At 46.4% G+C, this 144,179-nt stretch overlaps 1 protein-coding gene across 1 annotated transcript; it reads right to left on the bottom strand.

The window, feature by feature from the left end:
• Window positions 1-35,646: 35,646 nt before the first annotated feature.
• On the bottom strand, window positions 35,647-133,158 carry LOC115466289 (BPI fold-containing family B member 2-like). The gene is made up of 16 exons (XM_030197488.1): window positions 133,070-133,158; window positions 109,316-109,461; window positions 102,835-102,940; window positions 102,257-102,361; window positions 94,557-94,703; window positions 87,791-87,845; window positions 85,861-85,921; window positions 75,444-75,535; window positions 72,710-72,895; window positions 66,000-66,053; window positions 63,228-63,398; window positions 58,557-58,624; window positions 55,513-55,558; window positions 45,731-45,794; window positions 45,021-45,097; window positions 35,647-35,722 (listed from the first exon to the last, which is right to left on the bottom strand). Exons 1-16 carry the CDS (start codon window positions 133,156-133,158, stop codon window positions 35,681-35,683), a joined length of 1,509 nt encoding a protein of 502 aa, XP_030053348.1. The 3' UTR covers window positions 35,647-35,680.
• Between the last annotated feature and the right edge of the window lie 11,021 nt (window positions 133,159-144,179).

Genomic DNA, 144,179 nt, shown 5'->3' with positions numbered 1-144,179 from the left:
CTGGGGAGGCTTAGCCTCCCCAAGCCTCCAATACCGGGCGCCTATGGGCAAGTCACTTAACCCTCCATTGCGACAAACTTAGATTGTGAGCCCTCCTGGGACAGAGAAATATCCAGTGTACCTGACTGTAACTCACCTTGAGCTGCTACTGAAAAAGGTGTGAGCAAAATCTAAATAAAAAAAATGTATCCTTAATTTTTATTTTTATTATTTTTGTAGATGATCTCTGCATCTTTCTTTAACTAGAACCTGCTTTTGACACTGTCGATCACAGCATACTTCTCGATACCCTGTCCTCACTTGGATTCCAGGGCTCTGTCCTTTCCTGGTTCTCTTCCTACCTCTCCCTCTGCACCTTTAGTGTTCACTCTGGTGGATCCTCTTCTACTTCTATCCCGCTGCCTGTCGGCGTACCTCAGGGTTCTGTTCTTGGTCCCCTCCTCTTTTCTATCTACACTTCTTCCCTTGGTTCATTAATCTCATCCCACGGCTTTTCCTACCATCTCTATGCTGATGACTCCCAAATCTACCTTTCCATATCATCAAGCTGATCAATCCATAGATGTGGTGCGCTTTCTCAAGGGAGTTAATCACCTGCGCCCTCCTCTGCACTCAGTGGTGCCTGCGTGGAATCTCAACCTGGTGCTAAGAGCATTGCAGAAGCCGCCTTTTGAACCCTTGTCGAGGGCATCTCTGAAAGACCTGACGTTGAAAGCAGTCTTTTTGGTGGCTATCACTTCAGCCAGAAGAGTTTCCGAGCTCCAGGCGCTCTCATGTCGAGAGCCTTTTCTGCAGTTCACTGAGGCAGGAGTGACTATTCGCACAGTGCCTTCCTTCCTGCCCAAGATTGTTTCTCGCTTCCATGTGAATCAGCAGCTCTGTCTCCCTTCCTTTCGTAGGGAGGACTACCCAGAGGAGTACTCTGCTCTTAAATATCTGGATGTGAGACGAATCATCATCAGATACTTGGAAGTGACCAATGATTTCCGGAAATCGGATCATCTGTTTGTCCTGTTTGCAGGTCCTCGTAAGGGTCTGCAGGCTGCTAAGCCTACAGTGGCAAGATGGGTCAAGGAAGCCATTGCAGCGGCTTATGTGGCCGCGGGGAAGGTGCCGCCTATCCAGCTGAAGGCTCACTCCACGAGAGCTCAGGCGGCCTCGATGGCAGAGGCCGGATCCGTCTCCTTGGAAGAGATATGCAAGGCGGCAACTTGGGCTTCGGCTCATACATTCTCCAAGCATTACCGTTTGACTGTGGCTGCACGGGCGGAGGCCCGGTTTGGAGCTTCAGTGTTGAGGTCAGGGATTTCTATGTCCCGCCCTGGGTGAGTACTGCTTCGGTACATCCCACCAGTCTATGGATTGATCAGCTTGATGATATGGAAGGTAAAATTATGTATAATCATACCTGATAATTTTCTTTCCATTAATCATAGCTGATCAATCCATAGCCCCTCCCAGATATCTGTACTGTTTTTATTCTGGTTGCATTTCAGGTTCAAGTTTAGTCTTCAGTTACTTCAGAAAGACTTCGCGTTCAAGTTCTTCCTTCACTTGGATTCTTCAAGAGTTGAGACGAGTTTGTGTTACAGTGAGCTGCTGCATTCCTCTCCCCTCCGTTTTACGGGGCTGGATTGAGATTTAAATTCTGCCGGCACTCCCTCCCGCTTCGTGCGGCTGTAGGGCAGCTTTGTACCCCTCCCGCTTCGGCGGTGTTCGGGTCAGTCAGCTCCTCCCGCGGTTGCGGTTGCAGGATAAGCCAGATCCCCCCGCATCGGCGGGTGTGGTGTCCCTCCCCCGCTCCGCGGGGATGAGCTGGACGGATTCCCCTCCCCCACTTGTGTGGGGATGAGCTGGGTTACTTCCCCTCCCCCGTTTCGGCGGTGGTGAGCTGGGCAGAGTGTCCCTTTGTGGGTGTAATTCTCTAAGTGCTGAGTCCTGCGGATGGAGCTTTGATATCGACATACTGAGGAGTTTCCGGCAGCACATGACCACATATAGGGAGGCAAAAGTTTGCTCTCTATCTCCACCTGCTGGTAGATGGACACAACCCACCAGTCTATGGATTGATCAGCTATGATTAATGGAAAGAAAATTATCAGGTATGATTATACATAATTTTTCCTTCTACCCCTGATATCTCACCTTGCATCCAAACCAAAGTTTCAGCGTGCTTGTCTGACATTGCTGTCTGGATGTCTCAACGCCACCTGAAATTAAATATGACCAAAACCGAGCTTCTCATTTTCCCCCCCAAACCCACCTCCCCGCTCCCCCCGTTTTCTATTTCTGTTGATGGCTCTCTCATTCTCCTCAGCTCGAAACCTTGGGGTCATCTTTGACTCTTCTCTCTCCTTCTCTGCTCATATCCAGCAGATTGCCAAGACCTGTCGTTTCTTTCTTTACAACATCCGTAAAATCCGCCCCTTTCTTTCCGAGCACTCTACCAAAACCCTCATCCACACCCTTGTCACCTCTCGTTTAGACTACTGCAATCTGCTTTTTGCTGGCCTCCCACTTAGTCACCTCTCCCCTCTCCAGTCGGTTCAAAACTCTGCTGCCCGTCTCATCTTCCGCCAGGGTCGCTTTACTCATACTACCCCTCTCCTCAAGTCGCTTCACTGGCTCCCTATCCGTTTTCGCATCCTGTTCAAACTTCTTCTACTAACCTATAAATGTACTCACTCTGCTGCTCCCCCGTATCTCTCCACACTCGTCCTTCCCTACACCCCTTCCCGTGCACTCCGCTCCATGGATAAATCCTTCTTATCTGTTCCCTTCTCCACTACTGCCAACTCCAGACTTCGCGCCTTCTGTCTCGCTGCACCCTACGCCTGGAATAAACTTCCTGAGCCCCTACGTCTTGCCCCATCCTTGGCCACCTTTAAATCTAGACTGAAAGCCCACCTCTTTAACATTGCTTTTGACTCGTAACCACTTGTAACCACTCGCCTCCACCTACCCTCCTCTCTTCCTTCCCGTCCACATTAATTGATTTGATTTGCTTACTTTATTTATTTTTTGTCTATTAGATTGTAAGCTCTTTGAGCAGGGACTGTCTTTCTTATGTGTTTGTGCAGCGCTGCATATGCCTTGTAGCGCTATAGAAATGCTAAATAGTAGTAGTAGTAGTAGCCTATTGACTAGTTGTGCGTTGTTAATCTGCAAGTTGTTTTATAAAAAACGTTTAAACATAACTAGAACCTATAAACGTTTTAGTTTAGCAACGTATATGCAGTTGTACCAGTGCAGTTTTTTTTTTAATCCGAACCAGGCCCTGTTGGGTTTGTGCTGCCTGCCAGTTTCCATCTGGAAGCAGAAGAGGGGTCGTTGCGCTGGTTTTCGTCGAGGCAGACGTAGGACTGCTTGGGATGCCAAACGGCTCTGGTTATCCTGGACAAACTGAAGAGCTCCTAGTTTTGCTCCTTTGCTTGTGCCAGTTTTGTAGTGCTGGTTTAGGGAAATCAGAGCTCCATGACGTCCATGTTGTGAAGAAGGTGTATATTATCATCATAGCTAAGAGCTTTCATTCAAGGCCTGACTTTGGTTCAGAATCTAAAATGAGAGAAAACCTTACAGGCCCATGGCTAACCTGAACTTCAGTGTGACTGTAGAAAACTCATGATCTGTTGTGACATTTTCATGCAGCAGAATGAGGAACAGGCGTAGGTGGAAAAACAGTAACATCCTTTAGCAACATGGTGGTCACAGATGTTTTAGTGAAAAGCAGAACAAGATGCATCAACCAAACGTAAAAAAATCAAAATCGTAAAAGTACCTAGTGAATTAAAAAAAACGAAGAATGCATTAAAAAAACAGCTCAGAAATGTTCGGTGCGGTATTGAAAAGTACAAGGTATCATACGTCCGTAATCCCCGTCGGTAAAAGGCCCCTAAAGCATGCGCACAGCAGCCAAGCGTTATGCTGGCTCCTCTGCGCATGCCACTGTCAAAACAAAAAAACAAACAAACACGTGGCTCCCAAAATAAAAACAAAACTCAAAAAAGGACCGGGAGGGGGCAAAGGCGCTCGTCAGGAGCGTCCTGTTTGAACGGCCTTGCCCCCCCCACCCCGTCCGAGGTCGCCGCTGCTCCCCGCATTATAAATCTAAAAAGCAAAACGAAGAAATCCTTACTTTAGAAGGGGGGGAATGGCGGCGAGGACCCGCGGAGGAAGCGGGGCACAGGGCGGAGGGTGTCAGTCAGGAGGCGGAGTTGTGGGGTTGACAGAGTACAGAGGAATGGAGGGGGGCCGGCCAGGGCTTCTAAAGTAAGGATTTCTTCATTTTGCTTTTTAAATTTATAATGTGGGGAGCAGCGGCGACCTCGGACGGGGGGGATGGGGGGCAAGGCCGTTCAAACAGGACGCTCCTGACGAGCGCCTTTGCCCCCTCCCGGTCCTTTATTTTTTAACTTCTGGATTGCTTGCAGAGGGAGCGGGGAGCAGCGGCGACCTGGGGCGTCAATAAAGGACGCCCCTGGCGCGTGTTTTCACCCCCCCTTGTTCTTTTTTTTTTTTAGTTCTACATTAGAGTTTTTAGCCGCAGAGCCCTAACGAGAGGTACAGACTTCTCGTTAGATTTCTCGGCGTTTTCCATCGTTAAACCAATCAGAAAACGTTAGTGCATGTCATTTCAAAAGGGTTTCTACACTAATTGCTCATCTGCATTCCATTTTCGTTAGCTGCTACGGTCCTCAAAAAATGGGCTTTAGTACATGAAACGGTTGGCAATTTCTTCGATAAAGTTTGGTTAAAGGGTTGTTAAAGTTTTGTGCATCTGGGCCTTAGTCTTCCAGGAAGAGCTAGTCTATTATTAGTTTTCCAGTACTAGCCAACTCATTACCATAACCAATCAGTGTTAACCATTATATTAGCATACTAGTAAAAAAGGCCCGTTTCTTAACGCAATGAAACGGGCGCTAGCAATGTAATGAGTTCCTGCCATTAATGTTTCCACGGTTGTATTCTGAATATAATTGTTGTTTACATGTGTAAGATTTCTTTATTTACAATACTTTTTGTGTAAACTGTGTTACAATGTGGTAAAAATTTTCCTTGGTCAGGCCCTTCAATCAGTTTAACAGTTGCCCATGTGAGAGACTGAGAGTGACAGTGTGTTTACAGCGTAAGAGAGAGATACAGAGTGATTGTGTGTGTGTGTGTGTGAGTGACAAAGAGATTAAATGTTTGTCTTCCCTTCCGTTCTGTGCGCTTGCCTCCACTGATGTTTGTACCTCCCTGTATATGATTATTTGTTAGAGATTCAATCCACTCCACTTCCCTCCTCCAAGTTCCATTCTGTCTGATTGGTTCTTCGTTCCTGTGATGTCATGTTTGTTTGCTTGGCAACTATGCAGCATTCCGTTTCCTCGACGTGAGGGCGGGGACAGTGAGCCAATGAAACGCTGAATGACAGACCTACGAACCTTTCAGTGCCACGGAGTCAGCTTCAGAATGTTGGAGGTGCTTTTTATTATATAGGATATCCAATAAATGGGATTATTCTCAGATTACCTATGTATGACCTGTTATGTTAATGAACGTATATAAATGAGTGTACTTCCTACTTCAATGGAGAGTCACTCACAGCCAGTACCTTTGTGCAAGCAGGGCTGCTCTCTCATGAAACCAATCAATTGTATCTGCATTAGCAAGTAATCCTATTGTTTTCTCATAAGTAGCCTTGAGTCTTTTATATCTGCAAATTGGCTTTAGCTGGTAATTCATGGTGAGAGCGAAAAAGACCCCAAATAAAACATTAGAGACTCAGACTCAGAGAACACCTATGTGTAGCTGTGGTACTGTACTCCCATAAGCAATTAAGTACATAAGTATTGCCATATTGGGAAAAAACAAAAGTCCATCGAGCCCAACATCCTGTTTCCAACAGTGGCCAATCCAGGTCACAAATACCCGGCAATATCCCAAAAATGTACAAAACATTTTTACACTGCTTCTCCCAGAAAGTGGATTTTCCCCAAGTCCATTTAATAACGGTCTATGGACTTTTCCTTTAAGAAGCCATCCAAACCTTTTTTAAACTCCGCTAAACTAACCGCCTTTACCACATTCTCTGGCAACGAATTCCAGAGTTTAATTACACGTTGAGTGAAGAAATTTTTTCTCCAATTCGTTTAAAATTTACTACATTGTAGCTTCATCGCATGCCCCCTAGTCCTAGTATTTTTGGAAAACATGAACAGACACTTCACATCTACCCGTTCAACTCCACTCATTATTTTATAGACCTCTATCTTATCTCCCCTCAGCCGCCTTTTCTCCAAGCTGAAGAGCCCTAGCCTCTGTAGCCTTTCCTCATAGGGAAGTCGTCCCATCCCCTTTATCATTTTCGTCGCCCTTCTCTGCACCTTTTCTAATTCCACTATATCTTTTTTGAGATGCGGCGACCAGAATTGAACACAATATTCGAGGTGCGGTCGCACCATGGAGCGATACAAAGGCATTATAACATCCTCATTTTTGTTTTCCATTCCTTTCCTAATAATACCTAACATTCTATTTGCTTTCTTAGCCGCAGCAGTACACTGAGCAGAAGGTTTCAACGTATCATCAAAGACGACACCTAGATCCCTTTCTTGGTCCGTGACTCCTAACATGGAACTTTGCATGACGTAGCTATAATTCGGGTTCCTCTTTCCCACATGCATCACAACGTCATCTGCCATTTAGACTCCCAGTCTCGTAAGCTCCTCTTGTAATTTTTCACAATCCTCCCGCGATTTAACGACTTTGAATAACTTTGTGTCATCAGCAAATTTAATTACCTCACTAGTTACTCCCATCTCTAGGTCATTTATAAATATGTTAAAAAGCAGCGGTCCCAGCACAGAGCCCTGGGGAACCCCACTAACTACCCTTTAACCAGTTTTTAATCCACAATAGAACACTACCTCCTATCCCATGACTCTCCAATTTCCTCTGGAGTCTTTCATGAGGTACTTTGTCAAACGCCTTCTGAAAATCTAGATACACAATATCAACCGGCTCCCCTTTATCCACATGTTTGTTCACCCCTTCAAAGAAATGTAGTAGATTAGTGAGGCAAGATTTCCCTTCACTAAATCCATGTTGACTTTGTCTCATTAATCCATGCTTTGAATATGCTCTGTAATTTTGTTCTAAATAATAGTCTGTACCATTTTGCCCAGCACTGACGTCAGACTCACCGGTCTATAATTTCCCGTATCTCCTCTGGAACCTTTTTTAAAAATCGGTGTTACATTGGCCACCCTCCAATCTTTGGTACCACGCTCGATTTTAAGGATAAATTACATATTTCTAACAATAGCTCCGCAATCTCATTTTTCAGTTCTATCAGTACTCTGGGATGAATACCATTCAGTCCAGGAGATTTGCTACTCTTCAGTTTGTAGAACTGCCCCATTATATCCTCCAGGTTTACAGAGAATTCATTAAGTTTGTCCGACTCGTCAGCTTCGAATACCATTTCTGGCACCGGTATCCCACCCAAATCTTCCTCAGTGAAGACCGAAGCAAAGAATTAATTTAATCTCTCCGCTACGGCTTTGTCTTCCCTGATCACCCCTTTTACTCGGTCATCTAGCGGTCCAACTGATTCTTTTGCCGGCTTCCTGCTTTTAATATACCTAAAAAAAATTTACTATGTGTTTTTGCCTCCAACGCAATCACCTTTCCTTATCAGCGCTTTGCATTTGACTTGACATTCCTTATGCCGTTTCTTATTATTTTCAGTCGGTTCCTTCCATTTTCTGAAGGATTTTTTTTTCAGGATTTGGGCGTTGCAACAAATGAAGATGCTGTTGCAGTAGTCAGCGTGGGTGAGTAATGTGGATTGTACCAGATTACGGAAAGTTGTTTGGGGAAGGAAAGGTTTTACTCTTTTCAGTACCCACATCATGTTGAACGTCTTCTTCTTCATGGCCCTTGTGTGAGTTTCTAGAGTTAGGTGATTGTCTAACGTTACTCCCAGGATTTTTAGATTGTCGGATATTGGGATTGTAACGTCGGGGGTGGTTGGGAGTAGAGTGGAGTGTCTTGATGAGAGATTTAAGCATTGAGTTTTTACTTTATTCAATTTCATTTTGAAGGCATTTGCCCAGGAGGCTAAGATGTTCATGCCAGTGATTATTTTGTCAGAGATTTCTGCAAGGTTGGATTGGAAAGGGATGAATATGGTGACGTCATCTGCATAGATAAAGGAGTTTAGACCAGCTTTGGATAGGGATTTAGCCAGAGGAATCATCATAAGATTGAAGAGGATCGGGGATAGAGGTGATCCTTGGGGGACTCAGCATTGTGAGGACCACGCAGATGATACAGATGAGGTTGATTTGACTTGATAAGATCTGGTGGTGATGAAACTTTTTATCCATTTAATGATGTTTCCGCCGATCCCTAGTTTGTCCAGTAGTTTTGTAAGAATATCGTGGTTTACCATGTCAAATGCGCTGGATAGGTCGAATTGTAGAAGAAGTATGTTGTTGCCAAATGAAATTTCTTGTTTGAACTTGGATATTAGGGTGAGTAGTACTGTTTCAGTGCTGTGTGCAGGTCGAAAACCTGATTGTGACTCATGTAGTATGGAGAATTTTTGTATGAATTTGTTGAGTTGGGAGGTCACTCTATTTTCCATTAGTTTGGTTAGAAGAGGGATGGAGGCCACAGGTCGATAGTTAGTGATGTTTTGGGGGGTTTTTTGGTATTGGTGTGAGTAGAATATTGCCGTGTTCGGAGGGGAAGGAGCCCTGTTGAAGTAGGAAATTTAGGTGGGTGGTGAGGTCCGTAATGAATCGAGCTGGGACATTTTTCATTAGATAATTGGGACATGGGTCCAGGAGGCATTGAGACTTGGAGAGTTTGGATAGTGCTGAGGAAATTTCGTTAGTGCTGAGGGGGGTGAAGTTTGTCCAGGAGCGGTCTGCCGGGATCTCTTCTGAGTCGGGATCCAGTTCATCGAGGAAAGTATCAATGTTTGTGTCATAATGGGGAATTGTGTTGCATAGATTAATGGTTTTGTCGTTGAAATATTTGGCCAGCTGGTCGGCGGATGGACAATTTGAGGGTGAAGTTGTTACTGGATTCGTGTTACATAGTAACATAATAGATGACAGCAGAAAAAGACCTGCACGCTCCATTCAGTCTGCCCAACAAGATAACTCATATTTGCTACTTTTTGTGTATACCCTACTTTGATTTGTACCTGTGCTCTTCAGGGCACAGACCGTATAAGTCTGCCCAGCACTATCCCCGCCTCCCAACCACCAGCCCCGCCTCCCAACCACCGGCTCTGGCACAGACCGTATAAGTCTGCCCAGCACTATCCTCGCCTCCCAACAACCAGCCCTGCCTCCCAACCACCGGCTCTGGCACAGACAGTACAAGTCTGCCCAGCACTATCCCCGCCTCCCAACCACCAGCCCCGCCTCCCAACCACCAGCTCTGGCACAGACCGTATAAGTCTGCCCAGCACTATCCTCGCCTCCCAACAACCAGCCCTGCCTCCCAACCACCAGCTCTGGCACAGACAGTACAAGTCTGCCCAGCACTATCCCCGCCTCCCAACCACCAGTCCCGCTTCCCACCACCGGCTCTGGCACAGATCGTATAAATCTGCCTAGCACTATCCCCGCCTCCCAACCACCAGCCCCGCCTCCCGATCTTGACTAAGTTCCTGAGGATCCATTCCTTCGGCACAGGATTCCTTTATGCTTATCCCACACATGTTTGAATTCCGTTACCGTTTTCATTTCCACCACCTCCCGCGGGAGGGCATTCCAAGCATCCACTACTCTCTCCGTGAAAAAATACTTCCTGACATTTTTCTTGAGTCTGCCCCCCTTCAATCTAATTTCATGTTCTCTCATTCTACCACCTTCCCATCTCCGGAAAAGGTTCGTTTGCGGATTAATATCTTTCAAATATTTGAACGTCTGTATCATATCACCCCTGTTTCTCCTTTCCTCCAGAGTATCCTCCAGAGTGTTGAGAAGGTTCTTTATGATTTGGTATTGTTTTTTTATGTCTGTTCCGGTGGCTGTGATTTGTTTTGTGTAGTATGATCTTTTGGCTCATTTGATGTCATTCTTGTATTTTTTTTTTTTGCGTTTGTTTCCACGCATTCAGGGTGAGATCGTCTTTTGATTTGCTCCAAGTTTTTTCTAGTTTTCTGGTTTGTTTCTTTAGTTTTTTTAGTTCCTCATTGAACCATGGTGAGGGTTTTTTCTTTGTGTGTAGAGTTTTGGAGTGCAGCGGAGCGATTTCATCCAAAATAAGTTTGCATCTGTGGTCCCATTTTGTGAGAAAGTGGTTTGAGTTTGGATCTATTGACCAGTCATTGTCATAGATTTGTTGCCAGAAGGTTTCCTTATCAATTCATCCTCTGGTGTTGATTGTTATGGGATCAGGTGGTTTGGATTGGTCTTTTTTCCACCATTGTATGGATAGGGTTGCTTTGTGATGGTCTGACCAGGGGGAAGCTGCCCAGCGGATATCTGATAAGAGAAAAGTTTTGGTCTGTGGAGTATTTATGTGAGATGATGTCGAGTGAATGTCATTTAATGTGGGTTGGTACTGTTGGAGGAAGGTTGAAATCACATAGTTGGAGGAAGTCTTTACATTCTTGGGTGTGAGCGGAATTGGAGTCTTCTAAATGGAGGTTTAGATCCCCTATTAGTAGTGTGTTAGAGTTGTTAAAACATGCATTTGATATAAAGTCCATGAATGTGGTTTGGTTATGGTTCCAGTTGTTGAGAGGTCTGTAGAACAATATGCAGGTTAGGTGTTCGTATAGTGTGGGGCTATATAATTTTATAGAGGCAATTTCAAGTTGAGTTGAAATGGACTCTGAGATGGGTTCTGCGGAGAAGTTGGATCTGTAGATGAGTGCAATTCCTCCTCCTCTTTTATCTTTTTTAGGCCAGTGTGATATTTTGTAGCCCGGAGGACAAAGTTCGTTTATGATGGGGTCTTCTGAGTTGCGGATCCAAGTTTTTGTGGTGAAGAGTAGGTCAAGGTTGTCCGAAGTGATCCAGTCTGTGATAATTTCGCTTTTATTTACCACTGATCTTGCAATGATATATCCTATTCGGACAGATAGATATGGATCAGCGGTTTGAATAATATAGCAGTACTTTTGTATAGCAATGTTCCGTACTCCCAGTGAGATATCACTGATCTGCTAATTGTAGAAATACTTGGTAAGAAATAAGGTATCTAATTAAACTCCTAACTGATGCAGCCTTGGGTGATTTATTTCTTCCTAGGTATTGGTGGGTGAACCACCATATTGGGAGGGATAAATGCACCTAAAAATACAAAGGACCTCGGAATGATAGGGTCAGATGATCTAAAAGTAGTGAAAAAAACAATGTTGAAAAGGGAATGAACGAGCCTTGAAGGATGCTAGGTTGTCTAGAGCAGGGGTGGGCAACCTTTGCCCTCCAGGACTGCAACCTAGTTGGCTTTTCAGGATTTCACCAATTACTATGCATGAGAACTATTTGCATGCACTGCATCCATTGTATGCAAATAGATCTCATGCATATTCATTGGGGAAATCCTGAAACAGCAACAGGGTTGCGGCCCTCAAGGACAGAAGTTGCCCACTGGTGGTCTAGAGAGAGGCATAACCACCAGAAAGAAGGAGGTGCTTATGCTGTACAGGTAGGGTAAAGGTAAAGGCTCATAGATTTGATAAATCACCTTTCTGTGGCAGAGGTGAAGCAATTTACATATATTCAGGTTCTTTCTCTGTCTCTTGGGGCCTCTCAATCTTTCTACCTGGGGTAATGGAGGTTTAAGTGACTTGCCCAGGGTCACAGGAAGCTTCAGTTGGAATCAAATCTAGTTCCCAAGGTTCTCAGGCCAGTGCACAAACCATTTGGCTACTTCTCCACTTAAGGTTCATGCTGCCTCACTCGGAGCACTGTGCTCAGTTTTGGAGGCCATGTCTCACTAAGGGGGTTGTTTACGAAAGCTTAGCTCGAGTTATTTGCAGCAGGGCCCATAAGAATAGGGGGGAAGGATATTAAAAAGATTTAAAATGGTTAGAGACGCAGTTAGCCCAAGAGGGTTTGGACAAGTTAAGTACATAAGTAATGCCACACTGGGAAAAGACCAAAGGTCCATCGAGCCCAGCATCCTGTCCACAACAGTGGCCAATCCAGGCCAAGGGCACCTGGCGAGCTTCCCAAACGTACAAACATTCTATACATGTTATTCCTGGAATTGTGGATTTTTCCCAAGTCCATTTAGTAGTGGTTTATGGACTTGTCCTTTAGGAAACCGTCTAGCCCCTTTTTAAACTCTGCTAAGCTAACCGCTTTCACCACGTTCGGCAACGAATTCCAGAGTTTAATTATGCGTTGGGTGAAGAAATATTTTCTCCAATTTGTTTTAAATGTACTACACTGTAGTTTCATCGCATGCCCCCCTAGTCCTAGTATTTTTGGAAAGTGTGAACAGACGCTTCACATCCACCTGTTCCACTCCACTGAATATTTTATATACCTCTATCATGTCTCCCCTCAGCCGTCTCTTCTCCAAGCTGAAAAGCCCTAGCCTCCTTAGTCTTTCTTCATAGGGAAGTCGTCCCATCCCCGCTATCATTTTCGTCGCCCTTCGCTGCAAGAAAAGTCCATAAGCCATTATTAAGATGGGCTTAGGAAAATCCACTGGGATAAGCAGCAAAAAATCTGTTTTTACTGTTTTGGGATCTTGCCATTTACTTATGAGTTGGACTGAAACAGGATTCTGGGCTTGATGGATCTGGTCTGACTCAGTAGGGGCTTACGTTCTGGCAAGGGTGTCCAACCTTGATCCTTGAGGGCCACAATCGAGTTGGGTTTATAGGATTTCCCCAATGAATATGCATTAGGACTATTTGCATGCACTGCCTCCATTGTATGCAAATAGTTCTGATGCATTTTCACTGTGGAAATCCTGAAAACCTGACCCTGCAAGGGCCGGGGTTGGATACCCATGGTATATAGCGCAGGGGTAGGCAACTCCGATCCGCGAGAGCCGCAGGCAGGTCAGGTTTTCAGGATATCCACAATGAATATGCATGAACTTGATTTGCAAGCACTGCCTCTATGGTATGCAAATCTATCTCCTGCATATTCATTGTGGATATCCTGGAAACCTGACCTGCCTGCGGCTCTCGAGGACCGCTGGGGACGGTGTAAAAACCGGATACAGCGGGATCCTCGGGATCTTCCCGGATTCGATCACGCAGATCTGGCTTTTACACCGTAGTACTTAGATCCGGAGGATCCCGAGGATCCCGCAGATCTGGCTTTTACACCGTCCCGCAGAAGATGTATGAAAAGAGACTTGAAGGCTTGAAATATGTATACTGTAGAGGAAAGGCGGGTCAGGGAGATATGATATAGGCATTTAAGTACTTGAAAGTTATTTATTAATGTATTTGTACTGCTATTCATACTGTAGCACAGTTTACAGTAAGAAAAACAAGTAAATGGAGAAAAACAGAGTAGGATGAACAAATAAATCTTTTTCAAAGAGGGGAAGCTGTAGAGCCAGAGGACGTGAGCATGAAAGTAAACTTCAAGGCAGCATCAGGAACTGCCTTTTGCATGGAAGGGGTGATGGATGGCTGGAATTAGTGGGGGAGCAGAGGGGGCATTTGCCTTGCCCTGCCCTGGAATTCTTAGACACCTCTTCCTGCTACTTCTACTGTTCCCTCTCCGCTTGAACGTTCTGTTCAGTAATGGAAAATTTTACTTTGCTCCCCCTTAAAGCCATTCTTCCCTACACTACTGGGTGGGGACAAAAAGAGTGATGGAATTCAAAAAGGCATGGGACAAATACAGAGGATCTGTGTAGAGCAAGAGGATGGAATCAAAGAAAAATCTAAATAACTTTCACACTTAAAAAAAAAAAAAAAGTCTGGAAGGTTATAACCACCTGTATGGAGCATCAGGTTCAACCACAAACAAAGACATAGAGGGTAGAACTTGCATGGAGCAGTAGGTACAACTCTAGTCAGATTACATAGACAATACTAATCTTTATTGGCGTCATTTTCTAGTTAGTATGCATGCAATAGGGACAGGGCAAGTCCAGGGCCGGCTTTGCCTGGCCAGGGTGACCTGGTGCCAACTAGAAACCCAGTGGTTCCAAAACTTGTCCCGGGGGAATCCCCAGCCAGTCAGGTTTTCAAGATATCCACAATGAATGTTCATGAGAGAGATTTGCGTGCAGTGAGCACCAGACAAATTGCCATAACCCCCAAAACTACCCCTCCCTTCAAATGCTCCACCACGCTACAAATTTCCTGAACTCCAAAAGTACTCCCTGCAAATTTCCCTACTCAAAAAATAAATAAATAAATAAATATATATATATACTAGTAATGAAGGTCCATTTCTGGCACAAATGAAACGGGCGCTAGCAAGGTCCTTCGCTCCCCCCCCCCCCCGACATAGGCCCCGCCCATCTCCGGTACGTGCACATTGGCCCCCCCTCCAAAATCGGCAACCCCCCTCTACTACCCTCCCCTCCTCTTACTGGAGTCCCAGCCGCAGAAGTGAAGGGCAAGGTAGTTCAGAGATTCTGGTGCCTTAATCCATTCTGTTCGCTATGAGCTGTGTGCCTTGATTGGCTGGTCCCGCCCTTGCAGAAACAGGAAATGAGGGCGGGACCAGCCAATCAGGGCACAGAGCTCATAGCGAACAGAACGGAAGGCAGCAGAATCTCCGAAGTACGTTGCCCTTCAGTTCTGTGGCTGGGACTCCAGTAAGAGGAGGGGAGGGTAGTAGAGGGGGGTTGCCGATTTTGGAGGGGGGGCGACGTGCACGTACTGGGGATGGGCGGAGCGTATGTCGGGGAGCGGAGGGGCGTTGGGCGGGTGAAGGCATGGCAGTGGTTTGGCGTTTTTGGAGGGGGTGATGTGCACGGGCATCTGTGAGAGAGGGGGGGGGTTGAATTTTGGGGGGGGTGACGCGTGCTTGGTTTACAGTGTATGGGAATGACGGCTGCGTTGGGGAGTGAAAAGACAGATCAAGCAATGGGCTTCCTAGCTTAGTGTAGTTGTGGTCATTATGACCCGCCCCCGACATCATAACGTTTTGACGTGAGGGCGGGGCAGAGTTAGATGGTTTGTAAAAGTGGTTACAGAGCTTCGAACTTACGAACCCTGAAGCCACAAAGTTTAGAACGTTGAGGTTGCTTTTTATGTGCAGATGGGGCGTGGCTGAGGGTGGGTCTATGAGTGAGGGTGAGTGGTCCACATAGCCTAGCCTACACAGAGTACAGGAGTTCAGTACTTCACTGCCACGGAGTGAGCTTCAGAACGTTTAAGGGGGGATTTTATATATATATATATATATATACTCAAAAACTACCCCCGCAATTGCCCAAGTTCACCCACATATGCACATGCAGAAGGATGTGAAAGAGGGAATGGCCTAGTGGTTAGACCACTGGTCTTAACATCCAGAGGTGACCAATTCAAATGCCACTGCTGCTCCTTGTGATCTTGGACAAATCACCTAACCCTCCATTGCCTCAGGCAGGGGCATATCTACGTGGGGCCACAGGGGCCTGGGTCCCCGCAGATTTCGCCCTGGACCCCCCTACTGCCGTCAACCCTCCCCCACTGCCGTTGCTTACCTTTGCTGGCGGAGGACCCCAATCCTCGCCAGCCGAGGTCCGCTTCCACCTGCCACTGCCTTTAAAAATATTTCTTCAGCTGGCGGAGGACCCCACCCCCCACCAGCTGACCCAAGGTCTTTAAAGTTCTTCTTCGTCCTCCGTGGCTGTGCTGACATCACCGTAGCCATTATGATGTCAACTTCAGAACCCGGGGGAAAAAAACATGCCTCAGCTGATCCATGTCCAGAGGAGGGTCGCTGGGCATGGGTGGCTGGAGGGGGGGCAGGGGAGAGAGGAGGGTCACTGGACATGGGTGGCTGGAGGGGGGCAGGGGAGAGAGGAGGGTCGCTGGACATGAGTGGCTGCAGGGGGGCAGGGGGTTGCTGGACATGGATGGCTGGAGGGGGGGCAGGGGAGAGAGGAGGGTCGCTGGACATGGGTGGCAGGAGGGGGGGGCAGGGGAGAGAGGAGGGTCACTGGACATGGGTGGCTGGAGGGGGGCAGGGGAGAGAGGAGGGTCGCTGGACATGAGTGGCTGCAGGGGGGCAGGGGGTTGCTGGACATGGATGGCTGGAGGGGGGGCAGGGGAGAGAGGAGGGTCGCTGGACATGGGTGGCTGCAGGGGAGCCGAGGAAAACCTTGCTAGCGCCCGTTTCATTTGTGTCAGAAACGGGCCTTTTTTACTAGTGAATAATAATATTATTATTATTATTATTTATTACATTTGTACCCCGCGCTTTCCCACAAAATGCAGGCTCAATGCGGCCTACATAGTAATTTGAAATACAAAGTTAAGAATAGAATTTTCAATAAAACAGTAGCAAAACAACGTAAAGTCGGGCTAGTAGTGTATGATAAGTTGAGCTAGATAATATATGACTAGGATAAAAGAGGGTAGACAGGATAGGATAGTGTAATTTGGGAGAAAAGGGGTAAGGAGGGATAAAATTAAGGAGAGATGGAAAGAGAAGGATGGGGGGTTGGTATTTAAGTCAGAACAGAATTGGGAGTGGATGTACAATTTCATTTTTTAGTTCTGTCAGTTCTCGAGTTTATATCATCCTGTCGAGGTGATTTGCTAATCTTTAGTTTGCCAATTTGCCCTATTACATCTTCCAGGTGGACAGAAATATGTTTCAGTTCCTCTGACCCATCATTATTAACTACCATTTCTGGCATGGATATAGCCCCCACATCTTCCTCAGTGATACCAAATGAAAGAATTAATGTAATCTCTCCACTGTGACCTTGTCCTCCATGAGTACAAATCTAGGGGTCCTTTTACTAAGGTGCGTTGAAAAATGGCTTGCGGTAGTGTAGACGTGGGTTTTGGACACGCGCCGATCCATTTTTTTAGTGCGCCTGTAAAAAAAGGCCTTTTTTGCCGAAAATGGACGTGTGGCAAAATCAAAATTGTTGCGCATCCATTTTGGGTCTGAGACCTTACCGCCAGCCATTGACCTAGCAGTAAAGAATCCAGGCAGTAATGACCTATGTGTGTCAAATGTCACTTGGCGCGCGTCCGTTATGCGCGCCCGAAAATAAAAAACATTTTCGGACGCACATATCGGATGTGTGCCAAAAATGAAATTACCGCAAGAGCCATGTAGTAGTCAGGCGGTAACTCCATTTTGGCGTGCGTTGGGCACTTGTAGACATGCAGCTTAGTAAAAAGGCCCACTAGTGAGGAGACACAAACCCAAGAGAAAGAATGAACTGGTTGTTGCGTATGATTTTTGCCAGTTTCTAGTTTTGCCCTTTGGGGTAGGCACCTGTGCTCTTTCCCTTACCTCTTGTATCCTAGTTATATGGATTTTGTCCTGGTTTTAATTTGCTGTTCAGTTCATTCCCTCCCAGCTGTCTTGTCCAGTTGTGTCTGTGTTTTTGTGTGCGTAGCTACTTTTGTTCAGTTGTGACTGTGTTTTTGCACTTGTAACAATGCCAGGGTTTTAAACCATGTTGTCATTTTTAGTGTTCGAATGGCTGTATATCAGATTTCAATCAAATGATAAAATCGAACTAAATATGAGGCAGGCATAGGAACATGTTCACAGGATGAATGAATGGATCTACGGAATCTTAGCAGAGATTGGGTGGCAACGCCGGTAATTGGGAAACAAAACCAGTGCTGGGCAGACTTCTACGGTCTAAGCCCTGATCATAACTGAACAGATATGGATGGGCTGGAGTGTAAATTTTAAGAGGCTTTGATGTTAGCTTCAGAACTTTTAGTACAAAAACAGTGCTGAGCAGACTTCTACGGTCTGTGCCCTGAGAATGGCAAGGACATATAAAGTATCACATACCATGTAAAATGAGTTTATCTTGTTGGGCAGACTGGATGGACCATTCAGATCTTTATCTGCCGTCATTTACTATGTTACTATATGGGTGATCCTACAAGACCATCCATTGCTGCTCTCCCAACTGCATGTACCTTTGAAGGCCCTCCAGCAGCTATTACATAAGTACATAAGTATTGCCATACTGGGATAGACCAATGGTCAATCAAGTCCAGCGTCCTGCTTCCAACAGTTGTCAATCTAGGTTACAAGTACCTGACAAGATCCCAAAACAGTACAATACATTTTATGCAGCTTATCCTAGAAATAAGCACTGGATTTTCCCCAAGTCCATCTTGATAATGGCTTATGGACTTTTCTTTTAGTAAGCTTGCCAAACATAGTAACATAGTAGATGACGGCAGAAAAAGACCTGCACGGTCCATCCAGTCTGCCCAACAAGACAACTCATGTGTGCTACTTTTTGTGTATACCGTACTTTGATTTGTACCTATGCTCTTCAGGGCACAAACCGCATAAGTCTGCCCAGCACTATCCCTGCCTCCCAACCACCAGACCCGCCTCCCAACCACCGGCTCTGGCACAGACCGTATAAGTCTGCCCAGCACTATCCCCGCCTCCCACCACCGGCTCTGGCACAGACCGTATAAGTCTGCCCAGCACTATCCCTGCCTCCCACCACCAGCTCTGGCACAGACCATATAAGTCTGCCCAGCACTATCCTTGCCTCCCAACCTCCAGTCCCGACTCCCACCACTGGCTCTGGCACAGACCGTATAAGTCTGCCCCACACTATCCCCGCCTCCCAACCTCCAGCCCCGCCTCCCACTGCCGGCTCTGCTATCCAATCTCGGTTAAGCTCCTGCTAGGCTAACTGCTTTTACCACATTCGTTGTCAACAAATTCCAGAGTTTACTTACACGCTGAGTGAACGAAATATTTTCTCCGATTTATTTTAAATTTACTACTTTGTAGCTTCATTGCTTGCCCTCTATTCCTAGTATTTTTGGAAAGAATAAACAAATGATTCACATCTACCCATTCCACTCCACTCATTATTTTATAGACCTCTATTATATCTCCCCTCAGCTGTCTTTTCTGTAAGCTTAAGAGCCCTAGCTCATAGGGAAATCCCATCTCATTTGTCATTTCCGTCGCCCTTCTCTGTACCTTTTCTAATTCCACTATATCTTTTTTGAGATGCGGTGACCAGAATTGCACATAGTATTCGAGGTGCAGTCGCACTATGGAGCGATACAAAGGCATTATAAAGAGGAGAAGGGATGATATATTTCCTTACTATGTACCCTGGAGGTTCTTTCAGATGACTTTATTCTAGTTCATGCTGAAAAACACACAAAATATTTGTACGTAATGTCAACTTCCTTGTTTTTTTTTTTTTTTTTTTGTTACATTTGTACCCCGCGCTTTCCCACTCATGGCAGGCTCAATGCAGCTTACATGGGGCAATGGAGGGTTAAGTGACTTGCCCTGAGTCACAAGGAGCTGCCTGTGCTGGGAATTGAACTCAGTTCCTCAGTTCCCCAGGACCAAAGTGGACCACCCTAACCACTAGGCCACTCCGTTTTCTCTTCTCCTCCTTCCAGCAAACAGTGGGCATGAGTCATGCTCCATATATTTTCTTCCATTGTTTTATAGTTACAAAATACATCTATATAGGTAGTGCTTTTAAGCCGTGTCAAGTGGATTCATATAATTAGAATTAGAATATTTATTTATAAACTGCCTTTATCCAAGGCGGGAATACAAAAGACACCTAATAAAAATACAAACAAGGGCACGTTCAAACAGTGAGAAATCTTTGTAACACAGATCCAAAAAAATAACAGCGTGTAATAAGTCTGAGAGTTAAAAAGAGCAGCAAAAATCAAGCAGGCAAGCAAAACAGTCTCTCAAATTATTTTTGAAGGAAGGAAGCCGCGATTCAGTCTTTAGTTGTAAAGGCAGTTTTCCATTCTACCGGTGCTGTCTCAGAAAACGCACTGGCTCTAGTCATGGAAGACACAGATATAGCCCAGCTTATGGACGCTCTCTCATCTTTTTCACTCTTGCATAAATCCCATTTAAGATTTAGACCCTCTTACAGCATTGAAACTGTCACCACCACTTTAATTTCCATCTTCAAAAAAGAAATTAGCTTTGGTAATAAATTAATCCTGATTCAATTTGACATGTCAAGTGCATTCGACATGGAGGACTGTGACATACTACTAAATATATTAGATCACTTTGGATTAAGTGGGAATGTCCTTCAGTGGTTTCATGGTTTCCTTCAGTTCAGATATTGTCAAGTAAAGGTGGCTGATTCTGTCTCTCCTCCTTGATCATCTGATTGCGGAATGCCCCAGGGCTCCCCCCTCCCCCATTCTATTCAATGTAATGATGGCACCTTTGGGTAGCAGGCTTGAATCGGCAGGATTTAATACTTTTATATATGCAGATGATGTCACTATATACTTACCATTTAATTAATGCATCTCTGAAATGTTGATCCGAATCAAATCTGGACTTGAGATTATGGAATCTTGGACTTCCGAGTTCAAATTGGAGTGGCCTAGTGGTTAGGGTGGTGGGTCTTTGGTCCTGAGGAACTGAGTTCAATTCCCACTTCAGGCACAGGCAGCTCCTTGTGACTCTGGGCAAGTCACTTAACCCTCCATTGCCCCATGTAAGCCGCATTGAGCCTGCCATGAGTGGGAAAGCGCGGGGTACAAATGTAATAAAATAGATACTATTGGAGATTCTACATGGAATGTTACTACTATTTGAGATTCTAGATGGAATGTTGGTACTATTGGAGATTCTACATGGAATGTTGCTATTCCACTAGCAACATTCCATGTAGAAGGCTGCGCAGGCTTCTGCTTCTGTGAGTCTGACGTCCTGCACGTACGTGCAGGACGTCAGACTCACAGAAGCAGAAGCCTGCGCGGCCACATTTGTGATCTGCAAGGGCCGACTTCTAGTGGAATAGCAACATTCCATGTAGAATCTCCAATAGTAGCAACAGTGGAGGAGTGGCCTAGTGGTTAGGGTGGTGGACTTTGGTCCTGAGGAACTGAGTTCAATTCCCACTTCAGGCACAGGCAGCTCCTTGTGACTCTGGGCAAGTCACTTAACCCTCCATTGCCCCATGTAAGCCGCATTGAGCCTGCCATGAGTGGGAAAGCGCTGGGTACAAATGTAACAAAAATAAATTTAAACTTAACATAAATATAACCAAGTTCCTGGTCATTACCAATCTATTTGATTCTACTCCTTTCAATTCATTTACTAGTAATCAAATATCCTATCCAGTCGAAGCCACACTAAAGATTCTAGGTGTAACAATTGATCAACAGCTTACATTTGAGCAACATGCAAACAAGGTCATCGTCAACATTCTGGACCCTCTGGAAGCTTAAACACATCAGATCTTACTTTCCATCTGGTATCCCCAGTCTCCTTATTCAATCCTTAGTTCTCTCCCAGTTGGCTGTTTATTCAAGTTGCAAGGAACGAGTCCGCAAAAGACTCCAGACTGCTCAAAATACAGCCACCCAATTTATTTATAAAGTTCTACATTTTGAAAGAGTCTTCCCTCTATTAATTAGATTGCATTAGCTCCCTGGTAAAGCTAGGGGTACATATCTTAAACGAAATAATATACGGATTAGCTCCAGATTATATGTACCATCCAATAGAACTACTTTCACATAATGATTTCCTTGGAGCCAAAGATTTCCTCAGACTCCGCCCGCCGAGTGTTAAAATGTCTGCTACAAATCAGTACTTTCCTTAGATTTCTCCTACATCAGAGCGCTCTCCCTAAACCTGTTAGATTCCATTCTAATTATATGCAATTTCTAAAGAAGTTAAAAACTCATCTGTTTACAAATTCATTTCAAATTTCTTCACATTTTAGTCTTAAGTTTTTTGATCTAATTAACTGGTTGATAACCTTATGTTCTGCCTGTATTATTTATGTCTTTCTCAAATTGTACATTGTTGTAACCCTTCTATTAATCTGTTATTCCTTGTTACTCAATCCACCGTAGTTTTTCATTCTCTATGTTAATTCAATCTATATTGTAAGCCACATTGAACTGATGGCTTTTGGGGATAATGTGGGATATAAATGTCACAAATAAATACATTCCAAATGAAAATGTTGGAGAGAAGGAACTACCAGATTACACTGCTTCTGCAACCGTAGCATACTGGCTCATAGCGCACCACAGTCTTCTTCAAGTAAGAGGGTGAACCCTGGTACAATGCACAGTGGGTAAGCAACATGGGCAGACTGACTATTCAGGCAACCAAGCAGTGCCCAAGGGCCCAGAGGCTCTGCCTGAATGCCCGCTGCACACTACCGCCCTCCCTGGTCCTACTTTTAAAGGCGCACTGCTGATCTAGTGGCCTCTGCGGGGGTAATATGTTCTTTCCTGCCCGTTGTGCTGCTGCTATTCCCCCTGCCTGGCACCGTCGTACTTTAAAAATGGCAGCTGAGACACCCTGCGAAAGTCTCACGAAACTGTCAAGACCCACAAAACTACCACGGGAAGTCTCAGCCGCCATTTTGAAAACATGGCGGTGCTGACAGGCAAGAGGATAGCAGCAGCGCAGTGGGCAAGAAAGAACATGCTCTCCTCCCCCCCCCCCCCACCCTCGCAGAGACCACTAGACCACCAGGGCTCTTCAGGTAGGACCGGGGCAGCAGGGATGTCGGCTGCGGCAGTAGGGGGGGCATCAGAGTGGCAGTAGGGGGTGTCTCGGGCAGCAGCCGGGCAGGGGGCACAGACCACCCTTAGTGCCCGGGGATCCAGACCACTCTCAGTCTGTCCCTGGTAAGCAACAACAGTTTATACAAAAGGTGGAACTTCACAGTCAGCCATTTCAAATGTTTAAGATAGAGATTCACATGATCTGATCTAGATAATCCAAATATGAACCGCACTGCTGAACTTTGTGCTACCTGAAATGCCTGTATACAAAAATTGGGCAACCCCAAATAGATCACATTGCAGTAATCCAAACTTCCCAAAAATCATAGCTTGAACCACCTTCTAATCACCCCACAATAGTAATGGTTTCAATTTACATAGCATACGCATTTCAAAGTACACGGTACAGACTCAAGCTTACACTTGAGTTCTAGAAGAAAACCGTAGTATCCAATAAAACTCCCAAGATTTTTACTTGCAAAGACTTATTGAATTTTACCCCCAACAATAACAAGTTGGTGAGCAATGACAATAGATGAATCATGAACAACATACATAACCTCTGGGTTTTTGAGGTTTTTTTTTAAATATTTAATTGCAATGGATTTTGAGTCATCCATGTAAGAATGGTATCCAGAGTATCTGGAGTTCAGTTAAGGCTACAAGGTAGGAGCAAACCCAACTCTTATTTCCTGCTGTGAGCATTCTTTAGAAATGGGATAGCAAGAAATAATGAGAGCTTCAGGCTTATGTCTCTAGATGTGTTCATTCCTTTGTGGTTTCCTTGTTTACAATCATTGCTAATGTTGGCAGCCTCCAACTATGTATATGTAGGAAAGAAATTTGAGTGTGGGCACATTTCCCAGTGTATCTAATAAAAATGTTGTGGAAGGTGGTAGAATGTTAGTCGGAGTGAGATGTTTGAAGTCAGAACTTCTATTATGGAATAACCTTTTTGGATTGTAGGGTAAGAGAATCAGCAATAGGGCTTTTATCTGTGGCGGGTGAAACTCCAATGTCTAGTGCCTTGTGTTGACCTTTGAAAGGGGTTTTTGTGAGGCCATTACAATAGAACGAAGATTAACAAGATATGCTAGACCAGGGTCCAATGAATGTTGTCCCTTTATACAGCAGCCAGGCTTATATTTGGAAAAACGTTTTGAAAGCGCTAAACCCCTCCGTGAAAAACTGCATTGGCTCCCAATCAAAGAACATATTACTTTCAAAATCTGCACCCTGGTTCATAAAATTATCTACGGCAATGTCCCGGCCTACATGGCACACCTCATAGACCTACCAACCAGAAACTCAACAAGATCAGCACGAACATACCTAAATCTTCACTACCCAAACAGCAAAGGCCTCAAATACAAATCGACGTATGCACCCAGCTTTTCCTATTTAAGCGCACAACTATAGAACGCTCTGCCAAAAATAGTAAAAACAACGTACGACCACCTCAAGTTCCGGAAAGAACTAAAAACAAACCTGTTTGGGAAGGCATATCCCACCGATCCAACATAAAAGACTGACTACCTGCAACACAACAAAAGTAAAGATCGTATTGGACACACCCAATTTCCCCCTTCCTCCCTAAGTTCCCCATTATATCAACCATATATGAGCCCTATTCTAATGTAATAACACCTTGTATTTGTTCATACCGGAACTGGTGAATGCCATTACGGTACTCTGTAAGCCACATTGAGCCTGCAAATAAATAAAAAATAAATTTATGGTCAGTACGGCTGTCATGCAGTTAGATCTGCATTTCAAGATTCAATTTATTATTGATATACTGCTTATCGTGGTCACAGCTAAGTAGTTTTTCAGATACAAAAGCAACAATCAATGAGAGTAAAATGAACAAAGCAAGAGAGAAAGAGAAAAGGAAAAAAGAAGAAAATTAGACTCTGTCAATCAGGAAAAGAGAAGAAAATTTGTCTTACAAAACAAATCACAATCTGTTATTGACAGAGTTAAATAGTCTTGACATTGCAGGCTGTTTTAAACTGGCTCACTGATTTTCTAACCGGACTAGTAGGGTGAACTGGGGAACTGAAATTTTGATGTCTAGGATGATCAATTGTGGGATCCCCAATCCCCTCCCCATATTATTTTTAAATACTTTTGGATTAACCTGTAGGAACTGGGGGTGTCTTTTTTTTTTGTTTATTGTTTTCCTATGTGGATATCATTGTAGTACTGATTTTCTTTTGAGTACTCTGGAGCAGACGTATGAGCTGTTAGAGGATGCTTTTAGCATCACTCAGAAATGGATGATTGCAAATTATCATAAGATGAACCCCATCAAGACTCCTTTACTGTGCATAGGGAGATCAGATAAGATGTGTCCTCAGAAACACCTGGGAGTTTTGAGTCACTGGCTTAAAAAACCTGAAATTATCGGGAATCCCTTTGGATTTGGACCTTTCAGTGGAAGAACAGGTAGGGAATGTTGTGAGAAAGGCTTACTAGAAACTTCAACTTATCTTGCAAATAGAATCTTGTCTGCCTGCTGATAAAATGTACAGTGGCTTCGCTAGACAGAAATATTTAGGGTGGCAACAGGAAGGCAAGCTAGGTATGGAGGGAGGCAAGCCTAAGTGTCACTTCCATATATCATAACCCTCTTGCCCACACCTTTAGACAAGCTATAAGATACTATAAGAAAAAGTCCCAACGGTCTTCTGTGGATAAAGAATCTCCCCCAGCTAGTTTCAGCCACCCAGTAAAACTACCATTGTAACTGACAGTATTATTCCACAAATTTCTCTGTATGGGAGTGAAGTTTAGATTCTACAGTGCTCGTCAGGGACGCCCTTCGTTTTTCCATTATTGGCCGAGGACGTCCATCTCTTAATCAAGCCCCAGTCCCGTCTTCACTACGGTGCCGACACGCCCCCATGAACTTTGGCCATCCCCACATCGGAAAGCAGTTGAGGACGCCCAAAATCGGCTTTCGATTATGCCGATTTGGGCGACCCTAAGAGAAGGACGCCCATCTCCCGATTTGTGTCGGAAGATGGGTGCCCTTCTCTTTCGAAAATAAGCCTGACAGTCTCCTTTCATTGCCAGATACTCTGTGAAATAACACAAAACCACGCACAAACACACTCTGAACCTATATAGCAAATTTATCTAACCACAACAGCCCTACATATGAAAATGTACAGTAAATATTATACCAGTCCCTAGAGCACCAATATACCTGCTGCTCAGAAATGAAAACAAACTCTTACTGCTAATCATTTCTATGGTGCCACTAGACATACACAGTGCTGTACACATTATATGCAGGTCCTTTCTCTGTCCCTAGAGGGCTCACAATCTAAGTCTTTGTACCTGGGGCAATGCAGGGTTAGGTGACTTGCCCAAGGTCACAAGGAGCTGCAGTGGGAATGGAATGCAGGATGCCAGGATCAAAACCCATTTCACTAACCATTAGGCCACTCCTCCACTCCTAAAGAATGGGGTATAACAAATTAGAAATGGTAATGTGCAGACAAACAAATGAAATGGGAACTCTGCATGCAGTGCAAAACTAAAAACAACCATAAAGAAGCAAATGCATTTCCTCTTATATTGTGCCAATATAAAAAATAAAGGGATGCGCATTTCCCAAAGCAGACACTTTCCAATCATTAGATATTTAAAATAAATTTATTTTTGACTTTTTTAGTTTTGTTGTCTGGGCATTTTATTTTTCTAATGGGATTGGTCTCAGTCTCTTTTTCTATACTTTCCTTCTGTCATTTTTCTCCTCCCAGTGTCTCCTTTCCATTTCTTTTTTTCCCTTCCTTCTCTACATCTGTCCAACGTTGATCTTTCCTTTATATCTTTTTTTAAAATTCTTTCTTCTCTTCCTCTCCATTCATTCTCCAAACCTCCTTCTCCTCACCTGTCTGCTAACTACCAGCTTTCCATCTCCCACCACTCTCACCCCTTCCCCAACTCTTCTAATTTTGTCTTTTACTCACTTCCTAGCCCTCCATTTCCATCCTCTATACTCAGCTTCTCCCTAGCCTTCATCAATCTTCCTCTAACTCATTCTTGCATCAGCCCAGTGTCTTCTGAATGTACTCTTCCTGATATCAAGCCCATTTCTTCTTTCTCTTATCTCCCCTACCCATCCTTCCATGCTCCCTCCTCCAATTCCTCTCATGTCCCATTTCAACATTCTTGCATCCCTTTCACAGTCCCCTGTTATTTCTACTCCTTAACCCGTTCCTAGCCTCTCCAGATCTTTCTTACTATCTGTCCATCCTTCCCTTCAGATACCTTTCCCCATCCTTCACTTCTAGAGACTCTTTCCTCTTCATACTTGCTCACCTCAGACATTAGTACTCCCCCTTTCCCCTCCCTCCCTTCAGACACTCTTCTCTAACTCTCCCCTTGACACTTGCTCTCTTCCTTGCTCTAGACACTCTAGACACACATTCCTCTTCTCACTTACTTCTTCCCCCTCTCAATTGTTTCCTCCCACTCAGGGCTGCCAAAAGACATAGCCGGGCCCGGGGAAGAACCGGACCACCGCAAGCCACTCCCCCACTCTCACCACCACTGCTGCTCGCCGGCCCGCCCCGTTACCCATCTGTCTTTGCCTCCAAGGGGGGGCCCGGGCCTGGTAAGCCACTTCTTGCTTGCCTGCTCCCATAGTCTGCCCTCTCCTACTCCTGTCCGTGCTGAGAGTCAGGACCCGGTTGATTGCTTTAATGTGATATTGTGCTATTTTTCCCACTTACCTTCTCCCATCTAGGTTCTTCTTACACCTTCTTCCTTCCCTTTTGGGCCAATGATCAGAAGCAAATGCAGCATAGTACGTTAGCTATGAGACCTCAGCTGCCAACACGACTTACCCTATTCTCTTGCACCAATTTTCATTTTCTCCCCACCCCTTCCACCCTCCCCCTCCTCCCCCCTTCCCTCCGGAGACTTACTACATGGAATGACCAATTACCCAACTGGTGTTATTGTTCAAGTGTCCTCGTGCTGGTTAGTTTTGAGATATCCTCTATGTTTGATGTTTGCTGATATATGTTTTTGATGTAGTGTATTTTTATTGATACAGTTTGTTCAGGGCTACACTTGTGTATTTCTCTTGCCAATAAAGACTATTAACAAAAAAAAAAAAGCAAATGCAGGCACTAGAGGCTGTTAGCGCCATATTAGCGCCGGTGCTTACTACTGCCCCATGATCAGAGCCCACGAGCATGTGAAACAACGCGCTCGCGGCTCTGAATGCAACTAGCATGCAAGTGCATACAAAACAGGGCTCTTAGCGCAAGTAGAATGCAAATACATGTTAAATGTATTTCTCCCCAATGATCAGTGTGCAGCACGCCAAAAATTGGAGCGCTGTCCATGGCAAACCCTGTGCCAGCTCAGAGTTGGTGTTAAGGTTTGCAGATCATTGGGGAGGAATGGTGAGCCCTGTCCAGCATGCATTTGCATGCTAGCAAGCCCCCCCCCCCATTACCCCCAATGCAGAAGCTCCCCCTGCAGGAGCAGGAACCCTGACCCTCCCCCCTCCCCCCAGCGACATGGGGGCTGGACGTCCCTGGTTTTTCAGCGTCATTTACTGAATTTAGTTCATAGTGCTTAGAATATGCTAAGACCACTTTGCTATGTTTGGTCCAGTCTAACAGACTGAAAGAACAACTGATGCTAGTGTCACCATTTCAAAAGACAATTCGAAATCAGAAGTTTTTCAGCTCTCTATTCCCAGTGCTTGGAGTTAAAATATGAAAGTCTTTACCTATTGTATGAAGCAAAACAGCAAAGATGACTCAAAAGCAATGGACGATGCTTCGGATGAGAAAAACTGTTTATTAAGGATGATCGAGACTCGACAGCTGTGTTTCGGCCGACTAGGCTTTCAAACTGTGGGTTCATAGGAGCTAACTTTTCAAAATTATTGGGGGTGCTAAGCCCAGTGGAAATAACCCCTCCCTGGACACATACAAGGAATTTTCTCAATATTGGGGGTGCTCAAGCACCCACAGAGTCGGCTCCTGTGTGTGGGTTCACTATCAAAGTTCTACAGCTTGCAATAGCTCTTGTTCTACTTTGGCACACAGAGCGCATCAACTTGTTGTATAGATACACTGACGACAAATATTTCAAGTGGATGATTTTATTTAACACAAAGAGACTCCTGATGAAGGTCTAGTCAGTTGAAACACAGCTGTGTCGAGTCTCGATCATCCTTAGTAAACAGTTTTTCTAATCTGAAGCGTTGTCCATTGCTTTTGAGTCATCTTCATGGTTTTGCTTCATACTCTTGCAGAGATTTGTTTCTTCTGTGTGTGCATTACTCTTTACCTATAGCCGTCAGAGCAGAAAACAGCTACCTTAGCTAAAAACCTCTCTTCCCAAAGACTGCATCATAATAATCCATTGGACTTCTACCCCCTACTACCATCCATTATCCTTTCCTATAATGTTTTTGGTCTCATGCGTTACACCAATGGTCTCTAATTGTTCTCATACCTCACACTAACATTATCGGCTTTTGTCTCACCTAGAATGTAAACCACACTGAACCCTGGAAAGGGGATATTAGCGGTATACAAGAATTGATTTGATAAGAAGTATAAAAATCACATGGAAAAAAATCATCCTCATCTTCCTCCTCGTCATCATCAGGTTTTATACCACCTTCATGGATAAATCCATTCAAAGTGGTTTACATTAAAAAACTAAAATAATTAAGATAGGTTTAGAAAAAAAAAGGACAGCCACAAATACAGGTCCTAATCTACTAGTGTATCCTACAAGTTTTGGAAGGAAAAAGTTTTTAAAACTCTTCCAGAACAAAGTTTAGGTTGGCATTTAGAAACATAGAAACATGACGGCAGATAAAGGCCATATGACCCATCCAGTCTGCCCATCCTCTGTAACCCCTAATTCTACCTGTTCCTAAGCGATCCCACATGCTTATCCTATGCCTTTTTAAATTCTGGAACAGTCCTAGACTCCACCACTTCCACCAGGAGGCCATTCCACGCCTCCACCACCATTTCTGTGAAATAATATTTCCTTAGGTTACTCCAAGTCTATTCCCTCTTAACTTTGTCATATGCCCCCTCATTCCAGAGCTCTCCTTCATTTGAAAAATGCTCTCTTCCTGTACATAAATGCCCTTGAGATATTTAAACTTTTCTATCATGTCTCCTCTCTCCCTCCTCTCTTCCAGCATATACATGTTGAGGTTCATAAGCCTGTCCCTATAATTTTTGCATTCAAGACCGCTTACTAATTTCGTAGCCGCCCTCTGGACCGACTCCAACCTGTTGATATCTTTCCGTAGGTGCAGTCTCCAGAACTGCACACAGTACTTCAAATGAGGCCTCACCAGAGACTTATACAATGGCACTATCACCTCCTTTTTCCTGCTGGTCATGCCTCTCTTTATGCACCCAAGCATACTTCTGGCTTTGACCTTCGCTTTTTCTACCTGTTTGGAAGCTTTAAGGTCATCAGACACAATCACCCCCAAGTCCTGCTGTTCCTTCGTACACTGAAGCACTTCACCCCCCTATACTGTACTGTTCCCTTGGATTTTTGCGACCCAAGTGCATGACCCTGCATTTTTTGGGATTAAACCTTAGTTGCCAAATATTGGTCCATTCGTCTAGCTTCGCTAGGTCCTTTCTTATGTCATTCACACCCTCCAGGGTGTCCAGCTCAGTTCTTCTGTTAACTTATTCCAGTAATAAGGGCCTAATGCATTAAGGGGTTCTTTTACAAAGGCATACTAGTGTTTTTAGTGCTCGCTAAAAATAAGCATGCGCTAAACGCTAGAGACGCCCATATATTCCTATGGGCATCTCTAGTGGTTAGGGTGCAGTAATGATTAGCATGAGCTAACAACGCTATTACGCCTTTGTAAAAGACCCCCTAGAGGCTGTATTCAGTAAATGGCGCTGAAAAAGCAGCGCTCATTGGTGTTCTATAAAGGACTCTCTGAGATGAATGCCTAGTGGGGGGGATTCACATGCTCAAATTTGGGCCCAGGGACTTACACCAACTGAAACCTGGTGTAAATCCTGGCATGCAAGTTTGGCGTGGATCCCCGGAATTCTGTAACACTGCACGCATCTTTTGTGAATGCCCCTGATCCCCCCCCCCCCCTTTTGGGTTATGCACAAGAAGATTTGGGTGAGGATCTTTATAGAATCACACGCAAATCCAAATTAGTTCCAATAAATGTAAAAAAAAAACGGTGTTAACAGCAATTTATTGATTGTTACCGGCTCATTATCTAATTTATTTGGGTGCCATTTATAGAATCCGGTGGTAGAAGCTTTATTTCTCCATTTCATTCAAGGGCAAAGTTCTAAAGATGGAATTTCCAATAATGTAGAGCATCCTTCTCGATCTATCTGCTGCTTTTGACACTGTTGATCACAGCCTACTCCTTGATACGCTGTCCTCACTTGGATTTCAGGGCTCTGTTCTTTCCTGGTTTTCTTCTTTTCTCTCCCAGCGTACCTTTAGTGTATACTCTAGTGGCTCCTCCTCTACTTCTATCCCACTGTCAGTTGGTGTACCTCAGGGATCTGTCCTGGGACCTCTTCTTTTCTCCATCTATACTTCTTCCCTTGGTACTCTGATCTCATCCCATGGTTTTCAGTATCATCTTTACGCTGATGACTCCCAGATCTACCTCTCCACACCAGAAATCTCAGCCGAAATCCAGGCCAAAGTATCAGCCTGCCTGTCTGACATTGCTTCCTGGATGTCTCAGCGCCATCTGAAACTAAACATGACCAAGACCGAGCTTCTCATCTTTCCCCCTAAACCAACCTCTCTTCCTCCCCCATTCTCTATTTCTGTGGATAACACTCTCATCCTTCCTGTCTCATCAGCACGTAACCTTGGGGTCATCTTCGACTCCTCCCTCTCCTTCTCTGCACATATTCAACAGACTGCTAAAACCTGTCATTTCCTTCTCTATAATATCAGCAAAATTTGCCCTTTCCTTTCTGAGCACACTACCAGAACCCTCATCCACACTCTTATCACCTCTTGCTTAGACTATTGCAACTTGCTCCTCACAGGTCTCCCACTTAGCCATCTTTCTCCTCTTCAATCTGTTCAAAATTCTGGTGCACCACTAATATTTCACCGGTGTCGTTATGCTCATATTAGCCCTCTCCTCAAGTCACTTCATTGGCTTCCTATCCATTTTCGCATACAGTTCAAACTCCTCTTATTGACCTATAAGTGCATTCACTGTGCAGCTCCTTAGTACCTCTCCACTCTCATCTCTCCCTACATTCCTCCCCAGGAACTCCGTTCACTGGGTAAATCTCTCTTATCTGCACTCTTCTCCTCCACTGCTAACTCCAGACTCCGTTCCTTTTATCTTGCTGCACCATATGCCTGGAATAGACTTCCTGAGCCAGTACGGCAAGCTCTATCTCTGGCCGTCTTCAAATCTAAGCTAAAAGCCTACCTTTTTGATGCTGCTTTTAACTCCTAACCCTTATTTACTTGTTCAGAACCCTTATGTTATCATCCTCACTTTAATATTCCCTTATCTCTTGTTTGTCCTGTTTGTCTGTCCTAATTAGATTGTAAGCTCTGTCGAGCAGGGACTGTCTCTTCATGTTCAAGTGTACAGCACTGTGTACGTCTAGTAGCGCTTTAGAAATGTATTTATTTATTGCATTTGTATCCCACATTATCCCACCTATTTGCAGGCTCAATGTGGCTTACATAGTTTTGTTATGACATTGTCATTACAGAATATCAGATACAGTTAGTAGTGTGTAAAGATTAAGTAGGGAAGAAAGAGGAAGTGATTAGGCGGGTGATAGTAGAAGTGGATTTTCATAACTAGTTGGGTTGGGAAAGTGAATTAGTGAAGCTGTTGGTTCTCGTTGTAGGCCTTGTTGAAGAAGTACTGTATGTCTTCAGAGATTTGCGAAAGTTATGATAATGATAAGTAGTAGTAGTAGTAGTAATTGTCCTTGTCCCTTAATGCAGGTTCCTGACTAGCCGTTTCCATAGGATCTGTGCCTTTAAGACAGATTCAGAGCTCTGGCTTGATTTTTCTTTTTGTTTGCAGCAGCAGGGGCTTCAGGGACAAGGGTGGTCTGAAGATCTCATGCTCAGGCCGCTTCAAGGAGAAAAAAAAGCTGCAGAACCCCAGGAGGGACAAGGCCCTGCTGCCACAACTTGCTTCACTGACAATGCTGGCGGCTGGAAGTGAAACTCGATGCTCCCGGTAAATGCAGGGATTTGGTTTTTTTTTTACTGTGGGAACAAAGCTTTTTACCGTTCCCACGGTAAAAAAAAACAAAACCTGCCTTTACCGCAAGCATGGAGTTCCGCTTCCAGCCGCCGGCTCCCCCACACAGCCTGACTTGTTCTTCTTGCCCCAGTAATGCTCCTAGGTGTCATAAGAAGAGGGGGCCATGATTGGTCCTTATTTTGGCTAAATTTCCCACCACAGTTAAATAGCTTGTGGCAAGGGTGGGACATTTTGTGGGTTTAGCAGTGTGTGGTGAAGAGTGGTGGGCGATTGGCGATATAGTCAGTGTACTGATTTTCAGTGAGTGTGAGGCGAGCTGTGCATGAGCAGAGAGGAGCATAATTGAAGGAGGACAGAGCTGGGAGGATCATGGCTGGAGACCGGGAATAAGGCTGTTCCAATCCTACACAGTATCCTATTTTAATGTACACTCTCTAAAATGGCTCTGTCACAGGCACCGCCCCTCCCCCCAGCCCTGCCCCCCATGTCGAGCTTCCTCCCCCTGAGGATTGTGTGTTTTAAATTGTCATCTTGGAGACCTGATGGCAAGGCTTCCTTACAGTGAGTGACCTATTCTTCTGTAATCTGTGTTTAAAATGGCTCTGTCATAGGCACCTCTCCTCCCAGCCCTGCCGCCAGGGCTGTGCCTAGGGTCTCTGGTGCCCCCCTGCAGACTATTAGTTGGCACCCCCCCCCCTCTCCTTTCTCTCTTCTCCCACCCTGCTCCCTTTTTCAGTCCATTACCATAAAAGGTGAATGGCAAGTTGAAGAACAGCAGGCAGAGGGAGCACAAGATGCAAAGGAAATAGGAGCTGAAAGATGGGAATGGGAGGCTATTTGATAGAACAAATTTTAGAGAGTTTCAAAAGGATTGTGAAAATGGCACAATTGGGAGGAGACCCAAGCGCTGCACGCGGGAAGGTAGCAGCGCATGCGCATAGGCGCCAACGCAGTACGGTACGGTTCATTTTTTAAATTTTTAAATAGAACTCGATTGGCACGGCGCCCTTGAAGGCAGGCACCCCCCCCTGCGGTGCTTACCCCGCTTACTGGGTTGGCACGGCCCTGCCTGCCGCCAACTTTTGGGCTTTGATTCCCACTGTAGCTCCTTGTGACCCTGGGTGTCATTCTGTAGTCTAGTTATAACAACTCAAGCCCTTTCTGGCACCTTTGTAAGTGGTAAAGCAAAGGAGAAGTGTTTTACATGAGCATCAATGGTAAGAGATATATGTTACCTAAACTGTATCAAAAGTGAATTCAGCTTTGAGGCCTCATCAATCAGGTGAACTGGCTATGAGATCTCTTATAGCCTCCAGCTATTTCAGATCTGCAGCAGGAACTGTGAGATAATCCTCTGCCTCTTAAGCTGTAATCATTTTTTTGTTTTAAAAGCTAATGAATTTCTCATTTTGATTTTATTTGTACTCCAATTAAAAGTAAAAATATGAAGAGAAAACAATAAACAAAAAACAGTGAACACCTTTGTAAGTGGGGCAGGGAAGGAGTATAGGAGAGGAGATGTTTGTGATGAGGGAGGGGGAAGGGGGAGACGGCGAGGGGGTATTTGTTGGTCCTTGATCTGTATTATTTTCTATTTGTGATTTATAAACAACAGTTGTTACATTATATTGTTCCTTTTTATACTTTAACAAAAAGATTTAAATATAAAATCATAACTGTTTGAGGCTTGTGTGGATGGGGACAGAGCTCCTGGGGACGGGGCCGTTTTGTGGCTTTGATGTTGTGGAGGTTGAGGGCATCAGATATAGTGTTGATGGGGCTCAACAGTGTGTATGCATAGACTTTAATGCATGTTATTTACATAGAAACATGACGGCCCATCCAGTCTGCCCATCCTCCGCAACCACTAACTCTTCCTTTTCCTAAGGGATCCTACGTGCTTGTCCCATGCTTTCTTAAATTCTGACGCAAGTAGCACAATGTTTAAAATTTTAATTATTGAACTGTAAACACAATCTTAATACTTAATATATATCCTTAAACAAAATTGATGGTGTACCTTGACAATGTTTGCACCTTGTAAGTGTGCCGCGAGGTGAAAAAGGTTGAAAATCACCAGGTAGAATATCTAAGCATACAAGAAGGTTCTCCCTGAAGCATTTCTTAGATACATTCTAGACCTCTTTGAAGTGATTTGAAATTAAAATCAGAGTCAAGAACAGTTCTGTCAGGAAGCCAGTTTATTACAAGAACAGAATACTTAACTGCTTAGAACTTGTAATTTCACAAGAGTTAATAATTACAGATGTATTAAGTTATGTCCAATAAAAAAAGGTATCATCTTATTTTCTTTTCCATGTTTTGTTTTGTTTCTATAGATATATCACTAAAACCACAGTGTGATTTCTGAGGCTCTTCTGTTTGTCAAAGTAATCAAACGGAATAACACTCACTTACAGTAGAGGCCTGCAAACATTCACAGTGCCCCATATACAGTGGTTTATGTCCAGTAACACCCATCACCCTTAAGAATTAAAATTTTCTGGCTGTGTTAAAAGATATCAAATGGCTCCACAGTAATCTTGCCACAAGCTATGAGCAGTTGTTTTGTAGATACTGTAAACAATGATTATTCACAGCCTATCTGACATTTCATGTAATGAAGCACCATATTCTATTTTTTCCCCAAAGGCAGGGAGGATGAGAGGCTGGGAGTGGGAATGCTGGGGATCTTTTTGTCTTCTGGAATCCAGCCTGAGTTGATCACACAAATCTCCAAGCAGACACCATCACTAAAACTTGTCTTGGGTTCAGAGGGGTAATTGGAGGACGAAAGACAGCAAGACAAAACCCTTAAAGAAGACAAAAGCACAAGAACTTAAACACAGGCTCTTGACAAGTGACGCATATTTCAATTTTCTCTTTGGACCACTCTCGTGATCCTTAAAATGATTTCTTTTCAGGTGATAGCTAACATACTTTAAATTCATAACATTAATCAGCCTAGGGCAATGGTTCCCAAACCAGATTCTGAACCTTGCATGACGTAGCTATAATTCGGGTTCCTCTTTCCCACATGCATCACTTTGCACTTGCTCACATTAAACGTGATCTGCCATTTAGACGCCCAGTATCCCAGTCTCGTAAGGTCCGCTTGTAACATAGTAACATAGTAGATGATGGCAGAAAAAGACCTGCACGGTCCATCCAGTCTGCCCAACAAGATAAACTCATATGTGCTACTTTTTGTGTATACTGTGAAGGGGAGGATAAGGGTTTTGAACAGATGGAAGTGGAGGGGGGAGAAAGGAGGCGGCTCAAGAGCCGAGGGAGACAGAGCAGAGCCTTACCTTTAATCATTCCTCAGGGAGAGAGAGAGAGAGAAGGGAAAAGATAGTGCCCCCTAGAAAATGGAGGTGGGAGAAGGACTACATTTCCCAGCATCCCCGGGGAAAACCCTGGCATAGGGATTATTGGCCCCAGCATTCCCCGGGAGAAGGCTCTGACAAGGCAAGGGAGGGGCACCTGGAACATACTCAAGTAAGAGAGGAACAGCCGCCCAGAGTGGAGGAGAATGAGCCCATGGACTGGCAAGCTGCTGGAGAGAAGGAGCAGGAGGCAGGCTCTGAGGAACCCATGGACCTTTCTGCCTGGGCTCATGCCTTGAAAGCTAAACTGAAAAACCAGGTGAACTCTTGGTGTCACAGCTGGGCTGAAAGTGGAAAGGGGAAAGGTCATGCGGGAGAAGGGTCAGTGAAGTAATAGAGTGACCCAGAAAGGGTGGGATCTTTTCCTCTTTCCCAAAAGAGTTCAGGCTGTGTTCTTTCAGACTGTGTGTCTGAACTGAGTGCTAAGGCATTAAGCACTGTGGATTTTGAACTGTTGGGAAAACAAACCTTCTTTTGGGTGGGGGAGAGGAAAGTAAGCTACAATGTTTTTTCCTTTTGTGGGCTGAGGCCCACAGAACTGTGTGTTTTGAACTGTTTGCAGAAACCCCATGGGGGTGGACAAGATACAGGGATTCTTTTTGGGGTGTGAAGTTGGACTACAGAGGAACCTATCTGTGGGGACTGTTAATTTGGCTCCAACTGATTTGTGCAGCAGCTGGAAGGGGACGTGTTTATGTTTCTGCTGTACCTGGGCCCTGAGAGGAAAACAGGAGCAATTGTTTTGAAGGGCTGCAGGATTCCTTTTGAAAGTTACTGAACAGTGAATCCATGACAATAAAGGAGCTTGGTGACTTTTACCTTTTTGGAGTTTATTTTCTTTGAGCCCTGCCCTGTGGACTGCAGTGGGCCGGGAGGCTGAGTGGCCAGGGTGGAGGCAAGATCCCGAAGACCCTCAGGCGGAGGGAAGGATCTTTCACAATACCTTACCTTGATTTGTATCTGCCATTTTCAGGGCACAGACCGTAGAAGTCTGCCCAGCACTAGCCCCGCCTCCCAACCACCAGCCCTGCCTCCCACAACCGGCTCCACCACCCAATCACGGCTAAGCTTCTGAGGATCCATTCCTTCTGAACAGGATTCCTTTATGTTTATCCCATGCATGTTTGAATTCAGTTACTGTTTTCATCTCCACCACTTCCTGCGGGAGGGCATTCCAAGCATCCACTACTCTCTCCGTGAAAAAATACTTCCTGACATTTTTCTTGAGTCTGCCCCCCTTCAATCTCATTTCATGTCCTCTCGTTCTACCGCCTTCCCATCTATAGAAAAGGTTCATTTGCGGATTAATACCTTTCAAATATTTGAACGTCTGAGCAAGTGCAAGGTGATGCATGTGGGAAAAAAGAACCCGAATTATAGCTACGTCATGCAAGGTTCCACGTTAGGAGTTACGGACCAAGAAAGGGATCTGGGTGTCGTCGTCGATAACACACTGAAACCTTCTGCTCAGTGTGCTGCTGCGGCTAAGAAAGCGAATAGAATGTTGGGTATTATTAGGAAAGGTATGGAAAACAGGTGTGAGGATGTTATAATGCCGTTGTATCGCTCCATGGTGCGACCGCACCTTGAGTATTGTGTTCAATTCTGGTCGCCGCATCTCAAGAAAGATATAGTAGAATTGGAAAAGGTGCAGCGAAGGGCGACTAAAATGATAGCGGGGATGGGACGACTTCCCTATGAAGAAAGACTAAGAAGGCTAGGGCTATACAGCTTGGAGAAGAGACGGCTGAGGGGAGACATGATAGAGGTATATAAAATAATGAGTGGAGTGGAACAGGTGGATGTGAAGCGTCTGTTCATGCTTTCCAAAAATACTAGGACTAGGGGGCATGCGATGAAACTACAGTGTAGTAAATTTAAAACAAATCGGAGAAAATTTTTCTTCACCCAACGTGTAATTAAACTCTGGAATTCGTTGCCGGAGAAAGTGGTGAAGGCGGTTAGCTTAGCAGAGTTTAAAAAGGGGTTGGACGGTTTCCTAAAGGACAAGTCCATAAACCGCTACTAAACGGACTTGGAAAAATCCAAAATTCCAGGAATAACATGTATAGAATGTTTGTACATTTGGGAAGCTTGCCAGGTGCCCTTGGCCTGGATTGGCCGCTGTCGTGGACAGGATGCTGGGCTCGATGGACCCTTGGTCTTTTCCCAGTATGGCATTACTTATGTACTTATGTACTTATATGTATCATATCACCCCTGTTTCTCCTTTCCTCCAGGGTATACATGTTCAGGTCAGCAAGTCTCTCCTCATACGTCTTCTAACGCAAATCCCATACCATTCTAGTAGCTTTTCTTTGCACCGCTTTGATTCTTTTTACATCCTTAGCAAGATAAGGCCTCCAAAACTGAACACAATACTCCAGGTGGGGCCTCACCAACGACTTGTACAGGGGCATCAAAAGTACCATTTGTTGCCTGTAGACCAAAGGATCATCTACAAAATAGCAGTTTTGACTTTTAAAGCTCACCGTTTTGGCTATCCAGAATATCTAGCTAATCTCACTTTCCCCCTATACTCCAACTCATATTTTGCGTTCACTGAATGACCATCATCTTGTCCTTCCTGGACCGAGACTTGCTCACTAGGAGTTGACTAGACGTAGTGCTTTTTTTTCCTCTCTCTCACTGCATATCTGGAATGGTCTACCACTACAAGTTCATAGTATTCTTGAGTTTAAAAGCTTTAAGACAGAGTTGAAAACTTGGGGGCCATTTTACTAAGCCACGTATACGCGTCCTACGCACATTAATTTAGAACTACTACCCGGCTACTGTGTAGCCCAGGCAGTAATTTCATTTTTTACGTGCATCCACTACGCACGCTGGAAAATTTTCCTGTGCGCAGTGCTAACCGGGCAATAATTGGAATTGTATGCGTTATGATTACTGTCCGGTTAACGCGCGAGACCTTACCACTAAGTCAATGGGTGGCAGTAAGGTCTCGGGCCCAAAATGGGTGTACACCAATTTTCACTTTGCCGCACGTCCATTTTCGTCCCCCCCCCCCCCCAAAGGATTTTTTTTTGCAGGTGCACTGAAAAATGGACCTGAGTGCGTCCAATATGCGCATCTATTTATTTATTTATTATTACATTTGTACCCTGCACTTTCCCACAGAAGCAGGTACAATGCAGCTTACACCTTAGTAATTTTTCACAATCCTCCCGCGATTTAATGACTTTGAATAACTTTGTGTCATCAGCAAATTTAATTACCTCACTAGTTACTCCCATCTCTAGGTCATTTATAAATATGTTAAAAAGCAGCGGTCCCAGCACAGAGCCCTGGGGAAACCCACTAACTACCCTTCTCCATTGAGAATACTGTCCATTTAACCCTACTCTCTGTTTTCTATCTTTTAACCAGTTTTTAATCCACAATAGAACACTACCTCCTATCCCATGACTCTCCAATTTCCTCTGGAGTCTTTCATGAGGTACTTTGTCAAACGCCTTCTGAAAATCCAGATACACAATATCAACCGGCTCCCCTTTATCCACATGTTTGTTCACCCCTTCAAAGAAATGTAGTAGATTGGTGAGGCAAGATTTCCCTTCACTAAATCCATGTTGACTTTGTCTCATTAATCCATGCTTTTGAATATGCTCTGTATTTTGTTCTTAATAATAGTCTCTACCATTTTGCTCGGCACCCACGTCAGACTCACCGGTCTATAATTTCCTGGATCTCCTTTGGAATCTTTTTAAAAAATCAGCGTTACATTGGCCACCCTCCAATCTTCCGGTACCACGCTCGATTTTAAGGATAAATTACATATTTCTAACAATAGCTCCACAAGCTCATTTTTCAGTTCTATCAGTACTCTGGGATGGATACCATCCAGTCCAGGAGATTTGCTACTCTTCAGTTTGTAGAACTGCCACATTACATCCTCCAAGTTTACAGAGAAATCATTAAGTTTCTCCAACTCATCAGCTGCGAATACCATTTCCGGCACCGGTATTCCACCCAAATCTTCCTTGGTGAAGACCGAAGCAAAGAATTCATTTAACCTCTCCGCTACGGCTTTGTCTTCCTTGATCGCCCCTTTTACTCCTCGGTCATCCAGCGGTCCAACTGATTCTTTTGCCGGCTTCCTGCTTTTAATATACCTAAAAAATTTTTTTGCTATGTGTTTTTGCCTCCAACACAATCTTTTTTTTTAAGTCCCTCTTAGCTTTCCTTATCAGCGTTTTGCATTTGACTTGATGCTCACACCTAACAAATGGCAGTTAGGAGCACAAATACAGATACAGTACAGTCTTGATTATCTGACCTTCACTAATCCGACTATCCAGCATATTTATTTATTATTATTATTATTATTTATTTATTTATTTAGATTTTGCTCACACTTTTTTCAGTAGTAGCTCAAGGTGAGTTACATTCAGGTATTTTGGATATTTCTCTACCGCAGGAACTCACTTCCCATCCACGTCCTCTCCCGTCCTGCTCACTACTGCAATACCCTACCCACCCCCGTCCCTCACCACCTCACTATCTCTCCTATCCCCCTCCTCCTTCTTAGCTCTCAACCTTCAACACTTCCTTCCTGCCATTAACCCATCCCCATTCCTCCTAAGCGCATCCCGTCTTCATCACCTTCGTCGCCCTACCTCCCCCACCCTCCTCCGCACTCTCTTGCTCCTTCTCCTGCTATTCGCGGGAGACATCAATCCCAATCCAGGTCCCCCACACCTGTCTCCAATCTCATCTCTATTCTCTCCTCCCCCCCTCTTCCCTCCCCTTCTCGTGTGCCCTGTGGAATGCCCGCTCGGTCTGCAACAAACTTTCCTTCACCCATGATCTCTTCATCTCCCATTCCCTTCAACTGCTCGCCCTAACTGAAACCTGGCTTACCCCTGACGACTCTGCCTCAGTTGCGGCCCTATGCCATGGAGGTTATCTTTTCTCCCACACTCCCCGCCCAGTTGGCCACGGAGGAGGCGTCTGGTTTCTACTTTCGCCCCCCCTGTAGTTTTCAACCCCTCCTCCTACCGCAGTCTCACTGCTTTTCATCCTTTGAAGTTCACTCCGTCTATTCTACCCGCTGCCACTCAGAGTTGCAGTCATTTACCGCCCCCCTGATAAGTCCCCCTCTTCCTTCCTTACTTACTGACTTCGATGCCTGGCTCTCCGTTTTTCTTGAACCCTCATCTCCGTCCCTCATTCTTGGAGACTTTAACATACACGCTGATGACCCATCTGACTCTTACGCTTCTCAGTTCCTCACTCTGACATCCTCTTTCAACCTCCAGCTGAGCTCCACCACCCCTACTCACCAAACTGGCCATTGTCTTGACCTTGTCCTCTCCTCTACCTGCTCACCCTCCAATTTCTGCGCCTCAGCTCTTCCTCTCTCTGATCATCACCTGATCACCTTCACACTTCATCACCCTCCTCCTCAGTTCCGCCCAACACTAACCACTACTTTCAGGAATCTCCAGGCTGTCGGCCCTCCCACCTTATCCTCTAGTATCTCTAATCTTCTCCCTTCCATCATGTCCTCCGAGTCTGTCGACAAGGCTGTCTCTGCTTACAATGCCACTCTCTCCTCTGCTCTGAACACCCTTGCACCATCCATCTCCCGTCCCACAAGGCATACTAATCCCCAGCCCTGGCTGACCCCTTGCATCCGATTCCTGCTCCCGATCTGCTGAACACCTCTGGAGGAAATCTTGCACCCATACCGACTTCATTCATTACAAATTCATGCTATCCTCCTTCCAGTCCTCCCTATTCCTCGCCAAACAGGACTATTACACCCAACTGACTAATTCTCTCTGCTCCAACCCTCGTCGTCTCTTCGCCACACTTAACTCTCTCCTCAAAATGCCCTCCGCTCCCACCCCCCCCCCCCCCTCACTCTCTCCTCAATCACTGGCTGACTACTTCCGCGACAAGGTGCAGAAGATCAACCTCGAATTCACTACCAAGCCACCTCCTCCTCTTCACCCTTTAACCCACTCCCTCAACCAACCAACCCAGGCCTCCTTCTCCTCTTTTCCTGATATCACCGAGGAGGAAACCGCCCACCTTCTTTCCTCCTCGAAATGCACCACCTGTTCCTCTGATCCCATCCCCACCAACTTACTAAACACCATCTCTCCTACTGTCACCCTCCCCCCATCTGTCATATCCTCAACCTCTCTCTCTCCACTGCAAGTGTCCCTGACACCTTCAAGCATGCTGTAGTTACACCACTCCTCAAAAAACCATCACTAGACCCTACCTGTCCTTCCAACTACCGCCCCATCTCCCTCTTATCCTTCCTCTCCAAGATACTTGAACGTGCCGTTCACAGCCGCTGCCTTGATTTTCTCTCCTCTTATGCCATCCCCGATCCACTTCAATCCGGTTTTCGCCCTCTACACTCGACAGAAACGGCACTCACTAAAGTCTGTAATGACCTGTTCCTTGCCAAATCCAAAGGTCACTACTCCATCCTCATCCTCCTCTATCTATCCGCCGCTTTTGACACTGTCAATCATAATTTACTTCTTGCCGCACTATCCTCATTTGGATTCCAGGGCTCTGTCCTCTCCTGGTTCTCCTCTTATCTCTCCCATCATACCTTCAGAGTACATTCTCATGGATCTTCCTCGACCCCAATCCCTCTCTCTGTTGGAGTTCCTCAGGGATCTGTCCTTGGACCCCTTCTTTTGTCAATCTATACCTCTTCCCTAGGCTCGCTGATCTCATCTCATGGTTTCTAATATCATCTTTATGCTGACGACACCCAGCTTTATCTCTCCACACCAGACATCACTGTGAAAACCCAGGCCAAAATATCGGCCTGCTTATCCGACATTGCTGCCTGGATGTCCAACCGCCACCTGAAACTGAACATGGCCAAGACCGAGCTCATTGTCTTTCCACCCAAACCCACTTCTCCTCTCCCGCCACTCTCTATTTCAGTCGATAACACCCTCATCCTCCCCGTCTCATCAGCCCGCAACCTCAGAGTCATCTTCGACTCCTCCCTCTCCTTCTCTGCACATATCCAGCAGACAGCCAAGACCTATCGCTTCTTTCTCTATAACATCAGCAAAATTTGCCCTTTCCTCTCTGAGCACACCACCCGAACTCTCATCCACTCTCTCATTAGCTCTCGCTTTGACTACTGCAACCTACTCCTCACTGGCCTCCCATTTAACCATCTATCCCCCCTTCAATCCGTTCAGAACTCTGCTGCGCGTCTTATCTTCCGCCTGGACCGATATGCTCATATCACCCCTCTCCTCAAGTCACTTCACTGGCTTCCAATCAGGTACCACATACAGTTCAAGCTTCTCCTACTTACCTACAAATGCACTCAATTTGAAGCCCCTCATTACCTCTCTACCCTCATCTCTCCTTAAGCTCCTACCCATAACCTCCGCTCACAGGACAAATCTCTCCTCTCAGTACCCTTCTCCACCACTGCCAACTCCAGGCTCCGCCCTTTCTGCCTTGCATCACCCTATGCTTGGAATAAACTCCCTGAGCCCATACGCCAAGCCCCCTCCCTGCCCATCTTCAAATCCTTGCTCAAAGCCCACCTCTTCAATGTCGCCTTCGGCACCTAACCATTATACTTCTGTTCAGGAAATCTAGACTGCCCCAATTTGATTGACTGCACTTTTTGGTCTTTAGATTGTAAGCTCCTTTGAGCAGGGACTGTCCTCTGTGTTAAATTGTACAGCGCTGCGTAACCCTGGTAGCACTTTAGAAATGTTAAGTAGTAGTAGAAGTAGTTCTCTGTCGCAGGAGGGCTCACAATCTAAGTTTGTACCTGAGGCAATGGAGGGTTAAGTGACTTGCCGAAGATCACAAGGAGCGGCAGTGGGATTTGAACTGGCGACCTCTGGATTGCAAGACCGGTGCTCTAACCACTAGGCCACTCCTCCACAGACCCCCCCCCCCCCCCCCCATATCATTGTGTGTATTTCTATTAAAAATCTTTCCTTTGGAACAACTTTTGAAAATCAGGAACTCTATGCATGCATTGTTTGAAGGATTTATGCAGTGTTTTCCATATCACCTGACTTTTCACTTATCTGACAATGGTCGGTCCCGTTTATGTCGTATAATGAAGACTATATTGTATTCTATAAAGCCACACCTAAATTCTAGGAACGCCCCGACCCACCCATGCCCCTCCCATGATCACACTCCCTTTGGAATTACATGCTATGAAATTTAGCAACACATGCTATACAATAAGGTGTAGGCCAGATATGCGTATAACTCCTAATTACTACTAATTAATTGATTACCACTTAATTAGCTAATTAGTTTATGCACAGATCTGTGATCCACACCCAAACTGGCACATACAACCTATGCAGAATCCAGCAGAGTGTGTCTAGTGACAAGATTCTTGTGAATACGGAAATAAGTGAGACTATATAGTTCTAATGATCGCCTTTCTTTGCCCCTCTGTATCAGTCTTTGTGCAATTTTCAGAATCATTTTTGAGTTAATAGTAAGCACATTTTCCCAGTATGCGTGTACAATGACCTGCACAGAGTGGAGATGGTGGTGGCGGTGGGGGGCTTAGAGTAGAATTCCAACACCACCCCAAGTTTGTATTTCTAAAACTTTTTTTTCCTTTGCTGTGTTTTGTTTTCACTGTGAAATGTACCTGCAAAAAACAAAAGGTAGAAATATCTGCTGCTACGTTTCCCGTGGGTAATTTTCAAAGTGAAACTCTTACCGGGTTGATTGCAATGGTGGGCTCATTTAGGTCCATGTTGAGCAGCGTGGGCAGAGTCAGTTCCACACTTAAGGCCTCTAAAATCAGAAAAAAAAAATATTCCGAATTAGCTCTCAATACCATGGTACTTGTAGGCTTAAGAATCCCTCTAGGCCATATGGTGTGGCAAAGACTTGTACGCATAGGCGCCGACTCCGTGAGTGCTGTGGGTACTCGAGCACCCCCAATATTTCACCTGCCGGAACTGGAAGTTCCCTTCGCCAGCCCGACCTGCCCGGTGCCCTCCCTATTCTCCCTGAGTCCTCCGCCGGTCTGTCCTCGCCTTCCTGCATGCCATCCAGAATTTTAAAAGTCATCTCACCTCGGGGTCCCGACGGCAGGAGTGAAAGGCGTGCAGGCTCAGTGCTTCAGCCTTCCCTTCTCTCTCTCTCTCTCAGCTCTGGTCCCGCCCTCATTTCCTGTTTCTGCAAGGGCGGGACCAGAGCTGAGAGAGAGAGAAGGGAAGGCTGAAGCGCCGAGCCTGCACGACTTTCTCACTGCTGCCGCCGGGACACCGAGGTAAGATGACTTTTAAAATTTGGAACTCGGAGGGAGGAGGGGAGGGGAGGAGGGGGAGGAGGGGAGGGGGAGGAGGGGGAGAGGAGAGGGAGGGGGAGGAGCACCCACAATCATTTTGAAAAGTTGGTTCCTATGCTTGTACGGCTAATTACCATTTAAATGCAACAGGTATGCATCCATCAGGGTATTGCCTATTAGACTCTGCAGCTCAGACACCTGTGAAAGGAACACAACTGGTGTTACAGCAGAAGCGCTGGGATTGCGTGGCAGGCAGCCCTATAGCGACTTGATTATTGTAAAAAGAAAGAAAGACTTGGGGGCCCTGTTTACTAAGCAGCGTTATAGGCGCTTTAACATTTTTAACGCGCGCTAACCATGTACGTGCCTACAATATCCCTATAGGCGCCTACATGGTTAGCGTGTGTGCTAAGTGAAAGCGCGCTAAAAACACTAACGCACCGTAGTACACGGAGCCCTTGGTTTTTTATTAATCGCTAGAGACTGGCTTGATGTAAGATTACACCAAAATGGGCAAATCAATATAACTAACAGTTAGTCCTGTGTTATGATTGGTTGAGGCTTTTAAAAGATGGTTTATTTATGTATTAGGATTTATTTACCGCCTTTTTGAAGGAATTCACTCAAGGCTTGGTGTACAGTAAGAATAGATCAAACATGAGCAACAGGCAGTTACAGAAGTAAAAATATTCAAATAACAATACAAAGTATGGCACAGTATACTTCTTACAATGTCAACACAATATGTAATAGAACATTCCATATCATCAAGCTGATCAATCCATAGACTGGTGGGTTGTGTCCATCTACCAGCAGGTGGAGATAGAGAGCAAACTTTTGCCTCCCTATATGTGGTCATGTGCTGCCGGAAACTCCTCACCAGTATGTTCTCTATCTCAGCAGGTGGTGGTCACACACAGCAGCAGCTCTGGCTAGGCCTCCAAGCCTAATCCTTAGGTTTGTTGAGGCCTGGGGTTGAGGGCTCTTTTGAGCAAGTGCAAACCTGGTGGTGCCAGGTCCCTCCTTTTCTCCCCCCTCCCGCTGGCTCCGTTTAAAAAAAAAAAAAAAAAATTTTAAACGTCTTTAAAGGCGTTTAATTCAACGTTTCTTTAAACGTTCATTGCAGCTACTCACTGGGACACCAGTTCGTTACAGCTCGGAGCGGCAAGCAGGTAATTTTACCTTTTTATAGCGGGCAGGGGGTTCCCCGATTCTTCTCCTCGTGGCATATGGCGTCGGAGGGCGAGGGCACAAAGGGTCGCTCCCCGGATCGCTGGAGCGCTTCTAGAGGGGATGCGGGGGTTTTACAACCTGATTCGCCCTTGATGGGTGACAGTTTAGTGACCGATGAATGTCCCGGTCGTTCCTCCGGCGTGGCGGTTTTTTCCCGCCATAAACGCCCATCCCCCGCTCCTCGCCTCCGCCATCTTGGCCGGCCACGCGGCTCGGACGGCTTCTTCGTGGGCCGCCCTTGAGGTTGGAGACATTAATGCCATGAACGCCCTTAATTTGGGCGACGGCACAAGCGGCTAAAGTTAAGCGCTGTTCTTCCCGCGCGGCTCCTTCGCGGAGTTTCGCGCCGGACGCCATTTTGGATGCGCAGCATGTCTCTCCCCCGCTATTGCGAGCGCCGGTTGAGAGTGCGTCTAGGGCTGTTGCCCAGGCTGCGGAAGTGCACAGTCTGGGGGGTTTCTCCCCCGAGTTTGTTTTGCTGCTGCATCAGGCTTTCCTCATGCAAAACGCTGCCCCTGCTCCCTCTTCTGATAAAGAGGTTGAGGTTCCCAGAGGTAAACGCCCTCGGGTTGATTTCCAGGCCTTGGAGGACTTTGTCTCCTCCGATGTAGATGAGGGCAGCGTGTCTGAGGTCTCCCAACGGTCCTTTGCGGATTCCTTGGAGGAGATAGATCCCCGCTCGGATGGAGCGGATGACCCCTCTGCAGCGCGGCTTTTTAGCCCAGAGGATTTGCCCAACCTGTTTTTACAGGCCATGGACACTTTGAAGATTTCCTCTCCGGAGGACGTCTCTCCCTCAGCCCCTGTTGGCTCTGCCATTATGCTGGGGACGAAGCGCCCGCCTAGATCCTTCCACGTGCATGATGCCATGCACACCTTAATTGCGGCTCAATGGGATGTCCCGGAAACGAGCCTTAAAGTGGCTAGGGCTATGTCCCGCCTCTATCCTTTGGCTGTGAGTGAACGTGAGGCCTATCTGTGGCCTACCGTGGATTCTTTAATCACTGCGGTGACTAAGAAAACGGCGTTGCCGGTGGAAGGTGGCACGGCCCTAAAGGACGCCCAAGACAGAAGATTGGAGGCGGCTTTAAGGTCGTCCTTTGAGGCAGCTGCTTTAAGTTTGCAGGCCTCAGTTTGCGGCTCCTATGTGGCCAGGGCGTGCCTGACTATGGTGCAGCGGGCTTCCCCCTCGGATCTTTCCTTGAGGGCTGATTGGCCGGCCCTGGAATCGGGCTTAGCCTATTTGGCAGACTTGCTGTATGATGTCTTGAGAGCCTCAGCTAAAGGCATGGCTCAGACAGTCTCTGCGCGGCGGTGGCTTTGGCTGAAACATTGGTCTGCTGACCACGCCTCTAAATCCCGCCTGGCTAGATTGCCTTTTAAAGGCAAGCTGCTCTTTGGGGTCGAGCTGGACAAAATCGTGACCGATCTCGGCACGTCTAAGGGCAAGAAATTACCAGAGGTCAGGGCTCGGGCTAGTACTCGTCCCGGTACCTCCAGAGGACGGTTGCTGGAAGCCCGTCGGTACCGCCCGGGCAAGTCGGGTTCCTCTGCCCCCTCTTCCTTCAAGAGGAATTTCTCCCCCAGCAGCATTCCTTTCGCAGAGACCGCCGTCCCGGAGGTGCTCCCTCCGGTCCTCCCCCAGGGTCTCGTACCCAATGACGGGGCCTTGGTCCACGCCCCAGTGCAGATTGGAGGACGGCTGTCCTCGTTTCTGGGCGAGTGGACCACTATAACTTCAGACGCGTGGGTGCTGGAAGTCATCAGAGACGGCTACAAGCTAGAGTTCTGCCAACCCTTAAGAGACGGGTTTGTACTCTCTCCCTGCAAGTCTCCGGTCAAGCTGTGGCAGTGCAGCAGACCTTGGACAACCTGATCCGCCTGGGTGCGGTCGTTCCGGTGCCAAAAAATTAGATTGGCAAGGGACGTTACTCCATTTACTTTGTGGTTCCAAAGAAAGGAGGTTCTGTCCGGCCTATCCTCGACCTCAAAGGGGTCAATCGGGCCTGGAAAGTGAGGCACTTTCGCATGGAGACTCTCCGCTCTGTTATAGCGGCAGTGAAGGCAGGAGAGTTCTTGGCTTCCTTGGACATCAGGGAAGCGTACCTGCATATTCCCATCTGGCCTCCTCTCCAACGCTTTCTGCGTTTTACAGTCCTGAGACGACACTTCCAGTTCAGAGCCCTCCCTTTCGGGTTGGCTACTGCTCCGCGGACCTTTTCCAAAGTAATGGGGGTCATAGCGGCCTTCCTGCTAAAGGAAGGAGTACAAGTCCATCCTTATCTGGACGACTGGTTGATCCGAGCCCCCTCTTATGCAGAGTGCGGCAAAGCTATGGACCGGGTAGTTGCTCTTGTGAGCTCCCTGGGATGGATCATCAACTGGAAGAAGAGCCAGCTGCGCCCGACTCAGTCCCTGGAGTATCTGGGAGTTCGATTCGACACCCAAGTGGGCAGAGTGTTCCTGCCAGACAATCGGATTGTCAAGCTTCAGGCTCAGGTGGACTAGTTCCTAGTAGCCTCTCCTATTCGGGCTTGGGACTACGTGCAGCTGTTGGGCTCTATGACGGCCACGATGGAAGTAGTGCCCTGGGCCAGGGCTCATATGAGACCACTACAGCTATCTCTGCTGCTGCGCTGGACTCCGATGTCGGAGGATTATGCTGTGCGCCTTCCCATGGACCCAGCAGTGCGCAAGGCGCTGAGCTGGTGGACGCAGACAGACAAGTTGTCTGCAGGATTGCCTCTGGTGACCCCGGAGTGGATTGTCGTCACGACAGACGCCTCTTTGATGGGCTGGGGAGCCCACTGCTTGGGAAGGACAGCGCAGGGGCTCTAGTCTCCTGCAGAGGCAAGTGGTCTATCAACCTCCTGGAACTCAGAGCCATTCGGTTGGTGTTATTGGAGTTCATCCCGGTACTGGTGTTGTAGCCTGTACGGGTCCTGTCGGACAATGCCACGGCTGTGGCCTATATCAACCGCCAGGGAGGTACCAAGAGCGCCCCTCTAGCCAAGGAGGCTATGAGTCTTTGCCAGTGGGCGGAAGCGAACCTGGAGCAGCTTTCAGCGGCCCACATTGCCGGAGTCATGAATGTCAAGGCGGACTTTCTCAGTCGCCATACCTTGGAGCCCGGAGAGTGGCAACTATCTGCTCAGGCGTTCTTGGACATCACGAAGCGCTGGGGCCAGCCGAGCCTAGATCTGATGGCGTCATCGGCCAATTGCCAAGTGCCGCGCTTTTTCAGCAGAGGACGGGACCCTCGATCCCTGGGAGTAGATGCTCTTCTCCAACAGTGGCCGACACAAGAGCTCCTCTATGTGTTCCCGCCCTGGCCCATGTTGGGCAGGGTGCTAGACCGGGTGGCAAAGCATCCCGGCAGGGTAATCCTGGTGGGTCCGGATTGGCCCAGACGTCCCTGGTATGCGGACTTGATCAGGCTCTCAGTCGACGATCCTCTGCGGCTGTCAGTGGAGCAGGGCCGGTTACATCAGGGTCCCGTGGTGATGGAGGATCCCTCTCCCTTTGGTCTTACGGCCTGGCTATTGAGCGGCAGCGTCTGAGGAAGAAGGGCTTCTCAGACAAGGTCATCGCCACTATGCTGAGAGCGAGGAAACGCTCTACTTCTACTGCTTACGCCAGGGTTTGGCGTATCTTTGCAGCATGGTGTGAAGCAGGCTCACTTTCTCCCTTCACTGCTCCAATTTCTTCAGTGTTGGCGTTCCTGCAAGAAGGTCTGGAGAAAGGCCTGTCGCTCAGTTCCCTTAAAGTCCAGGTAGCGGCTCTGGCTTGCTTCAGGGGCCGCCTGAAGGGTGCTTCCCTGGCTTCGCAGCCAGATGTGGTGCGCTTTCTCAAGGGAGTTAATCACCTGCGCCCTCCTCTGCACTCAGTGGTGCCTGCGTGGAATCTCAACCTGGTGCTAAGAGCATTGCAGAAGCCGCCTTTTGAACCCTTGTCGAGGGCATCTCTGAAGGACCTGACGTTGAAAGCAGTCTTTTTGGTGGCTATCACTTCAGCCAGAAGAGTTTCCGAGCTCCAGGCGCTCTCATGTCGAGAGCCTTTTCTGCAGTTCACTGAGGCAGGAGTGACTATTCGCACAGTGCCTTCCTTCCTGCCCAAGATTGTTTCTCGCTTCCATGTGAATCAGCAGCTCTGTCTCCCTTCCTTTCGTAGGGAGGACTACCCAGAGGAGTACTCTGCTCTTAAATATCTGGATGTGAGACGAGTCATCTTCAGATACTTGGAAGTGACCAATGATTTCCGGAAATCGGATCATCTGTTTGTCCTGTTTGCAGGTCCTCGTAAGGGTCTGCAGGCTGCTAAGCCTACAGTGGCAAGATGGGTCAAGGAAGCCATTGCAGCGGCTTATGTGGCCGCGGGGAAGGTGCCGCCTATCCAGCTGAAGGCTCACTCCACGAGAGCTCAGGCGGCCTCGATGGCAGAGGCCGGATCCGTCTCCTTGGAAGAGATATGCAAGGCGGCAACTTGGGCTTCGGCTCATACATTCTCCAAGCATTACCGTTTGACTGTGGCTGCACGGGCGGAGGCCCGGTTTGGAGCTTCAGTGTTGAGGTCAGGGATTTCAATGTCCCGCCCTGGGTGAGTACTGCTTCGGTACATCCCACCAGTCTATGGATTGATCAGCTTGATGATATGGAAGGTAAAATTATGTATAATCATACCTGATAATTTTCTTTCCATTAATCATAGCTGATCAATCCATAGCCCCTCCCAGGTATCTGTTCTGTTTTTATTCTGGTTGCATTTCAGGTTCAAGTTTAGTCTTCAGTTATTTCAGAAAGACTTCGTGTTCAAGTTCTTTCACTTGGATTCTTCAAGAGTTGAGACGAGTTTGTGTTACAGTGAGCTGCTGCATTCCTCTCCCCTCCGTTTTACGGGGCTGGATTGAGACATAAATTCTGCCGGCACTCCCTCCCGCTTCGTGCGGCTGTAGGGCAGCTTTGTACCCCTCCCGCTTCGGCGGTGTTAGGGTCAGTCAGCTCCTCCCGCGGTTGCGGTTGCAGGATAAGCCAGATCCCCCCGCATCGGCGGGTGTGGTGTCCCTCCCCCGCTCCGCGGGGATGAGCTGGACGGATTCCCCTCCCCCACTTGTGTGGGGATGAGCTGGGTTAATTCCCCTCCCCCGTTTCGGCGGTGGTGAGCTGGGCAGAGTGTCCCTTCGTGGGTGTAATTCTCTAAGTGCTGAGTCCTGCGGATGGAGCTTTGATATCGACATACTGAGGAGTTTCCGGCAGCACATGACCACATATAGGGAGGCAAAAGTTTGCTCTCTATCTCCACCTGCTGGTAGATGGACACAACCCACCAGTCTATGGATTGATCAGCTATGATTAATGGAAAGAAAATTATCAGGTATGATTATACATAATTTTACCTTTTAATTGATAGTGAAGGGTAAAGCAAAGATGGAACATATAGATAGGTAAGAGAGTAAGAGGAGTTAGAAAATAAGGTGACTAATTTAAAGAAAGGTGCACATGAGGTCAGAGATGGTTTAATATTATCTGTCCTGCTGCAGTATGTGCAGCCCCTGTCACTCCTTGTGTGTGTGAGACTAACAAGTTAGTTGCTTGCATGCTTTTTTTTTTTTTTTTTAATTTGTGGAAGAACTTAGTAGAAATATCAAAAAAGGAAGATAAGTATAATGTCAAGAGCCAAGCATTTAGAAAAAAACATAGGACTAGATTCTATATATGGTGACTAAATCTGCACGCGTAGCCAATTTTGCAAACGCAACTTAATTGTTTAACAGGCTAAACGGCACTGATCATTAGCCAATAACAAGCAATTATCATCACTAATTGGCACTAATTAGGATTTAAATGCATAAATTTCAAAGCATATTAAGTGGTCTGTGCAAATTCTGATATGTGGATCGCATAAGGGGGTGTGGCCATGGGAGGGACATGGGCGAGTTGTGGGTGGTTCCTGAAAATTACACTTACTTTGCCAGAACATGCCCGATTCATGTCTAAGTTAAGCGTGGGCATTTACCAGGGGTGTAGCTAGGTGGGGGCATGGGCCCCCACATATTTAGCCCTGGCCCCCCCTACTTTTGACCCCCCCCCCACCGATGACCCTCCCCCACCACTTTCGATTCCCCCTCCCCCAGCCGCCAGGTACCTTTGCTGGCGGGGGTCCCCAACCCCCGCCAGCTGAAATCTTCTTCAGCGCTAATCTCCGGCACTTTCGCTGATCTGTTTCTGTCAGTGCTGACATCCTGCGTGCATGTCCTGTATGTAGCCCCGTGCAGGACGTGCATGCAGGACGTCAGGAGTCAGAAACAGATCAGCAAAGGCGCTGGAGACCGACGCTGAAGAGGACTTTGGCTGGCAGGGGTTGGGGACCCCCGCCAGCAAAGCTTCCTGGCGGCGGCGACAGGGGAGGGTCGGCGGCAGGAGGGGGGGTCAAAAGTGGCGGGAATCAGCGGTGGCAGGGGGGTCGAAAGTGGTGGGGGGTCGATGGCTGGGTTGGTGGGCTAAACTGTGCCCCCCCCCCCACCTCGGGCTCTGGACCCCCTCCTGCCGAGGTCTGGCTACGCCCCTGGCATTTACACCAGGTTTTAGTTGGAATAAATGGCTGCACCTAAATTTTAGTCGTGGGACGGCTCTACGTGAATTCTATAATCCGCGCTAACCTTTAGGTGAGGGTTATAGAATACCACTAAACTTGTTTGTTTGTTTTTTAGCACCATATATATACATTAAGACTATGGTACATCAAGGTGAGCAATTCTTCCCAAAGTATAGCAGTTTTAACCCATGTTGTTTCCCCCCAACCCCAGTTCCCCCTAACTACTCCCCCTCCCCAACTTTTTCCCTGCTTCTTAACCCAACATTGAGACATAGTCCGGGCACTGTGAACTGTTTCTAAGCTGTCCTGCTGCAAAAATATTTAATTTTCAATTATTCTTGAAGTAATACGTTTGTTTGGTGGGGGGTTCAGATTCATATGTAAAGAAATTCATTTCCCTCCCTGAAGCAGTTTTTTTTTTTTTTGCAAAACTTAGACCATGTTGGGAGCTCACTAATAAACTATGTTTTTTTTTGGGGGGGGGGAGGGGGGTTACAAATTTTTGGTTTATATTTTTTGGGGGGAGGGGGGGTTACAAATTTTTGGTTTATATATATATATATATATATATATATATATATATATATATATATATATATGCAATGATAAGAAATTTCAGACCATATAGTCCATACGAGCACAAAAATCCATTTTTTTAATTTGATCTAAAATTGCCAATCTGTAAAACTCCTCTTGACTAGTGATCATGTGATCCAGTCCTGGGATTCACTGGTCATGGCTTGTGATTTTTCCAGTCACAGGGAAGTTTCTTTGTTTCTAATGGCAGCTCTGTTCTGCTCATTTGAAGAAGATTTTGAGAGGGGGAGTTATGGAGGACAGGTGGCATTGCAGGGTATGGAAATGAGTCTCCTTCTGAGCAATACAGCATTTCAGAAAATCAGCATATAGGACCTCAACCTTTCTGACCCACAGAGTGGGATACTTCAGATCTGACCAGCATAAACATGTCCATAATGTTCCCTCGTCATAGCATTCATACATTGTGGGTAACTTCTGAAGAAGGGAAAGGGAAATGGGACTTGATATACCATTTCTCTGTGGTTTTTTGCAACTACATTCACAGTGGTTTACATGGTATATACAGGTACTTATTTGTACCTGGGGGGGGGGGGGGCAATGGAGAGTTAAGTGTTTTGCCCAGAGTCACAAGGAGCCAGGGGCGTACGTAGCCAGACAACAAGAAGTGGGTGGGCACCAAATGTTCTCCCCTACCACCACTAAAAGACATCTCAGCTGACAGGAAAATGCTTCTTTCCACCTGGCAGTCTGCAGCAGGCATGCGCTGAAAACTGAACATGCGCAGGTGCCAGTATTGTGGAGAGTAGCGTTTTCATTACCATCAGGGGGAAGTCTTCAGCTGGTAGAGCTTGGGATCTCCACCAGCTACCACTAAACATGTGCTACTGTTGGGTGGACCTGAGCCCTAAGTGGATCCCCAGGATCAAGGTCTGCTGCACTAACCACTAGGCTACCTGGGGGGAGGTGGCTTTTGCAATGCTGTACTATAACATCATCTTGGGAAATTTTTCATGTTAATTGAAGAAACGGGATCACAGATTGCAGAACCCAGGCCAGGTTCTGTTTATTATAAGAGTTGACATACCGCAAAGGGGTTCAAAATCAGTATCTAAAGAAAAGGAACACAGTGGGGCTATTAAACCAGTAAACCAGAGCTTGCAAAGCACACACCTTCCAGAGTTGAGTTTTGCTATGCTACCTCACAATTTTCATTCAACAAGGGTAAAAACCAAAAACTTGCAGTGAAGACAGTAGTTCTCAGAGCCTGGGCCACTTTGCCTTTTGAATGTAAATTTTAGCTTTCTAATTTGAAATGAGAGGACCAGAGACAGGTTAGAAGGAGATATAGGAAAGAATAGGGGCCATCTAGGTGTTAATCTGTTGGGAGATCACAATTCAATATGCTAAATGCCACTTAGGGGGTAACTTCCAAGTTGTGGCTGAAAGACTCTTTGTCTCTGAAAAAAAAAAAAAGAAGTTATTTCAATCACTTCTACTGACAAAAACATTCCTTGGACCTTATGGGATACACCCAGGACCCTTGAAAACTCACATCTATGGAGCCCATGGCAGATGTTTGCAGGCTAAAAGAAAGATCCCTGGAGAAAAAAAAAAGAAAAATTAAGAGTTAAATGCCAATCGTTGTCATCTCATTACTTATACAAGCTAATCCCATAGCCCAAGACTGGTGATCTCATCAGTATGTACAAACAGAGGGCCAGATGCACTAAACTTAACGAGCCATTAACGAGCAAGTAGTAAACCCTGGCATGCACTAAAGGCTTCTCCCAGCCATTTTCCCATCACGGTAACAGCTAACGAAAACGGAATGCAGATGAGCAAATTAGTATTATAATGTGTAGAAACCATATTGTAATGAGATGCGCTACCATTTTCCGATTCCCTTACCGTGGAAACCCCTAACGGGAGGTCTGCACCTCTCGTTGGAGCTGCTGTGAGGGAATTGGAAAGGGAAAAAAAACATCCAAGGGCTCGTCAGGGATGTAAAACACGAGCTGGACGTCTTCCTGCAGCTTTAGTGATGGGCGTCCTTCTTGGACGTGTTTTTCTTATATGCAATTAGGAAGCACTTCTCTGAAGAAGAAAAAAAAAGGACGTCCCTGTTTTTCTTACCTGCCTAAACTGACCACAAGCACAGTTCTCTCAACAGTCCCCTCCAAGGTTGTTTTCAGCTTGCGCCCCCCCCCCCCCCCCCCCCACAAGATCGGAACGTGCGAGGACGTCCAAATCAAAACTTTTTGGATGTCCCGCCCTCCAGGTCTCTCTCAGCCAATCCCAGCGTGTTTAGCTGTTAGCAGTATCAGCTAAACGCGCTGTGATTGGCTGAGAGAGACCTGGAGGGAGGGTAGGGTTACCATTTTGTGTCCTCTGAAAAAGAGGACACATGTCACGCCCCCTGGTCCGCCCCATCACGCCCCCTGCCCCACCCTGCCCCTTTTGGATCCTCGTTCCGCCCCCTATTCCCCTCCCCGTCACATAGTCCCCTCCCCCGCCCCGTCACATACCCCCCCCCCGTGCCCCCCTGTCACATGCTCCCCCCCCCCGTCACATACCTCCCCCCCTCACTTACTATCTAGCCCTGGTGGTCTACCACCTCATTTTGAACTAAAGGTTCACATTATGACATTATGAGACCTTTTCCCCTCTCACTGAATGAGCAGTTTGGAGTGGTACATATAACTGCTTTTGAACTGGACTATGTTGGCACATTTAGACTGGACAGAACTTATGCATGAAGGAGCCCCTATAGACAGCCCCTCCAAATATGACACCATTAGTACTAATGATGAAACCAATCCTTCCTCTTTGTACATCCGTATGCTGCACAAGCGACCATGTCTGAAAATATAACTGAGATTAAATAAAAATGCTACCAACAATAAAGAACGACAACAACGAGGATGCAGCAGCTCATAGGTTTGCTTTCTTTGTTTTGAGTGTACCAGATGATGGCTGCGCGAGGAAGAGGAAACAGAGGCTAACCTAAGTGACTTCAATGTTTTGACGTCATGCCGTCTCCAGTTTTTTTCTTCAGTCCCCTTGGTTTTCATTGCCGTGTGGACACACCCACTTACGCTGGACGGCATGATGACATCTAATTTTTTTAAACCTGCGAGCGCCTTTTTTTTTTCTTATTTTGTTCCCTGACGCTGGATTCAGAGAGCCTGTAAGTTGTTACAACAATGTGCTTTACATTTGGTCGTTTTGTATAGCTTGATGCTGTCTGGCTTCATATGGTACTCGGGGGTGAATGAGAAGGCTGCTCCTTTGCTCGCTAGGATCGGGGATTGATTTTCCACCTTCCTCGTTCGAGCTTCGAGGAAATGACGTGTCCCATAGCAGTCGGAAGTGCAGTGCTGGTAACGGACGCGACAGCTACACTGTTGGAGCCAGGGAGAGCGCAAGAACAGGGGAAGGAGTATGGCGCTGATACTGACCCGTTTTTCATAGTAAATGAAAGGCGGAGTTGGCGGACCCTCTCGGCAACGGCCGCGTTACAGGATCGCGGTAGGTAGGGTTACCATTCGTCCCGACGAAACCCGGACAAATCGGGGAAATGCGGAAATCCGCCCGGACTCCCCACGGCGCCCTCAAAAAGAGGACATGTCCGGGGAAATCCGGACGAATGGTAACCCTAAGGGAGGGACATCCAAAAAGTTTTGATTTGGACGTCCTTGCACGTTCCGATCCTGTGGGGGGGGGGGGGGGGGGCTCAAGCTGAAAACATTGCAGGTAGGAAAACACGTCCAAGAAGGACACCCATCACAAAAGCTGCAGGAAGACTTCCAGCTCGTGTTAGACATCCCTGACTAGCACTTGAATGTTTTTTTTCTTCACAGAAGTCCTTCCTAATTGCCTGATGTAAGCCTGCCTTTAACATGCAAAGCAGTAAACAATGGAAATGTTACACAAGCCAAGAGAAGTAGCACTTAAATTAACTGGGGCTCTTTTCAGCACTGTTTCTCTTCTGAGGTTCAGGCTGCTGACAAGTTTCCTGCTCGTCAGGGACGTCCTTTTTTTGTTGTTGTTTTTTGAGTGAAGGACGTCCTTGACATAACGCTTGGCTGCTCTGCGCATGCTCCACCGGCCGACTGGCCGACTGTTTACCGATGGAATAGAGAATGCAAGTCAGCTACAATGAGCAGCTCATTTGCATTCCTTTTCCTTGATGCATGCCCGTTCCTTACCGATTCGCTAAGGGAATCGGTAAGGGAAAGGCTCTAACAATATTTTAGTGCATCTTCCCCAGAGAGTTAATATGCCTGTGTACTCTCTATGTATTGTCTGCAGCTCCACCCCTGCTCCTCCTAAATAACACCCCATAAGTATGTGTGATAGTTTCAAAAAGAGTTCCCCCTTAAAGTCTACAAAACGTAGAAGCAGCAGTAGGCCCATGGGAATGTTCTAGATTGTAAGCTCTATTGGCAAGGACTGTCTCTCTGTGTCAGGTGTTCAGCGCTGCGTGCGTCTGGTAGCGCTATACAAATGCTAATAATAATAATAATTTCCCTTTGTGAGACTTGGCTGATCTGCTTTACAGCTGGCATGAGAGAAAACCAACATAGATGTAATTACCCGATCAGAACTGCAGAGGACCAAAGCTTCCCGTGGACAACCTGAAGGGTGACCCTCAAAAGGACATCCTATAAAGAGAAGAAATTGTCAGTCAGTGAAGGACGCTGGACTGAACCAGTTTTGATGGTCCTGGTTCATCACTGATGAAGGCCTACCGTGCTGAGTGAGGGCCAGCAGGCAGCCTGGATTAACCAGTGCAGGGCATGAGCCTCCCTGCCTGTAGGAGAAGCCATGTCCCCGACCTTTGTGTTTCCTCGTGGAGCGGGTGTACCCTCCTGTTTCTAATCTTGTCTGTCTCCTTGCCTCATGTCTGATTGGCCCTCACCATTAACTGTGACACTGGTAACATCAGTGGTAGGGATGGTCAGCCCCAAAATGTTCGTTTTCTTTGGCTTCCCATGTTGTTTGCAGCATTGCTCATTTTTGTTTTATTTATTTATTTATTTATTTATGACATTTATATCCCACATTATCCCAAACAAGTTTGAGTTCAATGTGGCTTATAATAAACAGTATTGGATCCATGTTATGTGTATTAGTCTCCCTGTGGTGATTGGGTTTTGTTAGTAAAGAAGACAGTGAGTTTTTTAGATCAATTGGTTTTCCTCACATAATTGTGAGTTTTTTTTTACTTTGATCTGTTTTTCTCCTGTTTCCTCTTTACATTGGGACCTATGATATTACTCTACTCCTATTATATATAGGGTTATTTATTTTTATTACACTTAACCATCTATCCGTTCAGAACTCTGCTGCGCGTCTTATCTTCCGCCTAGACCGATATGCTCATATCACCCCTCTCCTCAAGTCACTTCACTGGCTTCCGATCAGGTACCGCATACAGTTCAAGCTTCTCCTACTTACCTACAAATGCACTCGATCTGCAGGCCCTCATTACCTCTCTACCCTCATCTCCCCTTACGTTCCTACCCGAAACCTCCGCTCACAGGTCAAATCCCTCCTCTCAGTACCCTTCTCCACCACCGCCAACTCCAGGCTCCGCCCTTTCTGCCTCGCCTCACCCTATGCTTGGAATAAACTCCCTGAGCCCATACGCCAAGCCCCCTCCCTGCCCATCTTCAAATCCTTACTCAAAGCCCAACTTTTCGATGTCACCTTCGGCACATAACCATTATACCTCCATTGAGGAAATCTAGACTACCCCAACTTGACATTTCGTCCTTTAGATTGTAAGCTCCTTTGAGCAGGGACTGTCCTTCTTTGTTAAACTGTACATCGCTGCGTAACCCTAGTAGCGCTCTAGAAATGTTAAGTAGTAGTAGTAGTAAATATAAATTTTTTCAGGCCCCCCCCACACCCATAAAACTGTCATTCCAAAACATCTAATCTTGTATCTTTAATATTTTTCAAGAAAAAAAAATAAGTTTTAACCCAGATATCCTTCAGTAAACAACTGAGGGGCGTAGATATCAATGTGGGCTACCATTAAGATGTGTTATTTTAACACTAACTTGTGCTGTTTTAGCACAGGTCCCATTTTATGCAATGAGACCCAGATACTAATAACTGGGATCAACAGTAAAATAACACATTAATGGTAGCCCAGATTGATGATGTCATCCATGTAGATATACTTGACACCTAAATGCCTGACAACACAACCCAAGGAATAAAGAAATGCATTGATCAGTATAGGTGACAATGGGGACCCTTGAGGAACACCCCACTTAATCTGATCCTATAATCTGACCTTAAGAATCTTTTTAAAAGACCACAAGCCAATCAAGGGCACCCTTATAATTCCTAAATTGTGTAGTCTCTGCAACATCAATGCATAATCTAGACAAGCTACTGTATAGGGCCTCATAAATACCCTACTTTTACTCAATTGATACCATTTACATGCAGATTTATTTATTTAGATTTTGCTCACACCTTTTTCAGTAGTAGCTCCAGGTGAGTTACATTCAGGTACACTGGATATTTCTCTGTCCCAGGAGGGCTCACAATCTAAGTTTGTACCTGAGGCAATGGAGGGTTAAGTGACTTGCCCAAGATCACAAGGAGCAGCAGCGGGATTTGAACTGGCCACCTCTGAATTGCAAGACTGGTACTGTAACCACTAGGCCACTCCTCCACTATACTCTAACAAACTGTCTCTGTGGTATAAACTGGGCAAGGAGAAGCAGCCTTCCCTTTTTGTTCAGATGGCTGCCAGGTGGAGTTCCTGCTTGGGAGACAACATATCTGCGAAAGAGTTATCTTTATGTTTTGAGTTGGCATTTCAGGTGACCCCCAATGTTGGCCTCCACGAGATTCAATTCAAAATTTTACATGATGTGTATATTTCTAAGTGTAAAGGCAATACTATGGGCCTATGGGACTCAGATATCTGTGATATCAAAGTGTGGAGTGGCATGTGGCAGTACTGTTCATTATTTTTTTAGAATGCTCAAAACTTCAGCCTTTCTGGAGTGGGGTTTTTCCGTTCTTGAGGAGCTCCTGCGAGTGGACCTATTTTATTTTATAACATTTGTACCCGTGCTTTCCCACTCATGGCAGGCTCAATGCGGCTTACATGGGGCAATGGAGGGATAAGTGACTTGCCCAGAGTCACAAGGAGCTGACTGTGCCTGAAGTGGGAATCAAACTCAGTTCCTCAGAACCAAAGTCCACCACCCTAACCACTAGGCCACTCCTCCACTCTTATTGGGTTCTGAGTCTGCTTTACTTGCACAAGGCCTTATGGATCATCAGAGACATTTTGTGCTTTTAACGCTAAGACTCATAAGCTGTCTGACATCGGTTGGAGAATTATTGACACAGTAACTGTGGGTAGGGAGGGGGGGCAACATTGTTAAAATACTCAATTATAAAGAGCAGCACTGGATATTTACTCTTGATACATTGCTTCCTCGGGGCCTTAATAACCAATTGGATTGGGGATCCCTTTTATGACGGGATTTATTTCAGGCTTTTGTTTGGATAATAGTGGTAGGCTTTGATTGGAGGGGAATCGTGAGGAGAAGTATATAACCAATGATCTGCGTTGTCGCCATATTCAAGGAAAAATTTAATGATGGCGTTCAACGAGATGAGTTTTATGCTATATATATATATAGAGAGAGAGAGAGAGTGCAGATATAACTATTAGGTGATATGTTTTTACATAATCTTTTTTGAGCATATCTTATCTGTTTATTTTGGTTTTTTAGTGGACCCGGCCCTGACGCAGCTGTAGTGAAACATGTTGCACGTCGGCCAGTGGTCCCGTTGGTCACAACTACATTAAAAGTTAAGTTTTCTTTTTTAAGCTCTAAGATTCACATATAATTGAAATATAAATAAAGTTTGGGACATGCAATGAGATGAGAAATTTGGACCCGTGAAGAGGCAAAGGCGAGTTAAGAGAGTTAAGAGTATTCCTCTCTCTTAATAAATGAATCTCCGCTGCACAATAAGTGCCGCTGAGGTCCATTCTACAAAATATATAAAATAGAGAGAATTGTTTCATTGAAAATTGCCTTATTGAAAATTCAGCTTAAGATTTTAGGCGCTGGGCTTCTTTATGAGTGGTTGATTGTTTAATCTGGCCCCCACCTTGTGAATAAAGGTGAAATCTAAGTTTGACCACTTTAATTAGATGTAATGGCATATAAGATTATATTGCAGCATTGGGTGGGGCAGGGGTCTACTTTATCTGACCATATATATTCACATTGTCTTTGCACTGTAAACAATATTTTTAATATTTGAAGCAAAAAGGTTGAGCACTTATCTGTTGCCTGACGACGGCCACATCCGTTTCACTTAATTGGCTTCTTCAGGGGCTGTGCATCGACTTTTCATACACAAAGGATAGCATTGATCAATTTGTGGTTACATTTTATCCTGTTGGCAATTGGCTTAACAGAGCTTCAAACTCTTTCTGAGGACATGGTGTAAACTCCCTGAGCCAATTCACCAGGCCCCCTCCCTGCCCATCTTCAAATCCTTACTCAAAACCCACCTCTTCAATGTCGCCTTCGGCACCTAACCACCATACCTCTATTCAGGAAATCTAGACTGCCCCAACTTGACATTTCGTCCTTTAGATTGTAAGCTCCTTCGAGCAGGGACTGTCCTTCTTTGTTAAACTGTACAGCACTGCGTAACCCTAGTAGCGCTTTAGAAATGTTAAGTAGTAGTAGTAGGGGCAGGGAGGGGGGATGATAGAGTGGGGGGCTATACACGTAAAATGTGAATGGGGCACATATATTGTTTATGTTCTTTTCCTGGTTGGTTGCTTGGTTTCCTTGTTTTCTTGATTCTGGTTGTTATATTTCCTTCCATTGATTTTTGCTACTGGCTTATAATGTTCATTAATAAACAGATTTACAAAAAAAAAAAAGAGGCCCTAATGGCTCATTTGCATGAAAAACTATTAAACCTAAAATTTACTTAATGGAGGGAGGGGCCTCTTAAATGTTACAACCTAGGAACCACAATACGCATAAATCCAGCATTGCCACAAAGGCTCTAAGGTCATGTAAAAGAGTCACAAACATTTTGGTACTGTGTTGACTCCCGAATCCTGATGGCATAGGATCTAAAACATGAAATCAATCTCAATAACCTTGCATTTTCCTTAGCACTATTGCTTCAAGATCTTTGAACCAGATAAGCTCAGGAGAGCATAGGAAGCGAGCCTACGTGGACAGGTCTACTTACAAAGTCCAGGACCATCAGAGACTTGGCATCCTCATTGGGTGGCTTCACAATTATATCAACAGAAGGAATGAGGTGCAGGGTCAGCTTATCTGCTTCTAAAGTGAATACTGGGGACCTGGACACAACAATTTTCAGTATGACAGCCAGGGAGTCTGGATACAGCTCATTAATCTGTTAAAAAAGAGGTTAACAACATTTAGATTTATTTTATATTCAGTAACATAACATAACATAGTAGATGATGGCAGAAAAAGACCTGCACGGTCCATCCAGTCTGCCCAACAAGATAACTCATATGTGCTACTTTTTGTGTATACCTTACCTTGATTTGTATCTGCCTTTTTCAGGGCACAGACCGTATAAGTCTGCCCAGCACTATCCCTGCCTCCCAACCACCAGCCCCGCCTCTGCCATCCAATCTCCGCTAAGCTCCTGAGGATCCCTTCCTTCCGAACAGGATTCCTTTATGTTTATCCCACGCATGTTTGAATTCCGTTACCGTGTTAGTCCACTTTTAAAGGTAATCAATAGAAACAGAACAAAATAAAACATGGAAAAGAAAATAAAATGATACCTTTTTTATTTTAAGACCTTTGAAGTCAGAATGATTAAATATTTTGACACCCACCAGACAGGACTTAACAAAGATCTGGGTTTTCTAGCCCATTATAAACCATAAAATTCTACTGCTTTGTCACCCTCCCATCTCCATGCATATCTCCCTGTCTCTCACCTATCCACCCTCATCCTGTTAGACTGTCACTGAAATGCTTTGATGTTTCACTTATATATTCTGTCATCTACCAACATTTGCTTATTTCCGATCTGAGGAAGAAGGGCTACCTTCGAAAGCTAATCAAAAATGTATTAAGTTATGTTTTATTTTGTTCTCTTTCTATTGATTTTATATTCAGGAATTCCATTCATACTGAAATTCCAGTCTATCACAAACACTGTTAAGAGCTACAGTCATGTCAAAAACAAAACACAAAGCTGCATTTATTTTGTATGGAGTGGGGAAAGAGTAATGAAAATCAAAGGGGATGAGTAGGGAAACAGAAAGAAAAAGAAACATCTTGCTACTGAGATACCATTTAGAACAGGGATTCTGAACCCATTCCTTGGGACGCACCCAGTCAGTCAGGTTTTCAGGATTGCCACAACGAATATGTATTAAATAAATATGCAGATAATGGAGGAAGTGCATGCAAATTTAACTCATGCATAGCCATTGTGGATATCCTGAAAAATCAGACTGGCTTCATGTGTCCCAAGGACACACAGGGACTGAAATCTAACTTGTTCTCGCACATCCCCGCTCATAGGAGCCAACTTTTCAAAATGATTGAGGGTGCTGAAATTTTTTTTTTTTTTTTTTTTACAGGTTGTGCATTCCCCCTCCCACTCCTCTCCCCCCTCCCTCCGTCTCCTCCGAGTTCCAGGCCCTCCCTCTCCTCCGAGTTCCAGGCCCCCCTCCATCTGAGTTCCAGCCCCCCTCCCCTCCCTTCCTCCCTCCCAGGTCCCCCTCCCTCCAAGTTCCAGCCCCCCTCCCAGGTCCCCCCTCCCTCTCCGAGTTCCAGGTCCCCCTCCCTCTCGTCCGAGTTCCAGGCCCCCCTCTCCTCCGAGTGCCAGTCCGACCCCAGCCAGACCTCTTCTCCCACAACAGTCCTCCGCCCTGCCCCTCGCCTTCCTGTGTGCCACCCAGAATTTAAAAGTCATCTTACCTCGGGGTCCTGGCGGCAGCAGTGAAAGGCGAACAGGCTCGGCACTTCAGCCTTCCCTTCTCTCTCGTCTCAGCTCTGATCCCGCCCTTGCGGAAACAGGAAATGAGGGCAGGACCAGAGCGGAGATGAGAGAGAAGGGAAGGCGGAAGCGCTGAGCCTGCACGCCTTCCACTGCTGCCACCGGGACTCCGAGGTAAGATGACTTTTAAATTCTGGGTGGCACGCAGGAAAGCGATGGGAGAAGAGGGCGGGCAGGTTGGGCTGTCTGGGAACTTCCGGCGGGTCAAATATTGGGGGTGCTCGAGCACCCACAGTACCCAAAGAGTCAGCGCCTATAGGGCACGCTCCTTTTAGTGAAACTGCTCAATTTCACCAAAAGGAGCGTGCCCGACGTGAGGGGAAGAGAGAGCAGGGCAGGCAATGCAGCAGCGCTGGACAAAGTTTTCAGCTGGCGGGGGTTGGGCACCCCTGCCAGCCAACCAGGGGCCCAGAGCAAATTTGAGGGGCCTCAGGTCCTCATGGCCCCATCTAGCTACACCACTGTCACAACCTGCCCTGGGAGGACATTCCAGATATCCACCACCCTCTCCATATAAAATTGTTTCCCGATGTTACTCTAAGTCTCCCATCCTACAATCTCAACTCATATTTAAGGGGTCCTTTTACTAAACTCCCATGGTAACCCTGTGGTAACCAGGCAGCACGTGGTGATGTCCGATTACCGCTGGGTTAGTGCTGCGCTATAAACAATTTTTTCCAGAGCACCAGAAATGTCAAGCCTGAACTACCACAGGTGGCTGCATTGGGCCGGCAGTAGTTTCAGAACAGTGTGTGGTAAGCCCACATTGGACTTACCAACCCTTTGTAAAAGAGCCACAAAATGTCTGTAGCATATCCCTCCCTCCCCCATCCCTCCTGGGTTATTATGATCCTGGTTTATTATTCGAGTCAGATAGACCCGACGTTATGGGATATTATTATGGGAAGACAAGACACCAGCATTTATTCAGTGTTTGAGTTAATATTAACAAAAGTACATGAGACAAACCTCGGGGATGGCGACACTCAAAGCTGCAGTAGTCAGTTCAATCTCAACACCAATCTGCAAAACCAGAACAGTGCAGATCAGCTTCTTTCCCACAGATAACCTTTTTACTGCCCTCCCTTCTACTCCCCCCCCACCCCCGATATTTTTTGGGTTGTAATAGACCTCCTCCAAGCCTTTATTTAAAACTTAATGAAACATATTGCATATCCATTCTCATATTCTCTGCCCTGCCAGTGCTCTGCTAATCTGCTTCCGGAACACAAATGTAATCAAACATATAAACGGCGAGTGACCGTACTCACTCGCAAATGCGCAGTAGAGACTTCCCTCTCTGTCCCGCCCCCGCGTCAATACGTGATGACGGGGGGCGGGACAGAAAGGGAAACTGTGTGAAGGGGATGGAACCGCCGAGGTCGCCACCGCTGCCCCTCCTCCCCCCGAGGTCGCCGCCACTGGTACCCCCCCCCCCGGAGTCGCCACTGCCGCCACCCCTCCACCCGGCCCGTCTCTTCGCCATTCAACTTACATCTCCGCAGCAGGCAGATCAGCTGAGCTGCCGTTGGCCTTCCTTCCCTGCCTGTGTCCCGCCCTCGTCGACGTTACGTCACACGAGGGCGGGACATAGGCAGAGAAGGAAGGCCGACAGGAGCTCAGCTGATCTGCCTGCTGCAGAGTTGTAAGTTGAATACATAGTAACATACATAGTAGATGACGACAGAAAAAGACCTGCACGGTCCATCCAGTCTGCCCAAGAAGATAAATTCATATGTGCTACTTTTTTTATTTGTACTGTCCTCTTCAGTGCACAGACCGTATAAGTCTGGCCAGCCCTATCCCCGCCTCCCAACCACCAACCCCGCCTCCCAACCACCAGCTCTGGCACAGACCGTATAAGTCTGCCCAGCACTATCCCTGCCACCCACCACCGGCTCTGGCACAGACCGTATAAGTCTGCCCAGCACTATCCCCGCCGCCCAACCACCAGCCCCGGCACAGACCGTATAAGTCTGCCCAGCACTAATCCCCCCTCCCAACCACCAGCCCCAGCACAGACCGTATATGTCTGCCCACACTAGCTCCGCCTCCCAACCACCAGCTCTGCCACCCATTCTAGGCTAAGCTCCTGAGGATCCCTTCCTTCTGCACAGGATTCCTTTATGTTTATCCCACTGGTCCCCCTCACATGCTAAGACACCAAACGGGCACCCTATGGGGGCACTGCAGTGGACTTCAGAACTTGCTCACAGGTGCATAGCTCCCTTACCTTGTGTGCTGAGCCCCCAACCCCCCCCCCTAAAACCCACTCCCCACAACTGTACACCACTACCATAGCCCTTAGGGATGAAGGGGGGGCACCTAGATTTGGGTACAGTGGGTTTGTGGTGGGTTTTGGAGGGCTCACATTTACCACCACAAGTGTAACAGGTGGGGGGGATGGGCCTGGGTCCTCCTGCCTGAAGTGTACTGCAGTACCCACTAAAACTGCTCCAGGGACCTGCATACTGCTGTCATGGAGCTGGGTATGATAGTGGAGGCTGGCATAGAGGCTGGAAAAAATATTTTAAACATTTTTGTAGGGTGGGAGGGGGTTAGTGGCCACTGGGGGAGTAAGGGGAGGTCATCCCCGATTCCCTCCAGTGGAAAGCAGTTGAGGACACCCAAAATCGACTTTCGATTATGCCGATTTGGGCCACCCTGTGAGAAGGACGCCCATCTTCCGATTTGTGTTGAAAGATGGGCACCCTTCTTGTTCAAAAATAAGCCTGATAGTTACATAGGTTACTATGAAACTTTGTAAGTCTAAATGTTGAAAATACACCTCTATGTAAGTCTATGTGCTTTGATAATGAGCACCATAATATCTTATAAACTATCATCATACAGGGAAAGAACAAAGGTCCAACAAGCCCAGCATCCTGTTTCCAGCAGTGGCCAATCCAGTAGCGTAGCCAGCGATTAATTTTTGGGTGGGCCTGGAGGTGGACTGGGTGGGCACAGACCTCTTTCCTCTCCACCGTCCACCCCCTGCCCGCCGCCACCACCACATTTTGTGTCCACCCGCGACCGCCCCGCCTGCGACAGCCCCCTGCACTAACCTGAAGCGCGTTCTCCCTCCAATCCAGCACCGGCAATCATAGCCAGCCTTCTACCACGTCCAGCGCGCGTCGTCAGAGCTTCTTCTCAGGCGCATCCCGCCTACTCTGCAACTTCCTGCTGGACGTGGTAGAAGGCTGGCTATGATCGCCGGTGCTGGATTGGAGGGAGAACGCGCTTCAGGTCAGTGCAGGGGGCTGTCGCGGGCGGGGCAGGCCTGTAGCAAAAGTGGGTGGGCCTGGGCCCATCCAGGCCCACCCGTGGCTACGCCCCTGGGCCAATCCAGGTCACAAGTACCTGGCAAGATCCCAAAAGAGTAAAACTGATTTTATGCTGCTTATCCCAGGAATAGATAGTGGGTTTTCCCACATCCATCTTAACAATAGTTTATGAGGTTTTCTTTTAGAAATTTGTCCAAACTTTTTTTAAACCCTGCTAAACTGGTTTTACCACATTCTCTTATGGAGCTGACTTATCTTTCAGTTTCTTATGTTGGCTCCAGACATGCCAGCAGTTCAGAACTCTTGCAAAAAAGATTTTGCAGAACCCTGGAGAATAGTTTTCAAAGTGACTTATGGGGCTAAAAGCCACTCAGCTGAATGAAAATTGCCAGCTCCCCATGCAGCTAGGAGGTCACATGTTCTTCCACAGTGTGTGGAGTTTATCCACATTGAGATATTCCCAGAAGCTTATGTAGATCATGGGAAGAAATGTATGTATGTAGATTTTTATTTTCAACTCTACATGCAATCTTTTCCAGTAAAACTATATGCACAGAAATAGCAGGTTCAAGTGGGTAGCCTTGGGGAAAGTCACTTCTTATCTACGGAAGTAAGCAGTATGGAATCTATCTACTTTTTGGGATCCTGCCATTCGGGATTCTTCAAGTTTTAATTAAGCAGCAAATTGCTGTTGTTGCTAAGTTCTGTTTTTTTAAGATTCATTTAATGACAAGACTTAAAAATTTGCGTTCTTTATAGAACGTTTGATCCGTGCTGCAGAGTTATGTTCTTCCTCATCTGGATTACTGCAATGCTCTCCTTTGTGGTTCTCCTCAAAAGTCACCGAGAGCACTGCAGGTGACTCAAAACTCTGCAGTTTGGATAATTGGTTGGAAGAGTAAGATGGACTATATTACTCCCCAGTTGAATAAGTTGAATTGGCTTCCAGTGGTTTGGTGCATTAAGTTTAAAATGTTGTGGTTGGGCTTCAAGGCTGTGCATGGGGGTACCCTGGTGGCCCTTATGCAGGCACTTATGGCCTATAATCCGCGGGTTTTAAGATCTCAAAATGAGTGCTTTTTGGATGTTCCATCATTTTGCCAGGTCCATCATAACGAGAGCCATTTGTGAATGTTTTTTGTAGTTGGGCCCACCTTGTGGAATGCCCTTCCTTTGGAAATGCGCCAAATCGCTTCTTTGTCAATGTTTAAAAAAACAATTGAAAATATATTTGTTTCATGGGCTTTCTGTTGATTTTGGATTTTGATGTTAGTTATAGTCTGGTTTTAGGGTGTGTGTTTTTTTGCTTTTATTTATTTTATGTTTTATTGTAGTTTTGTTATATGTTTGTTGTATGTGATATTTTTGCTTTATGGATGTTCTGCTATAACCCACTTAGATGGAACAGATAGATAGGATATAAGTTTGATAAATACTTGTGACCTGGCTTGGCCACCTGGGAACAGGATACTGGGCTTGATGGGCACTTTGGCCTGACACAGTCTGACAGTTTTTACGTTCCTATGCACCAAGTTTCAAGAAAAATACAAGTATGCGTTTGTCTTGAGAACTGTGACAAAACTTTTGTGTAAAAACTATATGCAGCCTTTTTGGATGTAAGTAAAATTACTTTCCACAGAAAGACTGCATGGTGATGAGTATATGCATACTTTTCTGTATGTGAATGTTCAGGGGCAGATTTTGCGTGTAATATGACTGCTACACACAGACATTTACGCCTGCTTCCGAGAAGGTATAAAAATCTGTAGCTTTGTTCGTTGCAATTTTGAGTACTTTTATTGTTATGTTAGAGCTGCGGAGGAATTAATTTATTAAGGACATAGAAAGTTAGGTCAAGATTGGAAAATCCTGGATAGGCTGTCACACTGGGCCTCAAATATTGCATCACATGTTTTCTTCAAAGCAAGATTGTTTTGGGAACTTCAAGCAAGAACTTGCAGATGGAGGGCTTTGATGCAGTATCTATGCCTGACAACACAGCTTCCTGAGCTGTAAAAGAAAATGGTCTCATTTCAGCTTGCATAAATACTTGAGCAGTGACCAATCAGGAAAACCATTATGTAGCCCAAAACAAGCTGGGCCTTTGAGCTGGAAAATGCTCTCTTCTTAGAGCTCATTACATTCCATGGACAGAAATCATATTAAGGCCGGGGTAGAGGCCTACTGTGCCAGAACATGATGCAGTCACAGTGCCCTGAACAACTCAAGGCCCTGGAGGCGATAGCTGGAACTTGGGCGCCATCCCGGGAGAACAGATCGATCTGACACGATCTGACATACAACGTGCAGGACATCAGACTCACAGAAACAGAAGCCTTGCAGATCGGCAACGCAACCGCGCCGGAGAAGGTACCCGATGGCGGGAGAGGGTTGGCAGCAGCGGGAAGGAGGGGGTCGAAAAGGTTGGCGCCGGGGGGGAGTCAAAGGTGGTGGTGGTGGCGGGGGGGGGGGGGGTTGGCGGCACCAGGGGGGGTAAAATGTGCCCCCTCACCTCAGGCTCTGGATCCCCCTCCCGCCGAGTCTGGCTATGCCCCTGCTTTACAGAATACTAGCTTAGTGTGCATTTCATACATATTCAAGCAAGAAACTTTGTGCACTTCTTCATCTGACTCGCACCTCACGGTCCTCACATCTCCTTCCTGCACACCATGCTGAGCGCCAGCCGCTGCATCTCCCACTTCTTCCACCCGCTGCAGGGCTGCTGCACATCTCGCACTCTGGCTGACCTGCGCCCGACAGGTGAGGACAGGGGACTCTGGGTTGCTCTCTCGGGTTAGGTCAGAGGCGAGGTCCCCGACAGACGGTTCCACAGCTGGAGGTGTTAGTCTCCTCTGGCAGGTCCCTTTTTATGGGCTGTGATCTTCTATCGCTCAATTTCATCTGACTTTCCTATAAGACTCTGGTCATATGCATTCATTCTAACAGTCTCTGCTCTGTTACACCTATTATGTAAACTGCACTGAACCCTAGTGAGGGGATTTTAGTGGTATAAAAGACCTGATTTGATTTGATTTATGCCTGTCAAAGGCTGGTGTAAAGTAAATCCTCATACCCAACTGATGGCAGTTAGGCACAGAAACACAGGTATTCTATAACATAGTGCCTAATTTCGGGGAACACCCCTGACCTGTCCATGCCTTCCCATGGCCACACCCCCTCCGCATAACTCCTCATTACTGCTAATTAAGTGCTTCTCAGTTCCAATAACTGATTGTTAGCACATAATTAACTACTCTGATTTTGCATACCTACTTCCTTGATAAAATCACTCTGCTCCACTCCACCTTTCCTTCCTCACCACCTCTACCTTCCACTCTCCTGCCCATTTGGACCCTTTGCCCTCTTCTCCTCCCTCTCTCACACTTGGTCGTGCTTCGACCTTTCCTCCCTCACGTCTCTTGAGAAGTTTTTACGTCTGTGCGTAAAACTACATGCCCCCCTTGATCTTATTCCTTCCTAATGGTTGAACATCAACACTTTTGGTTTACTCCCTCTTCGTCTGTCCATGGTAATTAAGTCTCTGTCCTCTGGTTCAGTCCCCTCTGCCTGGAAAACTGCTATTGCCAAACCTGTCTTTAAGAAGCCTTCTCTGGATCCTTGACTTCCAGATAGTTAGAGGCCTATCTCCACCTTGGCCTTCCTTTCTAAACAAACTGAGAAAATTGTTGTAACCCAATTTAACCAGCATCTAGAGTCTTACTGCTACTACTCCCACTTTCTTCACCCTTTCCAATCTGGATTTTGCCAGGGCCATTCCACCAAGACCATCATGATCTCTCTTCTGAATGACCTGCACGCTTCCCTTGATCGTGGCTATTTCACTCTTCTCTTTGGATCTAAGTGCAGCTTTTGACCTGGTTAGAAACTCCCTTCTTCTGGAACGATTGGACTCTCTGGGCATCTCAGGCTCAGTTTTCCATTGGTTCTCTTCTTTTCTGTCAGGTTGGTCTTTTTCGGTCATGATCTCTCACTCCTGTTTTCTGTCTCTCCCCCTCCCTTGCAGTGTCTTTAATATTTTTCTCAGCCCTTTGGCTTCCCTGATTCAGTCTACTACTGTCAAATTCTACATCTATGCCAATGATACCCTTTTAGTGTTCCCCCCCAAATCCCTCAAACCTTGATTTAGGCACCCTCTAATCTCGTTTAGATACAATTGACTCCTGGCTGACTAATAATCGTCTAGTTCTCAGCCCATCAAAATATGTGGCCCTCTAGATTACTGGTCATTCATCCTCACCCTCCCTTGTACCAAATGCTGCTTATAAACATGGGCTCCATCCTAGCGGTGAATGCCCATTTCAATAAGTGCTGTTGATACCTGAAAACGTTCTGTTATATATCTGTTAAGATTCAGAACAGCTGAGTCACACTCACCGTTTGACCTGTAATCTCAAAATTCAGGAGCCCTGACTCCTGTATGGCTGTGTACAATAAAACAAAGACATTTTCGGACAGTGCCAGGCTGAGCAGTGGGCTAGAGGAGCTGCTGGGTGCTGGAAGGGAGATGGAAATGGGGGCCAAGTCTAGATCCAGCTTCTCACCCGATATGTAGAAAATGACCTGAAGAACCAAAAACAGAAACATTCACCATGAGGCGCTAGATGAGACAGAATAAACACACATATAAAGATAGAAATCTGTATCTAATCTTCCAATATACAGGGTGAGGGGAAAAAAAAGTAACCCCCCCCCCCCAAGAGTTTTTTGCCGTTTTCTCAGCAATCGCTTTCAATGTCAAAATTTGCAGCTTCATTTGCTGTTACTGTCTACATTTATGTGCCAAGTGGAATGAGATTATCTTTAAACACAGTGAAGTTACAGACTTTTTAGCGTGACCATCCAGCGAGTTTCGAGAATTCAAAATGTTTGCACTGTTAAATTACCAATATTTGAAAAAAAGGGGGGGGCGGGGGCACCAGCTTACTGTTAATGATGTCACAGTGACGTAGACTTTTGTCTGAGGAGCAATGTTGGAGGCCTATCACGAGCTCCACCAAAAGCCGCAAGCAATCGCCAAACTCAAGAAAGCACTGCAGGAGATCTGGGACAACCTGGCAGAGGGACTGCTCATAAGGCTGTTAAAAACTTCCCAAAGCAACTGAAGGCCTGTGTTAAAGCTGGGGACGGACACTTTGAGCATTCACAGTGACTGCAAAATTCTGACACATTGTTAATTGTATCGTTTGAATGATGTTATTTTACTGTGTTTTAGCTCGAAAATTTTTAATGCGCAAAAATCGCTAGGTAGTAACACTAAAATGTCAGTAACATCAACATAGCTTAAAATAATTAAATGTTGTTTAATAATAATATGCAACTATGATGACTAAATAAGTATGTAAAATTTCTTATTGAAATTCAAAGCGGTTCCTGAGAAAACGGCAAAAAACTTTAGGGTGGGGGTCCTTTTTTTGCCTCACCCTGTAAAGTAGAGGTATTTATTTATTTACTAGTAAATAAGGCCCGTTTCTGAGACAAATGAAACGGGCGCTAGCAAGGTTTTCCTGTGAGTGTGTTTGCTTGAGAGAGAGTGTGTGTGAGAGTGACTGTGTGAGTAAGAGAGTGAATGTGAGAGTGTGTGTGTGTGTGTGTGTGTGTGTGACAGAGAGAGAGTGTGTCTGTGAGACAGAGTGTGTGTGTGAGGCAGAGAGTGCGTGCGAGTGTGTATGTGAGACACAGTGACTGTGAGACAGAGTGTGTTGCACACAGATACACTGTGTGTGAGAGAGAGTGTGCAAGAGTATGTGTGCAATACACAGACTCTCTGTGAGTCCAAGAGAGTGTATTTAAGCGAGTGTGTGAGACCGAGAGTGTGTGTGAGACCGACTGTGTAACACATAGAGAGTGAATGTGATTCAGTGTGAGACTGTGTGAGAGAGAGAAAGACACTGACTGTGAGAGAGTGTGTGTGACAGAGATACCTCCCCCCTCCCTCTGTGGTCTCTAGACCCCCTCCCCCCTCTGAGGTCTGAGGACCCCCTCCCCCTTCCCCCCCCTCCTGTGGTTTCAGGTCTCCCAGCCTCTCCCCCCCCTCTGCATGGTTTGCAGCACCGTGCGAGTGTGTGTGTGTGTGACAGAGAGAGAGTGTGTCTGTGAGACAGATAGTGTGTGTGTGAGGCAGAGAGAGTGTGCGATTCTGCTGTCTCCCCCTGCCCCCCTGCAGCCACCCAGCGTTTTTGCTCTCTCTCCTGCCCCCCAGTCACCCAGCGAATCTGTTCTCTTCCCTGCCCCCCCTACAGCCACCCATCGATTCTGCTGTTTCCCTTGCCCCCCTTCAGCCACCCAGCGATTCTGGTCTGTCCCCTGCCCCCCCCCCCCCCCCAGCAATTCTGCTGTCTCCCCTGCCCCCTTGCAGCTACCCAGCGAATCTGCTCTCTTCCCTGCCCCCTTGCAGCCACCCAACGATTGTGCTGTGCCCCTGCCCCCCCCATCTTCCTCCTCTGCATCCACCCAGCGATTGTGCTCTCTCCCCCGACCCCCCCCCCTTCAGCCACCTATCGTTTTTCCTCATCTCTCTTCTCTCTATTTAAAACGCACCTCCAACGTTCTTTTGAAGCCTCCAAAAGATCCAACGTTTGTGTGGTGGTGTAGATCGATGTCTGCCTCACCCTCGCGTCAAACATGATGACGTCGAGGGTGTAGCGATGCGATTGGTTGAGTGCCATTGCTCCGCCCTCGACGTCACCACGTTTGACGCGAGGGCGGGGCAAACACTCATGGGCAAATTTTGATCTACACCACCATGGATTTAGAACGTTGGGACTTGTGGAGGCTTCATTAGAACGTTGGAGGTGCATTTTATATAGAGAGATGTAGGATGCACAGGTGGATAGGGGACGTTGTCATTATTATACCATGTTATGCTGATCTCATGCAGGTGGATTGGGGTGATCATGTTATGTTATGCTGATATGCAGGTGTACAGTGATTGTTGTATGTGTGTAATGCTGAAGATACACAGGTAGCTGGCGGATTATTGTACACTTTATTCTGAAGATCCATAAATGGATAGTAGTTGGTGTGAGACACAGGTTATGCAAAGGGTACACGAATGGTTGGTTAGTGTTGGTTATGAGTTACACCGAGGGCATCACGTGTGGTCACTTACATTCAGACCGAAATCTACAACCTCGGTAGTTGTTTCAGGAACTCTGGTCAGAGTGTACTGGATCTGGGACACAGGGCCAAAGGCAGTCAGAGCTTTAAAAATTAAAACAGGATACAACGTTAATATAAAAAGTGAACTTGATACTGTAGATAGATGTATCTAGAAAGCTGATACAACGAGGGAGATGGCGAGATACCAACAGCTGGACTAATTTGAGACAGAGTATTCTGCAACAGTCATCGATTATTCCACTGCTTACCGAACCTTTTCAGGCCACGACCCCAAGATTGTTGCCATAGCAATCTCCCAACCCCCCACCAAGGTGCATCAGCATGACACGCCTATGTACTTCCGGGGTGGGTCGTGACCCCAAATGTGGCACGTGTGACCCTTTGCGGAAAGCACTGCATTAATCAGTACAGTTTGTTAGCTAACTTTTTCTGTGTCATGAAGAAAGGACACAGAGACCTTGATGCTCAGAAGGAATTGCAGGTGCTAAAGGCATTAGCACAAGACTATCACCCACATTTGTAATCGTCAATGTGAAATAACAAAGCCCTGGTGGCCTAGCAGTGGCCCCTCCCAACCCTCTCCTACCTTGAGGAAGGAGGAGGAACGGAGTCCTAGTCCCTCCTCCTGTTGGGTGTGCCATCAAAATGGTGACGCCCTGCCATTGGGTGGGGCTTAACTACCACATAAGTACGCATGCCCAGGTATAATTCTCCTGCAGAGCTCGAAACAGCTCCTTAATACTCAGCGCTGACATTGCACCTAACTTTGCATGTCATTAGCGCTGAGCATTAGGGAGCTGTGTTGTAGCCAGGGGCTTAGCCAGACACCCAGTTTTGAGTGACACGAGCCCAAGATGGGTGGGCAGAACTCTGCCTTGTCCCACAAGTGATTTGGTCTCTCCCTTTCTCGCCTGCATGCCATATGGTCTCTCAGAGATCCCCCTCCCTCGCATACCTTTTAAATAGCACCGTCAGCGAGCAGCAGCTAATACACACTGCTCATGTTGGCCCCATAGCCTTCCCTCTGATGCAACTTCCTGTTTCCGCATAGGCGGGAATACATCAGAGGGAAGACTGTGGGGCTGGTGCGAGCAGTTTGTATCGGTCGTTGCTCACGGTAGGCAAAGATCTGCTATTTACAAAGTATGCAAGAGAGACAGTTGTTGGAAGTTTTCAGCTGGCGGGGCTTAGGGATCCCTGCCAGCCACATCATAGGTGTGCTGCTACTTGATGGGCCTGAACTCAAAGTGGGTGGGCTTGGGCCAGCGGTGTGCTGGTAAATTTTTAACAACAGGCTCTTTCTCCGGACGTAGCCAGCTCTGCAGTTGGAAGGGCCAGGGGTGGCCGGGGGGGGGGGGGGGGCGGGGAGCAACACTTGCCTCTCTCTCCTTCCTCCCTTCGTGCGGGCACGCTCGGCATACAGGTACCTTTGTTGGCAGCCAATAAATGGACTGCCACCACTCCCAACGTCTTGCTCTGAGCAGCATTCTGAAACTTCTCACACATGCTGGAGAAGTCCCAGCCTGCTGCTCAGAGCTGGAAACAAGGAGCGGGGAGCAGCAGCAGTCTATTTACTTGGCTGGCAGGGCTCAGCATCCCCACCAGCAAAGTAAAAGAGAATTCAGCAGGGGGCCCAAGCCCACATTTTGGGAGCCAGTTGTTAAAGTAGCCATGGAGGGCCCTACTTTAACAACCGGCTCTTGCGAGCCTGTGAGAGCCTGCTCCAGCACATCACTGGCTTGGGCCCACCCTTGTCTATGCCACTGGTTGTAGTAGTGTTGGGGTGGTATTTTTCTGGCACTGTACTGAACAGCACCGGAATTTTGATTATCTGTCCCAGACTTTGGCATCTTAGGAGTAATTTTGCAAGCCTTTTTCTGTATAAAACAGTGTTTTATTCACAGAAAGAGTTGCTTAAAAAATTACCCAGAGGTATATACACATAAATGTATGCACTACTGACACATGGAGGGGCATAATCGAAAGGGACGCCCAAGTTTTTCTGAGGACGTCCTCACAGGACGTCCCCCATGAAGGGGTGGGGAAACCCATATTATCGAAACAAGATGGACGTCCATCTTTTGTTTCGATAATATGGTCGGGGACACCCAAATCTGGAAATTTAGGTCGACCTTAGAGATGGTCGTCCTTAGACTTGGTCGTTTCTGATTTTCAGTGATAATGGAAACTGAGGACGCCCATCTCAGAAACGACCAAATCCAAGCCCTTTGGTCGTGGGAGGAGCCAGCATTCACAGTGCACTGGTCCCCCTCACATGCCAGGACACCAACCGGGCACCCTAGGGAGCATTGCAGTGGACTTCAGAAATTGCTCCCAGGTGCATAGCTCCCTTACCGTGTATGCTGAGCCCCCCAAAACCCACTACCCACAACTGTACACCACTACCATAGCCCTTATGGGTGAAGGGGGGCACCTAGATGTGAGTACAGTGGGTTTGTGGTGGGTTTTGACAGGTGGGGAGGATGGGCCTGGGTCTGCCTGCCTGCAGTGCACTGCACCCACTAAAACTGCTCCAGGGACCCGCATACTGCTGCGATGGACCTGAGTATGACATTTGAGGCTGGCATAGAGGCTGGCAAAAAAATATTTTTAAAGAATGTTTTGAGGGTTTTTGAGGGGGAGTAAGGGGAGGTCATCCCCGATTCCCTTCGGTGGTCATCTGGTCAGTTCAGGTACCTTTTCTTGGCTTGGTTGTAACAAAAAAGGACCAAGTAAAGCCGTCCAAGTGCTCATCAGGGACGCCCTTCCTTTTTCGATTATGGGTCGAGGATGCCCATGTGTTAGGCATGCCCAAGTCCCGCCTTCACTATGCCTCCGACATGCCCCTGGGATCTTTGGTCGTCCCTGCGATGGAAAGCAGTTGGGGACGCCCAAAATCGGCTTTCGATTATGCCGATTTGGGCGACCCTGTGAGAAGGATACCCATCTTGTGATTTGTGTTGAAAGATGGGCGTTCTTCTCTTTCGAAAATAAACCTGATAGTAACATATCATAGTAACATAGTAGATGACGGCAGATAAAGACCTGTACGGTCCATCCAGTCTGCCCAACAAGATAAACTCATAAGGTACTTGTATAATGAACATTTCATGAAGAAAGGAGTATCCTTGGGTAAAAAGGAAAATTTGAGTCCTTAAAAAGGGGACTTGAGAACAGCATTTATAACTGGAAAAGTCCCCAAAGGGTGTTACCATGGTGGATGGACTGTCAGGTGCCACTGTGGGCTAAGGCTGGGAGCAGGGAAGCAGTGCTCTGTTCCCTAAGAAATTCATTTGCATAGATAATTAAAGGCTGTCCAAAACTCATACATTTGGATTATGTGATTGGGGCACAGGACACTTAAAAGACTTTGACAAAGCCCTGTTTTACTACAGTGCCTATTGCCTAAGTGAAAAGGGACTGAGCTGTTGCTAAATTTTGAACTTATTTATTCATACACTCTGAATGACATGGCAGGGGAAAATAAGGTCTCCTGCAAGTAGAAAGCTGCATCTTTGTGGATTCCTCTGGCTGACCTATGAATGGAGTCCTCTCCTGGCTGATGGTCTCACCCCACCTGTTATAGCATCTAGTATCAGATCTTGAATCCACTCTTTCTGTGTATGTCCACCTTTCTTTACATGTTTGAGCACTTTGCACATCCTGAAGAAAGGCATGCTAGCCTGCCTCACAGCCTCCCTCTTTTACTTTTGTTTTAAGTACCCAGCATGGGCATTTCAGCCATCGGTTCATGTCAGCTAATATTTAATTTGCTACAAATAAGAAAATCCCAGGTCTCTGAATTAGAAAACACAATTAATTTCTTTTGCAGTTATATCTACTGTACACAATTCATAATTTTGAAATATCAATGATAAAATAAAGTTATTGCAAATATATTTCTAACTGTTGGAATTTATTTTTATACGTTTCAAAACTCCAAAGTGGAATTAGCTAAAGAGCACTTCTTCATTCTTCCCAAGACCTTCTCTACTGTCTAGTCTGCCTTAGGTCTTTCATGTGTGTGCCCATCCGGTCCTGGAGGTTTTCACTATGACAACTGTGAGCACTCTGGAGGGCTGGTGCGAGGGAAAGGGGATAGTGGGTCTTTCAGCCGGCATCATCCCCGTTCATTCAGCCCAGTGAGGAGAACAGGGCGCCCTCTAGGGATCAAACTGCCAGGGAAAGCGGTAATGCAGGAGAAAAACTACACTTCCCAGAAGCCAGTGCAGGGTCAGCTGAACTCCCAGGAGGGGGAGGGTGGAGTGACTGATTGGGAGATGAGGTCTGATCCTGGAGATGGGGAACAGCTGGTGGAGCTTGGGGAGGAGGAGATGGAGTGGAATAAAGAGGAGGTAGAAGGAGAAGGTAAGGAGGAGTGCATGGAGGTTGGAAGGTTTGCTCAAACTTCCTCAGGAAAGGTAAAGGCTTTGGTGGCGGGAGTGTGGCCCAAGCTGTGCATACTTGGAGAGGATAAAATAATCCAGTGGGGAAGCCACTGGTGGAAGAAGCTAACCCATAAACTATCTAAGGGTAGAAGATAGTGCTGATGAGGGGAGGCTACAATTGGGAGCAAGACAAAGGTTTATATTCTGAGTTACAATTGGGAGCAAGAAAAAGGTTTATATTCTGAGTTAAGATTGGACTGTGTTAATAAGCTGAATGTGGAAAAACTGAACTGACTCTTGCATTCTTGAGGAAGTAACTGCTTGAAGATTAAAGCTGTATTAAAAGATGCTGAGAGAATAAAGACCTGTGGTTTTCAAGAACTATAAGACTGCTGGAGTTTGTGTGTCCCAGTTGTGAGCTGATCCTGGGCGCAGGTCAGCTGGGCAGCAGTTAAACTAGGCCAGAAGCAGTGCAGCAAGGCGGTGGTTGCAGCTCGTACCGGGGAAAAGCTAGCCAAGCTAAGCAGGGTCGACCCCGGCTCTCACCTGGAAGAGTGACCTGGTTACAGAATGGTGGCAGTGGTGGGATAATCTGAACAACCCGCCGGCAAAAGAAGCGTGTATTACTCCGAGTTCTGGTAAGCATATACGGGACTCGGGTAACCAGGAGGAGGGGGATATAGAGGGCCGGAGCTGTGTAATACCGCACTTGGAGAGTGTTCTTTGTTGTTCCCTTTCTCTCAGGTACCGGTGGCTAAGGCGACATGGAGTCGAAGGAGCTGCTGTCTTTTATGGCCCACCAGTTCCAAAAGCAGCAGGAAATGGCTCAGAGACTTCTAGAGGATTCCTTGGCTGCTTCTCGAGCACAGATACAACCGGTGCTGGAGGTGGTGCAGGAATTGTTACGGGCAGTACCCCTACCGAGGAAAGAGAGCCCCTCATTGGAGGCTATAGCCACTGGAGCTGTGCCTGGAAGCCTGGAGCCTGGACGGGTTAATTGGCTGCCTTGGGGCAAGTTAACAGAGCAGGACGACATTGAGGATTATCTGGGGACTTTTGAGCGGGTAGCATTGGCGGGCTGCCTGGCCTCAAGAACAATGGACCATCAGACTGGCTCCCGCCCTGTCCGGGGAAGCCCTGGCAGCTTTTCGGAGCCTGTTGCCAGGGGACGTGGTGGATTATCAAAAGCTGAAAATGGCTATTTTGGACCGGTATGGGGTAAGCAGACAAACTTATCGCAGGCGCTTTCGGAGGTGGAGGGAGGGGGAGACTCCGAAGGCCTTGGCCCAGAAGCTGATGGACTTGGCTATCAAATGGTTAGAGCCTGATAAGCGGGCAGTGACTCAGTTAATGCAGGATCTGGTGCTGGAGCAGTTTTTAGAGGCTCTACCGGAGAGTATCAGGGTTAATTTGATCAGGAAGGGATGTGAGACTCTGGAAGAAGCTATCAAAGGCTTTGAATACTTTCTGGAGTCACAATACTCTGAGGGGGGAGAGGGTGTCTGGCGGGGTGGTCGGGGTAAAATGTTCAAAGGATCTGGGTGGAGGGAGGAAGGTCCTAAGGAGGATGATAGAGTGTGCTACCGATGTGGGAAGTCGGGACATCTGAGGAGGGACTGTAGGGCCAAGTTGGGGCTCATATCTCAGGTAACCCCCTCTAAGGAACCCCAGTTTACGCATTGGGTTAAGATAGGAGGGGTCTCGGTGGAAGGACTTTTGGACTCAGGAGCGGACCAGACAATGTGCTCCCAGAAGTTGTGGGGGCAGATTGCCCGGAAAGGGGGTCAGCAGGGTAAGAAGAGAGACCGGTCCGTGGCTATTCAGTGCATACACGGGGCCTCCTCAAGGTATCCGGTCCGGCTAGTAGACATACAGGACCAGGAGGGCCTTCAGTGGGTGTGGGTGGCTGTACTTCCTAGGCTTCCTCAGGATCTCATTTTAGGACGGGATTGGGCTCCATTCACATACTGCCTTGGGGGTAAGCAAGCCTTGGTATCTACCCGGGCCCAGGAGAGGCAGGAGAAGGAGCAGGAACTGTCCCTGGCGCAAGTATTTCCATTCCAGGGAGAGGTTATGGGGCGGCCAGGGAAGACAAGGAAAGGCTCTCAGCAAAAGAAACGAGGTCAGGAGCAAAGGTGGCAGCATTGTCAAGAGCTCCTTCATCAGGGGAGGTTCCCAGGGGATACGGAACAGGTGTTAGAGAGATTCCCTGATTTTTCCAAAGAGCAAAAAGATGACCAGACATTGCAATATGCGTGGGAGCGGGTAGATCAAGAGGGAGAAACCAGCTTCCCTCGGTTTGTTAGTGACAAGGGGTTGCTATATCGGCTGTCCTGTTTAGCAGGGGGGAAGGAACCTCAGAAACAGTTAGTAGTACCGAGGGGGTTTAGGAACCTGGTGTTACGGGTATCTCATGATCATATCTTAGGGGGTCACAAGGGGGCTCAGAATACTCTCCGGCAGGTATTAAACAGATTTTACTGGCCCGGGGTGTATAAAGAGGTGGAACAATTTTGCAGCTCCTGTAGTCAGTGTCAGAGGGTATCAGAGCAAATACCGAACAGAGTGCCCCTACGACCCCTTCCCCGTATAGGGACTCCTATTACCCGTATGGCAATGGATATGATCGGGCCCATTGATAAGTCCCGAAGGGGGTATTCCTATATTCTAGTGATCATGGATATGGCCACAAGATACCCCTGGGCCGTGCCGCTTCGTACCACCTCAGCGAAAGTTATTGCGGCCCAGCTAATTCGGATCTTTTGTGAAGTGGGGTTTCCCAGGGAAATGATTACCGACCGGGGGACCAATTTCATGTCACGAACCCTGGCCCAGGTGTGGGAGGCTTTCGGAATACAGCATATTCGGACCGCAGCTTACCATCCTCAGACTAATGGCCTGGTGGAGAGATTCAATAAAACCTTGAAAATGTTGTTGAGGAAAGGGTTAGGTTCCTCCCATGAGGAATGGGATCTATTGTTACCATTTGTTTTGTATGTGTGTAGGGAGAATGTTCAGGCCTCTCTGGGCGTATCACCATTTGAATTGATGTATGGGAGATCACCCCGGGGAGTGTTGGATGTGTTAAGGGAGCAGTGGGTTCCTCCGGAAGAGGAGGATCGGGATGTAGTGAACTATCTAGTGAAGCTGAAGGAACGGTTGCATAAATTGAGCCGCGGGGCTCAGCAACACTGGGAGAGGAGTCAGGATTACCAGAAAGCCTATTATGACCGGAAAGGGTGGAGAGGGCATTGAAGGTGGGGGACAAAGTCTTGATCATGATTTCAGACTCGCCTCATAAGTTCGTGGGACGCTGGAGGGGTCCTGCGGTCATAGAAAAGAAGTTAGGTCCAGTCACCTACTTAGTAAGGAATGAGCAGGGCCAGGAGCAGACCTATCATATAAATGTACTTAAACCTTGGCAAGAGCGAAGGGGACTATTTGGTCAGGCTAGGGGGGAAGCTGAGGAAGAATTAGGACCACAGATCACGGAGATATATAAGGCAGGAGAACCGCAGATTGCTACTACATTGCCAGGGAGTCAGCAGAAAGAGGTTCAGGCACTTGTGGAGGAGTTTCGGGATGTCCTGACTCCTTGCCCAGGGGAAACTCACCTTATCATGCATGATATCATCTCGGAGCCGGGCCGGGTGGTCAGACAGAGACCTTACCGTCTCTCACCCCCAAAGAAACAAGAGGTGGTCCGACAGGTACAGGAGATGCTGGATTTTGGGGTCATTGAGGAATCTGTCAGTCCATGGTCGAGTCCTGTGGTGTTAGTGCCCAAATCCGATGGTACGTGGCGGTTTTGCATTGACTTTAGGCAAGTTAATGCGCTCTCGGATGCCGACGCCTATCCGATGCCACGTATTGATGAGCTTCTGGATCGCTTGGGTACTGCACGATATCTGTCCACCCTGGACTTGACCAAAGGGTATTGGCAGATCCCTCTGACTCAGGAGGCCAAGCCTAAGACAGCCTTCTCTACACCCATGGGGCTCTATCAATTTAAACGCATGCCGTTTGGGCTTAATTCAGCGGCAGCTTCCTGCCAGCGGTTGTTAGATCAGGTGTTAAGACCGCATCAGCAATATGCAGCGGCTTACCTGGACGATGTTATCATTCAGAGTGAGGATTGGCCCTCGCATATTATAAGGGTGAGGGCGGTATTAGAGGCTTTTCGTCAAGCAGGTTTGACTTTGAACCCGCAAAAGTGTTGTTTTGGGCAGGAGAAGGTTAAATATTTGGGATACTGGGTGGGGAATGGTCAAATAACTCCGCTCTGGGATAAGGTAGCGAGTATCCAGGACTTTCCATACCCCAAAAATAAGAAGCAGTTAAGGAGCTTTTTGGGCCTAGTGGGGTACTATAGGAGGTTCATACCCCACTTTGCCTCCATTGCTACACCCCTCACTAATAAACTTCAGAAGGGGTCCCCCAATAGTCTACGATGGGAGGAGGAAGGGCTGCGGGTGTTCAATGAGTTGAGAGTGGCCCTGTGTCAGGAACCCCTGCTGAGAGCCGTGGATTTTGATAAGCCCTTTGTACTGCAAGCTGATGCCTCGGGGGTAGGTTTGGGGGCCGTGTTGTCTCAGGTACACGAGGGGCAGGAACATCCCCTGATGTACCTGAGCCGGAAACTGCTCCCCCATGAGGTCAGGTACTCAACCATAGAGAGAGAATGTTTAGCGATAAAATGGGCAGTGCAGATGTGCCATTACTATTTAGATGGTCGGAAATTTACTCTGATTACGGATCATGCGCCTTTGAGGTGGTTGGGCCAGATGAAAAATAGTAATGGTCGTCTCACGAGGTGGTATCTGGCTTTACAGCCCTATCAATTCGAGGTGGAGCATAGATCAGGCAAATTTCTGACAAATGCCGATGTTCTTTCGCGAATTGCCAGTGCAGGCCAGGAGAAGACTGGCAATCGTTTGAGCAGGGGGGTGTGTGAGCACTCTGGAGGGCTGGTGCGAGGGAAAGGGGATAGTGGGTCTTTCAGCCGGCATCATCCCCGTTCATTCAGCCCAGTGAGGAGAACAGGGCGCCCTCTAGGGATCAAACTGCCAGGGAAAGCGGTAATGCAGGAGAAAAACTACACTTCCCAGAAGCCAGTGCAGGGTCAGCTGAACTCCCAGGAGGGGGAGGGTGGAGTGACTGATTGGGAGATGAGGTCTGATCCTGGAGATGGGGAACAGCTGGTGGAGCTTGGGGAGGAGGAGATGGAGTGGAATAAAGAGGAGGTAGAAGGAGAAGGTAAGGAGGAGTGCATGGAGGTTGGAAGGTTTGCTCAAACTTCCTCAGGAAAGGTAAAGGCTTTGGTGGCGGGAGTGTGGCCCAAGCTGTGCATACTTGGAGAGGATAAAATAATCCAGTGGGGAAGCCACTGGTGGAAGAAGCTAACCCATAAACTATCTAAGGGTAGAAGATAGTGCTGATGAGGGGAGGCTACAATTGGGAGCAAGACAAAGGTTTATATTCTGAGTTACAATTGGGAGCAAGAAAAAGGTTTATATTCTGAGTTAAGATTGGACTGTGTTAATAAGCTGAATGTGGAAAAACTGAACTGACTCTTGCATTCTTGAGGAAGTAACTGCTTGAAGATTAAAGCTGTATTAAAAGATGCTGAGAGAATAAAGACCTGTGGTTTTCAAGAACTATAAGACTGCTGGAGTTTGTGTGTCCCAGTTGTGAGCTGATCCTGGGCGCAGGTCAGCTGGGCAGCAGTTAAACTAGGCCAGAAGCAGTGCAGCAAGGCGGTGGTTGCAGCTCGTACCGGGGAAAAGCTAGCCAAGCTAAGCAGGGTCGACCCCGGCTCTCACCTGGAAGAGTGACCTGGTTACACAACATGACTCAGTTTGTGGTCATATTACAGTGGCTTTGCAACGATTTTTTTTTGTAGGGGAGACAGGAAACTGACACATTTCTGGCCTGATTGGAAGGGGGGCAGCAGGTTATGAGAAACTCCTTTGGGCAGACTGAAAACTAAAAGCATAAAAGCACAGACACAGCACTCACCACTGAAAGCCTCCAGCTTAACGTCCAGCAAGTCAAAGACTAGAGTGATCTTTAGGCACAGCTGTGTCAAGAGACAAATATGTGATTAAGCTGACATTTTCCAACACTCACCAAGATCTCCATAGAAATGTGTCACATATCGGGGCTGTACAATTCAAGCAAATTGAAACAATAGTATTTATATATTTATTGGAATTTATTAACTGCCTTTAGTAGAGGAGTGTGGTAGCCGTGTTTGTCCACTCTTAAGGTTATCAATAGAAATCAAACAAAATAAAACATGGAAAAGAAAATAAGATGATACCTTTTTTATTGGACATAACTTAATACATTTCTTGATTAGCTTTCGAAGGTTGCCCTTCTTCCTCAGATCGGAAATAAGCAAATGTGCTAGCTGACAGTGTATATAAGTGAAAACATTCAAGCATTACTATGACAGTCTGACAGGGTGGGAGTATGGGGTGGGTAGGAGGTATGCATGGGGACATCAAAGCATATCATTGATATTCTAACAGGATGGGTGTGGATAGGTGAGGGGAGGGTGATCAACGGAGACACAGCTTTATGGTTTATAATGCGCTAGGAACCCCAGATCCTTGTTAAGTCCTTTCTGTTGGGTGTTAAAATATTCAATCATTCTGACTTCAAAGGTCTTACGTTCTTTTATGGTTTTAAAGTTACCTTTCAGGATTCTCACTGTGAAGTCACTGGTACAGTGTCCTGGTTCCTAGCCCATTATAAACCATAAAGCTGTATGTCTCTGTTGATCACCCCATCCCTCACCTATCCACACCCATCCTGTTAGAATATCAATGATATGCTTTGATGTCCCCATGCATACCTCCTACCCACCCCCATCCTCCCACCCTGTCAGACTGTCATAGTAATGCTTGAATGTTTTCACTTATATACACTGTCAGCTAGCACATTTGGTTATTTCTGATCTGAGGAAGAAGGGCAACCTTCGAAAGCTAATCAAGAAATGTATTAAGTTATGTCCAATAAAAAAGGTATCATCTTATTTTCTTTTCCATGTTTTATTTTGTTTGATTTCTATTGATAACCTTAACTGCCTTTATGAAGAGATTCACCCAAGGCATGTACAACTTGGCAAATGAGCTATGTGTTATTATGGTGACGAAGGGAAAACTCAATCAATTTTGTAAATGTATTTTTAGCTAGGTCATATCTCCAGAAATACCTTCTCCCAAATGGCATAGGGACTGTCTCATACGTGTTTAGTGAACAGTAGCAGTAGAAAAGCATACAAGGCAAAAGGCATTTGGATCAGACATTTTAACAAAACCTAAAATGCAACGTACTTGGAAAAGCATGGGTTTCTGTGCTTTTTCTTTTTTATGTAGAAAGGGGGCTGAAATTCCATGATACTCTGTGAGTTTATTACAATTTTTTTTTTAAATTGGAATTGCTCCCATTTATTGGGGGGCCTATTTACTAAGGTGCATGGAAAAATGGCCTGCAGTAATGTAGACGCGCGTTTTCGGCATGCGCAGAATTATTTTTTAGTGCACCTACAAAAAAATGCCTTTTTTTTTTGCCAAAAATGGACGTGCGGCAAAATGAAAATTACCGCTTGCCCATTTTGGGTCTGAGACCTTACTGCAAGCCATTGACCTAGTGGTAAGGCCTCACACGGTAACAGGGCGGTAATGGACTATGCGAATCAAATTCCACTTGACGCGTGTAGCTGCCGCACGTCAGAAAATAAAAAATATTTTTCAGGGCCGCGTAGTGGACATGCGCCAAAATTGAAATTACCACAAGGGCCAGGCGGTAACCGGGCGGTAACTCCAATTTGGCACACGTTGAGCGTGCATAGGCACCTAAACAGCTTAGTAAAAGGGCCCCTTGCTCTTTGCATTAACCTCTGCTGAGCTGAACAAGGAGATAAAGTTTTGTAAGTACTCACCTGCTCATTGAAGATGCGGTGGAGGTGGTTCTGTAGCAGGTCCAAAGAGATGGAACTAAGGAGCCATAGCAGAAGAGAACACAAAATGAGACTGTTGATTGTGGGACACCTACCAAATAGCAGCTAGAATAAGGTGACTTTTCTGTTTCCAAGAAGACCTGGTACAATCCAAGATCCTGTTTTGCAGGATAGCCACTGGTGCTGCCTTATCCAAACACCTCATTTCTCAGTGTATTATCCCCTTCATGATACCCTCATCATTTTTAGAGTTATTGCAAATTATGCTTCCACAAGCAATCCTTTGGGGGGGGGGGGGGAGTTCAGTTTTTTATATCTTTCTTCCCAACTCTTCCTAGTTTAAGTCTTTGTCTGAGGCAACAAACCACAGCTCCCTCCAGAACCTGGACCCTACATCTGGCCACTGGGTGTCACTGTTGATCATTGAACATTCGCTCTCCACACACCCCCACCCCCACTCCACCCAGCAGTATCTCTAGCACTTACTAGCTCAGGAAGCAGAAGATTTGATCCAGGAGTCAATTCCAGGTCCTCTACATGGCTGTATACAGCACTACCATCAAGCCATGGGCCCAGACCTACACTGTGCGTTTGCTAAATTACACACCACAAATATATATCTATATCCTATATAATAATTCTCACCTCCAACGTTCTATTCTTGCTGCCTCAGACCGTGGCTCCTTCGGAGTTGGTCTGCTAGGCTCCGTAGATCACTGACGTCACTGGACCCATTATGACGAGATCACGGAGTGAAAAAAAAACCCTCACAGCTGATCCAACCCCCCCAACTGCCGGTACCCTCCCCCCCTCTGACTCTGGCCCCGCCCATCCCCTCTCCGTGCATGTTGACCCACCCCCCTCCAAAATCGACACTCCTGCCCGCCCCGTACCCCTCTGACTCACACACACACACACACACACACAATGTCAGTCACAGACGCACACAAACTCCACCCATGCTGCTACGCTCCCCACCCCTGACTGCCCCGCCGATCCACATCTGTGCACGTCGCCCCCCCCCCCCTCCTCTGTGGAAGGGAAAATGCTCAACTTCAACCAGTGTCTGCCCTCTCTAATGTCCCTTCCATCCACTGTCTGCCCTCTCTGCTCCTTCCATCCACTGTCTGCCCTCTCTCCCCCTTCCATCCACATCTGCCCTCTATTTCTGCCCCTTCCATCCACCATCTGCCCCAGTCTGCCATCTCTCCCTCCCCCTTCCATCAACATCTGCCCTGTCTCTCTTCCTTCCATCCACATCTGCCTTCTATCTCTGCCCCTTCCATCCACCATTTGCCCCAGTCTGCCCTCTTTCTCTCTCCCCCTTCCACCCACCATCTGCCCTTTCTCTCTGCCCCTTCAATACGTCTGCCATCCCTCTCCCATCCATCCATCCAGGGTCTGCCCTCCCTCACGCGCCCCCCTTCCATCCAGGGCCTGTCCCCTCTCTCTCTCTGCCCCCTCTTTTCAGCTCCCTTCATCCACCACATGCCTTGCATCCCCCATTTTCAGCCCCAGACCCATTCTCCCACCTGCCCCAGGCATAGACCCATTTTCCCTCCTGCCCCCTTGTCAGACCCCAGTTCCAGCTTCAGACCCCTTCTCCCCTCTGAGCACTCTCCTCCCCAGTCCCCTTCTCCCCTCTGAGCACCCCACTCCTCTTCTCCCCTCTGAGCACCCCTCTGAGCTCCTCCCACCCCTCCCCAATCCCCTCTGAGCACCCCTCTGAGCTCCCCCACCCTCTCCAATCCCCTTCTCCCCTCTGAGCACCCATCTAAGCTCCCCCACCCTCCCCAATCCCTTTCTCCCCTCTGAGCACCCATCTAGGCTCCCCCACCCTCCCCAATCCCCTTCTCCCCTCTGAGCTCCCCCCCCCCCGAGCCGGTTCCGTCCCATCCCCGCCCCCCCCTCCATTTAGAGCCGACAGAGCCCTCTTCTCCTGCCACCACCTTGCCTTTTTTTTAAATCCATGCAGTGACGCAGGCAGCGCCTCGCATCTGCCCTGCGTGTGCTGTGAAGAAGAAAATCGCGTCACTGGCGTTGGGCCTTCCCTCGCTTTGTCCCGCCCTCTTCTGAGGTAACTTCCTATTTCCTTGAGGGCGGGACAAAGCGAGGGAAGGCTCGACGACGCCAGGATGCAATTTTCTTCTTCACAGCACACGCAGGGCAGATGCGAGGTGCTGCCTGTGTCGCTGCATGGATTAAAAAAAAGGCAGGGTGGTGGCAGGAGACGACGGAGCACCCCCCCACCCGCTGACACCCGGGGTGGATCGCCCCCACCGCCCCGCGCTTGCTACGCCACTGCCTAGGGGGCACTGCGTGGACTTCATAAATTGCTCCCAGGTACATGGCTCCCTTATCTTGTGTGCTGAGCCCCCCAAAACCCACTACCCACCACTGTACACCACTACCATAGCCCTTACAGGTGAAGGGGAGCACCTAGATGTTGGTACAGTGGGTTTGTGGTGGGTTTTGGAGGGCTCACATTTACCACCACAAGTGTAACAGGTAGGAGGGGATGGGCCTGGGTCCGCCTGCCTGAAGTGCACTGCACCCACTAAAACTGCTCCAGGGACCTGCATACTGCTGTCATGGAGCTGGTTATGATATTTGAGGCTGGCACAAAATATTTTTAAAAATATTTTTTGAGGGTGGAAGGGGGTTAGTGACCCCTGGGGGAGTAAGGGGAGGTAATCCCTGACTCCCTCTGGTGGTCATCTGGTCAGTTTGGGCACCTTTTCATGGCTTGGTCATAAGAAAAAAAAGACCAAGTGAAGTCGTCCAAGTGCTCGTCAGGGATGCCCTTTTTTTCAATTATGGGTCGAGGACGCCCATGTGTTTGGCACACCCAAGACCCGCCTTCACTATGCTTCCGACACGCCCCGGGAACTTTGGTCATCCCCGTGATGGAAAGCAGTTGGGGACGCCTAAAATTGGCTTTCGATTATGCCGATTTGGGCGACCCTTGGAGAAGGACGCCCATCTCCCGATTTGTGTCAAAAGATGGGTGTCCTTCTCATCGAAAATAAGCCTGATAGACATCTATGTGTCTTAATAACATACTAGCACAAATCTCGCAGAAACCTGGACTAAGGCATAGACATCTTGAGCAGCCATAAATGTTAACACATAAAATATATACGTAACATAATACGACCCACATGGTCCATCTAGTCTACCCAATAAGATCACCAGAGCCACACCATGCATTCCATCATGATCAAATACTGGCATAAGAAATAGGGCAGTCACACAATCATGGAAAAGTGGTTTATAATTTTGGATAGTCACATTTATTGTCCATACTTGGTTAATGGAGCAGGAGTGGCCTAGTGGTTAGGGTGGTGGACTTTGGTCCTGAGGAACTGGGTTTGATTCCCACTGCAGGCACAGGCAGCTCCTTGTGACTCTGGGCAAGTCACTTAACCCTCCATTGCCCCAGGTACAAATAAGTACCTGTATATACTATGTAAACCCCACAGAAAGGCAGCATATGAAGTCCCAGTTCCCTTTCCCAATTTGAGATTCTACATGGAATGTTGCTACTATTGGAGATTCTAGATGGAATGTTGCTACTATTGACATTCTACATGGAATGTTGCTACTATTGACATTCTGTTGCTACTATTTGAGATTCTACATGGAATGTTAATGTTGCTATTCCACTAGCAGCATTCCATGTAGAAGCCTGGCCTTGCAGCCGCGCAGGCTTCTGTTTCTGTGAGTCTGACGTCCTGCACATACGTGCAGGACATCAGACTCACAGAAACAAGCCTGCGCGGCTGCAAGGGTAGGCTTCTACATGGAATGTTGCCAGTGGAGGAGTAGCCTAGTGGTTAGGGTGGTGGACTTTGGTCCTGGGGAACTGAGGAACTGAGTTTGATTCCCACTTCAGGCACAGGCAGCTCCTTGTGACTCTGGGCAAGTCACTTAACCCTCCATTGCCCCAGGTACAAATAAGTACCTGTATATACTATGTAAACCCCACAGAAAGGCAGCATATGAAGTCCCAGTTCCCTTTCCCAATTTGAGATTCTACATGGAATGTTGCTACTATTGGAGATTCTAGATGGAATGTTGCTACTATTGAGATTCTGTTGCTACTATTTGAGATTCTACATGGAATGTTGCTACTATTTGAGATTCTACATGGAATGTTAATGTTGCTATTCCACTAGCAGCATTCCATGTAGAAGCCTGGCCTTGCAGCCGCGCAGGCTTCTGTTTTTGCTACTATTGGAGATTCTAGATTGAATGTTGCTACTATTGAGATTCTGTTGCTACTATTTGAGATTCTACATGGAATGTTGCTACTATTTGAGATTCTACATGGAATGTTAATGTTGCTATTCCACTAGCAGCATTCCATGTAGAAGCCTGGCCTTGCAGCCGCGCAGGCTTCTGTTTCTGTGAGTCTGACGTCCTGCACGTACGTGCAGGACGTCAGACTCACAGAAACAGAAGCCTGCGCGGCTGCAAGGCCAGGCTTCTACATGGAGTGTTGCCAGTGGAGGAGTAGCCTAGTGGTTAGGGTGGTGGACTTTGGTCCTGAGGAACTGAGTTCGATTCCCACTTCAGGCACAGGCAGCTCCTTGTGACTCTGGGCAAGTCACTTAACCCTCCATTGCCCCAGGTACAAATAAGTACCTGTATACAATATGTAAGCTGCATTGGGTCTGCCATGAGTGGGAAAGCATGGGGTACAAATGTAATAAAAATTAAACCAGCAATCCAACAATGGTGAAAACTGACATTTTATTTTACTCACCATCAACCTTTAGGTGAATGTGACACAAAAAAACGCACACTTTTTCTTGCTCTGTCCCTGTTATCCTCGAGTGACAGAACATAACAGTCTGCCCAGCACTGGTCCTACTGCCCAATCACTGGAGTTGCTGTCAAAGCTACTCCTGCTCGTCTAAAATCGGGACACAGACCGTAAAAGTCTGCCCTGTTTTGTCATATTTGGTTGTCAGTGTCGGTCTATTTTGGCTGTACTACAGTTCTTCGGTTTGTTATTTACTGACTGATTTGGAATAAAGGTTCTTTCTGAGGAATTATTCATTTGACCCCGATGTAGGCGTTTTGTCACTCTGAAACACGGACCAAGTCGGGTCCCCCAATATTAGCATCAATAAAGTATTTCTCCATTACTACTCCAGTGTTGGATTTGTCTTTTGGTCAGCCTCTACTTTTCCTTGTTTGGTCTTACTTCCTTACTACCAACGAAGCCAAACCAAACAACAATCGGGGAGGGGGAAAAAAAATCCCGCAGGGAAGGCACAAAAAAAGCTCGAAAAAACAAACTCACGCACCAGACGCTGTGAGGAGCCGCGGACAGTGCATTCTCTCCTCACGGCGGATGAGAAGAGACTGCTGATCCCACACTCTCATGCCAGGCAGTAAGGCACTCACACAAGCACAGTGGGGACGCTAGTACGTTGCTCTTAAAGACACATGTGTTTTAAAAATGCTCTGAACCAGGCGACATGGATGACGTCACCCACTTGTGAGAATATGACCTGCTTGTTCTCGGAGAAAGAGTACTGGCATAACTGGGTACCCACATGCCTAGCATTCAGATGCTTGTGCTTATGCCAGCCATAGAGGTGATGTGAGTGCTTAAAAGCCACAGGAGCGGGTGTCACTTACTGTATTCTGTAAGTTATACGTATAAGTGAGAGCCACACCTCTGTCCTGCCCATGTCTACGCCCCCTTTCAAATACTTACTAAGTGGGTATTTGTAAAATAACAGGTGCCACTCTAGCATTTGGGTGTGTAGATGTGCCCACGCACCTGTAAATGCCAGTAATTTAAACATTTATGCACATAGGGACAGATTCTGTAAATGGCGTCTAAAATGTAGGCACGTTGGAATAACGCATGTAGCACTATTCTGTAAACAGCGTCTACAGTAAGATGTGGTTAATAGAATAGCACATAGATCGGGGGAAAAGTGCATACATTTAGGCGTGGCCATTTACATCAATGAACCTGTTGTAAATACCCGCTCTTAAATGTATGCGCCTTCCCCCGAATTCTGTAACAACGCGCGTAAATTTGATTGATGCCCCTGACAAGCCTACACTCCTCCCACAGCCACGCCCCCTTTTTCAGCTGTGCGCTTTGGAATTTGCATGCACCTCTTTTTAGAATATACTTAAAAAGAAGTGTATGTAAATTCCAATTATTGCCAATTAGTGATGAGAATTGGTTGATATCAGCCAATTATTACTAATTGGCTCATTACTCAATTGAGCAACACGTGTAATGTGCACAATTTAAAGCATGCTACTTGCTGCACCTTATATAGAATCCATGGGATGAGGGGATAACGTGTGTATCAATGTTAGTGTCTAGATTAGAAAATCACCCTGACAGTGTATAACAAAAGATAAAGACCAGTGGAGGGAAGGGAAATGGGACTTGATATCCCGCCTTTCTGTGTTTTTTTTGCAACTACATTCAAAGCGGTTTACATAGTATATACAGGTACTTGTTTGTATCCGGGGCAATGGAGGGTTAAGTGACTTGCCCAGAGTCACAAGGGACTGCAGTGGGAATTAAACCCAGTTCCCCCGGATCAATGTCCACTGCACTAACCATTAGGCTAATCCTCCACTCAGAACATGGTAATTCCATAATAAGGGGCTCAGCTATGGTACCTTCTCTTTCCCCAGTGAAGTATTACGTACAGCTGTGAGATATAGCTCAGGAACAGGTGTGATACAAGGCTCATCTACTCACAGGACTCCAGGTGACACAAGCTGCAGCTGTCCCAGGACAGATGTGCACGCAGTGACCGTGCCTACAGGGGAGCCCTTTGCACCTTTAGAGATGGCCACCTCGGCCCCAATCTGTACTGCCATTTTCAATTTCAGCGTGGTGAGCAGGCTGCAAAAGAGAAAAAGGTACATCTTTACCTCAGGAAAAGAATCTGGTCTTGCCCAGTCAGCCTTGTGCACTGTCTGACCACAGGGGACTGTCAAAAGTCATCTTTAGTTAAGGCGCCCATACAAGCTCCATGTCCAGTTTACCTCATTGCATGCAGAGAATTGCAGACTGATTTCCCTACTGAGTTCCTTAAGAAAAGCAAGACTACATCTCCCTGCATATAATGAGGTGAAAAATTAGACTATCTCAGTTTGTTTTTGGAGTTTTTTTTTTAACCTCCACCTCCACTTCCTTAGGCATTAAGATACTGTATTTGGGCACCCTTAGCATCTGGGCCCTCCAAATATAGTGAACAGTAACCTAGTGGTTAGAGCATTGGGTTGAGACCAAAGGAAGCCAGGATTCAAATCCCTTTGCTGCTGCTTGTGATCTTCACCAAATCGCTTGATCCTCTGTTGCCTCACGAGCAAACTTAGATTACAAGCCCTCTTGGGGACCGAGAAATCTCTACTGACCTGAATGTAACTTACCCTTAACTACAAGAGCTAAATCAAAATATATAACATGTATTATTCCAACCCAAACTTTTCAAAATGAAGGGGGGGAGGAGAGGGGAAGCACGTTTCACTCATGCCCTTCCACCTCTTTCTCCCTGTATTAATATACTGGAGTTATCTGTCGGGGATTACCTTGTCAGAAAGAGAAGATCTTAAGAACATAAGCGTTGCCATACTGGGACAGACCACAGGTCCATCAAGCCCAGTATCCTGTTTCCAACAGTGGTCAATCCAGGTCGCGAGTACCTGGCAAGATCTTTGTGTCACTGAGCTTACAGCAGCTGACAGAAAAGGTCTTAAGCTTCATCAGGCACAAGGCCACGTCTGAATACGCTGGTCAAAGACAATTCAGTGGTTCTCAATCAGTGTGTCCCTATGAGGTGGGAGGTGTGTCACAAAAACTTTGGTATAGGCAGCAAGCCTGTGCTTTCCTTAATAACCGTCTGTGTCTACAAGCTGGGGAGAGCAAAGATCCTGAGAGTCAGGTTCTTGAATTGCCCAGTTGGTCAACATTTTACAGGACCAGGACACTGTACCAGTGACTTCACAGTGAGAATCCTGAAAGGTAACTTTAAAACCATACAAGAACGTAAGACCTTTGAAGTCAGAATGATTGAATATTTTAACACCCAACAGAAAGGACTTAACAAGGATCTGGGGTTCCTAGCCCATTATAAACCATAAAGCTGTATGTCTCTGTTGATCACCCCCACCCCTCACCTATCCACACCCATCCTGTTAGAATATCAATGATATGCTTTGATGTCCCCATGCATACCTCCTACCCACCCCCATCCTCCCACCCTGTCAGACTATCATAGTAATGCTTGAATGTTTTCACTTATATACACTGTCAGCTAGCACATTTGCTTATTTCCGATCTGACGAAGAAGGGCAACCTTCGAAAGCTAATCAAGAAATGTATTAAGTTATGTCCAATAAAAAAGGTATCATCTTATTTTCTTTTCCATGTTTTATTTTGTTTGATTTCTATTGAATTCCCCACAAATGGCCCTTTATTTCTGCTTTCCAACTACTCTCAATAATAACTGCTGCCACCAGCCTTCTACTTGAAGCGTTGCAGGTCTGCTGTCCATAGGTTCTGTTTGCTACATAGTTTGTGAGTTGCACGTTTGCAGGCTTTTGTATTGCTTCAAAGCATCTAGCAGTCGACAGATTTTGTGCTGCTGTTACTAACATAGTAACATAGTAGATGACGGCAGAAAAAGACTTGCACGGTCCATCCAGTCTGCCCAACAAGATAAACTCATATGTGCTACTTTTTGTGTAAACCTTACCTTGATTTGTATCTACCATTTTCAGGGCACAGACAGTAGAAGTCTTGCCCTGCACTAGCCCCGCCTCCCACCAGCCCCACCTCCCGCCACCGGCTCTGCCACCCAATCTCGGCTAAGCTCCTGAGGATCCCTTCCTTCTGAACAGGATTCCTTTATGTTTATCCCACGCATGTTTGAATTCCGTTACCGTTTTCATCTCCACCACCTCCCGCGGGAATTTGTGAATTACCAAAAACAGATTCTAGAATATTTTATCATCATTTTGCTTTAGTCAACACTTACCCAGGATTTTCTCGTTTTTTTTTTTTATTATCATCAGCTGTGGAACGAAGAACTCTAGGGCTGATGCAGAAAGCTAAGGTGTATGCGACTATTAATGGAAGCACAATGCAGAAAAGGGTGCTGCACAGAAGTCGTTGTGTGGTACACAATGGCTGCACAGTATATTAAAATGGATAGTAGGCCCTTAGGTATTCCGCTGTATTACTGAAGTGGCACCAGAATTTGAATATATATTTCTTTTGTATAACAAGCGTGAAATCTGGGATTGATGTATTGCATACAGTTTTTAATATGGGATTGAATGATAGGCAAATTCACACTAAACTTACTGACAACAGTGAAATATTTAGAAGGGTTTTTTTTTTTGTTCAGCTGTGAATTTTAGTGTTAAACTAATAAAAAAAGGCCCGTTTCTGACACAAATGAAACGGGCGCTAGCAAGGTTTTCCTCGGAGTGTGCATGTTTGAGAGAGTGTATGTGAGAGTGACTGTGTGTGAGAGAGAGAATGAATGTGCATGTGTGAGAGAGAGAGAGTGAGTCTGGGTGCGAGTGTGTGTGTGAGAGAGAGTGTGTGTGTGAGAATGAGAGTGTGTGCAAGTGCGTATGTGAGACACAGTGTGAGAGAGAGAGAGTGTGTTTCACACAGATACAGTGTGTGCGAGAGAGTGTGTGTGAGACACAGACTCTCTGTGAGATGAGTGTATGAGACCAAGAGAGTGTGTGAGTGAATGTGATACAGTGTGAGTCATAGAGTGTGTGAGAGACAGTGTGTGAGAGTGAGAGAGAGAAAGACATTGACTGTGAGAGAGAGAGAGTGTGTTTGTGTGAGAGAGTGTGTGTGTGACAGAGATACCTCCCCCCCTCTGGTGTCAGGCCCCCCCTCCCTCCCTCTCTCTGGTGTCAGCCCCCCCCCCCCCCTCTCTGGTGTCTGAGCGTTACAGTGTAGGACGCTGAGCTCTGGCTGTGCTTCAGGGGAACTGACCAATCCTATTTAATAGAATGCACCTCCAACATTCTGAAGCTGAGAAACCTCGTGTGGTTGGTCACTTCTGCTTGTGACGAACCTGGAAGTTCGTGATGTCAATTCAGGAGATGGATAAAGAGAGCAGGAATGCCTCAGTCATGCAGTCAGCTTCAGAATGTTGGAGGTGCGTTTTATTATATAGGATGTGTCACACACATGAACATTGTCTGTCAGGTGTGTCACGACAGAAAAGGGTTGAGAACCACTGGTGTAATCTATAGTATTCTATAAACCAGTGTTTCCCAAGTTTGGTCCTGGAGTACCCCTTGCAAATCAGGTTTTTGGGATATCCATAATGAATATGCATAAAGTTGATTTACATACACTGCCTCCATTATATGCAAATCTCTTTCATGTATATTCATTGTGGATATCCAAAAAACCTGACTGGCAAGAGGCACTCCAGGACCAGACTTGGGAAACACTGCTATAAACCGCATGCGTAACTGAGACACATGCCCATGGCCTGCCCATGCTCCACTAACATGTATAGTCTCCTTGCAGTTAGGCGCTATGGCACTTAGGCATTACCTTATAGAGTAATGCCTAGCTCATATAAGCAACTGTCAATCAATACCACGCATAAGTGATGCATACCTCTAAGCACCAGTTTGTACAATTCCCCTGTTTATATTTCCAGGACTGATTAGATTTCTCTTTTTTTTAAATTACACAGCAAAGATTGACTGGGGACTAAAGTTACTAACAAGTAGAGCTATACCGAATAGCACATTTTACTATTCAGCCGAATACAAATACCAAATACGGATAATGGGCATTGAGCTTTAACTTAAGAAATAATAAAAGAAATCACGTGAAATCAGAAATTTCAAGTGTATTCTTCAGTAGAATTTAAACTATATTCATGTATACAAAAACATCAGGGGCTATGAATTGTGTCTTCATTTTTTTAAAGTAATCTTGAACAGTTGTTTGGTTTGGGGTTTTTTGCAGAATTTTGATCTCTGAAGGCAACACCTCAGTAGCGTAGCCAGCGATTAATTTTTGGGTGGGCCTGGAGGTGGACTGGGTGGGCACAGACCTTTTTCCTCTCCACCGTCCACCCCCCCCGCCCGCCCCCCGCCGCCGCCACCACATTTTGTGTCCACCCGCAACCGCCCTGCCTGTGACAGCCCCCTGCACTGACCTGAAGCGCGTTCTCCCTCCAATCCAACACCAGCGATCATTGCCAGCCTTCTACAACGTCCAGCGCGCGTCGTCGGAGCTTCTTCTCAGGCGCGTCCCACCTACTCTGCAACTTCCTGCTGGATGTGGTAGAAGGCTGGCTATGATCGCCGGTGCTGGATTGGAGGGAGAACGCGCTTCAGGTCAGTGCAGGGGGCTGTCGCGGGCAGGGCGGGCCTGTAGCAAAAGTGGGTGGGCCTGGGCCCATCCAGGCCCACCCGTGGCTACGCCCCTGCAACACCTAATCAAACAACAAATTAAATATCCATGTCAAAGTAAAAGTTAATATAAATCGGATTTAGGAAGCTATTGAAAGTTTGGCAAGTTTGCTTTCAAAAAAAACTACACGTTCCAAATTCTCATGGGTCAAACAAGTTCTTGTTTCAGAAAAAGCGGTTCCAGCATTAGTGAAGAGCTTTTTGCTCAGTGCACTGGTTGGAGGAATGGCCAAAAAGGCTTTGCACATTTGCTCAGGTTTGGGTAAGTGTGTTCATGTTATTTCTACCACAGAATTGGATCTTCAGTTCTTGGTAAGCAGGATTCTGCAAGGAATTTGTTGATTTCAGTTTCAATTTCAGAAGCAGTTGAACCAGTGGCGTTCCTAGGGGGGCTGACACCCGGGGCGGATAGCCAATGCGCCCCGCCCCCCGGGTGCAGCGCCCCCCCACCCAGTGCAGCGCGACCCCCCCCCCCATCCCGGCGAAAGAACCCCTTCCCTTGGGTGCACGCCGCTGGGGGGGTGGCGCACGCCGGTCAGCTTCGTTCGTCTCCATGCTCCCTCTGCCCCAGAACAGGTTACTTCCTGTTCCGGGGCAGAAGGAGCATGGAAACGAACGAAGCTGACTGGCCCCCACCGCCCCCCCCTTGGTACGCCACTGAGTTGAACTTGTGCCAACACTGCTCACTTAAGAATTAGAGGAGTCCCATGCAGCCCAGAAGTCAAACTCGCCAGAAGAAAGTTTGGGGAGGGGGGTTTCCTGGTAGGTTCAGCAACTTTATCTTCAGTCAAATCCTGGTTGTACTGCTTATCTGACACATGTGGTGACTTGGTAGAATGATCAGCAACAAGTTCATGAACAGAGGAGAAATTTTTCAATTTTTCCTCTGTTCGTTTTAGGTCATCATCAGTTAGTGTCTGTAATTTAAACCACTGGCCAATGCAAGTAACAATAATAAGAAAGTCATCTTCAAAAAGATGTGAAAAACTAGCAGCTGATGCTGAGGCAGACCCAATTCAAACTGAATGCCATGTAGACGAGATGTGGCACTGGAGTTTGCAGTGGAGGAGAAGGGTGTAGATAAGAGAGATTTACCCGGTGAACGGAGTTCCCAGGGAGGAGTGTAGGGAGAGATGAGAGTGGAGAGAGAGGTACTGAGGAGCTGCAGAGTGGAGGAGTAGCCTAGTGGTTAGTGCAGTGGACTTTGATCCTGGGGAACTGAGTTCAATTCCCACTGCAGCTCCTTGTGACTCAGGAAGTCTATTCCAGGCATATGGTGCAGCAAGATAAAAGAACGGAGTCTGGAGTTAGCAGTGGAGGAGAAGGGTGCAGATAAGAGAGATTTACCCGGTGAACGGAGTTCCCAGGGAGGAGTGTAGGGAGAGATGAGAGTGGAGAGGTACTGAGGAGCTGCAGAGTGAATGCACTTATAGGTCAATAAGAGGAGTTTGAACTGTATGCGGAAAAGGATAGGGAGCCAGTGAAGTGACTTGACGAGAGGGCTAATATGAGCATAGCGACACTGGTGGAATGTAAGTCGTGCAGCAGCATTTTGAACAGATTGAAGAGGAGAGAGATGGCTAAGTGGGAGACCTGTGAGAAGCAAGTTGCAATAGTCTAAGCGAGAGGTGATAAGAGTGTGGATAAGGGTTCTGGTAGTGTGCTCGGAAAGGAAAGGGTGAATTTTGCTGATGTTGTAGAGAAAGAAACGACAGGTTTTAGCAGTCTGCTGAATATTTATTTATTCAGAACATTTATACCCCGCTTTATACCACTGAAAGCAGCCTCAAAGCGGCTTACAAAGAACTGAAGAAACAATTACAACTCGAGGAGAGAGGAAGGCACAGAGGAAGAAGGGAGGGGAAGAAACAGAGAAAAATAGAGAAAAAGAATTCAAAGAAGGTCCACAAATTTGATGTTAGCAGGCTGCGAAAGGAGAAGGAGACAGAGGAGTCGAAGATGACCCCAAAGTTATGAGCTGATGAGACAGGGAGGATGAGACTGTTATCCACAGAAACGTGCATTACCAATTAGCATGTCTTAACATGATCAACAAGCATTATTTTATCACTAGTAAAAAAAGGTCCGTTTCTTAACGCAATGAAATGGGCGCTAGCAATGTAATGAGTTCCTGCCATTAATGTTTCCACGGTTGTATTCGGAATATAATTGTTGTTTACATGTGTAAGATTTCTTTATATACAATATTTTTTGTGTAAACTGTGTTACAATGTGGTAAACGTTTTCCTTGTTCAGGCCCTTCAATCAGTTTAACAATCACATCAGAAGAGCTCCTTACTCGTGAGAATGCAACATACAGTTGCCCATGTGAGAGACTGAGAGTGACAGTGTGTTTTAAAGACAGTGTAAGAGAGAGATACACAGAGTGATTGATTGATTGTGTGTGTGTGTGTGTGTGATGTGTGTGAGTGACAAAGAGATTAAATGTTTGTCTTCCCTTCCGTTCTGTGCACTTGCCTCCACTGATGTTTGTACCTCCCTGTATATGATTGTTTGTTAGAGATTCAATCCACTCCATTTCCCTCCTCCAAGTTCCATTCTGTCTGATTGGTTCTTCGTTGACAGTGAGAGCCAATGAAATGCTGAACTACAGACTTACAAATCCTACACTGCCACAGTGCCACGGAGTCAGCTTCAGAATGTTGGAGGTACTTTTTATTATATAGGATAATTCCCATTGCATGCAATTGGACCTAGTTAATGGACGCAAAACCAGAGGTGCTCTTTAGTTACTCTTGCCTGAAAAAGGTAATCAATGCACATTTTCAGACATGTGGACAATGAAGTAAATATGTCACTGCGATCTTTTACACGATTAATGAAGAAATAACCCCTACTCCATCTGTCATGTTAACTTCAAGACTATTTTGAAAATGATCACTTTATTTACGTGTCTACTAGGGATCATCTGATGTATCGAAGAAGAAGCTGGGGAATTTTCCTCCTTCTCCGAAGGCTCACACTTACACTTTGGCTTCAATAGACAGGTCTGCCTCAAGGGTGAACTCGCTCTTTGTTTCAGGCACAAAGTCCACAGAGAGCTGTGAGATGTCGACTTTCTTGATTTGTATTCTGAAAGTATGAAAAGGGCTGGATTAGAATGAAGAAAAAAGTGAAAAAGAAAGCTCAGCTGCTAAAAACCATGAAGACTGTGCTTTTGTTCTATGGATTAAAGGCAATGCCTAGACCACACATTCAGCTGTACACTTAACTGGTGAAATGTTGCGGACTAGCTAGTCAAGGTTAACCAATTAATTTGACTGCTCTGGTGACACTCAGTATCGACCCCCTTAGTTTACAAGTATAATTGATTCAGAATACCGTTCTCGTGTCTCCATGTTCGCAACTATCATAAGGGACAGAGGCTAGTGTATCTGATCACCCATCCTCAGGTCTGGCCTGAAGTTCTTTGATTGTAAAGTGCCTGAGATTTGAACGCAAGGTATTCTAGAAGATTCCACGCTCACTGTTGCTGTTATGCATTATGGTAACACCCTACATGTGGCAAACCTCTGGCCTACATCCGAAGACCAGGACTGACTCACCCCACAATGTTCAGGAGGCTGATACCGAGGACACTACCAGAAGTAAAATTTGGGATTTGTATTGCTGCGAGTATATTCTGGAAGACGCTTCTTTGGGACAGGCATACTGTTGGGACAGAAAGAATAGGATTACTAATTCTTCAGAGGACTTCTGCAGCAAATATCACAAGTTCAGCAAGTGAAAAAAAAATCTGTAGGGGTCCTTTTACTAAGATGCACTAAGGATTTAGCCTACACGCACCGTAGTAAAAAGATCCCTATTTATTAATGGTTGCCATTAAGGCTGATCTCCTGTTTCTGCATAGCCAAACAAGATATTGTGATATCCTATATAATAATTCTCACCATCAACGTTCTAACGTGGGACTGCCTGTGTCTGTGGCTCCTGGAGTTGCTGAGCTAGGCTCCGTAGCCAGGATGACGTCACTCACAGCTGATTTCCAGGCAGGGGGAGGAGTAGGGAAACATGCAAGGGATTCTGCTCCCCCTATAGTACTGAAACTGTCCTAGTCACTCTCCTGGCCAAATTCAAACAGGAAATAGCCATAGGTAAAAGCATACTTCTCCTTCAATTCGACATGTTGAGTGCATTTGACATGGTAAACAATGGTAAAGCCATAGAATGTTATTGAATGGACGAGAGAATAATACAGTATTTCTAGGATGGCCAAGACAAATTGCTTGTTCTTTTGGCCGCTGTCGGTGACAGGGTGCTGGGCTCGATGGGCCCTTGGTCTGTCCCAGCATGGCGATGCTTATGTACTAAGACTCCTTGGCCACTTCGGGATTGTAGGAAACGTACTCAATTGGATCAAAGGCTTTTTAACCACCAGAACATACCAAGTAAAATCAAATTCAAACATATCATCACCATGGAAAGGAGACTGCGGAATACCTCAAGGATCACCATTATCACCAATACTCTTCAACATGATGATGATCCCACTGGCAAAGTCCGTATCCAATCGAGGCCTTAATCCATTCATTTATGCAGAGGATGTTACAATTTGGAGGAGTGGCCTAGTGGTTAGGGTGGTGGACTTTGGCCCTGGGGAACTGAGGAACTGAGTTCAATTCCCACTTCAGGCACAGGCAGCTCCTTGTGACTCTGGGCAAGTCACTTAACCCTCCGTTGCCCCATGTAAGCTGCATTGAGCCTGCCATGAGTGGGAAAGCGCGGGGTACAAATGTAACAAAAAAAAAATGTACATTCCCTTCAGACATGCCTTGACTGAAATAACTAATTAAATCAATGAGGGCCTGAACATCATGGACTCATGGGCAAATTAATTCCAACTGAAACTGAACACTGAAAAAAAACACACTGCCTTATCCTCTCATCCCAACATAACAATTACAAACCTGCAACAATAAACTCTCCAGGACACGCACCTCCTATCTCAGACTGCCTAAAAATACTTGGAGTCACAATCGACCGCAACCTCGCTCTCGAGAGCCAAGTAAAAACCATTTCTGTTTTCACAGAAGAAAATCCTGGAGAAGGGCCGAGATGGACTGACAATAGTACTTGTGAGAGTGGAGTGGATTTAGCACCGTTCACAGAAGAGAGTGTGTATGAACAACTAGGAAACCTAAAGGTGGACAAAGCCATGGGACCGGACGGGATCCACCCCAGGATATTGAGGAAGCTCAGAAAGGTTCTGGCGGGTCCTCTTAAAGATTTGTTTAATAAATCCTTGGAGACGGGAGAGGTTCCGTGCGATTGGAAAACGGCGAAGAGAAGAAGCTGGAAACTACAGGCCGGTAAGCCTCACTTCGGTTATTGGAAAAGTAATGGAAGCAATGCTGAAGGACAGGATAGTGAATTTCCAGGAAGCCAATAAGTTGCAAGATCCGAAACAACATGGTTTTACCAAAGGGAAATCGTGTCAAACGAATCTCATTGAATTCTTTGACTGGGTGACTGGAGAATTGAATCAAGGACGTGCTATGGACGTAATCTACTTAGATTTCAGCAAAGCTTTTGACACGGTTCCCCATAGGAGGCTCTTGAATAAACTGGACAGGCTGAAGATAGGACCTGAATTGGTGAACTGGATTAGGAACTGGTTGACGGACAGAAACCAGAGGGTGGTGGTGAATGGAATTCGCTCGGAGGAGGGGAAGGTGAGTAGTGGAGTGCCTCAGGGATCGGTGCTGGGACCGATTCTTTTCAATATATTTGTGAGTGACATTGCCAAAGGGTTAGAAGGTAAAGTTTGCCTTTTTGCGGATGATACTAAGATTTGTAACAGAGTGGACACCGGGGAGGGAGTGGAAAACATGAAAAAGGATCTGCGGAAACTAGAAGAATGGTCTAAGATTTGGCAATTAAAATTCAATGCGAAGAAATGCAAAGTGATGCACTTAGGGAGTAGAAATCCACGGGAGAAGTATGTGTTAGGCGGGGAGAGTCTGATAGTTACGGACGGGGAGAGGGATCTTGGGGTGATAGTATCTGAGTATCTGAAGGCGACGAAACAGTGTGACAAGGCGGTGGCCGTAGCCAGAAGGTTGCTAGGCTGTATAGAGAAAGGTGTGACCAGCAGAAGAAAAGAGGTGTTGATGCCCCTGTATAAGTCGTTGGTGAGGCCCCACCTGGAGTATTGTGTTCAGTTCTGGAGGCCGTACCTTGCTAAGGATGTAAAAAAATGGAAGCGGTGCAAAGAAAAGCTACAAGAATGGTATGGGATTTGCGTTACAAGACGTATGAGGAGAGACTTGCGGACCTGAACATGTATACCCTGGAGGAAAGGAGAAACAGGGGTGATATGATACAGACGTTCAAATATTTGAAAGGTATTAATCTGCAAACAAACCTTTTCCGAAGATGGGAGGGCGGTAGAACGAGAGGACATGATATGAGAGTGAAGGGAGGCAGACTCAAGAAAAATGTCAGGAAGTATTTTTTCACGGACAGAGTGGTAGATAGTTGGAATGCCCTCCCGCGGGAGGTGGTGGAGATGAAAACGGTAACGGAATTCAAGCATGTGTGGGATAAATATAAAGGAATCCTGTGCAGAAGGAATGGATCCTCAGAAGCTTAACCGAGATTGGGAGGCGGGGCTGGTGTTTGGGTGGTGGGGCTAGTTCTGGGCAAGACTTCTATGGTCTGTGTCCTGAAAATGGCAGATACAAATCAAGGTAAGGTATACACAAGAAGTAGCACATATGAGTTTATCTTGTTGGGCAGACTACATGGACCGTGCAGGTCTTTTTCTGCCGTCATCTACTATGTTACTATGTATATATGTAATAAAGAAAATGTTCTACGCAATGTGGAAACTTAAATGAATAAAATCTTTCTTCCCGAGGGACACCTTCCGTAAACTAATACAATCAATGGTCCTAAGTCATGCAGATTACTGCAACGGAATCTATGCGGGATGTAAAGAACAACTCACAAAAAAACTCCAGACCGCCCAAAACACAGCAGCCAGATTGATATACGGTAAAACACGATTCGAAAGCGCTAAACCCCCTCGAGAAAAGCTGCACTGGCTCCCAATCAAAGAACGGATCATCTTCAAAATCTACACATTGGTCCACAAAATCATCTACGGCGTAGTCCCAGGATACATGACAGACCTCGTAGATCTGCCAACTAGAAACAAACGCGGCTCAACCCGATCATACCTAAACTTACATTACCCAAACTGCAAAAGGCTAAAATACAAAACAACTTATGCATCAAGTTTCTCCTATATAAGTGCACAACTATGGAATGGACTCCCGTATGCAGTGAAAACAATATATGGCCACCTAAACTTCAGGAAATCATTAAAAACCCACCTCTTCAAAAAAGCCTACCCCACGATCCAACATAAATCCCCACACCCAGCAACGCAACATAATCAAAGATTGTACTGGACAACATACTATCCTGTCCCCTTGACCCTTAACATCTGACTCACTTCTACCTCATTTGACCACAACACAATCTTGTATTTGTTATCAACCGAAATGGCAAACCGCTTTACAAATAGGTGGGAAAATGTGGGATATAAATATAACAAATAAACAAAAAAATTGTTGTTTAGATGAATATGATGATTATGAATATGTAATTATCCTTTCTTTTAATGTTTATTTTACAGTGTATTTTGAATGACTGTCACCTGTAGGGTGCTCATTTTCAAAGCACATAGACTTACAAAGTTACGTGAAGGGGCATTTTCAACATGACGTCTGAGTTCGACTTTAGACGTTTTGCAAAAACGTCCAAAATCCGAATAGGGAAGAAGGTCATTTTCAAAAAAGAAAAACGTCTATCTTTTTTTCGAAAATACTATGGACATTTTCCTGCTTATTTTCGAAGGAGAAGGGCGGCCATCTTCCAACACAAATCGGGAGATGGTCGCCCTTCTCCTAATGGCAGCCAAATCGGTATAATCGAAAGCCGATTTTAGCTGCCCTCAACTGCAGTCCGTCACAGAAGCAGCGAAAGTTTAAGGGGGCGTGTCGGAGGTATAGCGAAGGCGGGGCGGGGGCGTGGTTATGAGATGGCCGTCCTCGGACGATAATGGAAAAAAGAAGGGCAGCTTGACGAGCATTTTGCCGACTTTACTTTCAGGACCAAGCCTCAAAAAGGTGCCCAAACTGACCACCGGAGGGAATCGGGGATGACCTTCCCTGACTCCCCCAGTGGTCACTAACCCCCCTCCCACCACAAAAAAAGAACTTTAAACACTTTTTTTGACAGCCTGTATGCGAGCCTCAAATGTCATACCCAGCTCCCTGACAGCGGTATGCAGGTCCCTTGGAGCAGTTGTTAGTGGGTGCAGTGGACGTCAGGCAGGCGAACCCAGGCCCATCCCCCCCACCTGTTCCACTTGTGCTGGTTAATGTTGAGCCCTCCAAAAAAAACCCAAAACCCACTGTACCTACATGTAGGTGCCCCCTGCACCCCTTAGGGCTATGGTAATGGTGTAGACTTGTGGGCAGTGGGTTTTGGGGGGGGGGGATTTGGGGGGCTCAGCACACAAGGGAAGGGTGCTAGTCACCTGGGAGCTATTTTAATTTTTTTATTTTAATTTGTAAAAGTGCCCTCTAGGGTGCCCAGTTGGTGTCCTGGCATATGAAGGGGACCAGTGCACTATGAATCCTGGCCCCTCCCACGACCTAATGCTTTGGATTTGTTCGTTTTTGAGCTGGGCGCCTTCGGTTTCCATTATCGCTGAAAACCGATAGCACCCAGCTCAAAAACGCCCAAATCCTAGGCATTTGCCCCGCACAACCCGTATTATTGAAAAAAAGATGGGCGCCCATCTTTTTTCGAAAATACGGTTTGTCCCGCCCCTTCGCATGGCCGCCCATGGAGATGGGCACCCACTTTCGATTATGCCCCTCCATAAATGCCAAATTAAACTGAATTAAATTTAGAAAAAGAAAATTTTGATGATTTAAGCGTCATGAAAGCTTTGAAAGCTCAAGCCTGACATTTATTTATTTATTTATTGCATTTGTATCCCACATTTTCCCACCTATTTGCGGGTTCAGTGTGGCTTACAATACATTGTGAATGGTGGAAATACAGTTTGTTACAACTTGGTTATGGATTACATTGTGAGGAGTTATGCGAAAACAAAGTCAAAGTATCGTTAAGGCAATAGAACAATGGAGAAGAACAATGGAACAATGGAAAGAAATAACGGGAAACTGATAGGGCAGCTAAACAATAGTAGGAGAACATTCAGTATAAAATTTTTCTGTGATTAGAGGTATAAATGTGGTGAAATTATGGGGGATGGGAAATTCAGAAGAGAGTGTATTGTTGCATTACTAACAGTGTGTGTGGACTTCATGTGTTTTCATCCTTGCAGTAAATCTTATCAAAGAGATGAGTTTTCAATGATTTGCGGAAGTTGGTTAGTTCGTAGATCGTTTTTAGGTTGCGTGGTAGTGTATTCCAGAATTGCGTGCTCATATAAGAAAAAGTTGATGCGTGCAGCGTTTTGTATTTTATGCCTTTGCAATTAGGGAAGTGAAGGTTGAGGAAAGTTTGGGATGATCTTTTAGCGTTTCTGGGTGGTAGGTCTATTAAGTCAGACATGTAAGCTGGGGCTTCACCGTGAATGATTTTGTGGACTAATGTGCATACTTTAAAAGTAATGCGTTCCTTGAGTGGGAGCCAGTGTAGCTCTCGTAAGGGCTTGGCACTTTCGTATTTTGGTTTTCCGAAGATGAGTCTGGCTGCTGTGTTCTGGGCTGTTTGAAGTTTCCTCAGTGTTTGCTCTTTACAACCTGCATATAGTGAGTTGCAGTAATCCAGATGGCTGAGTACGAGGGATTGCACTAGGCTGCGAAAGACGGATCTTGGGAAGAATGGTCTTATTCTTTTCAGTTTCCACATCAAAACCTTTCGACATGATAACCTCACTTCTGTAAAATGCATAGGATAACACTAGGTGTTTCATCTGGATATGTCATGAGTAGAAAGCCAGTGACTACATAAAGCAGATTTATATTATTAGTCACTTACTGAGTTCTGCTGCTTTCTCGTTCACTCTCATCAATATATCAGGCCCAACGTCTGTGCCATGGGAGGGGAAAAATGAGCCCAGGATGATGGCCAAGACATATAGTTTAACCATTTCTCCAGATCTGAATTGTGGTTCCTGTAACAACCTGCTGAGAATATGTCTGTGTTAGTACAATTTTAGATGCACTGGGAGACAGAACTGTTGCTATACAAATACACTTTACCACAGATTTTCACCATACTGTAGAGCAGGGGTTCTCAATCCAATCCTTATTACACACATCCTGAAAACCTGACTGGCTATCTACAGTGAATATACGTGAAACAGATTTGTATGTACTGCCAGCTCCATCTCATGCATATTCATTGTGAATATCCTGAAAACCTGACTGACTGGGGGGCCCTTTTACTAAGCTGTGTAAGCGTGTCTATGCGCACCCAACGGGTGCCAAAATGGAGTTACCGCCCTGCTACCACATGGCTCTTGCATTAATTTCATTTTTGGCGCACATCCGATACATGGAGGGGCATAATCGAACGAAAACGTCTATCTCCATGGGCGTTTATCTCCAAGAACGGGTCCGTGAAGGAGCGGACCCAACCGTATTTTCGCAAAAAATAGACGTCCATGTTTTATTCGACAATTTGTGAGCTGGGCGTTTTTGTTTTTCAGCGATAATGGAAAATGAAAGCGCCCAGCTCAAAAACGAATAAATCCAAGGCATTTGTTCATGGGAGGGGCCAGGATTCGTAGTGCACTGTCCCCCCTCACATGCCAGGACACCAACCGGGCACCCTAGGGGGCACTTTTACAAAAACAAAAAAAAAGGTAAAAGAACTCCCAGGTGCATAGCACCCTTCCCTTGTGTGTTGAGCCCCCCAAATCTCCCTCAAAACCCACTGCCCACAAGTCTACACCATTATTATAGCCCTAAGGGGTGAAGGGGGGCACCTACATGTGGGTACAGTGGGTTTGGGGGGTTGGACGACTAATAAGCATTAAGCAGCACAATTGTAACAGGTAGGGGGGGATGGGCCTGGGTCCACCTGCCTGAAGTCCACTGCACCCCCTAACAACTGCTCCAGGGACCTGCATACTGCTGCCAGGGAGGTGGGTATGACATTTGAGGGTGAAAATAAAAAGTTGTGAAACTTCATTTTTTATGGTGGGAGGGGGTTAGTGACCACTGGGGGAGTCAGGGGAGGTCATCCCCGATTCCCTCCAATGGTCATCTGGTCATTTAGAGCACTTTTTTGGGACCTGTTCGTGTGAAAAAAGGGTCCAACAAAAGTGTCCTAAATGTTCGCTAAAAACGCCTTTATTTTTTCGATTATCGCCCTAACGCGTACATCTCTCCTCGGCCGATAACCACGCCCCAGTTCCACCTTCGCCACACCTCTGACACGCCCCCATCAACTTTGTCCGCATCCGCGACGGAGTGCAGTTGAAAATGTCCAAAATCGGCTTTCGATTATACTGATTTATTCGTTTTTGTGAGATAAATGTCTATCTCCCGATTTGGGTCGAAATCTAGGCGTTTTTCTCTTTCGATTATAAGGTGGATAGTAACATAGTAGATGACGGCAGAATAAGACCTTCACGGTCCATCCAGTCTGCCCAACAAGATAAACTCACATGTGCTACTTTTTGTGTTTACCTTACCTTGATTTGTACCTGTCCTTTTCAGGGCACAGACCGTATAAGTCTGCCCAGCACTATCCCCGCCTCCCAACCACCAGTCCTGCCTCCCACCACCGGCTCTGGCACAGACCATATAAGTCTGCCCAGCACTATCCCCGCCTCCAAACCACTAGTCCCGCCTCCCACCACCGGCTCTGGCACAGACCGTATAAGTCTGCCCAGCACCATCTCCACCTTCCAAATCATTTTTATTTTCAGATGCGCGTATTGGGCGCGCGCCAAGTGGCATTTGACGCACATAAGTCATTACCGCCCAGTTACCATGTCAGACTTTACCGCTAGGTCAATGGCTGGCGGTAAGATCTCAGACCCAAAATGAATGCGTGGCAATTTTCATTTTTCCGCACGTCCATTTTCGGAAAAAATTCTTAAAAGGCATTTTTTTACAGGTGCGCTGAAAAATGATTCTACACGCACCTACAATACCGTAGGCCATTTTTCTGCGCACCTTAGTAAAAGGACCTCTGGGTGCATCCAGAGGACTGAATTGAGAACCATTACTGTAGGGAATTGGGAGATGAGTGGTCAAGAAGGGGAGACAGGAAGGGGAGAAGAAGGACTATAAGTTCATGTCCGTAATCCAAGTAATTGAAAATACTTCTACCCAGTAAGACACCACTGTCAGTGAACTATGGTCATGATAACAAAAAAACTTTTATTTTTAGTAGTCTATAGGGCACCCCACTCACCAATTGATTGTCAGTTTTCTTGTCCATCTTTATCATGAGAAGGGTCTAATATAGCGGTAAAAGTCTGTGGGATCGATATTCAGACCACAGGAGTTAGACAAATTAACTCCCGTGATCAGTGCTGAGCCAGGATATTCAATCCCAGGCCATCTGCATTGAATATCCAGTTTATTTTTGGCCATTTTAAAGATAACCTGCTAAGTTGATATTCAGCCTTAGCTGGTTATCTTTAAACCAGCTGTATCTCAAAAAAGATATAGTAGAATTGGAAAGGTACAGCGAAGGGCGACGAAAATGATAGTGGGGATGGGACGACTTTCCTATGAAGAGAGGCTGAGAAGGCTAGGGCTTTTCAGCTTGGAGAAGAGACGGCTGAGGGGAGATATGATAGAAGTGTATAAAATAATGAGTGGAATGGATCGGGTGGATGTGAAGCGACTGTTCACGCTATCCAAAAATACTAGGACTAGAGGGCATGAGTTGAAGCTACAGTGTGGTAAATTTAAAACGAATCGGAGAAAATTTTTCTTCACCCAACGTGTAATTAGACTCTGGAATTCATTGCCGGAGAACGTGGTACGGGCGGTTAGCTTGACGGAGTTTAAAAAGGGGTTAGATAGATTCCTAAAGGACAAGTCCATAGACCGCTATTAAATGGACTGGAAAAATTCCTCATTTTTAGGTATAACTTGTCTGGAATGTTTTTACGTTTGGGGAGCGTGCCAGGTGCCCTTGACCTGGATTGGCCACTGTCGGTGACAGGATGCTGGGCTAGATGGACCTTTGGTCTTTCCCAGTATGGCACTACTTATGTACTTATGTACTTATGATATCCCACGTTCTCACACGGCGAAATATGGCCGCCAAACCAGCTTTAAAAATCAGCTGATAGCCAGTTATTTCAGGCGATATAAACGACTATCTGCTAGCCGCTAACCAGGGATATTCAGCAGGAGATAGCTGGCCATCCCCCGCTGAATATCAGCAGATAGCCGATTAAGCGCTATTTAACCAGTCAGCAGCCATTCTGGCTGGTTTTATAGCGCTAAATATCAGGGGACAAGTATATAGTTTGTGAGTTTTGCTAGATGCTCGATTAACTTTTGATAACCCATATTTCTCAGTTGGTCTCATAGTAACATAGTAGATGACGGCAGAAAAAGACCTGCACGGTCCATCCAGTCTGCCCAACAAGATAACTCATATTTGCTGCTTTTTGTGTATATCCTACTTTGATTTGTACCTATGCTCTTCAGGGCACAGACCGTATAAGTCTGCCCCGCACTATCCCCGCCTCCCAACCACCAGCCTCACCTCCCACCCACCGGCTCTGGCACAGGCACAGACCGTATAAGTCTGCCCAGCACTATCCTCACCTCCCCAGCCCTGCCTCCCAACCCCGGCTCTGGCACAGACCGTACAAGTCTGTCTAGCACTATCCCCGCCTCCCAACCACCAGTCCCGCTTCCCACCACCGGCTCTGGCACAGACCGTATAAGTCTGCCCAGCCCTATCCCCGCCTCCCAACCTCCAGCCCCGCCTCCCGATCTTGACTAAGCTCCTGAGGATCCATTCCTTCGGCACAGGATTCCTTTATGCTCATCCCACGCATGTTTGAATTCCGTTACCGTTTTCATTTCCACCACCTCCCGCGGGAGGGCATTCCAAGCATCCACTATTCTCTCCATGAAAAAATACTTCCTGACATTTTTCTTGAGTCTGCCCCCCTTCAATCTCATTTCATGTTCTCTCGTTCTACCACCTTCCCATCTCTTCTTCATTTTACTATCTACGACAATTATGCAGGAATCATGCTTATCTTACAGTTTGATTTTGCTCAGTGGCTTTATACTTAAATAATTTCACACATTGATTATTGCAATGCATTGTTTGTGGGGTTGCCTGACAAGAGTTTTAAAAGACGCCAGCATGTTCAAAACGCAGCTGTTCGACTTTTGAAGAATTTAGGTTTACGAGATCATCTCTCACCTATTCTTTCTTCTTTGCCCTGGCTTCGAATTTTTAAAAACGTTGCATTTTCAAAACGTTGGTGTTGGCATTTAAAGTGTTTCATGGCACGGCACCAAGGTATCATTTATCATTTAATTATTTACTATACCGTCACTTATTGCATCAGCAAATCAGAACGGTTTACATTATAAAAATATACATTTAATACACAAAAATTAAAAACTAAGAAATCCAGTTTTTGATAGGAAAGCACAAAACAGAAAAACATCCATATTGAAGAAATAACTAAACAACATAGTGGCGTACCAAGGGGGGGGGGCGGTCCGCCCCGGGTGCACACCGCTGGGGGGGTGCCACGGCGCGCGCCTGTCGGCTCCGAGTTCGCTAACTTTGCTGGTTCGCTGCAGCTCCCTCTGCCCCGGAACAGGTTACTTCCTGTTCCGGGGCAGAGGGAGCTGCAGCGAACGAGCGAAGTAGCGAACTTGGAGCCGGCAGGTGCGTGCCGCGGCACCCCCCACCAGCGGCGTGCACCCAGGGGGTGTCATTTCGTAGGGGGGAGGTGTCATTTCGCAGGGAGGGGCGCGCTGCACCGGGGGGGGGGGGCGCATCGGCGATCCGCCCCAGGTGTCATCCAGGCTAGGAACGCCACTGAACAAATATGATGCCATTCATACAGAAACCAACAATTGTAATGCTGCATTCAAAATTGAATATCCTTTATATCTATTTGATTTTCTTTCCCCTTATCACGTGTTGTTTTCAAATATACTCTGAAAAAATTACGTTTTTAAAGCTTTGCGAAAGCAAGTATACGATTCTTCAATTCTAATTGCTTTTGGAAGGCAGTTCCACAGTGTAGGGGTTAAAAAAAAAGAAAGCTCGTGTGGATTCCCATCTAGCCCTTAAGGGTGACAGAATTACTAATGTTATCTGTAAGTGAACGAAGTGTACGTGTCGGTGAGTACGGTATAGTGAGATTTGCTAGATACGTTGGGGTTGATAAATGTAGTGCTTTATATGTCAAAATGAAGACCTTAAATTTTACTCTGACTTCAGTCGGAAGCCAGTGAAGGTATTATAATAGAGGTGTGATCCTATCATATTTTGAGGCCCGACAAATAATACGGGCAGACGTATTTTGGATCGTTTGTAAACGTTTTAGATTGACCTCGGTGAGACCTGAATAAATGATATTGCATTAATCAAGACGTGTTATGATATAGGCATATGTCAGGGTACACAAGGAGTCTTTATCTATCGAGTTTCTGATTGAACGCAGTTTCCGTAGATGATAAAAAGATTTGTTTCTGATAAGCTGCCAATTTGCACTCCTAAGTGATCACTACCTTCTCAGAGTGAGAGTTTTCTTTTACCTCCTGCCAGATCTTTTCAGTTAGGCTGTGCTCGCTCTGGAGCGTACTCTTACTTTAGACCCGGTGTGGAACAAGGTTTCCTCCTTCTGTGAGATCTTTTAGAGGGTCTTTTATTTATTTATTTTTTATTTTAGTTACATTTGTACCCTGCGCTTTCCCACTCATGGCAGGCTCAATGCGGCTTACATGGGGCAATGGAGGGTTAAGTGACTTGCCCAGAGTCACAAGGAGATGCCTGTGCCTGAAGTGGGAATTGAACTCAGTTCCCCAGGACCAATGTCCACCACCCTAACCACTAGGCCACTCCTCCACTGGCAGGATGTCAGACTCACAGAAACAGAAGCCTGCGTGGCTGCAAGGGCAGGCTTCTACATGGAATGGTGCTAGTGGAATAGCAACATTAACATTCCATGTAGAATCTCAAATAGGGAAAGGGAACTGGGACTTCATATGCTGCCTTTCTGTGGGGTTTACATAGTATATACAGGTACTTATTTGTACCTGGGGCAATGGAGGGTTAAGTGACTTGCCCAGAGTCACAAGGAGCTGCCTGTGCCTGAAGATCTTCTTGATCTTTCCGCTGCTTTTGACACTGTCGATCACAGCATACTTCTCGATACCCTGTCCTCACTTGGATTCCAGGGCTCTGTCCTTTCCTGGTTCTCTTCCTACCTCTCCCTCCGCACCTTTAATGTTCACTCTGGTGGATCCTCTTCTACTTCTATCCCTCTGCCTGTCGGCGTACCTCAGGGTTCTGTTCTTGGTCCCCTCCTCTTTTCTATCTACACTTCTTCACTTGGTTCATTAATCTCATCCCATGGCTTTTCCTACCATCTCTATGCTGATGACTCCCAAATCTACCTTTCTACCCCTGATATCTCACCTTGCATCCAAACCAAAGTTTCAGCGTGCTTGTCTGACATTGCTGTCTGGATGTCTCAACGCCACCTGAAATTAAATATGACCAAAACCGAGCTTCTCATTTTCCCCCCCAAACCCACCTCCCTGCTCCCCCCGTTTTCTATTTCTGTTGATGGCTCTCTCATTCTCCCTGTCTCCTCAGCTCAAAACCTTGTGGTCATCTTTGACTCTTCTCTCTCCTTCTCTGCTCATATCCAGCAGATTGCCAAGACCTGTCGTTTCTTTCTTTACAACATCCGTAAAATCCGCCCCTTTCTTTCCGAGCACTCTACCAAAACCCTCATCCACACCCTTGTCACCTCTCGTTTAGACTACTGCAATCTGCTTCTTGCTGGCCTCCCACTTAGTCACCTCTCCCCTCTCCAGTCGGTTCAAAACTCTGCTGCCCGTCTCATCTTCCGCCAGGGTCGCTTTACTCATACTACCCCTCTCCTCAAGACCCTTCACTGGCTCCCTATTCGTTTTCGCATCCTGTTCAAACTTCTTCTACTAACCTATAAATGTACTCACTCTGCTGCTCCCCAGTATCTCTCCACACTCGTCCTTCCCTACACCCCTTCTCGTGCACTCCGCTCCATGGATAAATCCTTCTTATCTGTTCCCTTCTCCACTACTGCCAACTCCAGACTTCGCGCCTTCTGTCTCGCTGCACCCTACGCCTGGAATAAACTTCCTGAGCCCCTACGTCTTGCCCCATCCTTGGTCACCTTTAAATCTAGACTGAAAGCCCACCTCTTTAACATTGCTTTTGACTCGTAACCACTTGTAACCACTCGCCTCCACCTACCCTCCTCTCTTCCTTCCCGTTCACATTAATTGATTTGATTTGCTTACTTTATTTATTTTTTGTCTATTAGATTGTAAGCTCTTTGAGCAGGGACTGTCTTTCTTCTATGTTTGTGCAGCGCTGCGTACGCCTTGTAGCGCTATAGAAATGCTAAATAGTAGTAGTAGTAGTAGTAGTAGAATTCAGTTTCTCAGTTCCCCAGGACCAGAGTCCACCACCCTAACCACTAAGCCACTCCTCCACTCCTCCACACACACTTTTACTAAGGCGCGCTCAAGATTTTGACGCGTGCTAAACTTGTGGGCACGCTAAACATTGGAGACACCAATGCATTCCTATGGGCATCCCTAACGTTTAGCATGCCCACAATTTTAGCGCACGCTAAAAACGTGAGCGCGCCTTAGTAAAAGACGCCCTTAGTGTTTTTCTTAATTGCATGTATGTTTTTCTGTTACCTGCTTTGGGTAAAGGTAGGATACAAATAAAATAAAAAAAATATTTATGATCTTTTGGGGTATCGTAAGACTAATGGAAATTGTCAGGCTGGAACCGTTGTTTAATATTATTTTATTTTGCTCTATGCTATACTGTTTTATTATGGTATGAATGTAATTCTGTAACCCGTTCTGGGCACTGTAGGGAGGACAAACTAAATAATGGAATAAATAAATACAGAGCAGGGGTGTAGCTAGGTGGGGCCACGGGGGCATGGGCCCCCACAGATTTAGCCCTGGCCCCCTCTATTTTTGACCCCCCCCCCGCCACTTGCGATCCCCCCTCCCGCCACTGACGACCCTCCCCCACCACCGCCAGGTACCTTTGCTGGTGGGGGTCCGCAACCCCCGCCAGCTGAAGTCTTCTTCAGCGCCGGTCTCCAGCGCCTTCGCTGATCTGTTTCTGTCAGTGCTGACGTCCTGCGTGCACGTCCTGTATGTAGCCCCGTGCAGGACGTGCATGCAGGACTTCAGGAGTCAGAAACAGATCAGCGAAGGTGCCGGAGACCGGCGCTAAAGAGGACTTCGGCTGACGGGGGTTGGGGGCCCCCACCAGCAAAGGTACCTGGCGGCGGCAGCGGGAGGAGGGGTCGAAAGTGGCGGGGGGGCGGCAGCAGCTGGGGGGGGGGTCGAAAGTGGTGGGGGATCGGTGGCTGGGAGAGGCGGGCTAAACTGTACCCCCCCCCCCCCACCTCAGGTTCTGGACCCCCCTCCTGCCAAGGTCTGGCTACGCCCCTGCTACAGAGGTCAGGATTCTAGTTTCATAATACCACCCTCCATAATGTTTTAAAAATATTTTTATAACAGGACACCTATGTGAGAAGTCCAAAAAGGCGCCTATTTTAAGCATAGTGTATAAAGGCAACATAGATGCGTATGTGCCTTTTTAAAATAAGCCCCTAAATCCTGTCCTAATAGCTGCCAAATCCCATCACACCCATTTATACCTGCTCCAAGGTAAGTGTAAATGTGTGCATGTACTTGCAGAGTTTGTAAAATACAAGCATACATCACAAGTCCACCCCTGGCCCACCTAAACTTTGCCCCCAGAAGCACCGGTGGTTAAGAGGTGGGGCTAATGGTTGGGAGGCGGGGCTAGTGCTGGGCAGACTTCTACGGTCTGTGCCCTGAAAATGGCAGATACAAATCAAGGTCAGGTATACATATATAGTAGCACATATGAGTTTATCTTGTTGGGCAGACTGGATGGACCGTACAGGTCTTTTTCTGCCGTCACTTAGAATGTCATGCTATCTATAAGTATGTGCCATCTTGTCAGCATGTACATATATGTATGTTTACTGCCATGAAATCTTATAAAAGGCTTTCTCTATGAGTGAAACAGGCTTTACACATGCAAAAAAAATTATAAAATTATCCCTTTCCACAAGTTTACATCAAAATGCAAAAAGCTTGATAAAAGAGAAATTAAAAAAAGAAAAAAGCGGCAGAAAACTATATAGGTATGAAAACAAAATTAATCAGCAAAAATGGGCAGCTTAAGCTGTTGTAAGAAATAAGAACATAAGAATAGCCATACTGGGTCAGACCAATGGTCCATCTAGCCTAGTATCCTGCTTCCAACAGTGACCAATCCAGGTCACAGGTACCTGGCAGAAACCCAAAGAGAAGCAGCATTCCATGCTACTGATCCTAGCATGCTAACTGGATCTAGCCAGTTTAGCGAGCACGGAGTTCAGCGAGACATGCACAAAGGGGTTCTGTGAGCTCTTTTCCTGTCAAGGTAGCAGCCAGTGGGAATCGTATGCAAAATTATTTTAATGAGCTAATTACTATTCAAATGTGCATTCCAAGTGATGCACAGCAGTTTTCCGAGTGATGTACAGAAAGGACGGCCTACCTCTTGGAGGAAAGTTTTACGGGTGGTCAGGAGCTGTCATTGCATGACAGCAGCTTCTCGGCAGTGCAGTCAACAGGAGGATCGAGGGTGAGTGTAGCACTCTCCAGAAACTGGGCTCACTGCCAGCATTGCTTTGTAGAGCCTGTGCACAAAAATCGCTTGTGCCACTGATAAGTTTGAAAAAAACCAAAAGCTACACATGGCTTTCATATATGCAGCTTGTATGCGTGTATGAAAGCCGTAGTGAAACTGTGGAGGGCGTCCATAGTCTGTTCTGTTCAGGGCAAGCGCATTGCAGCTACGCTTACCGATTGACTGCTATACACATGCCTTGGCCCAAGCTGCACGGTAAAAAGTCCGTGCAGCTCATTTGCATGCCATTTTTTTTCCTTTTAACATCGCTCATTATTTCCACCTCGGTAATTTTTACTGAGGTGGAAATAATGAGAGGGGCCTTATGGGGATTTTTGTGCATCGACCCCTTACTGGCTAACTCTACCATAAATCCCTTTATGCGTATTCTTGTCTTCTCTCTGCCTAACCTGGTTCATCTAATAGCAGAAGAAGGGATGGATATAGTATGTAAGTTTCCCACACAGACAAAATGGAGAAATCCCTTTAACACAGCTGGCTGTAAGGGCTGCAGGAGAAAATGTGCTCATCGGGACCCTTTGCTGCCTATAATATAAGATTGAAAGCCCACCTCTTTAACATTGCTTTTGACTTGTAACCACCTGCCCCACCTACCCTCCTCTCCTCTTTCCTCTACACATTAATTAATTTGCTTGCTTTAGTTTTTTGTCTATTAGATTGTAAGCTCTTTGAGCAGGGACTGTCTTTCTTCTATGTTTGTGCAGCGCTGTGTACGCTTTGTAGCGCTATAGAAATGCTAAATAGTAGTAGTAGTAGTAAGTATCCCCTCTTTTCTACTAATACTATTTAGCATTTCTATAGCGCTACAAGGCATACGCAGCGCTGCACAAACAGGATTTTCAGGATCATCAAGAGAGCAAAATCTCAATCCCGAAAGTCTCCAGATTGTCAAGGTGATATTCCCTTCAAGTAATTTCCCCACACAGAGCCTGCCATGTTAAAGAGATAATTCCATCACAGGGCGCCTAAGTGAAATATCCAAAAAAAGAACCTATTTGAGAAAGACAGTGTAACAAGTCCCTTTATGAAATTAGGTTCTTAGAACTATTTTCAGTAGGGCACATTCAATGAAGTTACATGGAAATACTTTTAAAACAAACAGGAGGAAATATTTTTTTCACTCAACGAATAGTTAAGCTCTGGAACTCATTGCTGGAGGATGTGGTAACATTGGTTAGTGTATCTGGGTTTAAAAAAAGGTTTTTGACAAGTTCCTGAAGGAAAGGTTCATAGTCTGTTATTGAGACAGACATGTGGAAGCCACTGCTTGCCCCGGGATTGGTAGCATGGAATGTTGCTACTAATTGAGATTCTTCATGGAGTCTTCTACTCTTTAGGATTCCAGAATCTTGCTATTCTTTGGGGTTCTATATGGAATGTTGTGGCTATTTGGGTTTCTGTCAGGTACTTGTGACCTGGATTGGACACTATTGGAAGCGTGAGATTGGGCTAGATGGACCACTGGTCTGACCCAGTGTGGCTACCCTTTTGTTGTTATGTGCTTAGCAGGCAAATTCACTCGGACAAATTTATGCCTGTTCTGAAGCAGGTGTAAATGCTTACCTGTACCCTATGAGGGCAATTCCACAACTGGGCGCACACATGTAAATTTACAGAATACTAGCATAAGTGGTGTAGCATGTAAATGCAAGGGGTGTACACACGGGTGGAGGAATGGGCGGGGTTCCTATGTATGGAACTTCATGCATACTGTAAGTTACGCTCACCCTACCGCACTTCTGCACCTGCAGTTATGCCGGCTCTATTCACAGGGGTTCTCAACCCGATCTTTGGGAAAAACCTAGCCAATGGAATGTTCAGGATATCCACAATGCATATGCATTATATATCAATCTAGGCTCAACTACCCTTAATAGGTTACTATTTCTATACTACATATGCATGTGCATGAGATAGGTTTTAATGGAATGGAGGGAGTGCATGCAATTTGATCTCATGCATATTCATTGTGGATTTCCTGAAAACCTGACTGGCTGATATGTCCCAAGGACTGGGTTGAGAACCCCTGCTCTATCAGAATCTGGGCACCCAATTGCTTTTATCGAGTTACCATATTTATCGGGTTACCATATTTGGTCCTCCCAAAAAGAGGACATGTGCCCCGCCTCCTGCCACACCCCGCCCCACCCCCTTTCACACCCACCCTGCCTCCTGTCACATATCACCCCACCCCTTTCACCTTCACCCCCTGTCACACACCCCTAAGGGCTATCCTAGCACCCATAAAGACAAGAATATCAAAAAGACAAAACTTGATACCATGGTTTAATGATGACTTAAAAAAACTCAAAACACAATGCAGAAAACTTGAATGAGCATGGAAAAAAACTAAAAACGAACTTACACTCAATGCATGGAAACAAATACAGAGATAATACAAATATGCAATTAGACAAACCAAAAGATCCTACTATAAGACTAAACTAGGACCGGATAACAAAGATCTTAAGAAACTATTTCAACTCGTAAATAAGTTACTAGGCACCACCCCTGTCACCACATCCAACATAGACATCCCATCCACAGATAAACTGGCTACCTACTTCAAGGACAAAATAACAAAATTACGCAGCACTCTTCCTCATCACAACACCGACATCGAAAAATCCTGATCTGGATGGAAGGATTCTGTTTCTGTGTGAGTCGTCCTGACGTCTGTCAGGATGACTCACACAGAAACAGAATCCTTCCATCCAGATCAGCTGCAGCAACACGCCGGCCCCGAGACCGGCGCTGAAGAGGACTTTGGCTGGCGGGAGTTGTGGACCCCCGCCAGCACAGGTACCTGACGGCGGTGGCGGCGGACGGTTGGTAGCGACGGGAAGAGGGGTCAAAAGGGGAGGGGTGCTGGGGGGAGGGTCAAAAGTGGCGTGGGGGTCGGCGGTGGTGGTGGGGGGCTAAAATGTGCCCCCTAACCTCGGGCTCTGGACCCCCCTCCCGCCGAAGTCTGGCTACGCCCCTGCTGCTCAGTGCACTCTTTTACTGCCTGCACCCAGGGCGGACCACTCCCATCGCCCCACCTCCCCACCCTCGGTTCTCCACTGCAATGTATGCATAGCTACTATAATAAAACGCACCCTCTAGCTTCATCTTGTGTCCCCTGGTTCTATTATTGTTTGAAAGTGTAAACAAACGCTTCACATCTGTCCACTCTACTCCGCTCATTATCTTGTAGACTTCTATCATATCACCCCTCAGCCGCCTTTTCTCCAAGCTGAAGAGCCCTAACCTTAAGGGAGTTGAGGAGTAGCCTAAAGATTAGTGCAGTGGGCTACGAACCTGGGAAACTGGGTTTGGTTCCCACTGTACCTCCTTGCGAAATCACTTAACCCTCCATTGCCCCAGCTACAAAAACTTACATTGTGAGTCTCACTAGGGACAAAGACAGTACCTGCATATGATAAATGTATACTGCTTTGATTGTACCACAGAAAAGCAGTCTACCAAATCCATGACCCCTTTACCATTAAGACTCAACAGTGGAGATAGTTTATATTTGGAAAAATCTACCTAGTGTAGAAAGTCATGATTAATAGCCCCCAGTTTCTTTTATCTTAGCAGAAAGTTTAATAGCCCCCAGTTTCTTTTATCTTAGCAGAAAGTTAAGTCCTTGGAAGTGGTCCTAAGGGAATTAGATCAGCAACAGAGGTCAAGTTGCAGGGCAGTAACTCTCCCTCTCTGCCCCCTCCCCACCCCACCCAATATTGTAAAGGTTCTTCTTAATCTCAGTGGGGGGGGGGGGGGGAAGAAAAACTGAGAAGGGACCAATCTCATCTCAGAGATTTCACCGTCCACTTGCATCCAAGCCTAAAGATCTGATTCTTCTAGATTTAGTTTAATTTAGTCATTTCTACTCCATGAAACTGTACAAAACTTCAAAGCAGAGCACAAATGCAATAAAAGCAGACAAAAACAACATCAACAATAGCACAAGAACTATTACACTAATAGCCAATGTACATCATCAAAGCAATAATAAACCACGAACACAGTAAGGCTCAGCTCTGCCATACAAGGCTGATTTTCTCAGTCATACCTGGCTGTTTCTGGAGGGAGGACGACACTGAATCCCTGCTCAGCTCCTTCTGGATGGCTGCCTCGTCCTGGAGGTGCCTGAATGCAGACCCCTTTTTATAACTCCTTGAGAGAGACAGAATGAGGAAGATAAGAAAAGAGGAGGGATAAAAAGATGTTTGTAATCTCAGCCAGCTCTCAGGCTGGCTGTTCTTCTCTCCACAGGCCCTCTTATCTACTTTACTGTGCACTTGCAGGGCAGGGGAGGCAAAATTCCCCAGGCCCAGGCCTCCAAGGGGGAACCGGTGCAGGGGTCTCTCTCTCTCGTGCTCCTGACGGGACCCGGGTGATCGCGTCCTTACAGGAGCAGGAGACAGAAAAGTCCAGCGCCTGGCCCCCCTTGGAGGCTGGGGAGGACCCGGAGGAGCAGACACAGCAGGCTGGCGGTGGGCCCTGCCAGCAGATCTTTCTCCAGTGCTGCTCTTCTTCACAGTCTGCCGCATTGCCTTTCCAAGCGACTGATTTTCCCCTCAGGCCACGCGTGCTGGGTTTTGAAACCGAGCATGTGTGACCTGAGAGAAAAAGCAGCCGCAGGGGCAGGCCACGTGACAGGGAGAAGAAGAGCAGTGTTGGAGGAAGATTCTTCTGCTTGCGGGGCCTTGGGATCCCCACCAGCCAAGGTATTGCAGTTGCGGCGGGCAGTGGTGGGCGGGGTGCCGGCAGCGACAGTTCTTGGGGAAGGAGCGGTGGCAGGGACAGTGACGATCCTGAGGGGGGGGCCCGGCTCAGTCTCTTGGCGGCCCTTCTGCGCAGCAACAAAACTACCAGATGACATCACTGTTTCCCAAACAACTGTAACTCCATTTTGGTGGGTATAAAAAAATCACACGCAGGTTCGGTGCAAGGGTATTAGGGTACCTGAAGCCAGTGCTTCTCAACCCTCTCCTTGCCAGTCAGGTTTTCAGGATCACCATAATGAATATGCATGAGACAGATTTGCATATTATGGGCCCGATATTTAAAGTCATTAAAATTGCCAGGAGAGGCTCCTGGCCATTTCAGTACTACTTAACATTTCTAAAGCGCTACTAGGGTTACGCAGCGCTGTACAATTTAACATAGAGGGACAGTCCCTGCTCAAAGAGCTTACAATCTAAAAGACAAGTGAACAGTCAATCCGATAGTGGCAGTCAAATTGGGGCAGTTTACTAAGGTGTACTAGCATTTTTAGTGCGTGCTAAAAATTAGCACACCTTAACCGTGTGGAAGCCCATAGGAATATTATGGGCATGTACACGGTTAGTGCACGATAATGCGCCTCTAGCACAGCTTAGTAAAGAGGCCCCAAGTCTGTAAATTTGGGCTAAGTTCCTTAGGAATTAGCCTCTCTGTGGAGATATGACATCAGCTGTCACTCCAAATGTGGTGCAAAGTCAGCCATTGTAAAAGGACTGTGATTTTTAGTTTCAGTTTTGGTTAGCTGAGGTCCATGAGTGAAGACTACTATGCTTGGAGGTAAAATATGGTCTTATTCAGTGTTGCCAGGTGGGCGGTTTTACCGCCCAATTGGGCGGTTTTCCGCGACCCGCCGCGGGAAATTTTTGCCCGCGGCGGGTTGCGGTTTTTTGGGCTGTTTTTGGGCTTCAGGGCGGTTTTTTCGGCCGCGGGGGGGCGGGGTTAGTGACGTTTTTTGGGCGGGGTTAGTGACGTTTTGGGCGGGGTTAGTGACGTGGGAGGCGGGGCCGATGACGGGGAGGCGGGGCCGGTGATGTGGGAGGCGGGGCCGATGATGGGGAGGCGGGGCCGGTGACGTGGGAGGCGGGGCCGATGATGGGGAGGCGGGGCCGGTGACGGCGGGGGCGGGGTTGATGACGGCGGGGGCGGGGTGATGACGCGGGGGTGGGGGTGTTAGGGGCGGGGTTTGTGTTTGGGCGGGTTTTGGGCTGGTTTTGGGGCTGGATTGGGCTGGCAAAAAATTTTCCACCTGGCAACCCTGGTCTTATTATTTAAATGATTATATATATTATATTCTGGCTTGGATACTATTTGGGTGATTCTAAATGTTTTCTGGGCTCTGTTGGGTATGATGAAGATGTAGCATTTTATTCAAACTTCTGGCATGCAGAAGCTAGATTCTACGAGAAAGGAAGTAGCAGTGATTGTTTTCAAGCACAAGTACTAGTCAAGTTAGTAGAGAAATTATACTACAATGAAATATTTATATATTAGAAAATTTTGGAACTTTATTGCTCTTGCTTGGGGCTATCCAGGGATGTTTAGTGGCACTTAACTGGTTAGTGCCACTAAATATCCTCACTATTATTATTATTAACATTTGTATAGCGCTACCAGACGCACGCAGCGCTGAACAACTGACACAGAGAGACAGTCCCTGCTCAAAAGTGCTTGCAATCTAAAAATACAGACAGACAAGACAATTAAGGGCGAGGGAAGTACTGGGTGAGAAAGGAACAAGGGGAGGGCAATTGAGTAGTGGCTAGGAGCCAAAAGCAGTGGTGAAAAGGTGGGTTTTCAGCATAGTTTTGAAAACAGGTAAAGATGGAGCTAGATGTACAGGCTCAGGAAGTCTATTCCAGGCATAAGGTGCTGCGAGGGAAAAGGAGCGAACCTGGAGTTAGCAGTGGAGGAGAAGGGGGACGACAAGAGAGACTTGTCCAGTGAGCGGAGTTCACGGGGAGGAATGTAGGGAGAGATGAGAGAGGAGAGGTAATGGGGGGGGGGGGGGGGGGGCTGCAGAATGGATGCATTTAAAGGTCAGTAAGAGAAGTTTGAACTGTATGTGGACGTAATCTACTTAGATTTCAGCAAAGCTTTTGACACGGTTCCCCACAGGAGGTTCTTAAATAAACTGGATGGGCTGAAGATAGGACCTGAAGTGGTGAACTGGATTAGGAACTGGTTGACGGACAGACGCCAGAGGGTGGTGGTGAATGGAATTTGCTTGGAGGAGCGAAAGGTGAGTAGTGGAGTGCCTCAAGGATCGGTGCTGGGGCCGATTCTGTTCAATATATTTGTGAGTGACATTGCCGAAGAGTTAGAAGGTAAAGTTTGCCTATTTGTGGATGATACTAAGATCTGTAACAGAGTGGACACCCCGGAGGGAGTGGAAAACATGAAAAAGGACCTACGGAAGCTAAAAGAATGGTCTAAGGTTTGGCAATTAAAATTCAATGCGAAGAAATGCAAAGTGATGCACTTAGGGAGTAGAAATCCATGGGAGATGTATGTGTTAGGCGGGGAGAGTCTGATAGGTACGGATGGGGAGAGGGATCTTGGGGTTATAGTATCTGAGGATTTGAAGGCGACGAAACAGTGTGACAAGGCGTTGGCCCTAGCTAGAAGGTTGTTAGGCTGTATAGAGAGAGGTGTGACCAGCAGAAGAAAGGGGGTGTTGATGCCTCTGTATAAGTCGTTGGAGAGGCCCCACCTGGAGTATTGTGTTCAGTTCTGGAGGCCGTATCTTGTTAAGGATGTAAAAAGAATTGAAGTGGTGCAAAGAAAAGCTACGAGAATGGTATGGGATTTGCGTTACAAGACGTATGAGGAGAGACTTGCGGACCTGAACATGTATAATCTGGAGGAAAGCAGAAACAGGGGTGATATGATACAGACGTTCAAATATTTGAAAGGTATTAATCTACAAACGAACCTTTTCCGGAGATGCTAAGGCAGTAGAACGAGGGGACATGAAATTAGATTGAAGGGGGGCAGACTCAAGAAAAATGTCAGGAAGTATTTTTTCACGGAGAGAGTGGTGGATGCTTGGAATGCCCTCCCACGGGAGGTGGTGGAAACGAAAACGGTAACGGAATTCAAACATGCGTGGGATAAACATAAAGGAATCCTGCTCAGAAGGAATGGATCCTAAGGAGCTTAGATGAGATTGGGTGGCAAAGCCGGTGGTGGGAGACGGAGATGGTGCTGGGCAGACTTATACGGTCTGTGCCAGAGCCGGGGGTGGGAGGCGGGACTGGTGGTTTGGAGGCGGGGATAGTGCTGGGCAGACTTATACGGTCTGTGCCCGGAAAAGGACAGGTACAAATCAAGGTAAGGTATACACAAAAAGTAGCACATGTGAGTTTATCTTGTTGGGCAGACTGGATGGACCGCGCAGGTCTTTTTCTGCCGTCATCTACTATGTTACTATGTCTACTATCTACCCTTCTCTCCCTGAGCAAGTATATTTCCTTACTTTCCATCCTTCTTTGATCCAGTATCTCCTGTCTTCCCTGTCCTCTCTACTCCTCTAGCCAGCATCTTCCCCTTGACCAGTGGCATAGAAAGGGCGGGGCGATCCGCCCCGGGTGCACACCGCTGGGGGGGGGGTATCAGCTCCGCTGGTTCCCTGCTCCCTCTGCCCCAGAACAGGTTACTTCCTGTTCCGGGGCAGAGGGAGCAGGGAACCAGCGGAACCGACAGCCCCCCCAGCGGCGTGCACACAGCAGGCAAGAATGCACTCGGGGGGGGGGGGGCTTGGGTGATGCACCAAGGGGGGGTTGATGCGCCGAGGAGGGGGGGCTTGGGTGATGCACCAAAGGGGGTTGATGCGCCGAGGAGGGGGGGCTTGGGTGATGCACCAAGAGGGAGTGTCATGCTGCACCCCCCCAGGTGTTTCGGGAGGGCGGCTGTTGAGCGTGTCAGTGGTGACAGGCAGGCTCGAGCCTTTTTTTTGTTTTGTGTTGCTGTCAAGCTGTATGGCAGTTTGGGAGAGGGGGGATGGATCAGCTGTGAGGCATGGTTTTTTACGCCGGGTTCTGATGTTGACGTCACAATACGTTTGCTGACATCAGCCTGTGCTACGGAGCCTAGCAGACCAACTCTGAAGAAGCAGGGCCGCCAAGAGCCAGAGCCAGAGCCAGGCCCAGGACAAGGCCGCCCCCGGGCCCCTCCCATCACCCGAGGTCGTCGTCGTCGTCGTCGTCATCGCCGCCGGGCCCCCCCCACCCAAGGTCGCTGGCCCCCCTCCACCCGCTACCGGGCCGGGCCCTGCACTAACCTTAAACGCCTCCTTTCAGCACATTTGCAGCAAGCAGCAGCAGGGCAGACCTCTCCTGCCTTCCGTGCCCCGCCCTCACGGACGTTACGTCAGGCGAGGGCGGGACACGGAAGGAAGGAGTGGCCTGCCCTGCTGCTGTTTGCTGCGAATGTGGTGAAAGGAGGCATTTAAGGTTAGTGCTGGGAGCGACGGAGGGACTGCGGTGTCGCCGGGCCCGGGGACTTTTGTCCCCCCTGTCCCCCCCTCTTGGCGGCCCTGTGAAGAAGTCACAAACACAGGCAGCAAGACCAATAGAACGTTGGAGGTGAGAATTATTATATAGGATTCTTCTATATTTTACGTCAGTAGATCAACTGAAAAAAAACATAATATTACCACACTTGTTTTCAAAATATGTTCACAGGTTCAAGATATTTGCTGCAATTCCCTGTTAATGTATGAAACAATGCAATAAAACATTCACTCATAATAAAGTTCAGCTCCTGTGCGCATTCACCTGACAAACCTGAAAGAGAAGCAGACATTGGCGTCTGTTTTCTGTGCCTTTAAATATAAGTGTTATAATTTCTTTTTTAATTGGAAGGCTTATATTTAAATGCAGGAAGCAGGTGCCGATGTCTGTTTTTAGTTTTGGGTTTGCTCTGACTCACACACGTCTCTCACTACCAGCATTTAGGGGCTTTCACAGGCTTTCTTATGCTTCCAAATTACATAAAAGCCAGCACATTTGAAAGAAGGAAGAGAGGATTTCTCACGATTCTAACACCCTAACGCCTGCTCCGAGCTGACGTTATTTTTTTTTTCAGAGGTGAGGTGGCTTTGTTTTGTGCGCTGTTCTCTGAGTATGGGGAGGGAATAGGAAATGACCTCATTCACATCCGTTTGACTGCATTAGCACACTATCCTGCTTATAATCGAAATAGAAAAACGCCTATATTGTGACCCAAATCGGGAGATAGACGTTTATCTCACAAAAACGAATAAAGCGGTATAATCGAAAGCTGAATTTGGACGTTTTCAACTGCACTCCATTGCGGAAGTGTACAAAGTTGACGGGGGCGTGTCGGAGGCGTGGCGAAGGTGGAACTGGGGCGTGGTTATCGGCCGAGGAGAGATGGGCGCCTTTCGCTGATAATGGAAAAAAAGTATGCGTTTGTAGCTAGAATTTAGGGCACTTTTCCTGGACCCTGTTTTTTCACGAATAAGGCCCCAAAAAGTGCCCTAAATGACCAGATTACCACTAGAGGGAATCGGGGATGACCTCCCCTGACTCCCCCAGTGGTCACTAACCCCCTCCCACCACAAAAAATGATGTTTCACAACTTTTTATTTTTACCCTCAAATGTCATACCCACTTCCCTGGCAGCAGTATGCAGGTCCCTGGAGCAGTTGTTAGGGGGTGCAGTGGACTTCAGGCAGGTGGACCCAGGCCCACCCCCCCCTACCTGTTACAATTGTGCTGCTTAATGCTTAGTCGTCCAACCCCCCCAAACCCACTGTACCCACATGTAGGTGCCCCCCTTCACCCCTTAGGGCTATAGTAATGGTGTAGACTTGTGGGCAGTGGGTTTTGAGGGGGATTTGGGGGGGCTCAACACACAAGGGAAGGGTGCTATGCACCTGGGAGCTCTTTTACCTTTTTTTTGTTTTTGTAAAAGTGCCCCCTGGTGTCCTGGCATGTGAGGGGGACCAGTGCACTACGAATCCTGGCCCCTCCCACGAACAAATGCCTTGGATTTATTCGTTTTTGAGCTGGGCGCTTTCATTTTCCATTATCACTGAAAAACAAAAACGCCCTGCTCACAAATTGTCGAATAAAACATGGACGTCTATTTTTTTCAAAAATACGGTTCAGTCCGCCCCATCACGGACCCGTTCTCGGAGATAAACGCCCATGGAGATAGATGTTTTCGTTCGATTATGCCCCTCCACTTGCACTAATCTCCACGCTAGAGCCTCTCAGCTCTGAGCTCACTAATGGGGGTGCTATTCACCTCTAGCACCTGTGTTTGGTTCTGGGCATTGGCCCCTTGGTGACATACCCAAGATCACAGGGAACAGACAACTGGGTTCGATTCCCACTGCAGCTCCTTGTGACCTTGGGGAAATCACTTAACCCTCCATTGCCCCAAGTACAAAACCTGTATATAATTGTGCATTTGTAAGCTCTGCTGAGCAGGGACTGTCTCTTCATGTTCAAGTGTATAGCACTGCGTACGTCTAGTAGCACTATAGAAATGATTAGTAGTAACAGCAATGGGATCTGAACCCTGTTCTACTGGTTCTCAGGCCACTGCACTAACCATTAGGCTACTCCTCCACTCCAAATGTTTGTTCATTTATTTGGATTTTGCTCATACCTTTTTCAGCAGTAGCTCAACATGAGTTTTACATTCTTGTATATGAGACACTAAGGCCCAGATTATCAAAAGCAAACGTGGGCGCTAGAGGTCATTAGCGCCAGCTCTGATCGCTAATTGCACGCAAATGTATGCAAACGAGGGTCTCACACATGGCTCCCTCATGATCAGTGGGCAGCGTGCCCAAACAAAAACCAACAGAAGAGGTTTTACAGGTCAGGGATTGTCTCCCGGACCTGTTAAACCTAAGCCCGCCTGCCCAAACACAAGACCTGGAGGTCCAGGCATAAGTAATTTTGGTGAGGCCCCACCTGGAGTATTGTGTTCAGTTTTGGAGGCTGTACCTTGCGAAGGATGTAAAAAGAATTGAAGCGGTTCAAATAAAAGCTACGAGAATGGTAAGGGATTTGCGTTACAAGACGTATGAGGAGAGACTTGATGACCTGAACATGTATACTCTGGAAGAAAGGAGAAACAGGGGTGATATGATACAGACGTTCAAATATTTGAAAAGTATTAATCCGCAAACGAACCTTTTCCGGAGATGCGAAGGAGGTAGAACGAGAGGACATGAAATGAGATTGAAGGGGGGCAGACTAAAGAAAAATGTCAGGAAGTATTTTTTCACGGAGAGAGTGGTGGATGCTTGGAATGCCCTCCCGTGGGAGGTGGTGGAGATGAAAACAGTAACAGAATTCAAACATGCGTGGGATAAACATAAAGGAATCCTGTTCAGAAGGAATAGATCCTAAGGAGCTTAGCCGAGATTGGGTGGCACAGCCGGTGGCGGGAGGCGGGGATAGTGCTGGGCGGACTTATATGGTCAGTGCCAGAGCCGGTGGTGGGAGGCGGGGATAGTGCTGGGCAGGCTTACACAGTCTGTGCCCTGAAAATGGCAGATACAAATCAAGGTAAGGTATACACAAAAAGTAGCACATATGAGTTTATCTTGTTGGGCAGACTGGATGGACCATGAAGGTCTTTTTCTGCCGTCATCTACTATGTTATTTTACAATGTATTACTATCACATAAGCAGTACACAGAATATTCTTCAATACCTGTTTGTCCTTTTTCTGCAACATTAGTTAATCAATTATGTTAAGCAAGCTGGCTGGAAACCTTGGCCGGTCTTTGCAATGTTGACCACTTTTTGCTGTATCTAAGAACACAAACATCTGTCCACTCAATACAACAATGGCTTTTGTTTATCCATGTGTGTTTATGGCAAAGTGAAGAGCTTAATTAGTTTCTGGCCTCTGAGCTCTGTGGAGTGGCTATAGATAGATGTCAGAACATTTAATCTTTAAAACAGATGCGGTAGGGTAAGCTAGTCCTTCAAATTACTGATAATTCAGAGCAACTGGGCAATCGAAGAATTAGATCAGGAGTTGGTGCTGGGATGTGGTGTACTTCCATTGTAATAAAGCCTTTGATCATTGCATTGCTCTGTTCTGACCTGAGAAAGGAGGTGTTAGCTCTCCAAAAGCGAGGCAAGAAATATGTTCGTCCGATAAAAGGGTTTAAAAAGGAATTTTTTTTAGCATGGTCTTATTTTTATGCATTCATATGAACGTTCAGCCACACATCTGTAATAAAGCTTTTGACACTGGTCCACACATTAAAGTTCCTGAGCAGTCAAGGGGTGGACCCCAGGGTGGTTGCTTCAGTTACAGGCCGATGCTCAGAACCAAACACTGGCGCTAGAGGCGATTAGTGCTGAATTAGTACCTGCATTAGTGAGCGCAGAATTCTCAGCTGCTGTAGCACGAGAGACAACAAACATGCCAAAGATGAGTGCAAACAGCACGCTAATGCAGTCAAACGATGCTCTTAAGGTCATTTTCTATTCCCTCCCAACGCTCAGAGAACAGCGCTCAAAACAAAGCCACCTTACCGCTGGAACAAAAAATAACGTCAGCTTGGAGTAGGCATTAGGGTGTTTGAAGAGAGGATTTCTCATGATTCTTTTTTTATATCTGCTGGGTTTTATATAATTTAAAAGCAGAAGGAAGCTCTTGCAAGCCCCTAAGCGCTGGTAGTGAGAAACGAATGTGTGCGAGTCAGAGCAAAGCCAAAAGTGAAAGCACACATTGGCACCTGTTTCCTGCGTTTAAATATAAGCGTTGAAAGTTTAAAAAAAAATTGAAAGGCATAATAAATTTAAAGGTGCAGAAAACAGACACCAATGCATGCTTCACTTTCGGGTTTGCCAGGTGCATGCGCCCAGGAGCTGAGCTTACCGTGAAACTTTGCTGTGCATGAGCCAAGCACGTTCCTCCTTGCTTTTGCTTTTACAGCGCATATTTAATTTGAATATCATTTCCTTTGCGCATTGGCGAGCTAGGTTTCTGTGCTGTTCTGGCAGTATGGCTTCTGTGCTGTTGGCTTACCATGGCAGTTCTGAGCATTGGCCTGTGGGAGTTCCACAGACAGACCGATGCTCAGAACTGTTGCAGTATGCCAGTAGCGCAGAACCCATACCGCTAGAACAGTGCAGAGACCGAGCTCCACCAATGCTCAAAGGAAATGATATTCAAATTATATGTGCACTGTAAAAGCCAAAGCAAAGGGGAATGTGCTTGGCACACGGGCAGAATAGGAGGTTAATGGAGTCATGATGGAGGTTAATGTGGCGAACTCAAACCCAAGTCTTCAGAGCTATGAAGCTACATGGCAGTAAATTTGGGACTAATCAGAGAAAAGGTTTCTTCACTCAGCATGTAATTACGTCAGAGAATGTAGTAAAAGCAGTTAGCTTAGCGGGGTTTAAAAAGGGTTTGGATGCTTCCTAAAGGAAACGTCCACAGACCATTATTAAAATGGACTTGGGGAAAATATTTTAGAATAAGCAGCATAAAATGTATTGTACTGTTTTGGGATCTTGCCAGGTACTTGTAACCTGGATAGGCCACTGTTGGAAACAGGATGCTGGGCTTGACGGACCTTTGGTCTGTCCCAGTATGGCAATACTTATGTAGAGCTGTTGAAAAATATTTGTGTATTTATTTATTTGGATTTATTTACTGCCTTTTTGAATAAATTCACTCAAACATAAGCAATAGACAAATACAGCAGTAAAATTATTCAAATAACAATGCAAAGTATGGCAGTGTATGATATTAGATTGTAAGCTCTTTGAGCAGGGACTGTCTTTCTTCTATGTTTGTGCAGCGCTGCGTACGCCTTGTAGCGCTATAGAAATGCTAAATAGTAGTAGTAGTATATTAGAATGTCTACCCAATATATAATGAAACATTTTAATAGATAGCGTAGGGTATAAGCAAAGGTGGAACATATAGGGGGCCTTTACAAAGCCACGCTATTGTTGTTAGCTCACGGTACAAATCCACTGGTGGTAAACACTGGGACACTCATAGGAATATAATGGGCGTGTCAGTGTTTACTACCAGCTGATTTTTACCATGAGCTAAAAACGCTAGCACAGCTTTGTAAAAGACCCCCATAGATAGGTAAGAGAGTAAGAGGAGATAGAAAAAAGGGGACTAATTTAAAGAAAGTTGCACATGAGGTCAGAGAAATGATTAAATGTTATCTCAGCTAGGGTAGGAGTGGACATCCTCCAGTATCTCTGTTTCTGAGATATAGAAGAACATGTTCTATGACACAGGAGTATAGATCACAGTCTAAGGTCTTGAAAAAGAAATTGCTACCAGGGCCCCCGAGGGGGGGGGGGTAGGGAGGGGCAAAATTCCCTGGGCCCGGGCCTCCAAGGGGGGCCCGGCGCCGAGGCCTCTCTTTCTCTCCTGCTCCTGACGGGACCCGGGTGATCATGTCCCAACAAGAGCAAGAGAGAGAAAACTCCGGAGCCGGGCCCCCCTTGCAGGACCCTCAGGCCATGCATTCTCGGCTTTGAAACTGAGCATCAGTGACATGAGAGAAAATCAGCCGCAGGGGCAGGCAAAGCGGCACTGACAAAAGGGCAGTGCTGGAGGAAGACCTCTTCTGCTGGCGGGGCCTCGGGATCCCCTCCAGCCAAGGTATGCAGTTCCGGCAGGCGGGGGGAGGGGGTGGGGGGTGGCAGTGGTGGTGATCCTGGGGGGAGGGGCACCGGTGGCGGCAGTGATCCTGGAGGGCAGCGGTGGCAGTGATCCTGTGGGGGACGGCGGCCCTACTCCGGGCCCGGCTCAGTCTTTCGGCGGCCCAGATTGCTGCAGAGGGGATATCCAAAGAAGGGAAGGGAAAGGGAAATGGGACTTGATCTACCGCCTTTCTGAGGTTTTTGCAACTACATTCAAAGCGGTTTACATATATTCAGGTACTTATTTTGTACCAGGGGCAATGGAGGGTTAAGTGACTTGCCCAGAGTCACAAGGAGCTGCAGTGGGAATCAAACTCAGTTCCCCAGGATCGAAGTCCACGGCACTAACCACTAGGCTACTAGTTAAGAACATTTACAAAACAGCTTGGTTGAATGACAGCAAGTTGTCGTGTCAGGATAAAGCAAAGGTTGCGACTGTAGTGGCTAGAATCACAGTGGAGGAGTAGCCCAATGGTTAGTGCAGTGGTCTAAAAAGCAGAAGACCTGGCTTCAATTCCTACCGCAGCTCCTTGTGACTCTGGGTAAGTCACTTAACCCTCCATTGCCCCTGGTACAAAATAAGTACCTGGATATAATATTCGTCAACTTCAGAAGTTGGAGAACAAGGCCAGTGCTGGACAGACTTCTACAGTCGGTGCCCTGTTGGGCAAACTGGATGGACCAAACAGGTCATAAGTACATAAGTAATGCCATACTGGGAAAAGACCAAGGGTCCATCGAGCCCAGCATCCTGTCCACGACAGCGGCCAATCCAGGCCAAGGGCACCTGGCAAGCTTCCCAAACGTACAAACATTCTATACATGTTATTCCTGGAATTTTGGAGTTTTCCAAGTCCGTTTAGTAGCGGTTTATGGACTTGTCCTTTAGGAAACCGTCCAACCCCTTTTTAAACTCTGCTAAGCTAACCGCCTTCACCACTTTCTCCGGCAACGAATTCCAGAGTTTAATTACACGTTGGGTGAAGAAAAACTTTCTCCGATTTGTTTTAAATTTACTACACTGTAGTTTCATCGCATGCCCCCTAGTCCTAGTATTTTTGGAAAGCGTGAACAGACGCTTCACATCCACCTGTTCCACTTCAGTCATTATTTTATATACCTCTATCATGTCTCCCCTCAGCCGTCTTCTCCAAGCTGTATAGCCCTAGCCTCCTTAGTCTTTCTTCATAGGGAAGTCGTCCCATCCCCGCTATCATTTTAGTTGCCCTTCGCTGCACCTTTTCCAATTCTACTATATCTTTCTTGAGATGCGGAGACCAGAATTGAACACAATACTCAAGGTGCGGTCGCACCATGGAGCGATACAGCGGCATTATAACATCCTCACACCTGTTTTCCATACCTTTCCTGATAATACCCAACATTCTATTTGCTTTCTTAGCCGCAGCAGCACACTGAGCAGAAGGTTTCAGTGTGTTATCGACGACGACACCCAGATCCCTTTCTTGGTCCGTAACTCCTAACGTGGAACCTTGCATGACGTAGCTATAATTCGGGTTCTTTTTTCCCACATGCATCACCTTGCACTTGCTCACATTAAACATCATCTGCCATTTAGCCGCCCAGTCTCCCAGTCTCGTAAGGTCCTCTTGTAATTTTTCACAATCCTGTCGCGATTTAACGACTTTGAATAACTTTGTGTCATCAGCAAATTTAATTACCTCGCTAGTTACTCCCATCTCTAAATCATTTATAAATATATTAAAAAGCAGCGGTCCTAGCACGGACCCCTGAGGAACCCCACTAACTACCCTTCTCCATTGTGAATACTGCCCATTTAACCCCACTCTCTGTTTCCTATCCTTCAACCAGTTTTTAATCCACAATAGGACATTTCCTCCTATCCCATGACCCTCCAATTTCCTCTGTAGCCTTTCATGAGGTACCTTGTCAAACGCCTTTTGAAAATCCAGATACACAATATCAACCGACTCCCCTTTGTCCACATGTTTGTTCACTCCTTCAAAGAATTGAAGTAAATTGGTCAGGCAAGATTTCCCCACACAAAAGCCATGCTGACTTGGTCTCAGTAATCCATGTCCTCGGATGTGCTCTGTAATTTTGTTTTGGATAATAGCCTCTACCATTTTCCCCGGCACCGACGTCAGACTCACCGGTCTATAATTTCCCGCATCTCCCCTGGAGCCTTTTTTAAAAATGGGCGTTACATTGGCCACCCTCCAATCTTCCGGTACCACGCTCGATTTTAAGGATAAGTTGCATATCACTAGCAGTAGCTCCGCAAGCTCATTTTTCAGTTCTATCAGTACTCTAGGATGAATACCATCCGGTCCAGGAGATTTGCTACTCTTTAGTTTTCCGAACTGCCCCATTACGTCCTCTAGGTTTACTGTGAAGTCAGTAAGTTTCTCCGACTCGTCCGCTTGAAATACCATTTCCGACACCGGTATCCCACCCAAATTTTCCTCGGTGAAGACCGAAGCAAAGAATTCATTCAGTCTCTCCGCTACGTCTTTGTCTTCCTTGATTGCCCCTTTTACCCCTCGATCATCCAGCGGCCCAACCGATTCTTTTGCCAGCTTCCTGCTTTTAATATACCGAAAAATTTTTTTACTATGTTTTTTTGCCTCTAATGCTATCTTTTTTTCATACTCCCTCTTGGCCTTCTTAATTTGCACCTTGCATTTGCTTTGACACTCCTTATGCTGTTTCTTGTTATTTTCAGACGGTTCCTTCTTCCATTTTCTGAAGGCATTTCTTTTAGCCCTAATAGCTTCCTTCACCTCACTTTTCAACCAGGCCGGGTGTCTTTTGGACTTCCGTCTTTCTTTTCTAATTCGCGGAATATGTATGGCCTGGGCCTCCAGGATGGTATTTTTGAACATCGTCCACGCCTGTTGTACAGTTTTTACTCTCTCAGTTGCCCCCCTAAGTTTTTTTTTTACCGTTCTTCTCATTTTATCATAGTCTCCTTTTTTAAAGTTAAACGCCAACGTATTTGACTTTCTGTGTACAGTTACTTCAAGGTTGATGTCAAAACTGATCATATTATGGTCACTGTTATCAAGCGGCCCCAGTACCATAACGTCCCCCACCAGATCATGCGCTCCACTAATGACCAAGTCTAGAATTTTTCCTTCTCTCGTCGGCTCCTGCACCAGTTGCTCCATAAAGCTGTCCTTGATTTCATCAAGGAATTGTATCTCTGTAGCGTGTCCCGATGTTACATTTACCCAGTCTATATTTGGATAATTGAAGTCACCCATTATTATCACATTGCCCATTTTGTTCGCGTCTCTGATTTCTTTTATCATTTCTGTGTCTACCTGCTCATCCTGGCGAGGCGGACGGTAGTACACTCCTATCACCATTTTTTTCCCTTTTATACATGGAATTTCAACCCACAGTGATTCAAAGGTGTGATTTGTGTCCTGCTGAATTTGTAATCTATCTGAGTCAAGGCTCTCTTTAATATACAATGCTACCCCTCCACCAGTCCGGTCTACCCTATCATTACGATATACTTTGTACCCCGGTATGACAGTGTCCCACTGGTTATCCTCCTTCCACCAGGTCTCAGTAATGCCTATTATATCCAATTTTTCATTTAGTGCAATATATTCCAACTCTCCCATCTTATTTCTTAGACTCCTAGCATTTGCATATAGACATTTCACAGTATGTTTGTTGTTCTTATTTGCATGATGCTTAGTACCTGACACTATTGATTTGACATCTTTTGTCTGATCTTTAGTTGTATTTAAGGGCACCTGGCCTACCACGGTCTGTTGTGCAACCTCACTATCCAGAAACCCTATCTTCCCTGTTTGTGAGGTATCTTTGCAAGATACCTTTTCCCGAACCATGCGCTTTTGAGCGACTGTCGGCCTTCCCCCCATTTCTAGTTTAAAAGCTGCTCTATCTCCTTTTTAAATGCCGACGCCAGCAGCCTGGTCCCACCCTGGTTAAGGTGGAGCCCATCCTTTCGGAATAGGCTCCCCCTTCCCCAGAATGTTGCCCAGTTCCTAACAAATCTAAAACCCTCCTCCCTGCACCATCGTCTCATCCACGCATTGAGACTCTGGAGCTCTGCCTGTCTCTTGGGCCCTGCACGTGGAACAGGTAGCATTTCAGAAAATGCTACCCTAGAGGATCTGGATTTGAGCTTTCTACCTAAGAGCCTAAATTTGGCTTCCAGAACCTCTCTCCCACATTTTCCTATGTCATTGGTACCCACATGTACCAAGACAGCGGACTCCTCCCCAGCACTATCTAAAATCCTATCTAGGTGACGCGTGAGGTCCGCCACCTTCGCACCAGGCAGGCAAGTCACCAGGCGATCCTCACGTCCACCAGCCACCCAGCTATCTATATGCCTAATGATCGAATCACCAACTACAACAGCTGTCCTAACCTTTCCCTCCCGGGCAGCACTTGGAGACATATCCTCAGTGCGAGAGGATAGTACATCCCCTGGTGGGCAGGTCCTGGCTAAAGGAGTACTTCCTACTTCACCAGGGTGATGCTCTCCTTCTAGGAGACCTCCCTCCTCCAAGGTAGCACAAGGGCTACTAGACTGGAGGTAGGACCTCTCTACAACATCCCTGTAGGTCTCCTCTATGTACCTCTCTGTCTCCCTCAGCTCCACCAAGTCTGCTATTCTAGGTCCTCATCTGCCATCATCTACTCTGTTATATGTGTAATAAAGTGTTTCAACTAGCAATGATTTTGAAAAGATATTAGAAGCTGTTGACAATACTTCTGGCATTTACCAATAAAATCATAAGGCTCTAAAGTAGTAGATAAAGCCAAGAGTCATAGCCCTGTAATAAATATTTTACTTGTGAGATTACATTTTTGCTATCGGTTTTCATTAATCCTGCAGATCAGAAGGACATCTTAAAGCATGTGATACTGACTTTGTTATTTATTGTATTCAATGTCCATGTTTACAGTTATATGTTGGACGGACATCACAGAAATTAAGGACTCGAAGAACAGAGCACCATAGTGCATTGGCTCGTAAAAAAAAGAGATGCGCCATTACAAGATCACAGGGGCGTAGCCAGACACTCAATTTTGGTTGGGCCTGGGCCCAAGATAGGTAGGCAGAACTCCACCCTGTCCCACAAGTGATTTGGTCTCTCCCTCTCTCGCCTTCATGCGATATGGTCTTTCAAACATCCCCCCTTCCTTGCATACCTTTTAAATAGCAGATTTTCACCGGCAGCGAACAGCAACTAATACGCACTGCTCATTTTGGCTCCACAGCCTTCTCTCTGATGCAACTTCCTGTTTCCATATAGGCAGGAATACATCAAAGGAGAGGCTGTGGGGCTGGTGTGAACAGTATGTGTCAGTCGCTGCTCGCTGCAGGCCAAGAGCTTCTATTTACAAGGTATTCAGGAGGGACAGTTGTTGGGTGGTTTTGGCTGGTGGAGCTTGGGGATCCCTGTCAGCCACATCATAGGTGTGCTGCTACTGGGTGGGCCTGAGCTCAAATTGGGTGGGCCTGGGCCCACCCTTGGCTACGCCACTGCAAGATCATTGTGTTTCTTGTAATCATTCGTTTCAAGATCTGCGGTGCTTTGTTATTCATCTTATCTCACCCAATATTAGAGGGGGTGATCGACAAAAGGTCTTACAATGGAGAGAGAAACTTTGGATTTTTCAGTTAGATACTATGCAACATAAGGGATCAAATTCATCTTTTATTAAAGAAAGGTGAAGATATTTGTAAGTATTGCCATCATTGAGAAATATGATTACTTGTTTGAGTTGGTGACATGTAACCAATCAGAATTCAGATCTTTTTCCGATTGGTTGGGAAGACTTGAAAAAGCCAGGAGAAACGCCCAAGGCACTATTTTGAGGTGTTCATCAGAGTACATGAGACAGAGCAACACTGTAAGCTGGAAATTTATTTGGAGGGAATGCTGTTTCTAAATAAGACAGAACTGGATGGGGTTTTTTTTTCAGCTGGAGTGTTGAGGTCCATATTACCTCCTGAGGCAGTACCGCTGAAAAACACTGGCCAACGTCAGGCGAACCATTACAGAGAATACTTGAACATCAAAGTTAAGTTTCGTGTTTTTGAAGTGTTTTGAAGAATGGGGGGGGGGGGGGGGGGGGGGAGGTTCACTAATATTAGAAGTTCAAACCATACAAGAAGGGTTTTCAGCCAATCATATAGGGATGTGGTAGCTATGTTAGTCCACTTTTAAAAGTAATCTGTAAAAATAAAAGAAAATAAAACATAGAAAAGAATATAAGATGATACCTTTTTATTGGACTAAGTACATTTCTTGTTTAGCTTTTGAAGATAACCCTTCTTCATCAGACCCGAAATAAGCAAATGTTAATAAATAACAGTATATATAAGTGAAACATCAAAGCATTTCAGTGATAGTCTCACAGGATAAGAGTGGGCACAAGATTATGTGAAGTTCTTTATTGGGTTTAAGTTTGACTTTATGCTTCATTCCTCATAATTTGTTGTTTGGTTAATGGAGGCACACATTCTCTATAGATGTGCATCAAACAGTCGACAGATAGTAGATTGATCATATCTGATATTATCAGCATAAAACTAGGCAACAAGGCAGTGCTCAGACGCGGAAGGATGTTAGGGCACACAGGGAGAGATGCCACTAGTAGAAAAGAAATGGTAGCAGGTAATTGATGAGACCTTATCTGGACTATGTGTCTGGTTTTGGTGGCAGTACCTTCAAAAAGTAGAGACAGTCTAAAGAACAACCACCATGTGGGTGAATCTCCGTGAAAAAATACTTCCTGACATTTGTAGTGGATGCTTGGAATACCCTCCCGCGGGAGGTGGTGGAAACGAAAACGGTAACGGAATTCAAATATGCGTGGGATAAACATAAAGGAATCCTGTTCAGAAGGAATGGATCCTAAGGAGCTTAGCCGAGATTGGGTGGCAGAGCCAGTGGCGGGAGGCAGGGATGGTGCTGGGCAGACTTATAAGGTCTGTGCCAGAACCGGTGGTGGGAGGCGGGGCTGGTGGTTGGGAGGCGGGGATAGTGCTGGGCAGACTTATACGGTCTGTGCCAGAACTGGTGGTGGGAGGCGGGGCTGGTGGTTGGGAGGCGGGGATAGTGCTGGGCAGACTTATACAGTCTGTGCCCTAAAAAGGACAGGTACAAATCAAGGTAAGGTATACACAAAAAGTAGCACATGTGAATTTATCTTGTTGGGCAGACTGGATGGACCGTGCAGGTCTTTTTCTGCCGTCATCTACTATGTTACTATGTGGGTGAATCATCTGCACCAAACATTTGATGAAAGATCGACCTAGGAGTACCCTAGAGCAGGAGATTTTCAACCCAATCCTCAGGACACACCTAGCCAGTCAGGTTTTCAGGATACCCACAATGAATATGCAAGAGAAAAATCTGCATACAGATCTCTATCATGAATATTCACTGTGGAAAAACTTGACTGGCTGGGTGAGGAGGCATGGGATAAAACAAGGGCCGATGTAATAAGCCATGCATTAGAACAGTAGGCTAAGCTTCAGCAAAGTGTCCTAAGGCATTCACTGAAGAAACCTTTTACTCTTGATGCAGTAAATTAATGACACGAAAATTACTTTTTTTTTGCCTATTTGACATTTACACTGAAGGAGTGCGTGATCTCAATATCGTATGATATATGGAGGAAGGAATATATTATAGACAACTTTGGAAATCAACAGATGTTCTGAATTTGTCTGTATAAGCCTTCTCGTTATTGATGTGACCCCTGACGCAGGTGAGGCAGCACCGAAACACAGCCCGTGTCAGGTCTTTCTTCAATCAAATTTCATCATTAAAAGTTTTTTTTAATATATAAGTTTTGTGTCCCTTTTGTTTTTAAAGGCCCTCTGTGCTGTTTTTTTTTTTGCTACGAAAATTACTGAAGCATTAAAAATTGCGTGCTGACAGAAAATACAGTACACATTGTAATGGTAATCTGCAGTGATTTGCTGCATTAGGAGTAAATGTCTCCCTTCCTGTCAGTGTATGAGTGAGGAAGACATTTTAAAAAAATAGCCTGAACTCTCAAGCCTCACTTCACCTCACAAAAATTCCCTTATGACTCAATGAGCACCAGATCCACTGAGCCCCAGTCCAGAGTCACCAAAACCAAAACCATCACCCCCCCCCCCCCCCCAAGCTATCTTATCTAGGGCAGCTCAGGTCACAATACACCTGACTTAGGCATCCAGCACAAGGAGGCCTATAATCAGATAGCCTTCATGCTGCTGGACCCCCTGGACCAATAATACTTACCTGGTCTAAGGAGATGTACAGTGACATCCTTCTCTTTCCATTGCTATCATGGAAAGTGGTGATGTCTGATCCATAGCAATGCCTTAGGACACACCGCTGGAGGCCAGTCTGCCAAAGTCTTTCCCCACTTCCTTTCTCACTGCCAGTCCAGCCTGTACTGCTACTCATAAGTACATAAGTACATAAGTAATGCCACACTGGGAAAAGACCAAGGGTCCATCGAGCCCAGCATCCTGTCCACGACAGCGGCCAATCCAGGCCAAGGGCACCTGGCAAGCTTCCCAAACGTACAAACATTCCACACATGTTATTCCTGGAATCTTGGATCTTTCCAAGTCCGTTTAGTAGCGGTTTATGGACTTGTCCTTTAGGAAACCGTCCAACCCCTTTTTAAACTCTGCTAAGCTAACCGCCTTCACCACTTTCTCCGGCAACGAATTCCAGAGTTTAATTACACGTTGGGTGAAGAAAAATTTTCTCCGATTTGTTTTAAATTTACTACACTGTAGTTTCATCGCATGCCCCCTAGTCCTAGTATTTTTGGAAAGCGTGAACAGAAGCTTCACATCCACCTGTTCCACTCCACTCATTATTTTATATACCTCTATCATGTCTCCCCTCAGCAGTCTCTTCTCCAAGCTGTATAGCCCTAGCCTCCTTAGTCTTTCTTCATAGGGAAGTCGTCCCATCCCCGCTATCATTTTAGTCGCCCTTCGCTGCACCTTTTCCAATTCTACTATATCTTTCTTGAGATGCGGCGACCAGAATTGAACACAATACTCAAGGTGTGGTCGCACCATGGAGCGATACAACGGCATTATAACATCCTCACACCTGTTTTCCATACCTTTCCTAATAATACCCAACATTCTATTCGCTTTCTTAGCCGCAGCAGCACATTGAGCAGAAGGTTTCAGTGTGTTATCAACGACGACACCCAGATCCCTTTCTTGGTCCGTAACTCCTAACGTGGAACCTTGCATGACGTAGCTATAATTCGGGTTCTTTTTTCCCACATGCATCACCTTGCACTTGCTCACATTAAACATCATCTGCCATTTAGCCGCCCAGTCTCCCAGTCTCGTAAGGTCCTCTTGTAATTTTTCACAATCCTGTCGTGATTTAACGACTTTAAATAACTTTGTGTCATCAGCAAATTTAATTACCTCGCTAGTTACTCCCATC

This window comes from Microcaecilia unicolor, chromosome 1 (assembly GCF_901765095.1).
Source record: "Microcaecilia unicolor chromosome 1, aMicUni1.1, whole genome shotgun sequence".
Taxonomy (NCBI): Eukaryota; Metazoa; Chordata; class Amphibia; order Gymnophiona; family Siphonopidae; genus Microcaecilia; species Microcaecilia unicolor.
This window is presented reverse-complemented; position numbering and strand designations above follow the sequence as displayed.

Coding starts and splice junctions, on each gene's coding strand:
- LOC115466289 (XM_030197488.1), bottom strand. CDS start 133,158: ATGGGTTCTGCGCTACTGGCATACTGCAACAGTTCTGAGCATCGGTCT. Junction 102,362..102,834: donor AGCCTCCTGAACATTGTGGG/GTGAGTCAGTCC, acceptor TCATACTTTCAG/AATACAAATCAAGAAAGTCG. Junction 35,723..45,020: donor CCACCATTGCAATCAACCCG/GTAAGAGTTTCA, acceptor GTCTTCTTTAAG/GGTTTTGTCTTGCTGTCTTT.